The sequence below is a fragment of the Nannobrachium achirus genome, assembly GCF_963921795.1.
Source record: "Nannobrachium achirus genome assembly, chromosome: 5".
NCBI lineage: Eukaryota > Metazoa > Chordata > Actinopteri > Myctophiformes > Myctophidae > Nannobrachium > Nannobrachium achirus.
The window spans coordinates 38,906,003-39,050,181 of record NC_137814.1 but is presented as its reverse complement, the minus strand read 5'-3'; the positions used below and the strand labels follow the sequence as shown (position 1 = coordinate 39,050,181).

The window sequence follows — 144,179 nt, the reverse complement described above, 5'->3', positions numbered from 1 at the left end:
AATGATATTCTAAAGGGGAATGACTCACTGCAATGGCCGCTATAAATAATTATTCTGTTCTCTAATTCAGTTCAAAAGGTATTTTTACCTCTTTTGGGCATTGAGCCTGCGGAAGTTCTTTTATATATGGAAGGCAGAATGTGTTGTTGCCATCCCCCCGGACCCCCCTCTTGATTAGTTAACAAATTAATTCATCATACAACCTCAAGAGCAGTCTATCACCCCATGTTCATTCTCATTGGCTACAGCTAATTCTCATATACACCCTATTACCCACAATGCATCTCAAGCAGTTTATTTAAGCTATGTTTAAATAACAGCTATGTTCATCTATGTTAATTCTAGGTGTTTAGCTGTTAGTACTGGTTGTGCAGCTGTAAGTGTTAAAAAATCCCTCCACCTCCCCGTCCTCCTCCCTGTAAAATGTAGTTACTTGTGTATTTTTTACAGATTGTTCTGTATTCTATGGATTATGATATGTGATATCTTAAATCATGCAACTGAAGGTTCAATGTTATGTGCATGTAATCTGTATTTCATGCTTTGCTCTGGGGGTTTGTGATATCAGATTATGTCTCATGTTCAGATAATCTGGCCGATCACAGCAGAGCTACACCGCCAAAACAAAATGCAATATCATTGGATGAATGAAAATATCATCGCAATAAATGGTATGGTCAATCTAAGCATGTGTGGTTATTCTGAGCTGAAACATATAAAAGAAATGTAATTATTGGCATTTTTGAAAAATTGTGAAAATAACACATTGTGTCCCACATTTTGAATTGTACATCATCGGCTATTTTCACTATGTGTGCTTTGAGATATTGACTTGCCCATTGGTGTACCATGGGGACGAAAAGTTGAAAACCCCTAACCCTGGCACGTGCACACATAGACATCAAAGGGAGCTTGAGCCCCTGCCCTTTTATCCGTCTTAAAAGTGCCCTCTCCAGAACCATGAATGCAATTTTTACTATGGTGAAAGAAACGCTAATGCCCCTCTTTTTGTGCCATACCTGAAGACACCATTCAAGATTTATTGCAAAAGCGTTGTACTATTGGCCTTGTACACACTCTCCTGAATTCAAATGCACCATCTTATGTTGAAAGAATTGTCCTCTCCTTATAGAAAGCTATGCTGTTGTGCCACATCTCCAGTATTGACTTGATTAGGCTTAGTTCAGTGTGGTATCAAGCACCGAAAATAGTCAACCTCCAAGCTCACAGCGACGCGTTGTGAGCTTGGAGGTCAGCCCCTGCCTCTCTAACATTCTCTGCACGCCCCTGTTGAGTAAGATCGCTGTCTTATTTGCTTCTCTGTCTGTGTGTCTTTGCTGTGTAGTTTTGATGTGGAGAATGGGCTGTCAGTGGGTCGTAGCCCCCTGGACCCTCATGCCAGTCCTGGCTCAGGCATGGTCATCCAGGCCAACTTCCCCCACAGCCAGCGACGAGAGTCCTTCCTGTACCGCTCCGACTCCGACTTCGACCTTTCGCCCAAGGCGCCCTCCAGAAACTCCTCCACTGCCAGTGACCTGTAAGTCTTATTCAGCCTGTCTTATTGACCATGTTTACATGGCAGCCATTGCATATTACGTCAGTGGTTCTCAACCTTTTCAGGCCGCAGCCCCCAAAATAAACATATTTTAACTGGGGACCGCCCCACCCTGATGAGCACTAAGAATTGAGGCATTACATTTTGTATAACACGGTTCTATTGTGAGAATAGCAGATCTACTTGCTCACACCGCGACAATATGGCCAATGTTATTTATTTTTTATTTTAGAGGTATTTTAGAGGTCTTAAAATTCCTTAAATTGTCACTTTAGAAATGTTCAGATACCCTCTATTCACTTATACTGTATGTTGGTTTGTTTACTATTGAGTGAGAAAACAGAGTTTCACATTAAGCTAATCATCTGGGGACCCCCCAAAACTATTCGGGGACTGGGGTCCCGACGCACAGGTTGAGAACCACTGCATTACGTCATATGATGTAATGAACGAAGGATAGAAATGATCTGTATGATGATGTCTTTTTGTAGATTTGGGGATCTATCTTTTGGGATCCACATTCGGAACGCATGCCCCTCCGGTTGTGCAATACCCATTGTACCCATTGTCAGAGTACCCGTTGTACCTGTAATCAGGCTACTTTGTGCAGTAGTCGTAATGCTTAGAAGCCAGTCTATGACATCAGTACCATAACATCATATTGAAGGGACCTTCATATATGGCCATAAAAGGGACACGCAGACAGATACAGAGAGATCTTCGGTTCTGGACAACTGCTGTTCCGACTATTTCTCTCTTGGGAAAACACTCACCAAGCCTGTTGATAGGTCGGAATGTTTTAAAGACATGCGGAGGACGGACGGTGCCGTTGTTCAATGAGCTTGGTTTTGTGTGTGCAGAAATGACTGCCTACCTACTTAGACCGCTCAGTGTTACTGTATTGTCACGGTTGATTATAATATCGTTACTAATTGTTGATTATATCACTGTTTTCACTCCATCCACATTTCTCTTCATGCCATTCTTCTCTCACCTAAAATCAACCCTCATAGGGTTTTTGGGACAGCTGTTGTTCCATGGTAATAGATACTTTATTTACATGTGCAGCCATACTGTAGTTTGAAATATGCTGGCTGCCCATCTGGTCTGCACAGGCACAGATCTGCAACACGAACAGCAATTGCACATTTGCAACTTGAGAATACATTGATGTCATAATAGACTATTCACATGGCAGCCGTTTTACTGTGTGTGCGTCATACTCTACTCAGTCAAACCTTGGGTAATCAAACCTTGTTGATTGTCCAGTAAAATGACATGTATGTGGATATGACTGCAGATTATACAGGAAAAAGTGATTGTAGCAAAGGACCTCAAAACTGACAAAGCACATGTTTCTCATTAGGTTTTAGGCTGTGTGGAAAATGAATGAACGTGAGCACATGAACCACGTGAACCTAGCGTCCCTATTCTGGGCGTGTCACAATAGGCGAACATTTGACAAAAATAGGTTCTGCAACAATGGCAGATCTCACAATAATGACCATGTTGCAACATGAGCGTGTAGATAAGCTATATCCATTGGTGTAGAGCAGGGGTCTTCAACAGGGGGTCCTCAGATTTACTACAGGGGTTCCTCCCAATCTTTGTGTGATAGAAACCTTTTTTATATTAACCACTTGAACCCTAACCCTCCATATTCTGAGAACTTTAGCCAAAAATAGCAGATCTACAAGCTCACATCGCCTCAGCGTTGCCAGGCATTGTGAGCTTGTAGGTCGGCTATTTTCGGCAAAGAGGTTTGGTGTAGAGGGGGAAAAGAACAGACGAAGTACGGAGTGGAAGGTCAAGTTTATTATTTGTTGACGCTTGACGGTTCAAGTGGTTAAATATCTGAAAACACAAATTGACATGAATCCTAAATACACTGATGAGTGTGCTGTCAAACAATGAAACTATATGGAATCTATCTGGAAAGGTTGTGGGGGTCCCTGCTTCATCTCTCTCTCAACTAAGGGGTCCTTGGCCTGAAAACGTTGAAAAGACCCCTGGTGTAGAGGGGAAAAAAGAAGCAGAGCAATTATAGACCCCTGGGGGACACCGGTCAACCATATAGGGTTTTATTAGTGAGTTGACTGTGTCTCTCTGTCTTGTCTTGTCTCATCTCAACTCTTATAATGCAGCATGAGAGATCTTGGCAGAAGCCCTTGGTCCCATAGGCTCTTTGTTGAACTTCATGATACATTGTTTGATCAACACAAGTTAATCAAGAACCTAAGCATGTACACAAGGGATTCAACTTGCACAGAGATGTTTGTTTTGGTTCAATAGAACATGACTGTGTTTTCCCCACAGGAGACATTCTAGTCTGTTTCTCATTTGCCTTTTCATTTAGACCCACTGTACACTACCGACTCTAGAGTGTTAATTCAACTCTGAGAGTGTAAAATATTTACCCATGAGTTGAATTAAAACTCAGAAGTTCACAGTGTGGTGGGTAAGCTAGGATCCATATGGAGCTTCAGTCCATGTTGGGAGGGTGGTGGTACTTGGTCTGGTGAGCTGGCCGCCTCACAAGCTGAATCATGTCTTGGGTCTCCACTTTAAGATTCCTATTTGAAATTAGTCTTTTTGGCCTTTGCTGTGGATTCCTAGGTCGAACTCTGAAGCCATAGCAGCTCACTGTTTGCGCCTGTTTGTTTTGTCTCTCTCTCTCTCTCTCTCTCTCTCTCTCTCTCTCTCTCTCTCTCTCTCTCTCTCTCTCTCTCTCACACGCATTTCAAACCAATTCGGTAAAGCAAGTTCACACAAAGCCGGCAGTCACTGTCACGGCTAGGCAGAAACCTTGTATCTCCAAGTTTCAAATATATGTTTTTTTTTTTCTTTTTTTTTTTTGCAAAATTAAAGCCCTACTTCATCATACAAAAGTGTTGCACAGAAGAAGTGAAAATAGCAGATCCACAAGCACCCAACGCCTCGAGGTGTTTTGTGCTTGTAGATCGGCTATTTTCACCATTTTATATCGTTTTTAAAATAATAAGAAAAGGAAGTTTTTGGACATACAAGGTTTCCACCCGATACGATACGCCACTAAGAAGAGTATTTCTCAAGTCTGTTATTGCACGATTTTCCCTCCCCCGTCTCTTGATTTCTTATTTTTTATTAGCACATAATGCAATATTAAACTGCTCAGTGGTGTGGCTTTTGGAAGAGACGCCACCCAACACCCTCTACTCCTTGACAGGCCCCTTATTACTGCAACCAGCTGTTATTTCCATCGTGGAGCGCTCGCATGTCAACTCCACTCCACTGAGATTATGAGGACTCTGGAAAAAAAAGAGAAAAAGACACTTTTTTGTGTTTTAGGATTTTTTTTTCTTCTTTTGGCTGTTTTTTTTTCTCCAGTGTGTCCCAAAGCCCATAGTCCCCCTCTTCCTCGTCCTGTCTAAACACCTCTCTGGCTTGGTGAAATTAAACTGCTGGTGTCCTCCTCCCTGTCTGTTTTGAAGGGAAGAAAGCTTGAAGCACTGGGAGGTCAACTGGTTGTCAACTCGGTGAGGAGAAAACTACAAAATGCCTCAAATTTAAAAAAAATTAAAACAACAACAGAAAGGCCTGTTCCCTGCATCCCTTCTTAGAGCCATTTCTTACCTCTCCTCTGACAGACGTGACTAAAAATGAACCCCTTAGTTTGTTCCTGTGTATAATATCCCTGAAGCAAACAATATACTTTCTCCTGCATGTCCTTTTTTTATTATCAAGCGACAACATAATAACACTTGTGTCTTCTATTTGTTTGTAATATGTTTTTGCAGTTTAACACTTTATTGCAAATCCCCTGCCAACAAACCTCACCCACACCCTTTCCTCCTCCCACCCACCACCCTACCTCACTGACCCTAATGCCTAATGTATGCTCTGTCATACAACGCTTTCGTGTGGCCTGAAAATAGCAGATCTACAGTACGTGCTCACCGTGAGCTTGCAAATCAGCTATTTTCAGCGTGCGGAGGGGTGTCGCACCGAATTCTGGGCCCTGGGTACAAGGGGGGGTTAACCCATTTAGACTGGGAACGCATTATTACACATTATTTTCTGCTTTAACTATTGAAAAAAAAAATAGATATACAAGTTACAAGGTTTTTTGAAATGTCAGTGGTGCTCTAACTTTTTCATATGAAGGACACAAAATTATATGTATTTCTCATCTCAAAATGTTTAGTTCCAGGGACCCCCCCAGAAGCAAAGTTTTAGTTACAAATGTTCGCTTAAAAAATACATATATTCAAAGATTTGCACACATTTTCACGACTTTTCAAAGATAGCATATCTACAAGCTCTGTGAGCTTGTATATCTGCTATTTTTCAATAGCTAAAGTATAAAATAATGAAGAGCCCTCCACCTTGGGCCCTAGTAATTCAGTCCCACTCCCCCCCCCCCTGTGATGCCCCTGAGCGAGCGACTCCATCGTACGACTCAGTAAAACAATCTGGCTTTAGATGTGCTGTGCATGATTTATTTTGTGTTTTGGGCCTGGCCATGAAACTGCAGTCTTTCAGAGTGGTGAGTGCTGAGGAAGGGTCAGTGGTGGTCACCACATGAGCCTTCTCATGGTTTACAGGCTGATTGATCAGCCATTACCCACTTACTGTAGCACTGTGTCAGAGCTGTAGATAATTATGGGACACAGTAAAACCCTCAGTGTTCATTTGACTCAAGGTTTAAGTGCTTAATACATGTGTTTTGGTGGATTGATGTTTTGCGAGGCTATTAATCACTTAAAGCAGAATTCCGGACTAGCCTTTTGTATTACCTTAATCTGATGTTATCGTATTCCAGAACGAGTGGCAGAGTTTTTCGTTTATTATGATTATTATTTTGATCTCGAGTCCACTGCTCGCGGTGGGGTACAATGCTAAATCGTAGTAGTTTAGTATGTGAACGGTCACATGTATCTCTGTTACGCCTGACACTGTGGTTCTATGGGTTTGTCGCTTTGACATCATGCTCTGACGTCACTGTGATGTCAGGGGAACCACTCTTAACAGAATGGGTTTGCCGGTCTGACATCACGCTCGGGCTTCACTGTGATGTCACACTAACAGAATCCCTTTTATGTCCATATATGGAATTCCCTGATGTCATCAATATTAAGCCCATATATAACAGGACTTCATATGGCTGGTTCTACAGACAGGGATCTCCATGTATGGGCATAAAAGGGTATGATGTCAGATGTCATAGGACTTTCACATAACAAATAGCCTAACCGAGTAAGCATGTTTGGGCTCTCACAGCATATCTTCATATACAGTACATGGATCTCCATATATGGATACCAGGGGTCTCCATATATGGATACCAGGGGTTTCCATATATGGGTACCAGGGGTCTGTATTTTTCACAAAGACATTACTGTCCACAGTATTTGTACTTCCTGAAGTCTTGCCAAAGGTTTTCTCCTGTGATGTCATCCAAAGTTCCCTTTGGCCACCGTAGTCAACAAGATGCGGTGGACTCGAGATGGAAATAAAATAAAATAAAACGTGGATATGATTACATGAAGCAAGGGAAGACCCTGGGTCGGGCATCATTGAAAATATGTAAATTTAGAATTTAGAACGGTTTTTAAATTGTATCTTGTGTTTTTATTTTGTATTGTATTGTATTTTGATTTTGTGCTGTGTGTCTTGTGGGTGTTGTATGTGTATGTCGTTGTATGTGAAAAGATGAATACAAATTTGAGTGATAAAAAATAAAACTCGGATATGATTAAGGTAATCCAAAGGCTGGTCCGGAATTCTCCTTTAAACCCCAGCATGCGTATTAGGGGAAAAACCTTCGCAGAAATTAGCAGATCTGCAATCTCTCAATAACGTGTCACAAAAAAGTGCCACTCTGAGAGCATTTAGATCTGCTATTTGTATTTTCTGTGAAGATATTTAATAGTAGAGCCAAAACAGAAAATACACCTGTATAGAGCCCTGAGGGACTCCGGTCAACCATAAAGGTTTTAAGTGGTCAAAGTCTTGAGCGGTAAAAAAGGCCACCTACTGTAGATCAGCACTCCCAACGCTCTGAGATGCTGGTGACATGCCAGCTGTCATGTGATCTGTATTGTCACGGCTTGATCTTGTTTAATGTCAAGTCTCGGGGATTCGCCAGCGCTGATCCTCTATCTATCACTGTTTGGATAGACTACAAAATGTTATCCTACACCAACGTGCACTTTGATGTTTCTTATATCGAATGGGCTAGCTACACTGAGCGATTAATCATTGGCTTGATCGCTAAATCCATAGTCTGCATTGTTGAAACATCATGACATTTTATATAGCCCATAAAAGGTATTTATTACCTTTTAACATTTGCTTTCTTCATTGTTATTTGTGCCTTTTCCATGTGTGTTTTGTTCCTTTATTCTAGACACACAGAAGACATGATTGTAACGCCATTTGCACAGGTGAGTGCTCTGAGACATTTCCAGTAGGCCTGTTACAATTATTACATAATCGTCTAATCGCAATTATTTGACATAATCGCAATTATTTCACACGATCACAATTATTTTGTCATAATCGCCATAATCGTTTCCATGTTCAAAGTTTTTCATATATTATCAAACATTTTCAAAAATAGTGGAAATAGCAGATCTACAAGCTTGTAGGCTATTTCCACTATCAATGTTCTTTTTTAAGTATAAAGGTATGTGTTATGTGTCATATCTGCCATGTGCAACTTCAAAGCCTACAAGCCAAATAGAAATGTAATTGTCAACGACAAAAACACTTATTCACAATTATTGGAGTGACAATTAATCATCATGTAAAATGGCATAATCGTGACAGCCCTAATTTCCAGTTACAGTAATTCAGTGCCAGTAAGTAAATTCCAAAAATAAAAAATATATAACTATTAAAGTGTTCAAATAAAACCCCTGAAATAGAGGCAGAGAGACATCCTGTGACTGTACTGTACTGTACTGAACTGTACTGTACTGTACTGTACTGTACTGTACTGTACCGTATGCTTGCACTACAGGACGAAAGCCAGAATATCGGATTTCAGAGGCTAGCCTGCATTTCATATTAGGAACCTCTTGAACTTGTTTCAGACAAAATGAAGTGAAACCATCCCTCTATTTGACAGATCTGAATGAAAGAACATCCCTCAGCTCCACTCGTATGACAATGTTTCACTCAAACTGTTAACTCAGCTGGGATTCAAATGGCAGGGCCTAAAGGTTTGCAGCAGGAAAAATCCTCCACAGTATAAACATGCCAAGCCAAAATACCATAGAGCAAAGATGTGATCATTGGGACCCGGGAAAGTACTGCCGGTTTTCAATCTAACCATCTACAGTTTGAGGGACGGGTGACTGCAATTACCTAACAGAACTCAAAACAAACATTATATCTGAGTGTGAACCACTGCACCACTACCACTCTGCTGCTATAGAGATACTCTAGGCCAAGGGTCTTCAACAGGGGGTCCGGGACCCCTAGGGGGTCCTCCAAATCATTGTGTGATAGAACCTAGCGTCCCTATTCTGAGAACTTTAACCAGATCAGATATTTTAGGCAAAGAGGTTTAGTGTAGAGGGGGAAAAGAGCAGACTAAGTACAGAGTGAAAGGTCAAGTTTATAAAGTATCGACACGGTTCAAGTGGTTAAATATCTGACAACACAAATTGACATGAATCCAAACTACACTGATGATTGTGCTGTCAAAATGAAACTCCTGTAAATTGAATCTATGAGAAGGTTGTGGGGGTCCCTGCTTCATCTCTCTCTCAACTAAGGGGTCTTTGGCCTGAAAACGTTGAAGACCCCTGCTCCAGGCTCATGTGCTGCTGTTACCCACATGAGCTCTATTTGGAGCTACTGTACATGTTGTGAGCTTGTAGATCAGCAAATTTCACTCTTTGCCATATGACCTACGGTACAGTATATAGGGCTTAATAAGTGGTTAAACACTGAATGAAAACACCACTGCTACATCAAGTCATGTGCTGTACTATGTACAGTAAAAATCCAGGGTGTTCACCTCATTTAATTCTAAAAGTGTTTAAATTGATCCGTAAGGTTCCATTTTTAGAGCACTTTACATTTTTGCTGTGCATGCTGTTCCAGTTGTAAATCCCTAATGTATTTTACGAACCTTTAGGTCCTTGCCAGCCTGAGGACAGTGAGGAGTAATTTCGCTGTGATCACCGGCCAGCAGGATCGCACAGCCAGCAAGTATGTTCATTAGAGGAAATACACAGCATGTGCTCGGGCCAATAAAAGCAGATGTAATCTCTGCTCTACCATAATCCTGGCCCAAACGTCTTGCCATAATCTCTGTTCTGTTTCATAGGTCTTTCATTTCACGTTTTGAAAATGGCATACACTGTATTTTCACAGGGGCTGCATACAGTTATCACATTTATCTGTGGGCTCATTCTCGAGTCATACATAGCCTGAGCTTTATTTGTTCAACACGTTTCATGATATTGTTCACATGGACACTTAATGTGCTTCGTGTAGGCCTACATAAATATATAAAGAATAATTCCAAAAACATAGCAAATAGTCTAACTGTAGCATGATCTACTGCAGTGGTTCTCAACCTGTGGGTCGGGACACCCTGGGGGGTCCCCAGATTATTAGCTTAATGTGAAACACTGTTTTCTCACTCAACAGTAAACAAACCAACATAACATTTGAGTGTATAGAGGGTATCTGAATATTTCTAGTGACAATTTAAAGACTTTTGAATACCTCCAAAATGACAAATTAAACATTGGCCAAATTGTAAAATATTAGAGGCAGAAATTGCGCTCACAACCCCTCGCAACGCGAGGGGTTGTGAGCATGTAGATCTTCAGATTTTCAGATCTTCAGATTTTCACAATAGAACCGTGTTATACAAAATGTAATGTAAATTACATTTACATTACTCAACTAACTCTTAGTGCTCGCCAATTAAAATATGATTATTTTCAGAAGCATTGATCTACTGTACACTTGCACTCACCCACACAAGAATCAAGAATGTATTAATGTGGATGGTGTTGTATTCACAGAACGCGTACCTCAGCCAGCAATCCACCATCCATGTGCAAGACCAGCCTCGCAGGTCAGTGTTGGTGTTGTGCCTGGTTCTGCATCACGTCGCGCACCAAAAATAGCTGATATGCTATTCTTGGTGTGTGACACGAGTGCACAACCAAGCTCTTATATTTATTTCATTTCTTCCATGTTTACCAGCGCGGGGGCACAAATGAGCAACTTTATGTCTTGTTCTGGCTGGCTGCTCACAGCATCTGTTCACGTGGAGAGCCAATACTAATGGATCTCAGCTCATAGTTGAACATCAAGTTGATGTTTTCAACAGGGGGTAATCTGGACCCTGGCCCACAGGGGGGTCCTCAGAGTTACTACAGACAAATCCAGTGATAAGAACTTTTCTACATTCACCACTTGGCCTATTCCGGGGGAACATTCACCAAAAATTGCACATCTACGAGCTCAAAGCCTGAGCTTGTAGATATTTTTCAGCTAAGAGATTTATAGAGGGAAAAGGGAGCAGACAAAAAAGGGAGTACAGAGCCAAAGTATTACTATTGAGGGTTTAAGTGGTTCAAGGTTAGAAAATACACAAACACAAATCCAACCTAATACAACACAGATGATAGTGCTGTCAAGGTCGATTAAGCTATCTTTGAAATCTATGAATATGCAACACAATTTTAGACAATATGTACTGGGTCCCCGATTCATCTTTCTCTCCGCTAAGGTGTCCTTGGCCTGAAAGATGTTGAAGACCCCTGGTTTAAAGGGCTTGAATGTGCTTTTGAGAGGCACAACCATCCCATAATACCTTGCTGTGTTTTGCGTGACAGAAGAACCTCACCAGCAGCTGGCCATAGAGACACTGGATGAACTGGACTGGTGTCTGGAGCAGCTGGAGACCCTCAAGACACGGCACTCCGTCAGTGAGATGGCATCCAACAAGGTATTACTGATGATAGCGTTGCTCCGATACCGACACCAGCATCGGATTAAGCTCTCAAATACCTGGAACGCGCCCGAGTCGCGTTAGATTTTAACCACTTTAACTATTATTTTATGCTTTAACTTTAGAAAAATAGCAGATATTCAAGCTCACAGCGCGGCACCGAGTGCCGCGCTGCGAGCTTGTAGATCTGCTATTTTTGAAAAATCGTGAAAATGAGTGCAAGTCTTTGAATATATTTGACCCGATCTTTGACCCGACTTCTACATCCTTCCTCTAAATCATGATGTTCTCAAACCTTTTCATGTCAAGGACCCCCAAAATTGCAGGTATTTGGCCGCGGACCCCCCATCTCAAAATATGTTGTTCCAGGGAGCACCCAGAAGTAAATATTTAGTTACAAATGTTCGCTTTTAAGTAGATATATTCAAAGACTTGCAAAAAAAATCATGATTTTTCAAAAATAGCAGATCTACAAGCTCACAGCGCGGCACTCGGTGCCGCGCTGTGAGCTTGTATATCTGCTATTTTTCAATAGTTAAAGCAGTCAATAATCCTAGGCCTAATCGGATTAAGCTGCCGATGATACTGCCTAGAATCCTGGTATCAGTATCGACAGTGGTTCTCAAAGTGGGCTCAAGGGCTTCTCAGAGTTCCTTGAGGGCGTTCCAAATGGACCCTTATGGAGTCTGTAACTCTGACAGTGTACAAATGGACACTGTAAATGAAACTCAAAACAAGGCACAAAAAATCACGGCAAAACAGAACAGCTCTCCAAACCAAGTGAACACAGCCAGGCTCACGGCAAGGCTCCACCACAGTGTGTACACGTGCTGGGCTTTTGTGTGATTCAGCCCCCTGGGAAGCTGGTACCATATTAGTCATGTAGTTATTATTGCCACATTTAGTTAAGCACATGTGTTGCCCTAGTGTCCCTATTCTGGGCATAATACTGTACAAGTTTACATGAATAATCTGCAAACATAGCAGACCAAGTTCATAATTTGTCACGTAGCAACGTGTTGAGAGCTTGTAGATTGGCAATGTTTGTAAATAGATTTAGTGTTGTGGGATAAAAGGAGGGGAATAGTCCCCTGTGGGACTCTAGCCAACAAAGTATATTTAGTGAAGTCATCTCGGAATGAATAGGCATTTTATTACTCTTGAGAAATAGTAATTTCATAATTTCATTATATTGACTTTTCTGTTTACTTGAAATGCATCAAAAATGTTATTTTATTTTCAAGAGATGTTCGTCTTTTTTTTTTTCATTAGAGGACAATCATTTTTCGTGCCCTCCCCCAATCCCTGAGTGAATCTGGATGCTCACTAATGCAGAGAACCCATCATGAAAATATGAATGGAATCCCTTTTCCCTTCAGATGATTGGAGAAAAGCTCGCTCCATGAATGAACGGGGATGATTTCATGCGTGTGAACTTAGAGAGACACACACATGCACACATTGTGTACCCTTCCCCCTACTCATGTGCAGGAAAAAGTGAATGAGGTAACAAGCCGAGGATGAAACAGCATCCCACCACTGTCAAAGCCCCCCCACCCCCTCCCTCTGCTCCGCCCATTCTTCTTCTCTCCTACATCCATCCATCCACAGCTCTCCCGATTCCTCAGCCGAGTGGAGCCCACGGCTCGTGTGATTCCGTGATCAGACCACCCACACACGACGATACACGTGCGCTTCCTATAAACACACATGACACACCCATTACTACCCTCATAGGCTCATACTTCCTACCCATTGCACAAGCTTTTGAGATTGTACTGTAGATGTGCTAATTTTGCTATTTTTGAACAGTTTTGGACATAATGAGGTTTGGTTTCCTCCCGACAGAGACATACTGTATGCATTCACTATGATATACGGTATCATCGCTGTTGGCTGGAAACCTCCTATGTCCAAACACTTAGACACAACTAGGGCTGTCACGATATGACATTTTACATGACGAATAATTGTCACACAAATAATTGGCGATTTCATTGTGTTTTTGTCGTTGATAATTACATTTCTGTTTGGCTTTTAGGCTTTGAAGTTGTACATGGTAGATATGAGACATAACCTAAATATACACAGAAATTACTGACATATTTGACAACTTACTACTTAAAAAATAACTTTGATAGTGGAAATAGCCGATCTACAAGCTCACAACGCGTCGCGATGCGACGCGTTGTGAGCTTGTAGATCTGCTATTTCCACTATTTTGGACATTTTTCAACATTCACGATTATGACGATTATGACAAAATAATTGCGATAATGTCAAATAATCACGATTAGACGATTATGTAATAATTGTGACAGCCCTACACATGACACACCCATTACTACCCTCATAGGCTCATACTTCCTACCCAGCGCTCTGTGCCTTCCTACATCCATGCACTCTTGCACAAGCCTGGCACACACGTGGCGGCAACATCAAGATCCACACCAACCCACTCCCCCAAGTGCTGCAGATCAGTCAATGGAGCGGCGTCCGTCAGTGGGTGGGAAGAATTATCCACACTGACACTCGGGAACAAAGACTGAACATTATTTCTGCATCAGCGATGCCCCCATCGAATGCTTAACAGCTTGGTGAAGCTCCACTGACCTCCCTTGATAAGTCTCTTTTGAAGAGGAAAGTGACCCGTTTGCAGCCTTTGAAAGGCTTGTATTGAATTAGCTCAGTTAGAGGAAATGAGCTTTGTTCCCAGTTGTGATGTTCTCGGTTGCAGTGATTCACAGTTTTAACAAGCTTTGCAAAGTGAGATCAAAGCTTTGTTTTGTTTTGCTGTTGACATCCATGCCACATCCACTCTGCATGGCCACAAGGTTCTTTTATTGCATTTCAAACCAACATCTGCCCACTTCAGGCGTTATATTGTGTCAGAGAGTCATAGCAGTTGCCCTGATCTTTATCTCCAATGTAATTCATCTTCACTCATCACCATTGCTCCTATGAGCTATGAGTTATTCCATGTTTTATGTTCCCATAGTTGCAGCACATAGTGTACTATTTTTATTTTTGTCTCCATGAATGAACGCCCCCCCCCCCCCCCCCCCACCCCATTCATTCAAAGCTTTTCCTTCTCATCTTCTTCAAACTTGGTGCACATGGTGCATCGCCCGACCCCCGCCTCCAAAAACCCTCGGCCCCTCCCACTTTGCACATCCCCCGGCCAATGGGGGCTCACTAGCTCGCTCAGCATCTGCTGCAGCAGCCGCCTGATTGGGCTGCTATTTTTAGGCACCCTGTAAGGAGGTGGAGACTCGAGCTCTCTGTTTACACACACACACATACATTACATACATTCACATGAAAACAGGCAGAGGAGAGAAGAGAAAAGAGAGTGAATGAGGGAGAGGAAAGGGAGAAGCGAGTGAGCGGCTGGCATGAGTGACTTCTCTCTGGCCGGCATCCTCAGATCCTCTCATCCTCTCATCCTGTCATCCACCTCTTCCACCCTGCTGTTGCTCCACCATCCCCCGGAGCGCTCTGGTCTGACCATTCAGCTCACATCGCTCTCAGCCTCCAGAGTTGATGCCCAGCACTTGGCCAGTGTGGACTCTGTTTGCAGTGGATTTGGAGGTGCTCGCGCGAGCAGTACGCGTAGCACACAGTGTCCCCACTGCCGCTCTCCTTCACAAGGACCCACCACCGGAGACCTCAACTCTCATTCCTTTTTTTCTTCTTCTTTTTATTTTTCTTCTTCTGGCATGCTTGACTTTGCGCTGAAATGCCAGAAGTGAATAACGTGATTTCTGCGTTGTGGAATGCCAATCAGGTAAGAGAAGGGATATAGGGTTGGAGGGAATGAGAGAGACTGCCTGTTGCTTATTCTGTGAATGAGGGAAATGTTAGCTGCACAGTTGAATCCTCAATACTCAGAGTGTACTCTCAGAGTTACACATGGATAAATTAACAGTGAGGATTTTGCATTGATTTGTGAATGAAGTGTTTTTGGAAGTGTGCATGTGTGTGCATGTGCGTGTGTGTGTGTGTGTGCGTGTGTGTGTGTGTGTGCGTGCGTGCGTGTGTGCGTGCGTGCGTGCGTGCGTGTGTGTGTGTGTGTGTGTGTGTGAGAGAGTGAGAGAGAGACTTTTGTGTGTGAGAAAGAAAAAAAGAGAAAGTATTGGAGAAAGTGTGTGTTTGTGTATGTGGGGGGTGCAATCATATCTGTGAGTATGCGTGTGTTTATTTGCTTATATTTGTGCACACACAGCGTGTGAATACATGAGATGCAGTATGTTTGGGTGCAACAAATCAGTCATGCATTCCTCTGTGCACAAGTGTCCATTCATATCCATTCACCAGTTTATGTGTACATGCTCGCTCATACTGTACACGTGCACACACGAGCATGCATATGGCCAAACACACACATACGCACACACGCACGCACACACACACACACACACACACACACACACACGAACACGCACGCATGCACACACACACACACGCACACACACACACACACACACACACACACACACACACACACACACACACACACACACACACACACACACGTGTAGTGCAAGAGTCTAAGTCTATGTATAGCTTCTCTGTGTAGATGCGTGGGTGGGTGTCTTCTCCTGGCAGACTCTTGTTTGTATTTAACTGTATGGATCTCCTCTCCTCCTTTATGCTCATTATATAATACATCTGCCGCTATGGAACTGGCTCCTTATAGGCTCTATTGAGCTTCCAGTGGTGCTCAGCAAAATTCCCAGTGATAATGCTCTCCAGCACAGGACAAGTGTTGGGAATCACCCTGCTGCGGCACATGCAATGCGTAGCCAAGTAGATTCTACAAACTTGTGTGCAGTTTTCTACGTGCCGTGCACTGAACGATGTGCGAAATGTGTTTCTTGCAGATGTCTTAATGATAACCACATGACCCAAGGCGTCCCCGTTTTGGGCAACATTTCAAAAGATATTCCAAGATTTTCAAAATATTTGTGAAAATAGCAGGGGCGATCCTCGAGTAGTAATAGGATGCATACCACATGGGCTCCAATGCCTGACAGGGAGTTCACGGTTCAATTCCGGGCCGGCCCCGGACCATTTGCTGCATGTCACTCCCTAGTCCTATACTCTCTCTCTCCACTCCAGGCAAAAGAAAGGCGCAGATCAACTGTAGATCAGCTGTTCTTTCTACACCTTGTAGATGTCTCCATATCTTGGGAGTTTGATGTTCCTTCTCCCTAACGCTTTACATTAGGTTCACGAGTATTATTCATAGAAGGAAGTTGTCTCTGCATGTGTAGTGCTGTGACAACCCTGCATTGATTGAACAACAAGTGACTGTATGTTACATTATACATGTGATTGTGCTGTTTGTGTGTTCCCAGTTCAAGAGGATGCTGAACAGAGAGCTCAGCCAGCTGTCAGAGACCAGCCGCTCCGGGAACCAGGTGTCTGAGTACATCTCTGGCACCTTCCTTGGTAAGTACACCTGCATCTCTGGCCTTAACTCACACTTACAAATGGATAAATGTACACATTACTGAGTACTAATACAGCAATCAGAAAAAGTATTTTTTCCTGTGATCATAGGACGATCATGAGGGGGAATTTGTAGTTTCTGCCTTTAGATCTAAGCGTTCATTTGTTGTTGAAAGATGTAAATATATAGGACCGAAAAACTATACATTAACACAAATATAAGCCAAAACATTCATGCTGGAACCATCAGCTGAAACCAAAGTCTCTTTTGTGTACGAATATTATTATCTAACTTAGCAAGGGACACCCACCCAAAGTGCATAGTCAAAAACGAACATCGAAGCTCCTCTCCAAGCCTAATGCAAAGTGTGTGAGTTCAGTTTGTGTCAGTAACACTGTGTATGTGTTTCTGTGTCACAGAGAAGCAGCATGACATGGACATCATGTCTCCGCCCACCAAGGAGAAGGACAAGAAGAAGCGTCCCATGTCTCAGATCAGTGGGGTGAAGAAGGCCACCCACAGCCCCAGCCTCGCCCCTTCAACCATCCCTCGCTTTGGGGTCAGCTCCAGCAAGGAGGGGCTCCTAGCTAAGGTACGGTAGAGGGCCCATTTAAAAATAAGATACTTGTTAATGATTAGCAAAGGTTGCCAATATGTATTTAAAACGGCGTAAGTAACTTTTATGTCCTGCAAAGTGCCAAACATTTCCGTATGATGGAAAGCCAGTTTGGGCTGAGGAGAAATTGGGATTTGACTTTTATGAAATACCTAATTTGAAAGGCATGAAGCACCTTTCAAATTGCTAAAGAGTGAGAATGCACACATTAGATGATGTAATCATCTTTGTTTAAAAAAGAATTTGCTTTATGTACAAATCTCTGCTTGTCTGCTGAAAGCTGTTAGTCCATCTAACAATGCCTCTCGTTCTCTGTTAGGAGTTGGAAGACATCGACCGCTGGGGCTTGGACATTTTCAAGGTGTCCGAATATTCCGGGAACCGCCCACTTACAGTCACCATGTACACCATCTTCCAGGTGAATGAACGAATCAATCAATCAATCAATGCATGTGTGAGTGGAAGGATGAGACCAGTGGTGGAAAAAGTACTCAAACATTTTACTTAAAGGGGCACTCCACCACTTTTCAACCTATGTTCATATAATTGGTCCTCACTCAAAAATACTTTTTTCTTTTCTCAGAGGAGGGCTGTGGGCAGGTCAGAAACCCATCGTCTTGTGACATCATCGATTGCCAATCCAGCTTATAGAAACTGCAGGCTTTCTATTCCTGAAAAGTTGCAATTTTAAAGTGAAAGCCATTGTTCTCGCAATAATAAAAATCTAAATATTTTTTTAAAAAATATAAAATTTTTTGGGGGGGGGAAATGTTGATGTCACAAGACGATGGATTCTGAACTTCCCACAGCTCTCCTAGGAGACTTGGACTGAGTAGAAAGAAATTGTGATATTTTATCATGAACATTAGTGAGGACCTATTATATGAAGACAGGTTGAAAAGTGGTGAATTAAGTAAAAGTATCAATACTGCAATGTAGAAATACTCTTTAACAAGTAAACTTCCGGAATTCAAGCTGTACTTGAGTAAAAGTACACAAATATTGGCATCAAAATGTACTTAAAGTACCAAAAGTAGAAAGTACTCGTTAAGCAGAATGTCCCATTTGAAGTTTTCAAACGTATAGAAATCTTTTGAAAATAGCAGTTCTACTAACTCACATTGTGAGCTTGTAGATCGGCTATTTTCAAATGGTCAAAATGTATATGGCTGAAGTGGTTAATATATGTTTTGTAATAAAAATCCAAATCTACATTTTTAGAGCAAGAATTCGTAACTAGAGTTTTCAAATGAATTTAGTGGAGTAAAAGTACAATATTTGGATCTGAGATGTAGTGGAGTAGATGTAAAAAAGTATTGGAAATTGGAAATACTCAAGTAAAGTACAAATACCTCAGAATTGTACAGTACTTAATTAAATGTACTTAGTTACTTTACACCAGTGGTTCTCAACCTTTTCAGGCCGCGACCCCCAAAATAATCATATTTTAACTGGGGACCCCCCACCCTGACGAGCACTAAGAGTTGAGGCATTACATTTTGTAAAACGCCGTTCTGTTGTGAAAATAGCCGATCTACATGCTCACAACGCCTCGCAACGCGAGGCGTTGTGAGCATGTAGATCTGCTATTTTCCCAATTTCTGCCACTAATATTTAACAATTTGGCCAATGTTTAATTTGTTAGGTATTAAAAAGTCCTTAAATTGTCACTTTAGAAATGTGCAGATACCCTCTGTACACTTAAAGCTTTATGTTGATTTGTTTACTGTGAGAAAACAATGTTTCACATTAAGTTAATCATCTGGGGAGTGGGGACCCCCCAAAATAATTTGGGGACCCTCCTGGGGGTCCCGACCCAAAGGTTGAGAACCACTGCTTTACACCACTGGAGGAGGCCACATCAATCAACAAATTGTTCTATTTTTTACCTTGACTGACCCTGTCGGTGCCCTGCGTGCGTGTGTGTGTTTCTTGGTCCCTCTCCCGTTCAGGAGCGAGACCTGCTCAAGTCGTTCAAGATCCCAGCGGACACCTTCATCACCTTCATGATGACGCTGGAGGACCACTACCACGCCGACGTGGCCTACCATAACAACATCCATGCTGCCGACGTGGTGCAGTCCACCCATGTCCTGCTGGCCACGCCCGCTCTGGAGGTACACACACACACGCACGCACGCACGCACGCACACACACACACACACACACACACACACACACACACACACACACACACACTGAGACAGTGTTTCCCAAACAGTGGGTCGGAACTCATTTGTGGGTCACGGCGGACCAATTTTTTATGGGTCACGACTCAAGTAAAAATTCAATGTTCTTTTCCTACAAAAAAGCTATACATTTCAAAATGATATATATTTTTTTAAATCATTCTTTTTAAAATCATGTTATACATTTTCAGATCTACAAACTTACAATGGATTGTGATGTGACGTGTCTTGCTATTTTTGAATAAAGAAAATGCCCAAAATAGGGACGCAGGAGGAGGGAGCTAATGTGGTTAACATACATTTTGAATTAAATTGTTAAATTGTGATATGATAAAAGACACTGAAAATATCAAACATAAGACAGTCTACATTTCACAGTAGGAAATGGGAAATGCATGTCTTTAATCTAGTCTGACCTGACACCGAGGGACAGTGAATACAATTCCCGGCACCGGCGGGTGCCGCGAAGCTGCCATGGCAGGTGCTGGCCGTTACCTAACAATAACCCTAACCCTAACCCTAACCCTAACCCTAACCTCAGTAAAACTATACCTAACCCTAACCGCCGCCGGTCCTATCTGCCGGTCCGTGCGGCGGCTGCCGGTCCTACCTGCCGGTCCTGTTCTGTGCCTGTCGCAGCAATTCCGCGGCAGACACCGGTGCCGGGAAGTGTATTCGCTCTTTAAAAGCAGGGATAAAACATTGCATCCCCACCAGCAATAAAAATGAATAACCAAATGGATCCCTGTGTGAATGTGAACATGATGAGAACTTCCATGGAGTCTTACAGTACGTCCCTTCCTGTGTGGGTTTGGTTGTAGGCTGTCTTCACTGATTTAGAGATCCTGGCTGCTCTGTTTGCTAGTGCCATCCATGATGTTGACCACCCTGGAGTCTCCAACCAGTTCCTCATCAACACCAGTGAGTAGAGATACAAAAAACATTAGGAATTCTAGCTGTGTGTTTATGTGCATGTGTTTGGACAAGGTTTATTTATTCCATGAGCATGTGCAAAGGCACCTGTCTATAACCACGTTCGAGCGTGTGTTCCCAGCATGGGATTTTACATTTGACTGTGCTTCCTGCTTATCAGGCACACTAGACTAGGTCAGTGATTCTCACCTTTTCTTTTTAAATCAAGGAGACATACTGATTGCATTCGCTCACGAGTCCCCATGATGATTTGTATTTTCTTGGACCCCAATCTACACTGTATACCAGGGGTCTTCAACAGGGCGTCCGGGGGTCCTTAGAGTTACTACAGGGGGTCCTCCAAATATTTGTGTGATAGAAACCTTTTTTCCCCTGACAACTTTAGCCAAAAATAGCAGATCTACAAGCTCGCGAGGCGTTGTGAGCTTGTAGATCGGCTATTTTAGGCAAAGGGGTTTAGTGTAGAGGGGAAAAGAGCAGATTAAGTACAGAGTGAAAGGTCAAGTTTATTAAGTATTGACGGTTCAAGTGGTTAAATATCTGAAAACACAAATTGACATGAATCCAAAATACACTGATGATTGTGATGTCAAACGATGAAACTATATGGAATCTGTGAACAGGTTATGAGGATCCCTGCTTCATCTCTCTCTCGACTTAATTCCATGTTGAGAACCAGCGGTGTAGTATTTTGCTGATGGTTGTACCGGTGTTGTCTCCAGACTCGGAGCTGGCCCTCATGTACAATGACGCGTCTGTGCTGGAGAACCACCACCTCGCTGTGGGCTTCAAGCTGCTGCAGGAGGACAACTGTGACATCTTCCAGAATCTCAGCAAGAAACAGAAACAGTCGATGCGCAAGATGGTCATCGACATGGTAAGACAGCTTGTGAACGCTAAATGCAATGTTCCTTTGAAATCTTCACACTGAACCAATAATTCAATTTTCTTATTTTCTATTCATCTTTTGGTCTCTGCAGGTTCTGGCTACTGACATGTCTAAACACATGAACCTCCTGGCAGACCTGAAGACCATGGTGGAAACCAAGAAAGTCACCAGTCTAGGAGTGCTACTGCTGGACAACTATTCCGACCGCATACAGGTAACCCTTCCCTCCTTCCTTCCTCCTTCCTTCTTCAATTCCTTCCTTTACTCACTCACTCACTTGTTCATTCATTCATGTTTGTTTGATTCATTCATTGTTATCTGATTAGTCAGTCAGCACAGGGTCAGGGTGAAAGTAACATCATCGCTGTCTGGTCACTCATGAATCACTGTGGTTCACTTTGTTGATATAAAATTAACTCCTCCACACAAAACTACTGAAGTTGTATTTTACATGTACTATAAAGACGTCCATATTCAATGTACAAACTTGTATTGTCTGGCCCAGGTCCTCCAGAACATGGTCCACTGTGCGGACCTGAGCAACCCCACAAAGCCCTTGGAGCTTTATCGGCAGTGGACGGATCGCATCATGGTAGAGTTCTTCACCCAGGGTGACAGGGAGAGAGACAAGGGCATGGAGGTCAGCCCCATGTGTGACAAACACAACGCCTCTATTGAGAAGAACCAGGTACAGACCCTGCTATACTCTGGTCTACTTGTCATACTGTATGTTACATTGCTCGTCCACACTCATAGTCATAAGGCATAAACCCTGAAAAGGAAGATACACTAACAAGCCTGATTGATACTTAGTATACTTAGTTGTATGATGGTATCACAGGCTGAAAATGGAGACTTTAAGCAATGACGGCTACGGCAGTACGCTACGGTAACCAGACATGGATCAGTGCTCGCTAGATAAACCTGCTTGCAGTCGCAGCCTTTCCTACTACTGCAGAAGCTACCTTTCCACGTAGTGTCTACAACGTCTTCTGCATAGACACATCACCATGGGAACCAAAGCGTTCAGTAAAAGGGGTGGGAACCCGTCACCGACGGCTGTTTGCTTAACGATGTTGACTGCTATGGCGATTGCATCATAGCAGCTGTACTTCCGCCTAACGGAGCCGTCCTGAAGACAGTCCAAGCTTAAAGTCCCTATTAGCAGATCTACAACCTCTTGTAAAGCGTGCTATTTTAGCATGCAACACTGTCGTGACTCATGAGACGCTGTAGAACTAAAGCCCCCCCCTCTCTCTCTCCTAGGTGGGTTTCATCGACTACATCGTTCACCCGCTCTGGGAGACTTGGGCCGACCTTGTGCACCCCGATGCCCAGGACATCCTGGATACACTGGAGGACAACAGGGAGTGGTACCACAGCATGATCACACACAGCCCCTCGCCCACCCCGGAGGGCCAGGAGGAGGCCCTTCCCACGGGAGCCTCTGCGCTCGGAGAAGGGGGCAACGGTGGTAACTCAACCTCCACGGACAAGTTCCAGTTTGAGCTGACATTGGAAGAGGAAGGAGAATCTGACACAGAGAGTCCCCCCGAAGAGGAGGAAAGGTACATTGCCAGGCGGAGCACAGGCCTCTCCGTACCTGATTCTGAGGGTAGACTTGAATCCCCATCTACCACTCCTGTCCCGCTACCCAAAATGGTTGCCTCCGGTGCGGGCAGGACGTTTTCCTTAGACTTTGACTCGGACAAAGATGTGTCAGAGGACAGAGAAATGGACAGGGGAGGGAGTGCCGGGGCACCACACTTCAAGCTAGGCACATAACAACATGGTGGCTTTTTGTACTTTTGGGCCTTGTTTTTGGGGGGTGGGGAGGGTCGTTTTTCTTTATTTTGGTGCCTCGTCCTTCCTTAAGCCCATCGGCTCTATGCTGCAGTCACCTCTGAGAGACAGAGACAGAGCGATAAGACAAAGCAGGGAGGGGAACGGGAGCGGCGGACGTGTGTGGTCGTTCAGGAAGCGTGCACGGCGGTCACCTTGCACTGGAAAAGGACAGAATGACAGAGTCATACTGTTCCCTCAGTACCGGTTGAAAAGAACAGGAAACCAAGTTTCTGGCTGGTCTTTTGTATGGTTGTCTTTTGAGCAGTGGTGGAAAAAGTACTCAATGTTTTGACTGAAAAAGTATCAATACTGCAAGGTAGAAATACTTTGATACAAGTATGAGTCCGGAATTCAACATTTACTTGAGTAAACATGCAAAGGTATTGGTATCAAAATGTACTTAAAAAAACAAAGTACTTTACACCACTGCTTTTGAGTCAGACGTTCTTTGCTGTGTGGGTAGAGCAAAGACCATAGGAGGCCAAAACAAAACACAAACAAACACCTTCCATTTTTACCAGCCACCCCAAGGTCTACCACAACAAATGAGAGTGTTGTCTTCCTCTTTTGGACTAGAATTTGTGTGACTTATATGAAGAATATGAGGAATTGATGAGTGGACAGACATACTGTAACAACGTAGGTATTTTACGTAAGACACCATGCCAAACTTACATGGCATACAGCGACTATGCTGTGTTGCCAGACCTTTTTGTTGTTAGTCTGTTAAATATATCATCTTTTATTTGGTTCTGTAAGTAGAAGAGACAAAACAAACAAAACAGAACAGAACAGCACAGTAGGGACCCTTGGGTGATTTTATGAAGAGGCAAAAGCTCTTTTTTCAATCCTTTCAGTGGGTTTGGATGAAAAATGAGACTACAATGCATTTTGTTTTGAGGCATTTGTTTGGTTCAGGCTTGTGTTTTTCCCCACTTCACTAATCCTGACCTCAACTATTATATTGACAGCAACCAAACAGATCTTGGATCAGTATTGACTAGGAATACAGTAGGAATTCCATCCAGAGCAGTGTGTAGCATGCACGCATGGTGCCTCCTAGTGTTGAGTTCTGGTAATGGAACTAGAGGCGGGAGGACCTGTGCTGTTTTGCATACTATGGAAAACACATTCAAAATATTGTTTTGTAGTAGGGCTACCCACACCAGTTACCATATGTTATAATTTGACCACCTCTTTGTTTATTTCTATTTCAATCTCACTAATGTTGTGTGTATGTATGTATCCCTGATCGCTTTTTGGCACTCATTTCCTCAGTTTGCCTTCACATTTTAGCACTTTACTGTTTTCGCTCATTGCCACTCCCTGTCAAGCTTTTAAAGGCATGAGCCAAAACATGAACATAATTGGAGGCAGATGACTGAGGAATAGATTGTCATTGGTGGTGAAGCAACCAGCACTTACCTGCCTGTCATGTGTAGACAGTACAGTCAGAGTGAAGATTAATTTGTGCTTTGTCACATAATGGTGTCACTCACTTGATGTTTGGCAAGTGGCACTGTCCTACGATTAAGTAGTGTTTGAATTGAGCGTTACTCTGAAGGACGGTGGATCAATATAAGTGCTACCGTACTACTACAACTTTTGTGCCATCCTTTCAATGGCTGTTACTGCAGAACATGTTGAACGTGTCATCCACTTACTCAGGTACCACCGTTGCTAATATAGTACAATTTTGTAATTCAGCGGGTTTGTAAAGTATATGTTGGGAGAATTTCATGAATAGGTTTATGAGGTAATTTGACTAAAGAGTCAAATTGCCATCATTCTAACGGCAGCTTGCTAAGGGACACTTTGCTGTGCCAGATTTTCTTTTTTACCCCCTCCCCATTTTGTCATTGATCAATATTCTGCTCTTCGCGGGGACATTGTCAATGACAAAACAAGTGCCAAGCAAGCATGACATAACCCGTACTGTAATTTCCATTTTGCCACTGGCTACTTTCCATCAATAACTGACTAAGTTAGTTGATTGTCGCACACAATGTGCCAATCTGACCCACCGTGACTCTTTTTCTGTTACCTCCTCTCCAAACAATAACTGAAAACTGAAATTTGTCTTAAAAGACATGGTGTTGTTTGTGTGAGTGAATGACTGACTAATTGGGTGGACATTTTGATGTATTTTGTAAGAGGAAAAAAAACCAAAGCACTTTGTATGGTACATTTACAGCTCTGCACTTCCAGTATGGCCGTACAGTTGAACATGTGTAATGTGACTTTCATAGTATTCTGTCTTTCTGTTCGCATGTGGGTTTGATAACTATGGTCGATTCTTCTTATAGCATGGGCTGGACCACTGCAGCTCGCTCTTAAACTGATGGCGTTGGCGTAACTAAAGCTTTTTTTTAATGACTATACAACGATTATGTTTCTCATGAGAGATGCATGACATTGGCTGCCAGATTCAGGAAAGAACAGAAAAGAGAGAGTTCATGGTATGGAAACTTAACCTGTGGACAACTGTCCATATCTTCACTTGTTGCCACAATTTGGTAAATCACGTTTTTATTGGATGAAAGACCTGGAGATGATATGTTCCCAGAGCCTTATTTTCAGCCACACAGTTTTGTTTTGGTCATAGATGTGTTGTTATCTGAAATGCTGAAGAGACACTTGTTCCGTTCATACTGTAACTACAAACTGCAGCTCACAGACCAACACTCACGATGCCTTCCACTTACAATTGTAACTCCACTAACGACTAAATTAGCAAGCGACGGCTTCACCAGCATCAATATGATATATTTTCATAAGGACTCTCTCTCTCTAACTGACACTTGTTTTATTTTGTATATTTTCCTCACAATGCTTTATTATGTACAGTTTATTTATTATTTCTATATCTGTCAGAGATGATGAAAAGTTTGATTTTATTTGGTCAGAGGCCTAGTATTTATGTAGCCGTGGGAGTTAAAGGGGAAAGATTCCGACTACTACTCAACCAGTTTTCTTTCCCTTTGATTTCTGTACTGTCTGCCAGTTACATTACACCGTTAAGCAAAAAAGAAGAAAAATAATACTCAGACTTTCAGGTATTTTCTAGGTAAAATTGTGCAGTTACAAAGATAGCCTATTTTCCTGGGTGTTCTGAAGCAGTTGTCTCTTCTTATCTTCCCTTCTCTCATGACCTGGTCAGAGCTTGTATTCATGAGAAAACCTAAAGTGCAAATTCTGATCTGAGAGGACAGTTTGCCTCTCAATTTTTGGATTTCAGATTGGTTATAGACTGATTGAACGCAAGATACACGGATTTGCCTCCTACTGTATGTCTAGCATTGCTTAAAATGGTCAAAAGAGTGGACCACTCTTCGAAGTTCTTTGAATACATGCAAGAATTGATATTCTGCAGCCTTGACAATCCACACACTGCTCTCTTACAATGCGTGTGTTATTAGCGCTATCTCTCTCTCTCTCTCTCTCTCTCTCTCTCTCTCTCTCTCTCTCTCTCTCTCTCTCTCTGACTGTAATTGTACATGCCTGACTACATCTTGCCAATAAAGGAAAGACTCTTCATGCTTTTGATAATGTATTGCTGATTTTATTCCCCCTTTTTTTCAAATGCAAAAACATCTAAGTAGTGAGATAACATTTACAGTGTTTACATGGACACCTTTCTTCCAATCTGATTAAAATAAACATGAGATCAATCGGATCTGGTGTTTGATCGGGTTGTAAAAAGATCTAGACTCTAGACCACCCGTCTGCACACGACTAGTATTTAAATCTGGTTTATTTAGGTGTATACATGGAGAATTTTAATCAGGTTTATTTTAACCCGATAAAAGGTGTCCATGTAAACGCAGCTAGTCTGTTGCTTTTCTGACAACATGCATGTCTATCATGTCATGTAAAAAAAAGCAGAAATTATTTCAATAATGACTAATATAAAAACTCTTAATGATTGTTTTATTCAATGGTTATTTTATTTTAACATGTATTTCACAGACAATTAACCTATATTTGCCTTCATCAATAATCCAGAATATGATGTGGTGTGTGTGTGTGTGTGTGTGTGTGTGTGTGTGTGTGTGTGCGTGCATGAGTGCGTGCGTGTGTGGGCTCAGCCCTGCGAAAGTTGAGCTGACGTTCACGTCTCTGATTGGTTCCCCAGACTGCCAGTCACTCTTATGCCTCAACGTTATCTCTGGTCCATCGCGTCATTAGAAGGAGTTCTCCTTCACGCTATATCACCGATCATCCCTTGCGACTGCAGGAAACGCTGCGCACCTCTCGTCTGTACTAAAAATAAAAAATACAGTTTTGCTACTCACCAAAACAAAGACTGCTTTAGGGAGTTGAAAGCCTACTTTCCTTAGTGGGAACACTCTGAGCCCCCCACCTCAGGTCTAAAATACGCTTTTTGGACAGAAAAAAAAATATTTCACCGGAAGGCAAAATCTGGTCATCTTGGGATGTAATGTGTAGGTGGCGCTGTGGAGTAGCTAAAACTTCCGGGGAAATCTTTTCTTTTCTGGCTAAAAAGTGTATGTTAGACGTGAGGTGGGGGGCTCCGAGTGTGCCCACTAAGGAGAGTAGGCTTTCACCATCTTAGAACAGCTCTTTGTTTTGGTGAGTAGCGAAAGTGTCTTTTTTATTTTTACTACAGACAAGAGGCTGAGCAGCCTGGGCTGCCGCGGCTGTGAGCGCAAGGGCTCATCGGTGACATAGCGTAAAAAAGCAGTGGTTCTCAAATTGGATTCCAGGGAATCTGTGGGTTCCTTTAGGGCGGTCTAAATTGACCCATACAAGTCTGTAAATCTGATAGTGAATAAATGGAAACAAATGGACCCGCTAGGGTTCATTTGGTTCCATTTGTACACACCTTAACTCTTTCCCCTTAACATGAAGAGTTAAGGGGAAACCTTAACATTTGCAATTTTGAGAAACATTGGCGTAAAGGAGAAGTCCTTCTAACGCTGTGGACCAGAGCTAGGACCCGCCCACAGGGAGGCTGTCAGTCACGTGACGCCCCGACCTAAACTGCAGGTGCAGCAGTGCTGGGCTCGCAGCCACCACGGACCAAGCCGAGGATAAATAACACACATTTCACGGTAAGCCTTGGGCCGATTTCTCCTGTGCGGGGGGACATAAATGAAGATTAACAGTAGAAGCTACTACTTACTACTAGAAGGCTTTTTGTGATCATCTGTCATTTATCACGCCGTCAATATATGGTCTTAAAATGAGGGAGAGTAACCTTCATTTGACATGGATGCTTTATAGCTGCCGACTTTGTGAATTAAAGTGTGATGCTATGCTAGTGCTGTGGTGATGTTAGCCTGACTGTAGGCTGCGTTGTCAACCGTTGAAATCAGTTTTATTTGTATTTATTTATTATACATCCTATATATTGTTTAGCAATCGCAGGGCATCTATAATAGTGGGTGTGCCCAACACTGTCTTGTTAGACGTGGGGTCAGCTAACCTAACGGTTTAGCTAGGCGGTTTGTGCGTTAGATTTTTTTGACAGGTGGGAAATCGTGTTTATTTTGTCACCAGAAACAGTCAAATGCTGAAATAGGCGTGCAATTTTGTCCAAGGGTGTATTGGAGACGACAAATGCCTCATCTACTGTGGCCCATCAGCTAGAAATGTAACCAACCATGAACCATATGTGCATTCATATCAGCTGGTTGGTAGAGCAGCTCCATGAGGTCTCTGGATGGGATATAGAGGCAGTTGAGCCGATGCTTAACTGGCTGGTTAAGCCTTGGTGCTTCCGCCCTCTTATCTTGCTCTGAGTTCATTCCTTGTCCCCGAGGTAGACGTTAAGGCACACATACTATACTAGTACTACCTGGGACTGGGAGAGGACTGAGTGAGTGAGTGACTCATATTCTAATAGGTCTATGTACATGTTTCATCATCATCATTTATTATGTACAGTACACATTTGACAATTGATTAAATGAGAATAAGATGACAACTCTTCCTTCCGTACATTTGCAGATTCATTTGAAATAATGGTGGGAAGAAGCCTTGACTCACTCACTCACCACCTGGCCACCAGCTATTCTTTATAAGATTTGTAGCCTATATTCAATTTTCCTTCTCATTTTATCACAAGGTTTGGCAAATAGTTGACTATACCAGTGTCAGCTGCTGTCAGTTATCACAAGTTCATAGGTTTGAATAATGTGGTTAGATCAGTCCATTTTGGGAGATCTCATCTCACCAGGACCTTTGATTTGTTTCATTTATTTGAATTATAAGCCACACAGAGACTGAAAAGGAAGTGGATTATGATTATATCTCACTAAGGATAAGCTAATGCAGCACATCATTTGATCACAAACCTAGACTATTGTTATTATTGTATCAAGGAACAGGATGCATTAGAGCCGATCAAGATCACATGACCTGCACTGTTTTCCCTACTAGATGTATACTACATGATTTATCTGAGCAGACCTAGAAAAGACTCAGACAATGATATAAACTAAAGCATTTGCCTTGGAAATTGTACACATCTGCCTATACTGTAACTATGTATAGGCTTATTTTGGTGTAAATGGTACATGATTGGAGGTGTACTGCAGAGGATGGGCATAGAACCACGTTTTCAGTGCAGGCTGTAGGCCTAGTTGAATTGTTGTTGAATTTGACTCCAAGCTTGTTTCCATTATTGTCTCAGCTCCAGATTCCAGTTATAATGCTTGATGCTTCTTAGCTGTTTTTTTCCCCCTAGTAATTAGCGTCTGATAGCGTCAAAGTAATTTGTGTTTGCCAATTGGCGATATAATGGTTACTAACCCGAAGCTGTGTTACAACTGGTCTTGTAACCACAACCTGTATCTGAATTTATTATCCCCCCCCAAAAGATGGCGTCAGCAAATGCCACATACGGCCAGAAGGAGTCCTCGGAACAGAACTTTGATTACATGTTCAAGATCCTGATCATCGGGAACAGCAGCGTGGGCAAGACGTCCTTCCTGTTTCGCTACGCCGACGACTCGTTCACGCCGGCCTTCGTCAGCACGGTGGGAATCGACTTCAAGGTCAAGACCATCTACAGGAACGACAAGAGGATAAAACTGCAGATCTGGGTGAGGAGCCCAACATGCAAAGATATACAAACACACACAACACAGTAACATTTGGAGAATTGCACTCTTGTGCATGCATATACACACATACTGTATACAGCTATACAAATCTTATTACATAGATCCTTTGTAAAGTCGTTACCACTAGTGAATTACTTCTTAGCCGAGCCGTATGATGTTCTGATAGAATTGGAACCAAACCACACTGTAAGGGAAATATTGTCCTTTATACTTGATCCAAACCTAAAGATAAAAGCAATATTTGGGTCCAAGTGAAAAACCATTTGATTTTCACTGACGCAACAAAAAAGATCTGGGAATATCAAAAACATATGCGACAGTAATGTTAATGTAATTACTTTTTGGAAATCTTTACACTTCTGTGACTTCTTGTCTGTCCCTGTCCCCCGAACCCAAATGCAACATGCAATAATTTAACATGATCATTCCCTCGTGGCCATGGATGTCCTGTCCCTCAGCACATTCCTCAGCATTACCATGTACTCTGAAAGCACAATAGACTAGACCTTTGCAAAGATGTGGAGCCCGGCTAAGCTCAGCACTTCTGTTTCCTCCACAGAAGAAGTGTTGATTCAGAGTGAGTGAGTGGGACCAGTAAGAAGGTCCCATTGCAGTCTTAAGCGCAGTTAATAAGCACAAAAAAGACTTAATGGACAGTCCATGGACAGTGCCCTGGATTGTCTGGTGCCTGGCTGCCTGTTTTCAACACTAGTATAGACCATGACTGTCAGTCTCCTAGGATCCCGACTAGCATGTCTTCCTAAGTGCCATCTGACATCTGTGGCAAGTAGGAGGAGAATACTTTAGCTCTCTTCTCTTCTCTTTTCTTCTTCTCTTCTCTTCTCTTCTCTTCTCTTCTCTTCTCTTCTCTTCTCTTCTCTGTAACACAAGCTCTCTCTTACTCTGAGTCATGTTAAACTTTTTACATGTACAAAGTAAACACAAGTTTTCCCCAAGCCAGCTGTTCCCATTATGTTTCGCAATGATTATCGTTTGTGTTCTATATAACATGCAGCCTGGTCTCAGTATTTGATCTGTTTTGTATTATGCTTTATCTTCCAATGCACAGACGCTTTAAAAGGTGGTGTCTCAGCAAGGCTTTGTTTCATTAGAGCTCTGTACAGTTGCGTACAACTACTCCCCCACCCTCTCTCTCTGACAGGCACAGAACTGGATTTATTGTTTACTTGAGATGCATTCAGTGAATTTCTGGACTAGACAAATTTACTGCCTCAAACCACAGAACCATACAAATTTCCATTTCCTTCCTCTACGAAAGCTGTTTACCAAACTAAGAAGTAAACCATTATTAAAACCGTACCTCTGAATTTGTTACAGAATGTTTTACAGTTTTCAGATTAGAAAAATAAATAGAAAATAAAACAACATGGATAAAGCCTAATACAAAATGCATGCATACAGTAACATAGAAGTCTCACAACATGAATTAGCAAGTGCAGGGCAGGCCAGCACATCTGAATTTTATGATGCTTTTTGGCCTTCACATCTAGTAGCACTACATCACACAAAGCTTGACGGACACGCAAAGCCGATGGGTTGTGTTGGCTAATCAAATCCGGATGTTTCGTTTGAGACAGCCACCATCCACCCAACCACAAGGCAATTTTAATATACTTGAGGTTTGGGCCACTACGCAGCCCTCACATCTTCTTCACACTGCTGATCCGACCAATATGACCATATATTGACATATGCCCATATATAGGCATCTCCATAGAGTATGCTGATGCCTTTAATATGACCACGCCATAGAGTCTGGACTGGACTCTATATTTGGACATGGCTAAAATGGAACTCCATCTATCTATAAATGCGAGAAGTCTCTGCGTGCGTGCGTGTCTGCGTGTCTGTCTGTAATCCGCGTATCTCGAGAACCATTCGTTCCACCGGCTTCAGATTCGGCACGCGCGTTCCCCGCCGCGGCACGGAGTGCAGTGCCGGGCCTCGACTCGATCCGACGCGCGGTTTTCCCTAACCGGCGCGAAACGTTCGGAATCTCCTTATGCGGGGCTGATTGTTGACATCAGGCTGTTCCGGAGGAAATCGGTGCAAGCGCTGACTCATTGTGACATCACTTCATAAAAGGCTCTGACATCACGTACGCCACATGAGTCAACAAAAAATCTCTGTGCGTATGTATGTATGTAATCCGCGTATCTCGAGAACCGTTCGTCCCACTGGCACGCGCGTTCTCCATATATGGAAATAAAATGAATGCCCGTAAGCGGAGCTGATGTCTGACATCAGAGTTTTCTGCAACCGGTACTGTGTGTGCAGAGATCTTCATATATGGGCATAAGTGGACAAAGACAAACAGATGGTCAAAACGGGTCCCTATGACAACAGGTATATTGGGGTTTGCATTAAAGGGTGGGGCATTCATGGGGTTTGCATTAAAGGGTGGGGCATTCATTCCCTATTTCAAATTCGGCACGCGCGTTCCCCACCGCAGCAGGTAGTGCAGTGCTCGGCCTCGACCCGACCCGATACACGATTTTCTGGAACCAGCACGAAAGGTTCGGATTCTGATGTCTGACATCAGGATTTTCCGGAATGGCACTGTGTCTGCATAGATCTCCATATATGGGCATAAAATGGATGCAGACAGACAGATACAGATATCTCCATATATGGGCATAAATGGACACAGGCAAACAGATGGTCAAAGATCTCCATATATGGGCATAAAGTGGACGCAGACAGACAGATACAGATATCTCCATATATGGGCATAAATGGACACAGGCAAACAGATGGTCAAAACGGGTCCTATGACAACAGGTTTGCATTAAGTTTGTCTCCTCCTCCATCTGTTTGTCTGTGTCCCTTTATTCCCATTATGGAGATCTCTGTATCTGTCTGTGCCTCCAACTGTGTTGCAGACACAGTCTGAAATCAGTGCATGTTACTGTACGTTTATGACGTCCACCATCTAATGACTTAACGTATGTTGGCAATTTTAATATACAGGGATATAAGTGAAAATAAATCATATTGACTTCACTGAGGCTTTGTGAGCGACTAGTACACATTTGAGTGCCACAACACCAAAAACACAAAAACTTTTCAGGGCCTCTTACCTGCAATTTCATAATACTGTATTTGAATTACTCTTTAAGATTAAAGATTAAGTTACATTAGTGAGCAAGAGAACTGTATATATATAGTGTGAACATACTGTACTGTCTACCAAAGTGACCAGGCCATAATCTCATCAATCTCCAACCAACTGTTCCACTAATGGTAAACGCTGTCCCACGCCATGGGAACTGGCTGATTTTGGTTTGACGAATCCTGCATCCTGTAACATTGTTAAAGAATGACAATAGGCTTACGTCATTGTCATTGTTCACATGAGAACAGTTGATCAAGGATAATATATTTGTGCCTCACAACATAAAAAATGCATCTAATCTAAAAACAATACACATTTTAACAGCCCTGACATGTGGTTTTGTGTGTGTGTAGGACACTGCTGGCCAGGAGCGCTACCGAACTATTACCACAGCATACTACAGGGGAGCTATGGGCTTCATTCTCATGTATGACATCACAAATGAGGAGTCATTCAACGCTGTACAGGACTGGTAAGGAATCAGTGGGCAATTAAGGCTGTCTAACTATACACTCAGGGTTCCCACGGTCACAAAATTCCTGGAAATATCTTTAAATTGGACAAATATATTTCCAGTACTGGAAAAGTTTTGGAATTTGTCAAGGGTCCTGGAAGGTCCTGGAAAAAATAGCTATGCATTGTCTTTGGTTATTGATTTTGTTTATACCTCTGAAATGACAAATTAAACATGGGCCAAATTGTCAAATATTAGAGGCAGACATTGTGAAAATAGCCGATCTACATGCTCACGTTGTGAGCATGTAGATCTGCTATTTTCACAATAGAACAGTGTTATACAAAATTCCTCAACTCTTAGTGCTCGTCAGGGTGGGGGGTCCCCAGTTAAAACATGATTATTTCGGGGGTCACGGCCTGAAAAGGTTGTGAACCACTGGCATACACTACCTGTCTTTGGGCATTGCGCATAGGAGTAAGCGACCTGTTATTGAGCTGAATTATTGTTATATAGTCCTGGAAATTGGGTTAAATATTTTGGAAAGGTTTGGGAAATTAATTGGTAAAAATGTGTGTGAACCCTGTACACTCTTTTCTTAGCGATTATTCTATTGATTACTTTGAAGTAAGTGGGGACTGCCCCATGGTTCGAACTCCCGTTGGTCCGAACAGGTAAAATTCACCAGGTTAGCATTCACCAGCATCGGCATGTTAGCTACTCACCAGGTTAGCATTCAACAGTGTTGGCAGGTTAGCTACTCACCAGGTTAGCATTCACCAGCGTTAGTTTTACTGAGGTTTAGGTTAGGTTGGAACCAAGGACGTGTTAGCGAAGTAAGTCTACAAGCTCACAATACGATATATATTGTGAGCTTGTAAATCAGCTATTTTCAAATAGCATATGTATATAGGTTTAAGTGGTTAAACAGACTTTGATACTATAATAACCAATTTTAACTAACTAACCTCAAGGACTCCCTGGACCCTATTTTAAGAACCACTGAGCAATTTAAATCAGCCCCAAGCAAATAAAGATTGGCTTGGTTGCTATTTTGTGTACAATATTTAGTATAAATAAAATAACAAACGCACACCCAAAAGGAGGTGCAGACTTCTCTAAATGAACCAATACTTCCAGTCACTTTTTGGCCTTGATGTAGCCAGTGAGTCATTCAAGTTAATTATTAAGAAAAGGAAGGAAAAAAAGAAAAACCTTCGGCAGTAAAGAAATGAAAGACTCTGAAGTCTCTGTGGCCCTGGACATGAATTATGAGCCACTGCACTCAAACTGCTGTTTGTTTGCTGGCAGGTCGACCCAAATCAAGACGTATTCGTGGGACAACGCCCAGGTCCTGCTGGTGGGGAACAAATGTGACATGGAGGACGAGAGAGTGGTGGCTGCAGAGAGGGGCAGACAGCTCTCTGAACAGCTGGGTAAGTCCAGTCAAAAACACAACTTACACAACCACCAGGGGCGTCATAAGGGGGGGAAAAGTGGAACTGAGTTACTAGGGCCCAAGGTGGTGGGGCCTTAATTATTTAGCAGAGGTGTAACTATACATTTTAACTACGATACGTATGGTTAACAATACGATACATGGACGATATTGGTTCATTCATGGCGATACGATGCGATCCGATTCAATGATTTAAAATCGATATAGTAACTATTTAGAAAAGAAATTAAATCTGTGTAAAACATCTATTATTATGGAAGTAAACGCTGTGATTATCTAGCAAATACATGGATGTAATATTTCAACCCATATGGACAAACCCACCTTGACATGAACACAGAGATTACACACATTTATCAATAGACCAAGAGTGGCTACTGTATATGGAATGGAAAGGTAATTAGACCCCTCTTTTTCATTTTCCCTCTTAAAATTGCTAAATACAAGGCACAAATACTTAGCTGCCATACAATCAATTATTTGCATTGCGAAACGATTCGATACCGATTACCGTATTTTAAAACGATACGATACAAAGCCAAAGCGGTAGGATATTTTGCTTTTGCAAATGATATAGTAGATCATTGCAAATTAAAATCGATTTTTCGATTCGTTACACCCCTATTATTTAGCTATTGAAAAATAGCATTTATTTTTGAAAAGTCGTGAAAATGTGTGCAAAACTGCAAATCTTTGAATATAGCCTATGTATTTTTTAAGCCAACATTTGTAACTAAAATGTTGCTTCTGGGGGGTCCCTGGAACTACGCTTGCATATCTGCTATTTTTCAATAGAAGCACAAAATAATGCGTAATAATGCCTTCCCAGTCTAAAGCAGATTTTCCATACCAGTTTTTAGCCCGACACTACACGACATGGCACGACACCGCACCGCATTTTTATATGTAGGTTTTCCACTACAGTATCCTCCCCTCCGCTCCCGAAAGAAATGGACGCCACTTTTAACATACGGATAGGATCTTTCTCTGTAAACACAACGGAGACGCTAACTTGCGCTAATTATTTTTAGAGATGTGGTGGACAATGTTTTAGATGCCACACACTCACACAGGTCTTCCTCGAGTCTTTACAACTACTGTATAGCGACGACTAACGTCGGGGTGAACATAGTCAAATAATAACTTTATTGGCCAAACTACACAAAGAAGTGTGCTAGAATGTAGAGGCTAGTTGCGCTAGCATACATGCTAGAGCAGCTAAAGTACATGTACTGTAGATTATTTTCCCCATTCAACACATGCAGTTAGAACTACAAACAGGAGACATCTCACTGAGAAGATCCATATAAAGATATATATAAAATAAAGGATGGCTGACGCATTGGCCGTTGTTTATTTCTACTCGCGACGATAGATATATGTCCACTGTTTGTGTTGGTTATGTTCTTGGTGCTTCGTGGAATCTCAACTGCAGGGCTGGGGAACACAATTCTGCCTATAATCGACCTCTTTATAAACAGATATATAAAACAAACAGGCGTTGCATTTATATTTGATTTGCAACCGTGACTGCAAACTAAAGTCTGTCTCAAGTTGTTATAAAGACACAGCTCAGCCAGTGAGCCAGATTCTCCGACCAATCAATATCAGCAGCGCGTATACGTCACTTTTAAGGCACCGCTTGGCCCAGCCCAGACCCACTCTAGAGTGGATACTTTTAGTACCCCGTTTTGTACCACTTTCACACCACTCTACTCAGTTCCTTGTAGTCGAAAACCCGACACAAGTGTGTGGGGTGGGGTGGAGTGGAGTGGGGCCATGCATATGGAAAACCGGCTTAAATGGGCCCAGAATTTGGTGCGACACCCCTGTACACAACCACTTAAGCCTGACACTGTCGTACAGCAAAAATAGCCGATCCACAAGCTCACAATGCATTTGCAATGCAATGTATTGAGCTCGTGTAGATCTGCTATTTTCACCACGAGACCATTGAGCATTCGAGTATAATTGCCATGTAATCAAATATTACCATACAAATTAAAATATGGTTACCTTGAAAGACTTCAAGCAAACACACCGTCTGCAATACCACTCCCCTGTTGTACAAACTCTCTCTCTCTCTCTCTCTCTCTCTCTCACACACACACACACACACACACACACACACACACACACACACACACACACACTCTCTCTCTCTCTCTCTCTCTCTCTCTCTCTCTCTCTCTCTCTCTCTCTCTCTCTCTCTCTCTCTCTCTCTCTCTCTCTCTCTCTCTCTCTCTCTCTCTCTCTCTCTCTCTCTCTCTCTCTCTCTCACACACACACACACATTTACGAAAATGTCTGCAAATGTTCCTCTGTCCAGGTTTCGAGCACTTCGAGTGCAGTGCCAAGGACAACATCAATGTGAAGCAGACCTTTGAGCGGCTGGTGGACATCATCTGTGAGAGGATGGCAGACAGTCTGGACAACGCTGACCCCACTGTCACGGGGGCCAAACAGGGCCCACAGCTCACCGAGACGCCCCAAAGGTCTCACCAGGACTGTGCTTGCTAAACACGCACACACACACACACACACACACACACACACACACACACACACACACACACACACACACACGCGCGCGCACACGCACACGCTGTAGACACTCAGACCTGCAGTAGTTACACTCTCTCTTCACTCTCCTCCTGTCTACTCTCTCTGTCTATTTTTCTATCTCTCCGTAATACACATGCAATTTACGTTTTCATTTCTACATAGGGCTACATACAAACACTACTGCCCCCCCCCCCCCCCCCCTACACACACACACACACACGCACGCACGCACACACGCACGCACTCAGACACACACACACACACACACACACACACACACACACACACACACACACACACACACACACACACACACACACAGAGAGAGAAAGAGGCTCTCTACCCCTCACACTATGTCACATGCACTGTCGGAGTGAGCTGTCAGTCCTCAAGAGATTTTTAGACTGACGCAATCTTTTTTTCTTTTATTGTTGCTCTTTGGTTCAAGACATTAAATATAATTGTAGAGCGGTTGAGAACTGTGTACAGTACAACCCTGAACTCACTGTCTCTATCAGACATTACACAGGACTTCCCACACCAGCCAAACATCCATTTTTAATTATTTGTTTGTACATGGCCTGGTCATAATTACTGTATGTAACTAGTCCAAAAATGATAGTTAGCCGCTAGCGACTTCATTGCCCCCCCCCCCCCAAGCACCAGGGCCTCAAGTGAAAAGGCGACCAAATCATATTTTGCGTCATCTTAGTCCCTTCTGAAAAATACAGGTTGTTACAGATAGAGTTACATTTGGTCGAATTGGCTGGGTGTGGTTTGAAGCATGTCAAATCTACCACTACATCCCAGTTGTGTGTGTGAGTTTCTGTCTGATGTCAAAACAGGGTCGCTTGCCAGAATGTCTTTACATTTGTTTGTGAACTTTAAGTAAAATGGACCAAAATCTTGCATATCAGTTAGATTATTTATTTTAGCTGGATTTGTAGAGCGTCAGACATTCTGTTGTTTGGACGCTTAGGAAATTGCATTCGCTTCCAGCTTTTTATTTTCTCTTTCTCTTTTTTTTTACTTACACTTTAATAATCGTTTTGTTTGGAGGGTTTTCAAAGTAAACCTTGACTAGAGAAAATGAGATGGAAACAGGCTTCTTTCATGAGCAAAAGATGGTGTATAAATAATATATATATAAAAAAGATTTAATAGATAACTTTATTGTGAAGAGATAATATATATGACATCATGGATGCATTCCTGTGCTTTGTGAGAGGTGCATGTTGGTGATGTTTTTGTTGTCTGCTTTTTGTTTTGTTTCCACGGTTGGTTGATTGATTGGATGATCATGTGTTTGGTGTGAACCCTGCTCTTCCATGCAGTTTTAGTATTTATTGTAAGCTAGTGAGCAGTGCTCAACATCCAGGAGCAAATGTTAAGGCCCAAACTTCCCTCTTATGTGTACAAGTACACATTCACTGTTCACTGTTGCTCACAGTGTGCACCGCAAAATAAATATGCAGACACTTTAGAAGTTGTGTGTATGCACTCACTGGTACACTACAAATCCGTAATTTGACTATTGACTTTCAGATAGCCTCCCCTCTTATCGGTAAATACAGGTTTTCTTTTCATTTTGTGAGAAAAGGTATGATTGTTTTTTCTAAGCATGGTAAATGTCATATGGTGTAATTAATTATTCTCTCTCTCCCTTTCTGGTTCTACAAGTATGGAATAGTGTTGCGTATACGATGCAGAACATTTTGAACTTCCTACATTCCCACGCTGCATGGGAATGCATGCACCTAAATTATTTCAGAAATCTATTTATATACAGTGTTTATGACTTATTTATTTATTGACTTTTGATATGGTGCTCCATTGATGTTCAAAATAAACTTTCAACAGTATGCCATGCTAGAGCAATGGGCCCGAATTTCCCAATTCATGTTTGTGTTTTAATGTACTGTTGCTGAACATAAAACCTAGCAAGACTTCCTAAATTAAAACGGTAAAGCATTCCAATACATATCCAAGTTGTATTGACAGTATATGTACTTGGATTTTTCTGTACTCAAACAAGCTGCATATCCTACTCTTAAGAAGTCAAGACTTGGTAAAACGTATTCTGTGTTCCTCACAGCAATAGCAGCCTTTGTACTGTATAATACCTGCCTATCAGCAGCAAGTAAACCTGCCTAAAGGCGTTCTCTGTTTTAAAATACTGTTTGATTAAAGGGCCTTGGCCCGTTTGGCTTATCATTCCTCCCAAAGCAGTTTCCAGATAAACCATACGTACACATTAGAAGAACGCTTGCTCAGAGTCGACACATTTTAGAGTTGCACCAACTTTAAACAAATATGTCTGGTAGAAGTAAAGCCTAGAGAAGCAAAGCAAAGGTTGCACTATATCTACACTTTGCAGTAGTTTTCAATAAGGGAAAATGTTTTGGAAGTTATCAAAGTCTGAACACTTCCTGAGAATAATTTTTTTTGCTGCATCAGTCATTCGTTTTTGTTATTGCATTTTTCTACAGCTGTAAACTTGCCTATGATTTAGGAACATACCTATTCTCTCCTACCCTCTCACTGTAAATAACCCCCTCCCGCCTCCCCCTGTTGGGTTTTAGTCGTGTGAATTGTGGTGTAATTCTGTAATGCCAGGTTTGCAAAGGATGAGAAATCAATAAAAGAGTTGCAAAAGATGCCGCCTTGTCCCAGTGCTGAAAAAGACAGTAATATATTAATGAGCAGCTATAGGCAACCAGGAGGATTTCTTAGTTCTGCCCACCAGAGGGCATAATATTGCAGTTTTTTGTTTTGTTTTACTATTTTCCACCCATACAGCCTTGTTTGACCATTTATGGTTTGGTTCTCATCTCCAATGTCCTGTAGAACTCAGTTACTACAATCGCACAGAAATTCCTGAGTTTCCTGATACGTGAATCAAGTATGGCATTTTGTTTTGTTGTTTTGCTGTAAGTTGCCCTTCAGTGAGGTATAGAGAAACACACAGCCAGCTGTAATAATGCATTGAATTTAATAAAGGTCTTTGAGGAGGTATTAAGTCCATTACACATGGCTATATGGGGCTTCTCAACACGTACACAGATATACATTCATGAAGAGATCGTACTGGAAAAGAAACACAGCTACACAACAGTCATAATCATGAAAATACAATTAGTTACTGTACACGAGAGCTACACAACATGCACTGTTCATATTTGCAAAGGAAGGGCAGCTACAAGTACTAGGACAGTATAATGTAAAATAAGACATGTACGTTTCGGTAAATAAAATATACATTTGTCATTGGTAAGTGCTTGTAAACAAGTAAGGCATTATATTACACGGTGGATGACAGCACTCTGTGACACCCTGGTGTTAAGTTGCACTGTTGAGATTGTCCATTTTACATGCAGGTAAGGCTATCGTATTCCACTCCACTGGATAGCTGAGTTGCTACATGGTCCCCTATGGAGGGCAGCAAAATTAGCCTGTTTGCTGCACAACAATGGTTTTGTAGCCCAATTTTCATTAAACAAGGGGCTATAGCCTATATCTGCTGTCACTTGACCTGTGATGCCCCTGTACATTCAGGCTATCATCAAGGCCCAGTCCTTTTTACATAATAAATGCAAATAGGTGTCTTTCAGTCAGTCATGGCTTTTACCTGGACGTTGCATTGATAAAGGCCCTACACTGATCCTCTGATATATTCAAGGACTAGGGACTATTCCTTTTTTACATGAGAAAAGGTATATCTGTCTCAACTGATCACAGGCCTAGATCCTCAGAGAATGAGAACCCACATAGCTTACAACTTCTAGAGATCCATACAGAATAAACATTGATGGATATATGCCACCATTGCCTCTCTAATATGCCTGGACTTGGTTTGGGAGAAGCTGACATCCATTGCTGACATGGTTCATCACCTTCTGCTTGAGCTGGGCCACTTGTTCCCTGAGCACACTGGCCGTGGATGCCAGCTCAGTGTTCTGTGTTTTAAGGTTTTTGACCTTGTCCTCCAGACGAGAAATCCTCTCTAATTTTCGCTTACGACATTTAGAAGCCGCTATTCTGTTGCGCAGCTTTTTCCGCTCCGCCTTGATGCGTTCCTGGTTATCCATATCAATGGGAGACAGGGGAGGGCTGTCGCCGAAGCTCTGCATGTCTGGCACCGTCTGTGGTTCGTCCTTCAGCCCATGCGACTGCTGGAGTCGTGACAGAGCCGCCGCAGCGGCCGCATGTTGCTGCGCATTGAGCAGATGAGATGGCGGCGGCGGGAACGGAATGGTATCTGTGGAATAATTCACTGTGGTCCCCAAGGGACTGGCTGCGTAGCCGTTCAGAGTCGTATAAACGGGGAGGTCTGATGTATGTAGCCCAGAGGAGACCGGGTTGGATCCGATGAGATCCAGTCTGTCGGCCGAGACGCACGCCGCCTCGCTCAGCTGGTTTTGCTTGTGTAAGTCCTCCAGAGCCTTTACGAAACCCTCCGCGAACTCCTGCTCGTCGCTGGCGGACTTCGGGTAGAGGAACTGGGACGTCGGGGTGGTGGTTACCATGCCATTGGACTGGATGATAAGGCGTTCAAGGTCCGGAGAAGCCAACTTCAAGAGTCCCAAGTCCGGGGAGTTCAGAATGCCATCCGTGTCGCGGAGCGGGTTCGACTTGAGCTCGGAGCTTTGGTTGTCCAGGTTGAGATTAATTTCCTTCTTCATCATGCTGCTCTGGGAATAGATGCTGTAGATCCCTCGAGTGTTGACCGCGATGCCTGGGTAGAGGGTTGTTTCCATTCTATCCCCTCACATGAGGGAATGTTGAGAGTTACGCATGAACAACGACCAGTCGACAGGAAAATCCAAGCAGGGAAAAAAAACAAGAGATACTCCAGTTGATCCTTATACTTTCACGTGATCCCGTTTCCCTATTTCACTTTTGTTTTTTTAATCAAATTCTACCGACTGACTTCACGAGCTATATGCCTTCTCAGGATTTGTCTTTCCTGCGCACCCGACAAGCGCTCGCCTTTCCCCTATGGCACGACTGCTATGCGCACACCCAACCCTCCGCTCGCTTTCTATCCCTAAAAATTCCATTATGTCACTTCAGAGCGCTGAGATTGGCCCAAAATGACGTTTGTTTCCGGTTTCGTTTAAATAGGGGGCAGAGCCCGTCTCTATTGCCATGGAGACTTTAGGTAAACTACAAACAGTGCAGTGCATTGTGGTTTGATGTCATAGCATAAAAAAGCCCAGGGTCGCTAAAAGAGAGCAGAGACTGGGCGTAAGGAGGGAAGAATAGAAGAACAGGCCTACAGCAATATTTCTTCATCGCAGACAAGGCCAGTCTTAGAAGAACTTTGGACAAAGTTCTCACGCCATCTTGAAAGTGATAGAATGAATAGCTAGAGTGGAGTTGAATAGAATAGAAAAGAATACAAGTGTTTTAGCTTAACTTGATAGCTTCATGAAGCTATAGGCCTACTATGGAATAGAATATAGAATTAAAGTGTAGGCTACTAGCATAACTTTATATAGCTTCATCATAAAGCTTTAGAATATAATATACATTTACTATAAAGTGTACTAGTTTAAACTTTACAGCTTCATATAGACCTATTGGGAATAACTCTAGGCTAAGAATCAAAAGTATTGAATATATTGCAATTGAAATGGACTTTACCCTTATAACAATACTCTACAAATCATACAGAGCCTGTAGAATATGATCCTACATTTGTTTATTAAGTGGGGGCTTATAAGTGGTAAAGCTTAGGCAGAACCTCTCCTCACTAATCTATTTAATGTAGGCTACTATGTATCAGTGGCATGGAAACAAAAATGACATCTCTTGATACACTTCAGCTTGTCAAGGCACATTCTGAGCTGTGTTCAACCATCCCTGGTATGTGGTGCTATGCACAAACCACTGAATGAAAACATTCAGCCTTCATAAACAGGAGAAGTGAAAACTGAAATGGGTCAGTAAAAGGTCTGAAAGTGTTATTGGAGAAGAGAGTTCATGTCTGTACTGAAAAGGGGAAGGAAGCGTTGAGGGGACAGAGGAAACCATGTTTTGTTTCTGTAATTTACAGGCTATCGTTTTTTACTTTGATGTTGAGCCGCAGACGAGAACAGGATAGTACAGAATAGAATAGAATATCTACAGGAAGATTCTGCCTTCACCATTATATCGTTGCTGCCAGGTGGAAACCTTGTAAGTCCAAAACCATTTATTTGTATTTTTATTTTAAAGAACAAATTAAAATAGTGAAAATAGCCGTGTGAAAATAGTGAAAATATCTGTGTAAAAGCATAAAACATTGAAATATGGGGATTTCTGCCTGACAGAAAAGATATGAAATATTTATGGAAAATAATGGCTCCAGCCTAGTTCTTGCTGTTTCTAATAATAGACAATTACAACAGGTTGACAGACAGCTGAAATAACCAATAACCGCTATAGTACTGTATGTCAGAGCCAAATCACAAGCACAGAACATTTACAGTATTACTATTTTGGTGTTTTTTTGTGTGAAATCATGTCAGATTTTGGGATGGAACATAACACTTTGGGGCAGAAGCGGAGACAGATTGGCCATTAGCGCTGCTCGGCGGCGCCCAAGGTGGAAAGTAGCATGTAGTTATTCCACCCCTGGGATGGTGTGACGACGTCAGCACACCGCCTGCATCAGCACCACGGAGCGCACAGGGCATCGTTAGTTTCCATGGAAACGCTGACATAGGGAGTGACGCATGCAGGACAACGACGGAGGCAGGTGAATGGAGTGGGGGGGCTGGGGGAGGAGGCTGTTGTCAAGGAGGACTGCAGTGCAGGTTGCGTGCCGTGTGGGTGGTCAGCGGGGGCGATCAAGAAGCCTGTGTACAGGGGCGTCACAAGGGGAGGGGGAGTGGGACACTTACTAGAGCAAGGAAAGGATTTGAAATATTCAAAGACTTGCACACATTTTCATGTTTTTTTTCTTCAAAAATAGCAGATCTACAAGCTCGCAGCGCGGCCCTCGGTGCCTCGCTGTGAGCTTGTATATCTACTATTTTTCAATAGTTAAAGCACAAAATGTGAGTGAATCCTTGTACCCAGGGCCCAGAATTTGGCGTGACACCCCTGCCTGTGTAGGTGTGTGTGACGTACCTTTTCATTCAGTCAGACGGAGCCGGTTTGTTACAGTCTGAGCTGATTTTGTGACGTGAAGCAAGAACACAAATAGGACAAAAGGACCCTTTCAGTGAATATATTTACCTTCTGTATTCTTTCTTCACTGGAAGAAGGAAAACAGAGCAAATTTCTCCATGCATACATGCATTAAGGTAGTTAATTTCCTCTCGGTGCTCAGTACTTTTATATGTGTAGCCCACGCAGTAAAAACCCCAGTGTTCATGTAGCTCTGAGAGTATACGCGTGTTATTACATGGATCTGTAAGGGTCCATTTGGTTACATTTGTACACTCAGCGTTGAATTAACACTGAAGATTTTACTGTAGCCAATTTCGAGACTCCCTCTCAGAGTGCACTGTGTCCAAAGAGTGTGAGTCATTTCACAACAGGGGTGTGGACTTCAGAACGGTCTGAACAGAAAACATACGTTGTTATTCTTGACCAAGATATCAGATCGGCCCGGCCTCTCTGAATACATAAAGGGTTGTATGGAGTTATTTAAGACAATTTGGCCAGCTGAAAATCAAGCTTATAGATTTAAAGGCAACGTAACATCACATCCTTTAAATACACAGATGACACTGCCATTCTCAAACTGCCTGCATGACAATAACTCTGTAAAAGACTACCAGAAAACCATTTTTCATTTTACACAGTTCTCAGCGAAGACTTCATGTATCCGTAAGTTAAGATCATTGTCTGTTGCCCCTCACCTTCTGTTATTACTGTACAATAATACTTTTAGTTGACCTTGTACCAGTGAACTGTACTGTCATGAAACTGTACCTTTTCCTATGTGAACTTCAAATAAAGTCTTCAATCAATCAACCAGTCAAACAAAAGCATTATTTAACCTGTTCTGTTTATTGTGTTGTTCCCCCAAAACAAAAAACATTTCAGTATTACCCGAATATAATCACTTAATCAGACTTCCCACACTTTCTGATATGAACAATAAAGCAATCACACATGACGTTTAGCCCTCATAAAGATCATCCCCTACATTGTCACTTCAGACTTCCATCTATTCTAGACGAAGATACAGCACATTTAAATGGCAAAAGCAGTGTTGTCCCTTCAGCCATTTCTGCACAAAAAAAACTGCCTCAATGATGGTTCTGTGTACACACATGGGGATTTCATGTATTGTCTTGCTGTTATGTTGTGTGCTTTTGGACAATATTATTATTATTATTATTAAAAAAGTGTGAAAAGGTTAAAGCTCTGTATTCTGATTGTGATCATTGCTATAATATTTTCATATATACTCATATTATAAGTGTTTGTTCAACAACAGGGGTCTCCTCACCTCTCCGCCTCTTTACAGAAAATACATTTTTGGGTGGGTTGCCAATTTCATCTAATAAGGAGACAGTACCCATTTACCAGTTTCAATTTTGTTAGCTAATTTCTTTGTGACATCATAAGTACATTTTGATACCAATACTTTTGTACTTTTACTCAAGTAAATATAGGATTCCGGACTATTACTTGTAACAGAGTATTTCTATATTGCAGTATTGATACTTATTATACTAGTTCAAGTTCAAGTCAGTTTATTGTCTGTTTACACAGAAATTTGTTGTAATGTGCATAAAGTGCCTACTAATTAGGTAAAACATTTGAGTACTTTTCCCCCACCACTGTCTAAAGTAATTTGAAGACCTTAGTGTTTCTCCACCAGACTGCCAGTACAGCAGGTGGCAGTATAATCCAGCTGGGTGTGTTGTGTTCGGGTTGTGTTTTGTTTTCCAAGCCAAACGGTAGAGGAAGAGTGTCCCACTGGGAAAGATGGATAACCACGCCCCGGACACATTTTTGAAGCTTGTGATTGGCTGAACCGGATGTAGGGAGCGCTCCATTGTAGTCACTTGGACCGCGGCAGAGGTGCACCAAAACCTAAACCTATCCTTAACCCTGACTCTACCCTAACCTTAAGCCTAACTTTAACCCTAACCCTAACCTTAACCTCAGTAAAACTAACGCTGGTGAATGCTAACCTGGTGAAATGCTAACCTGCCGACGCTGGTGAGTAGCTAACCTGCCGACGCTGGTGAAAACGAGCGCTATATACCGTTTCCATCCATCTTCTCCAGTGGGATCCATAATCAGGCGTCAGGCTACATCTGGTGTACATACTGTACGATAAATAGTTACATTGCTTTTTGAGAATTCCCATCAAATAAACCACACCATGGCCTCTAAGAAGAAAGTGATAATAACAGGTAAGCTGTTAAAAGATGTTTTAACCAAAAAGGTTGTCAGTTATCTAATAAATTATATAATAGCTTACAGTAGTACCGGTTTGTTGTTTTCTATGAGTTCCACTTGTGTCTTGTCTCATTGTCACAGCTATGGGAGACAGCTACATTTACCGTACATTGTCACATATAAATATGATATGTAATAACAATGTAATAACAATTTGCTATGCACTGAACCCGGTATGTCACTCAAAACAAAACATTTCACTTAAATTGTGTTGCCAGGAAGCAGTGGTGGAAAAAGTACTCAAACGTTTTACTCAAGTAAAAGTATCAATACTGCAATGCTCTTTAAAAGTGCGGAATTCAAAATGTACTTGATTAAAGTAGCCTACAAAAGTATTGGCATCAAAATACACTTAAAGTAGGCCTACCAACAGTAAAAGTAGACTACTCATTATGCAGAATGTCCCATTTCACGTTTTCAATTTATAAAGATCTTTTGAAATTGTAACAAAAATCTAAATCTACAAAGTAGTAGTAGCCTAACTAATTAAGTTCTCAAATAAATGTAGTGGAGTAAAAAGTACAATATTTTGATCGGAGATGTGGTGGAAACGGAGTATAGTAGAAGTGAAAGTATTGGAAATTTGAAATACTCAAGTAAATTACAAATACCTCAAAATGTTACTTAAGTACAACATAGTGACTTTTACACCACTGCATTTCACTAAAAGTGTGTTGCCAGTTTGTGTTAACTGGTTTTAACAAAATAAAGATCGATCTTGTGCTGTCATGTCATGTCATGTGCTGACATTGACTATTAAGTAGTGCTAAAAATTAATGATTAACTTACTTGATCCAACCTTTAGACTTTGAATGAAGAGGTTTTTTGTGTGACACAGAGCAGCTGTGGGCTATTGGCGCCAGTTCTGATCATAAAAGATAAGCAACAGCAGCTATATCATTTTGTCAGTTGTTGACAGACTGGTTTGTTGATGACAGGGTTTGAGGCTTTTGGAGAGCACAAAATCAACGCCAGTTGGGTGGCAGTTCAGGTAATCATTGATCTATTTCTTCCTATTTAAAGGGGAGAACCAACTATTTTCAACATTGAACTATGTTGAAAATTAATATACCTTTGTGTTGTTAAGTGGAAATAAGAAAAAAGCCCCCCCCCCCCCCCCCTTCTGTGTTGCCTCTACTGGAGGATTGATTTTGGGGTTTGTATTGCAAAGTACACCGAGATGACATCATCACAACTCAAAGGTATATTAATGACATAGTTCATATTTGAAAATGGGAGGTTCTCCCCTTTAAGGAGTTGTGTAGGATTGGGGTGTAGTAGGAGACACTTCTCACTTTTATCAATACATTTCTAATACATTTTCTGGAGTCAATAATAACAACAAAACTCAAAAGTGCATCAAATAATGTATGTTGTGTCCTTGTGCATTGTATGATTCCTGTGCATACAGGAACTAGAGCGGTTGGGGCTAGGGGACGGAGTAGACCTTCAAGTATGTGAAGTGCCTGTTGAATACCAAGCTGTTCAGAGTTTAGTCCCATCATTATGGAAACAGCACCAACCACAGGTAGTCAAGGAAATCTTCTTGAGCAAATGTTTTTCTCTCTTGTACATAATGAACACATAATTGTTTAAAAACAAATATATATATATATATATATATATATATATATATATATATATATATATATATAACATACTGTAGTGTACATATTGTTTTGCATAATTTATATATATATATATATAAAATCAAACCATTAATAAAACTAAACCAAACTCTTCACCTCCATTGTATGTTCATTGTTTTGGTCTCCAGCTTGTGGTCCATGTCGGTGTCTCTGGATTAGCCACAACAGTCACTCTGGAGCAGTGTGGACACAACCAGGGCTACAAACGGATGGACAACTGCAGCTTCTGCCCTGCCTCCCAGTGCTGCATGGAGAATGGCCCTGACTGCCTAGACTCAGCCCTGGACATGGACGAGGTCTGCAAGAGAGTGAATAACTCTGGCCTTGGGGTGGCTGTATCTGTGTCTAAGGATGCTGGAAGGTTAGTGATGTGTAGACAGTGCAGTGACACCCATACATAACATGCATACTTTAGTTTTAGATTAACACAAAAATACACATTAAACATAATATCCCAAACCCCCAAATCATGAGAGTTCTAAGGTTTGTTCATCATTCATTTCAGTCCAAGCTGTCTTTTGTAAGTCCCTTCGCCTCTTTGACAGAGTTTAGATCGATGGTATTCGCCAAAACATACACCAGGACAATACAGCCTAATACAGCGCTGTCTTGAAATCATAGTCATATAGAGTTGCCAAACACTCCGGCATGCTGGATTAGAAAATAACATGTTTTGGTTGATTTGATTTGGGACAATGTCCCAAATCACGGACATCACACCCCTACAGAATTTTAGTGTGTATGGGTTGAAAAACAAATCTCTCTCTCCAATCTCCATCTCATGTGGATTGTCACCTTTGTACAGTAGTTCTTACTGTGAGAACAAAAGCCCAGGGAAAAAATAACCTAAAGTGAAATACCTGTCAACCTTTGACCCCCTTAAATGTCTGACAAAAAATCACACTCGTGTGAACTGAGCGGTGGAAGCTGCGTGAGTGTGTGTGTGTGTGTGTGTGTGTGTGTGTGTGTGTGTGTGTGTGCGTGCGTGCGTGCGTGTGTATGTATGTGTGTGTGAATGTGAGTGTGAGTGTGAGTGTGCCTGGCCTGAGGCTGAAGAACAGCGCCCCTCCCTTAACATGTGTGGTCAGAAAAGGTACTGCAGACTTGAGGCTACATACAGACAGACACGCAGGCAGACAGACAGACAGACAGACAGACAGACAGACAGACAGACAGACAGACCCACACACACGGCCACGTATAGGAGCGTTGTGACCACCGCTCAAAAAAGGAACTGTTCCACTGTCTAACAGACAATTATGTGGGATGTTTGGTAATCATAAATACATTTTGATGTGGTGCTATGCACTGCTAGCAGAAGTTCTCAGGTCACATTACACACTGTTATTGAGCCTTGTCTGTTTTTTCCCCCCAAGAGAGATCAAATAGCTGTGAACTATAAATATAGGAATAGGAGTATCCTATTCCCATAAACCTCACCCACAACTAAGCCTTTTGTAGTATGTGGAATGGAAACACAAGCCAAGATTATATAATAACCTTAACACACCTTTGCCATCCTTTACCTCCCTGCAGGTACCTATGTGATTACACCTACTACACGTCTCTGTTCCTAGGACAGGGCCGGGCTGCCTTTGTCCATGTCCCTCCTCTGGGGAACCCATACAGCAGCCAGGATCTGGGCAGGGCCCTGCAGGCCATAGTGTTGGAAATGTTGGAGCTGTTGAAACACACTGAGGAGGAGCGCAAACATTGTGACCACTGCCATCACACCAACTCGTCATAGACTTGTAGCATGGCGTTCTTAAACTACTGTGCATGTCACTTGGCCAACAGACTGCACAGTCCAAGACGCAACACTGCTCCTGCCACGCCCCGCATGCACAGCAGCATGTGCGGTAATGAACCATTGGTCCTCAGTCGACTTTCATTTGAGTTCCTGACTGAAAAAGTGTTCTAAGCCATAACTCACAGAATAAGTGATGATGACTCCATGATCTTATAATCCATTCCTTGGCCCAGGCTGAATACTGCATAAAGTATGAGCATTTACAGTTACAGTACATTTTGGTGCGATAACATCCATCCACATACCAGCTGTGCGAGTGTGCTGGGTTGTTCACAGACCAATCTACTGCTCCATGCTTGATTTTCTATGAGCTCTCCCCAGCTTCAGTTCCTGTTCATATAGTAACTAGGTTATTACTGTGCAAGTATCCTTTCTTTCCCTTTTATTGTGTGTTTGTTGATGTGATGAATTTGAAAATGTCAGAATTTAAAGTATTTGAAAGATCAACACTTACAATCATGTTTTAATCTCAGGGAATTTATTGCACGTGCAATCAGTTTGTGTTGATTGATGAAAATACATTTTTTTCATATTCTTTGTCTATACAAAGTGCTCAAAGCTATAATAAAGATGTGATTAAATCACTTTACACAACCTCATTTCTCAGTTTAATCCCCACTCCCAACACCCCAGTTTGCACACTTGTACAGACGGCTATCTGCACAAAATTGTATAAACTAACTGTTATATTGGTAGACTATATACTCTACATTAGAGCAGTGGTACCCGAATGGTGTCTTTGTGTGGCTTGTGATTTTCTTTCTTCCCAATGACACATTATTATTGCAATATATACAACTACATAATTTACAAAAGGTTATGAATTCTATTTTTGAGCGGTGCTAACCGCTCCTACGTCTGGCTTTGTGTGTCCCTACGTCCATAGTACGAGACATAGAAAGTAGACAGAGACCGACATCACCACAGCTGATGTCACGGACATAACGGCCCATACAAGGAGATAATGCACGTGTCGTGTTTGATACAATGCGAAGTGAGCATTTCTCACATAGCACAAGGTGCGATCTTTTTGAGCGGTGCTATAAGTATTTATGAGCACGGAATGTCCATGTGAACACAGAACTCCATGTATGGAGAATGAGATAATATGTCTGTGTCCGTATGAGCACGGAACTCCATGTATGGAGATAACTAACGTCATGGAACGGCCCATACAAGGAGATACCGGTATGCACGTGTGTCGTGTTTGATACCATTCTATTTATTTTTTTCCGATCTTATCAGTACTTTGTGTCCACTAATTTCCCAATAGAGAGGCAACTTATAAAGATATGTCATGGCAACAACTGGATTGGAGGGCATAAGACTGGAGAGGATGGAGGAGTTTCACCAATGGCCTATGTTCCTCAGGGAATTTAAAGGCCCAAGTAAGTAAGTTGAAAATGACATGCACTGCTGCTATGGACTACTACTATTGCATTAGTAGTGTCAGTGTGTGCAAATAGTAGGAGAAAATAGTTTGAAAACAATAAGTGCATTTCACACTACAGTAGGCCTAAGGATAATTACCAATTTACCATCATGATTGATTGATTGATTGAAGTTTATTAGCAGTTTGCAATAGAAGTAAAAAAAAGTACAGTTTAATGACAGCACAAATCACTGGTACACGGTCAACTAAAAGGGGATCCTAGTTAGCTTTATGGCTTATTTACACAGGAACCACTTTATGTATCTCATATACCATTGAAAGACAGACGGATATAAGTTGAACATAGTACTTTACATAGGATAACATCAATATTACAAAAGCAGAAAAAGAATAACATCAATTTAGGTCGCCCACTGTCCTATTATTATTCTGCTGTTTACTGTTGTGAAAGCTATGATTATTAGGTATATATATATATATATATATATATATATATATATATATATATATATATATATATATATATATATATATATATATATATATAGTTGTTAAATAAATGCAGCAAAGATTTTATTTTATTGTAAACGTCACAGACACGCCCCTAAACGTGCTTCCTCCTTGCATTAGATATGCGAAGCAAGGTGTTACGTCATCATTTCGAGTGGGAGTCGAGTATCTCGCGCCTTGTGTTGTCAAGCCTCCATATTCATTTGCACTGGTTATTATTCGCTTATTCCCCCCCTAAAAAGACTTAACATTTCGGCTACGACAGAGACACTTTGCCGAAGGAGTCCTCCCGAGTCCGCCCGGCTCTGAAACCAGCGTGAAGCAGCGTTGTCGCCTCTCCGTTCGGTTTGTAAAATGAGTGTTGAGGCGTACGGGCCGAGCTCGCAGACCCTGACGTTCCTGGACGTGGAGGAAGCGGAGCTCCTGGGAGCGGACACTCAGGGCTCCGAGTACGACTTCACGGACTTCACCCTGCCCAGCCAGACGCAGACGCAGGGCCAGACTCAGAGCCAGCTGGACGGCCAGGTCAGTCGGCTTGTTCTTCTCAGCAACCGCCCCGGAATAACTGCTGTGTTGTGTTGTTTTGCATGGCTGGGGGGCAGTTCTGACTGGCTATACACTGGCTAATTGGCTAGCATGCTAGCTAACTAGCTCATTTGGTTAGCCAAATACTGTTGACATGTTTCCATATGACAGTGGTTTTCAACCCTTTTCATATTGAGGACGGTCCATTGTTTATTTGGCATTTTTTGAGCCACGGACCACCGTTTGATGAGATTTAGCCTCTCAGACCCAAAACGTAGACTATTTTGTTATCGTTGGATACGATTTTGTCCACAATTCCATGCTGTATTGACTATAGCCTAGCTATGTTAGTACATAGGAGAGATGACAGGCAAACGATCAAAAAATAATTATTCTTCCACATTATCTACTTCTTGTAAATGAAGTGATGCAGATGTTAAACAATAATTTAACTAGTGAGAACGTAAAACGAAACCTGTTTCAAATGAAACCTGTTACCGACTCCATCATTTAGCTGGGGACCAGTGGCGGACCACTGGTTGAAAAAGTACCAGCACCTATAAGCGGCATGTTTTTGTTGTTGTTAGAAAACAGACCACTGATGATACAACTTTGTTGTCAAAGTCAAAGCAAAATTATGCCTGGATCCAGGATGCCTAGTCTGTGTCTACAGTTTGTGCACCTGCAACTCATTATCTCAGTGTTTCTCAAAATGTCAAGGTCTCCCCATGGGTTCCATTTAGACCCCCCCCCCCCCCCCCCCCCAAGGACCCCACTTTGAAAACTACTGCATTATCTGTCATCAGGTAAACATGTATGACATTAGACTGCTCTTCAGTTTGTTTTAATGCATTCAGCACAACTGTCTTCGTTGTCTTCAGGTGAACGGACCTGAGGGTGTGCTGCAGAATGGAGACGATCCTGTGGTCAAAGCCAGTCAGCTGCTGGCCGAGTTGAACTTTGAGGAAGACGAGGAGGACACTTACTACACTAAGGACCTCCCTGTGCATGCCTGCAGGTAAGAAGTTGTTGTCACAGCTTTGTCTTCATATTTTGATAATTTTGCTTGAATTAATTAAATTGTCTTGTGTTTTAAAATGAATTGAAGTAAAGAGAATAAACTAAAATCGCACGGTAACAAGTCAAACATGGCACACGTGCATATATACTTGTATGGGCCGTTCTGTCCGTGACGTCGGTTACTTTGTGTGTAACACTAGTACACACAAAGTGAAAAGTAGGAGCCGTTTACACCGCTCAACAATAACAGGTCATGACCTGAGTCTGATTATATTTAACTGCAAGCGACTTGTGGTATGTATGCTGTCTTTGGCTACTGAATTTCTCAAGATCAATAAACGTCTCATCTGATCTGATCCTATCTTATGTAAGCTTTAAGTCGCAAATGCTTCCCTAGACAGCCCTCATTTGTGGATAGAAAAGTCCTATCTGATTGTATTTAATGGCAATAAACGAACAATATTACGGACAGCATGGGTTTTGTCTGTTGGTTTCACAAAAACCCACTGTTATTTTCTGAGCAACTGAGTCCAAACTTTGAAGTGTTGAATTCTGCATGTTTTACACCTGTGTTCATTATTGCCAGCTTGTCAGCACTTGCGTCACATCACTGAATGTCCTACATATGACGTTTTGAAGTTGTTGTTTTTTTAGTTAGTCATACGCAGGTAGTTGAGTGATGCAAAACGAGCTGCCCTGAACAACTCCGCTCAAGCACCTGGTGACAATGAACACACACAGATAACGCAGGTGTAAAACACAGCAAAATAAAACATTATTATAAATTAAACGCTTCAGAGTTTATTGACAGAAGAATGTTACTCATAACATGCCAATGCCGACAGTGGAGTTTTTTTTAAACCAATGGGTTGCAGATGTGAAGAGGATAACATCTGGTGGTGTAGAAAGGGCCTAACCAGGGACTTGGTTCACAAACTAGACGTGGCTAAAAGCCCTAAATGAAATGCAACATGTTTTACAGCCTGATGCATTGTTTTTTGGGTTGTTCGTGTTAAATAAACATGAATAAACCCTCGAGACACCTAAGGGCGAAAAGCGACCTCGCGCAGAGGGCGAGGTCGCGCCGGACAGAATTAGCACAGGACGGAATTAATTATTAATATATATCGGACCAGTTACCCATATATGGAGATCCCTGATACCCATATATGGAGATCCATGTACATGAGATATGGGCATATTTGTTGGATAGGCTGTTCTGCAAAAGTTGGAGTCAGTAGTACCAATCGTGTGCTGTGAGACCACAGACATGCTTACTCAGTTACTCGTTATGTGAAAGTCCTATGACGTCGGACATCAAACATACAACACCTTTTATATCCGTATATGGAGATCCCTGTCTGTAGAACCTGGACGGAGTATTAGCCCTCATAAGTCACATCTGCCCATGAAAGATTGCGGTGCATCTTGGGAATGGGCTTAATGTATCTAAAAAGACATATTTAGCCACTTGTACGCCCCCATCCACTGAAATCAAAATAATTAACTTTGCTAAAATGATAGAAAGCAGTACATGAAATCATTTGAACCACCATCTTTTCTTTTCTCTAAATACAATCTAAAATATGTACCCTTGTTGTAAAAAAAACAAAGTTGTCCTTTTAAACAGGTCCATGTCCCAAACATTGTTAACCTTTTATTCATTGTTCCCATTTTCTTCCACAGCTACTGTGGCATCCATGATCCGGCTTGTGTGGTCTATTGCAACACCAGCAAGAAGTGGTTCTGTAATGGCCGTGGGAATACGTCTGGCAGGTAGGTTTTAATAACAATGTTATTGTTATAACAAAAAAAACATCCCTCTGTGGTTTACCTAGCTAAATGAATGAACACAGTCAACACACATTTTTTAACCAATATGTTGGTAAAAGAAAGTCACAGAATAGAATACAGTACAAAATACCAACCAACACAAACAAATCACAGTTACGCTGACATAAAAGCGTGACGCTGACATAAACTGGATCCCGTTTAAAGAGCCATTCAAAAGGGACGATTCGTTCGCGAACATCACATCGTTACTGCGCTGCCTGCCTGCTGGCTGCACTCGGGATAGAGCTGAGCAGCGGATACGTTTTCTTTTTTTTTTTAGCGGTGATATTGGTGTGCAGGTAACGTACTCGGTGTTGTGCTCGTGCACCGATAATACAGAAAACACCGGGTATCCACTTTACAGCGCCACTCACAGGCCTGGCATATATACTAAAGTGGTTTTGTAGCCTTCTCAGTTGTTTCATGTGGACACATGCATTTCTTGAGACGATTCCGTATGTTCAGTAAACGCTTTGGAAACGACTCAGTGTATCGTCTTCGTGTACACGTAGCCTAGGATAATACTTCAGTTTCAGCATGACAGGACTGCAGTATACTGTGGGTATCTATGGACTTCATTGACCGGATAAAGGGTTAGCTACATATTTGTAGTGTAGGGATCAGTTTCGGCCTAGTTTATACTGGTTCTGCTTGATTCCTCATATGACTAGAAACACACTGCACACACAAGTAGTTCAGACATTCTTTTTATGTGAATGATACTGTGGTAACTTGGCGTGGGGTATTATTGAGGCTTGTCTAAAACGTTTATTTATTTTCTTTTTAGTTTTCTAGTTTTTTTTTACAAACACATTTTTTTTCATCAAAAATCAAATGGTTATCTGCATGCCAAGGACACATTTCACCTTAATTCTATGTGCAAATATACAGTGACAAAGGTAGGACCATATTATTAAAATTGATATTCTGTGCTTTCTCGATGGTTGCCTTTTTTCTATCAGCCATATTGTGAACCATCTGGTCAGAGCCAAGTCCAAGGAGGTGACCCTGCATAAGGATGGTCCTCTAGGGGAGACGGTTCTGGAGTGTTACAACTGTGGCTGTCGCAACGTCTTCCTGTTGGGCTTCATCCCTGCCAAGGCCGACTCTGTGGTGGTGTTGCTGTGCAGGTATGGTGTACTGTAATCCTGTCATTTAGAACATAATAGTACTGCATGGTATTTCCTAGTGAAACAGGATAGGCAGGCAGGACATAACTTTGAGAGGAATTTTGATTTGAATATATATTGAAAAGTGGTCATGTCATAAACATGGAGTTGGATGTCACAATATTATCGGTTGAAACTGGTTGGTTCAAGCTAGAGTTATTGAGAGCGAGTGAGTTATTGACACTCTCATAGACTTCCATTGTAGAGAACATAGTGAACATTCATAATATTGACTAGTTTATTAAAGAAGAAAAAAAAAAAGATTTCTGAAAACGTTTTTTAATCTTTTATTATTATTATTTTTCCAAATTATTATATTCAACTTTGTCACCCAGTAGTCAACAATTATCCTATAGAATAGATCCACGTATGAGATGGCTGTTCACGGTACTGCTCTTATGAACTGCTACACATTTGTTTGGGTGAACCCACAGGCAGCCATGTGCTAGCCAAAGCAGCCTAAAGGACATCAACTGGGACAGCTCCCAATGGCAGCCTCTCATCCAGGACCGCTGCTTCCTGTCTTGGTTGGTGAAGATCCCGTCAGAACAGGAGCAGCTCAGGGCCCGTCAGATCACAGCCCAGCAGATCAACAAGTTGGAAGAGCTATGGAAGGTAACTTAACCCATTCAGGCCGGATACACATTTTAGTGTATGGGAGGGGCTTACAGTACATGTACAGTATGTAGCAACATATTTGTTTTTGTAGGCAAATTTCAGATTTAGGCCTAACTATAGGTTAGGCCTAAATATTAACTAACCCTAACCTAGTTACCACATTGTTGTAATGCTTATTACTGTACATGGATTCATGTTTTACCTCTTAGGTAAATCTGGTCACTTTACTCCCAAGCAAAATATCCTGAAAATTACTCACTGGATTCAGTGGATTGCCATAGGGCCTTTGCCATATAATTTGCTGTGCATGCACGATAATGCACCCAGAGGTTGACCCCTATTGATTTTATTAAACCTTTTTACTGGCACCGCCATTATACAAAATGTTCCAATTCTACACGAGACATATCCAAATCTAATTGGCAGATTGCTGTGACACTTTGTGTTTATTCATGCTCCCTGGAAGATGTCCCTATAGATTTTGGTGACCCTTTGGCCTTTGTTCTGGTACCTATGCACACCAGGTCCTTGTAGTGGTGCCGGCTCACTGCAGAATAATCTAATAGCAGTTTTAAAGTTAAAGACAAAAAAGCGTCTGCACACACAATAGCCAAAATGCAAATATTTATTTTAGGACGTAGAGCAGCATAGGGAAACCATAGTAGTGAAAGAGTGTGATGATGCGTACCTAGAGGGATCTGGGACTATCCCTGTGTAGAAGACTTTTATGACATTATAGCACTCCTTTGCCTACTCAATGTGAGAGAGTGATGCGTGTTTGGATTGAAAGCAGGTCCTATGTTTTAATTTTCAGAATGAGTGATTTGGAAGAAAATGATTCATTGGTAGTGAGTAATTTGGATGCAGGGAATAAGTGAAGTTTGTCATGGCTGCATATATACTGTATTTCCCTCTGTGGGATGTGAAAATACCTTTATCTTATTCATATACAATTATTGAATCATTGTTCATTAGGTTTATTAAATTATTGACTTTCAAACACTTTTCCCTGGGTGATCACTAAGTGATCATCATGTGACTGAAAAGGTAGACCACCCCTGCTCTATGGGATGTTAAAATAAATGAAGGTCATGCGAGTTTCATTCTCTGCCACAAAGACATAAACTACGCAAACAAGGGTGCTGGCACATTGGAAAACCCACATGCACAGGAAGAAAGTCTAGATATGCATTGAATAGGAAGAAAGTTTATAATGTGATGTCATAATGACGCAGTGTAGCCAACAGCCTTCAAAACAGTGAGGATTTACCCCCGGACCACTCTGGTGGGTTTCCGTCATGCATCCTTTTCACTCTTAAGCAGTTTGTATGCCTGCTTCATGTGCAAGTGGGAAAGGGGCTTAATAGACAGATTGCGGGATGAATTGACTGATTTCGGTGACTATGGCCTTCCCTCTATTGTCACACTTCAGGTCAAATTTTCAGTTGTTACTGGGTTTTTTAGACTAGTACTATAGCTTTGCGGAAGTCGGCTACCTTTGTTAAACTTTTATAGTTGCATGTTGTGTAACACAATGCCATAAAGAGCTGCTACAGTATATCATTATGCTCATACACTATCCACCCATTATTAATCATGTTGGCTGAGCACAGCTTTTATATGTCCTTACTTAACCCTGTATACAGTATCTGTGTATATAATGGCAATGTGCCTCTTATCTTACTAGTTCTGTGGATACAGTGTTTATCATTCCAACATTTATCCCTACATGCTCTGGTCAATGTCTCTTTTATCTAATTCAAGCCCAGCTTGTCCCCGGTCGACCCTGACTCCCTAACTGTGTCAAGCTAACACTGCTGCAGTATAGCTGTATTGACATCTTTATATTCATATCTCAGTGTTTTATTTCCTCCTTAACCACTTAAACCCTATTTTATATTTCACCTATTTGAAAATGGCCGAACTACAAGCTCATGACGTGTCACTTTGTTAAAAGTAAGTCGTCTGTGGCCCATGGGGCTGGAGCGTATCTGGAGCCTATTTCCTGTTTCTCTAGCGTGAGGCGGTTTGATGTAAGCCAGGGGTCTTCAACAGCGGGTCCCAATTTTATAGTATTCTGTATGACCCGGCCGGGGAATTGAACCCTGACCTGACCTCCCATTCAAAAAGCTGGACACTAACCACAAGGCCACTGTGCTGGTCATTTGTGATCTTGTAGATCGGCTATTTTCGAAAGTGGTACATACACCTGGGTTAATGGGGTTATTTGTGTGTCTCGTATCCCTAGGAAAACCCCACAGCAACCCTGGAGGACCTGGAGAAGCCTGGTGTGGACGAGGAGCCCCAGCACGTCCTGCTGCGCTACGAGGATGCCTACCAGTACCAGAACATCTTCGGACCGCTGGTCAAACTGGAGGCAGACTATGACAAGAAACTCAAAGAGTCCCAGGTCTGTACAACTGATATGAGGTGGGGCGAAAGAGTTTTGAGAAGTTCCGTCGTACAGTATCTACTGCTTTAATACGCTAATCGGATAAACAAACTGGAAACTATAGTTGAGGCATACAGAAAAGCTAGAGGTTCTTGGTTGTCAGACAAAACAGATTATTTAATTTCCGTCACCTAAATTCTATTGTGTGAGTTGGGAGTTTTGCAAATGGCATTACGTGACACTATTCATTCTTGTTCTCTTTATGTACCATATATACCCTGCAGGTATTTTCAGTCTAGAAAGAACAGAATGAAAACTGACACTGGTTCCAAGTGGTTCATGTTTCTTTTTTTGTTTCCTCTAATCAGACTCAGGACAATATAACAGTGAGGTGGGACTTGGGGCTGAATAAAAAGCGGATTGCTTATTTCTCCCTTCCCAAGACGGACTCAGGTGGTAATTCCTAGTTTTTCTTCATCTTCGTGGTCATTGTCATCACCATGGTTTGTCTATCAGTGGCCTGTGTCATTACATTATGACATTTTTCTTTTTACCGGACTACACAGATATATAATATTTTGTTACGTTTTGTATCATATCAGACACTGATGTACTGTATGAGTGTGTTTATGTGCGTGCCATTCACTTTTCGTTTTGTTATTCATGTTTTTTGTTTTAATCTGTATATAAAACTACTACAAATCAGGCATCTATATTCCATGGAGCAATGTGTATATTTCAGAACTCATGTGTCTACTCGGACTATGCCCTCTCTTCTGTCTTGTAGATATGCGTCTGATGCAGGGAGATGAGATTTGCCTGAGGTACAAAGGAGACTTGGCCCCTCTCTGGAAAGGCATTGGACATGTCATCAAAGTCCCTGACAGTATCCTTACTATCATTACTTATCATTGTCATTACTTACTCATGTTACACAGAATATCTGTGTCCATTTGCTATTTGTGTATTGTACTTAGGCAAATATGTTTAGATTAGCTTTACTGTACTGTATGTTGCATTTTGATAATCTAAAACTGTGGTTCACTTAAATAATGTTCTCATTATTACATTTGTACTTGCACCTGGTGTAACGGGTACAAACTTGGTGAATAATGTTATGCTATAGGATAGTACTGTATGTTCTCCTTGACTGTCTATACCAGACTATGGGGATGAGATTGCCATAGAGCTCAGGAGCAGTGCTGGGGCACCGGTGGAAGTCCCACATAACTTCCAGGTCGACTTTGTGTGGAAGTCTACTTCCTTTGACAGGTATTTAGAAATAATATATTAAAAAAATCTGAACGAATATAAACAATGCCTAGTATATTATATTTCACTTTGTGGATATTTAGGGTAATCCTCAATCAATGAATCACTAAGGTCAATGAACATCGTCAACATAATCATAATCTTTTTTTGGTATTTATTAGCCTTGTAAGCAAGTCAGTCCAGGGCTGTTGTCTGAGCCTCATATGCATGATCATCATCATGTGTGTCCACTATCAGGATGCAGAGTGCCCTGAAGACATTTGCTGTGGATGAGACCTCTGTGTCTGGTTACATCTACCACAAGTTGCTGGGCCATGAGGTGGAGGATGTGATCATCAAATGTCAGCTGCCCAAACGCTTCACCGCCAATGGTCTCCCTGACCTCAACCACTCACAGGTGACATGGAGGGAAAATGATCAAAGCAATGAATTACAAAGATCATACTAGCAGGCGGCATAGCTCAGGGGTAGAGAAACCGTTATTAGAGCACGAAGGGTTCCCAGTTCGAATCCGGGCTCCCCCTGAGTTAATGTCGAAGAGTCCTTGAGCAAGACTCTGAACCCCTAATTGCTCCCGGTGAGCAGGTTGGTGCCTTGCATGGTTTCCTCCGCCACCGGTGTATGAATGTGTGTGTGAATGGGTGAATCTATGTAAAGCCCCTTGGATAAAAGCGCTATATAAATGCACCATTTACCATTTAGCAGGCAAATCTCAAACATGTGTAATCCACCACTACAGTAGCATAAACAATACAGGGGGCATAACTAATAAAGGAAAGTTTTAACCAAATGAACCCCAGTGTCCCTATTCTGGGGCAAACATGGCTGATCTTCAAGTTGGCAACGTGTCATGTCGAACCCCCTTGAAATCCGGTCAGCAAAGTATAGGTCCATTGGGAATCCCTTCAACTAAGTATAGGCTGTAAGTGGTTAAGAGTTTGTAAAATAGTAGACGCAGTAGGCTGAGGCGTTGTTCCCTAATCTCTTCCAGTTGTTGCATGCAGCTGGTGCCAGTGTTTCCTCCCAGGTGCAAACTTTGATGTGAAGTGCTCTAGAAAACATTGAGATGACTTTCAGATTACTATTTTTATAGAGATAAGCCTGCTTCTTATATTAAAGTTGTTGTTTTTCTCTCACAGGTGTACGCTGTGAAGACAGTGCTGCAGCGTCCCCTGAGTCTGATCCAGGGTCCTCCTGGCACAGGAAAGACTGTCACCTCTGCCACCGTAGTCTACCACCTCGCCAGACAGGGCAATGGGTAAGGCTTAATGGATTGCTTCTGTGGTTTCTCTGCTTTAGTGTGTCAATGTTAAGTCATGGATAATCAATGAGGAAACTATGCAATTATCGTAGAATAATGCATGATGTCGAGGCTAATTGGGAGAAGCTGGAGTAACGACCTACAGTAGAAACGACTACAAATGACTGCCAACGAGACAGTAAACTGACAGTCAAGTCTTTTACACACACACACACACACACACACACACACACACACACACACACACACACACACACGCACACACGCTGTATCAACACATTTGTTTGATTTTCCCCAAAAGGATGAACTATTTTTTAAATCCATCTTTTAATTAAGTTTGTAGTTAATGTAGACTTCATATTTAGAACTGTGATGATGCTGCTACATCAAAGGTTATCTGAAACTATTGCACACCCCAACCGATCAGAATTGTGTATTCACTGGGGGCCATGGTATAAGTATATTCATAGTGTTGGTCCTTGGACTGCACTGCACTATTACAATAAATGCTTGGATTTGAATACTTGGTAATCGTGTTTACTTCACAGCTACATACTGTAACAGAGTAACTGTTCACCAAAGTAATGCAACAACATGTGTCTCTCCAGGCCAGTGCTGGTTTGTGCTCCCAGTAACATTGCTGTGGACCAGCTCACCGAGAAGATCCACCAGACAGGACTGAAGGTGGTGAGGCTGTGTGCTAAGAGCAGGGAGGCCATAGACTCGCCTGTCTCTTTCCTGGCTCTGCACAACCAGATCCGCAACATGGACAGGTAATAGTGGCTCACTACAGAGTTTCTTTTTTAAATCAGGGTCTTCAACGTTTTCAGGCCAAAGACCCCTTAGTTGAGAGAGAGATGAAGCAGGGACCCCCACAACCTTTTCATAGATTCCATATAGTTTCACTGTTTGACAGCACAATCATCAGTGTATTATCGATTTATGTCAATTTGTTTTCAGATATGTATTTAACCACTTGAACCGTCAATAATAAAGTTGACATTCTTTTTCCCCTCTACACCAAATCTCTTTGCCGAAAATAGCCGATCTACAAGCTGCGAGGCATTGTGAGCTTGTTAGATCTGCTATTTTCTGGCTAAAGTTCTCAGAATATGGACGCTAGGATTCAAGTGTTTAATATAAAAAAGGAGAAAAAGGTTTCTATCACACAAAGATTTGGAGGACCCCCTGTAGTAACTCTTGGGGTCCCGGACCCCCTGTTGAAGACCCTTGTTTTAAATTGTTTAATTTCTTTTCAGGTTAGGGTTAGCTGGTTTCTCTTTTGTTGATCAATAGTCTGTTTTAATGTATTCAAGGCTTTGCTTGCCATCACTGATCTCCAGCTGTGTCGTGTGTGTTGTACCTGCAGTATGCCAGAGCTTCAGAAATTGCAGCAGCTGAAGGATGAGACTGGAGAGCTGTCCTCCTCCGACGAGAAGCGATACAGGGCGCTGAAACGCACCGCTGAGAGGGAGCTGCTCATGGTAATAACACCCATGTTACTGAGTAAATATGGAGCACTTTCTGTCAGTAATTAGTAAGCCGATAAACCTGGGATTTCTGAAAAGATTTTCTATTATACACATATAACTACATGAACATCTCCCTTCAAACCTCCTTGTTGCCCATACAGAATGCTGATGTTATCTGCTGTACCTGTGTGGGTGCTGGTGACCCCCGCTTGGCTAAGATGCAGTTTCGTTCCATTTTGATTGATGAGAGTACCCAGGCCACTGAGCCAGAATGCATGGTGCCTGTCGTTCTGGGAGCCAAGCAGGTATGGCCACTACAGTGTCCTATTTAAATGCATTTAGGTGTTATGTAAACATAAATAATCAAATAGAAACTTTTTTCCCTTCCCATTTCTACCCATCTGACCACTCTTAACCCATTTAGGCCTGAACACATTATGATGCAATATTTTATGCTTTAACTATTGAAAAATAGCAGATATACAAGCTCACAGCGCGGCACCGAGTGCCGCGCTGCGAGCTTGTAGATCTGCTATTTTTTTTAAATCGTGAAAATTTGAATTTTGACCCGATTCTATAAGTGTCTTTTGAATCCTTCTAAGATTTTTGGAAAAAACCCTATGTTTCTATGTCAGCAATCTGGCCAGCCATCGTCAAAGAAAAGGTCCTTTTCACTTAACTGGAGCTCAGTTAGTCTGTTCTTGAGAGACTACTATGGGCACGTTCTCACCCAAAGTCCGCTTAAAAGGTCCGGATCAGGGACCAAATGTTTACATTGTTGCATTTTGAATTTGGTCCGGTTAGCGTTCACACGGGACTTTTGTTAAAAGAACCAAATATGTAAACAACTGACACGTGGTCATACAGGCGGCTGTTGATCTATTGACAGAATAGGCTATTCCTATGGAAAATTACTTCACTGCCTATTCCAATTAATTTTGTGTTATTAATCACAGCCGCTTCCTATATCTCTTTTTTTAAAAGAAGCGAAACCCGCATTTCAGGCAGTAATTAGCGATGGATGGGTGGAGGAATCTCTCTCTTTCTCTCTCTCTCTATCTCTCTCTCTCTCAAAACATAGCCTGTATAAAGCCTTCTCTTTGATTCATTTAACAATAAATAGCGCAAGAAGGCGAGAACATAATATAAGCATCCCCGTTTCCACATCAAATCTCTCTCTGTCTGTCTCTTTCTTTCTTTACAAGCAAGTGAAGCAACGGGTCCGTAATGATATTTCCTATCCTTATCAGGTTGGAAATGTGAAGCTAAATGAATAAATAACCTAAATAAAAACAATAAAATAATGTATAATCCCAAATGTTGAATCTATATGCGTATGAGCCATTACTTTATATGCGGTGGCGCATGCTTAAAAAGAACATATTAATGTAACGGGATGCTAACCCACATCTCTCCTCATTTAGCCATGAAACATAACAGCCGTGCATCGGACAGTGTTGTAAGCTTTTAAATCCGTTATTTTTGTGCACCGCACCCGATGACATGGACATACTGCCGTCCCAGCAACAACGTGAAGAGTTTGACTCGTGCACGCCCGTCCTCAGGGAACAGCGAGAGAGCGAAAAGAGAGCGAAAATCCTAATGCCTCGAAAGAAAAGCCAAGTTTGACTTTATTTTGTGTTGTGGTCGTTTGGATGGAGGTTGTGCGCGCAGCGCGCCCGCCGCGCCGCCTCCTCCTCCTGTGTTATACACAAGTTGGTGACCTTACTTTTATTTGTGACTGTATTTGTGTCAAAACAAACAATGATCACCGTGTTCGGAGAGCGACCCCTGGAGTCACCGCACACGATGGGTCACCAGTTTCCATGTAACCTCGCAGTTTCCATGTAGCTAACAAGACACCGCAGCGCTTGCTCACAGGGAGAGGAGATGATACAATTATTAACGTGTAGCCTACTGCAGGTCATGAAGACATATCAGCGGTCGGGTCATATCAATAATGATTCCCGTAAGAAATTCATGCTTTTAGAACTAATTATTAATCCAGCTTCACAACGGCAGTTAACAAAGATTGATGAGTGTAGTCTCTTGTAGCCGAAGTTACAATTGCTTCACGAGTAGTCGTTTATTATTTTTTCCATATTGTTTTTCAATGAACAACACACAATGCAGAATGTAGTAGGCTGATCAGACATAAGTTTGGTCCTCTATAAAGTCCGGCTCCGTTCACACCAGCAGAGGACCGGACCATGGTCCGTTTGGAAGGGGACCGAGTCCTGCCTTTTCAAGAGGACCATGGTCCGAACCAAACGAAGGGACCATGGTCCCTTTGCACGTTCACACCAGCGGACCAAAGGAGAAAGAGGACCATGGTCCCTTTTAAGCGGACCAAATAACCCTGGTGTGAACGCCCCCTATGTCAGTGGTTCTCAAACCTTTTCATGTGAAGGACCCCCAAAATGATATTTATTTGGCCACGGACCCCCATCTCAAAATATCTAGTTCCAGGGACCACCCAGAAGCAGAATTTGAGTTACAAACATTCGCTTTGAAAATACATATATTCAAAGATTTGCACACATTTTCACGACTTTTTCAAAAATAGCAGATCTACAAGCTCGCAGCGCTGTGAGCTTGTATATCTGCTATTTTTTAATAGTTAAAGCATCCACAAATTTTAGGCCTAAATGGGTTAATACAATTCTGTTCAGTGGGCTCTTGGCACTACTTGAAAGCATTTGTAAAAGAGCTCACTGAATTCCATTCCTTCATGGCCATCTTCAGTGATGCCAAAAGAGATTCTATCCAATGTAATGCAAAGAGCTGAAGGCTCTTTTCAGAGGATGTGTGAAGAGACAGTTGAATTGTGAGTGTGACAATGCAGGCCAGTCTCTGTCTGTGTTTGTGTGGAGAGAAACTCAAACATACACGTTATGCTCTAGAAGGAAAGTACACAGAGTTGGCAGCATGCCTAAAGAACCTCAGAAGTTTGAGTATGCATTGTGCACAGTGGCTAGTTCTATTTAACCCATTCAGGCCGGGAACACATTTTAGTGTATGGGAGGGGCTTACAGTACATGTACAGTATGTAGCAACATATTTGTTTTTGTAGGCTAATTTCTGATTTAGGCCTAACTATAGGTTAGGCCTAAATGGGTTTAAAAGACAAATGACCTGAGTTGAAAACCTTTAACTGCAGTTGTTATGTCTACCCCGTCATTCCTCCCTCTAGATATTACATGTATTGTAGCTCAGTGGAGATCTGTTTTCCTTCTAGTTGATCCTGGTGGGCGACCACTGCCAGTTGGGTCCAGTCGTCATGTGCAAGAAGGCGGCCAAGGCCGGCCTCTCCCAGTCCCTGTTTGAGCGTCTGGTGGTTCTAGGGATCAGACCCATTCGTCTGCAGGTCCAGTACCGCATGCATCCAGCCCTCAGTGCCTTCCCCTCCAACATTTTCTATGAGGGCTCCCTACAGAACGGAGTTACTGCTGGTGAGTGAGAAGCTTTTACAAGTGTTAAAAACTGTAACTGTAACTCCTAAAGGGGCTGCCGTGTCGTAAACAGTAAAAACATAACAGTGTCAACTCAGTCTTGAATAGGGATGGGAATGGAAAGTTTTCACCATGAAGGTTTATTTTTTACAGAATGCTCAATCCAACGTCCCGCTTTTTGCGGTAAAGTCACAACGTGAAGGCACACCGTTATTTTTTACAGTGTACTCAATTCAACGTCGGCTGCTCCTTGCGGAGCTGTGGACAGCTAAAGCAGTTGTTGGCAGGCAGCTACAGTGCCTTGCGAAAGTATTCACCCCTTCACTTTTTTCACATTTATTCAAAATGTTATTAAATAAATGTTTTACTCAAATTCCCCACACTATACCCCACAATGACAAAATAAAATAACAATGTTAGATATTTGTGCAAATGTATTAAAAAAGGATAAATACAAACTCACATGTGCCTAAGTATTCACCCCCTTTGCTATGACACTGAAAATTGAGCTGAGGTGCATCATGTTCCTACTGATTATCCTTGAGATGTTTTTATAACTTGATTAGAGTCAGCCTATGGCACATTTAATTGATTTTAGTAATTTAGAAAGGCACACACATGTCTCTATCAGGTCCCACAGTTAATAGGTCGGAGCACAAACCAAGCCATGGCATGAAGTCAAAGGAAATGTCTGTAGACCTCTGAGACAGGTCCGCAGCATCGAAGGTCCCAACAAACACGATAGTCTCTGTCATTCGTGAATGCAATACGTTTCGAACAACCTGGACTCATCCTAGAGCTGGTCACCTGGCCAAACTGAGCAACTGGGGGAGATGATCTTGTTGAGGGAAGTGACCAAGAACCCAATGGTCACTCTGACAGTGCTCCAGGAGATGGTAGAACCTTCCAGAAGGACAGCCATCTCTGCTGCACTCTACCCATCAGGCCTTCATGGTAGAGTAGCCAGATGTAACCAGTCCTCAGTAAAAGGCACATGACAGCCCATTTGGACTTTGTAAAATGTAATCTAGAAAATTATCTGGTCTGTTGAAACAAAGAATTAATTATTTGGCGGCGGCCTGAAATCCAAGTGTAAAGTCTGGGGGAAAAAATAGGCACCGCTCATCACATGGCCAACACCAACCCTATAGGACAGCATAGTGGTCGCAGCACCATGCTATGGGATTATTTTTCAGCAGCAGGAACTGTGGGACTAGTCAGGATCAAGTGAAAAATGAATTCACAAAATTACAGAGAGATTGATGATGAAAACCTGATCAGAGCGCTCTGGACCCCAGACTGAGGCAGAGGTTCACCTTCCAACAGGACAAGCAGGCTAAACACACATAACGACAAGATAACAAAGGAGTGGCTTCAGGACAAGTCTGTGAATGTCCTGGAGTGGCCCACCCGAACCCCGATCTCTGGAGAAGGCCCACTTGGACCCCGATCTCTGGAGAAATATGAAAATTGATGTTCACCGAAGAACCTGATGCAGTTTGAGAAGATCTGAAAAGAAGAATGGGAGAAACTGCCCCAAAATAGGTGTGCCAAGTTGTAGCATCATAGTCAAGAAGAATTGAGGCTCTAATTGCTGTCAGATGTGCTTCAATAAAGTATTGAGTAAAGGGGGTGAATACTTAGGCACATGTGTTTTTGTAATTTTGTATTTTTAACACATTTGCAAACCTTTCTAAAATACCTTTTAAGTAATTTTATCATTTTCTTGAATACGTCTGTAACATAACAAATTTGAAAAAAGTGAAGGGGGTGAATACTTTCGCAAGGCACTGTATCTTCTATAGTTTGGATCAACGGATTTACACGCTTTTCTTTATTGAACATGTGATTTATAGGGGAGCATTTAGCAAACAACACATGCTCAGCTGCGCCTCGTTTGTGTTAGTAATTACAGCAGTCAGAAGTCAGAACATGTAGCTTACAAAACAGGGAGACTTGTCCGTCCATGGCTGCGGTCTAAACAAAACAAAGCAGCGTATCGCAAGTGTGACGTCGATAGCGGAATTGCTAAGGACTTTGACTAACGATTCCAAGGAATTGATCCACCAGGAACCGGTTCTCGATTCTCATCCCTAGTCTTGAACTATGGATAGTACGTTGATATTTACAGTATGCAGTTTGTGAAGGAATTACATTACAAGCCCACTGTCTTCCACATTTCACACACTGTTTTCTTTGTTCTACATCAGTCACTGTCTGAGTCATCTCTGGTTTATTTCCTCTCCTCATCCCACAGCGGACCGTGTGAAGAAGGGCTTTGACTTCCAGTGGCCCCAGCCTGACAAACCCATGTTCTTTTATGTCACACAAGGCCAGGAGGAGATTGCCAGCTCTGGAACTTCCTATCTCAACAGGTTTCAAATGATTGTTCTCTAATATCATAAGTTGGTAATAATTTGTTAATAATAATGATGATGATGACTTGACAACAATTTATCTGTTATTTTGTGAATCCAGGACTGAGGCATCCAACGTGGAGAAAATCACTACCAGGCTACTGAAAGCCGGAGCCAAGCCAGATCAGATTGGCATCATCACCCCCTATGAGGGTCAGAGGTCCTATCTGGTTCAGTACATGCAGTTCAGTGGCTCCCTCCACACCAAGCTCTACCAGGTATAATCACCTTTTTCAATGTTTCAAGCCGGCTTTGTTTTGATTAGACCTCTCAGTAAAGAGCAGGGACAACATGCAACACAGATCTTGAGTCGGATTTTAACCAAGTATTTTTAATATAGGAAGATACACGTTCTCAATTGGAACCACTAGAGGTAAACAAACATGGTACACAAATCCTACAAAACGTCTCCTAAGTGGGCACTAGCATCTGACGGAAATCTCGCGCACGTCCTATGTTTACAGGTGCTAGATCCCGTATGAGTTAGTGTGTTGCTGGGAAAGAGAAAGGTTGATTATAAAGTAGATTTGTCTCTCTGAAAAAGCCATTTTAGTATGAAAATATTGGAAATATTGTGTGGCTTGTGACGATCGGATCCAATTTTTTGTTCAGTGACCACAGTGTTCTGTAACACGTTCACTTTCCCATTGGAATGAATAGACTCAAACCTACTTACGGTCTCCTAAAAAGGTCTGCCCACTTCACACAGATACAGGAATTAAACCGGAGATGGCGAATCTTGCTATTTCCGTCTTGGTTTGAACCCAGGACATTGCGGTAATATGGTGCATGGCATGCACTGAGTGGTTGAACCAGCCGGAGTACCTTTCCTTCTGTTGTGGTTCTTCAAATAAGTGCAAAACATGAAACCCACTTTTGAATCCGGCGTTGTATTTTTCACTGATGTGTCTTCCCAATCCTTTCGCCAGGAGGTGGAGATTGCCAGTGTGGATGCATTCCAAGGGAGAGAGAAGGACTTCATCATCCTGTCCTGCGTCAGGGCCAACGAGCACCAGGGCATCGGCTTCCTCAATGATCCTCGCCGTCTCAACGTTGCTCTCACCAGAGCCAGGTGACACTTTAGAAACGGAGAAATGGAATAGCCCTGAGTTACTTCTATTTTTACAAAGGGTGGCAATTGAATGCTTTCATTGTAATTCAACCGACATGAGACACACAAGCTCCTTTCAGGTCTAACTTTTCAGTTATCAACGTGATCATCTTGTTTTGGACATGCCTTGATTGCTTTTATAAGGTTTCTCACTCGATAACATTCGTGGTTTGTGGGATTTTACTCGCTTTTATTATGAGCAGTTTTCCTAACTGCTTTTCAACCCTTTTACCCTCTCCGTCTGTTACCACTTAAGCCCTATTTTAAAAGATGTTTTTCAGCTATAATGGCAAAATGCCCAAAATAGAGCCGTTAGGGTTTAAGTCTTTGAAACAATTGTTTCTGTTAAGGTATGGTGTGATCATTGTGGGCAACCCAAAAGCTCTGTCCAAGCAACCTCTGTGGAACCACCTGCTGAACTACTACAAGGAGCAGAAGGTTCTTGTGGAAGGACCCCTCAACAACCTGAGAGAGAGCCTCATGCAATTCAGCAAACCCCGCAAGCTAGTAAACACCATTAACCCTGTGAGTTAAGAGACAGTGGCACACTCATCCTGTGAAATGTCATTGATCTTCACCCACATCAAATAAATTACATAAAGAATAACGGGACTGGACTTATGGATAATAAATTAATGTTGTGTTGGCTTCGGGTGGAGCTCAAAGGAAAAGGTTCAGAATATGTTGCCTGAAGTTGTGTAGACAGTGGAATATCATTGTTTGTTTTCTTGATTCATAGGGGGGTCGTTTCATGAGCACTGCTATGTATGATGCCAGAGAGGCCCTCATTCCTGGGTCTGCGTATGACCGCAGCAGCAATGGTAAGTGATGCCTCATACTTATAACAACCGTGCTGCTAATTAATGCTATAATTATGTTAAAAGTATATATTCCTAATAGGGATGGGCGATAGGTGAAAATATTCTTATGGCCACCGTCTTATCAGTTTCGCCCTGCGCAAATATCACACTGCGTTATGCAAGTCGTCTCTAATTTGTGGTACTCTAGTTGATTCGTCATAACTATGCAATGCAAAACAGTAACAGGAAAGCTCACGCCAAAACACACTCTTCCCACTTGCCTTGGAAGTTGGTGAGAACAGACTACAGCCCCTAATAAGTCGGGAAGTAGTTAGGCAAAAATATGTTACGACAGAGGCACGCCGTCTGAAGCAGAATTGAGCGTAGAGAGGCACTGCCGAGCGAGACGCCGTGTTGAACACTGCGAAGTCCACTTCAGACGACTCTGTGCCGTTCGAGTTACGTCCCGAACAACCAAACACTGCCTTCAGTGCCATGCCTCTGTTGCTAGGGCAGCGGAACATGAAAACTAATATAAATATGTTGTTATAAATAAGCTTACCAAATTTGCTTTGAGAGTAAAATACTGTCTTTTTACACCACAGGCCGTACAACCAACATGTATTTCCAGACCCATGACCAAATTGGAATGATAGGCTCAGGCCCAAACCCCTTGAATTCCATGAACATACCCATTCCCTTCAACCTGGTGATGCCCCCCATGCCTCCGCCCGGGTACCTGGGTCAAATGAATGGCCCTGCAACAGGTGAGAAAGAAATGATGCACTGGCAATTCCCTCAAGGAAACAATTATGGTGTCCATCTTGTACTCTGAAATGTGTCTTAACACATATGGTGCCAACCCCGAGTTTCCCAAGTTTGTATTGGTACTAGTGCTGTGCCAACCCCGAGTTTCCCGAGTTTTTTTTTTTCAATTTTTTTTTTTGGACCTCCAGAAATGTATTAGGCATGATCGCGATCGCGAAATTGCATGTTTAACCCCCATACCAACCCATTCTTTCAAACATGGCAGCCATGTTTGTTTACATATGAAGAAAACATAATGGCTGATAAATCATGAATGCCTGAACGGATTTCCAAGCGGATTTTTTTGTTTGAAAGCTGTGAACAGCATCTACACACGTGGTGCATCATCTAGGCATGGGCGTGCACTTTTTACACACTTGCACAATTACATGGAAGTCTATGGTAACCATGGCAACGCGAGACATTGAAGAGAAAAAATCATTGCAACATAAGTGTTAATATCAAATCCAAATCATGTTATGTATAAACTTTTATTTCTCTCCAGGTCGAGGTGGAGGTATGAAAGGCAAAGTTGGCAGTGGTGGAGGTGGCGGAGGGTCACGAGGCGGCCGTCAGAGAAACCGTGGTGGGATGGGGAACCACAGCGGGGCGAACGGAGGGCCGGACCGTGGACTGAGCGGCAGCCAGGCCAGTCAGGACCTGGGTTCCCAGCCTCTCACCCAGGGCTACATCACCATGAGCCAGCCATCCCAAATGAGCCAGCCTGGCCTATCCCAGCCTGAACTCTCACAGGTCTGTTTGATACTTGATGGTTTGAAGTGAATTGATTGAACTTTGATTCTGTAAAAACTGCTGATCAATTTATAAAGCTAGATGGCTAGAAGCAATTTCTTTAACGAGCTGAGCTACTTTATAGCTTAATAGCAGTGCCCATCTCTAAACTACACCCAAGAGCTTTTGAAGCTGTTTGACTATTGTAAATGTTGTTTTTTGGAGCTGTGTGAAGCACAGGCTCCCTATACGTGGCCGTGTGGGTGGGTCTGTCTGTGTGTCTGTCTGTCTGTCTGTCTGTATGTAGCCTGAACTTCCTAAACTTCGGCACGCCACTAGTCCCACAGTTTTGCCACCACACACTCGCGCCATATGTCAAATCGACCGGCTTACTCGGGAATCGTGGGCTATTACTTTTCTAAGAGAAAGGTTCTATAGTTTAATTGATATTAATTTATGAGTGAATTAATTCCCATTGACTTATAATGGGAATCGCAAAAACTCACATTCAATTATTTGTCTCTCGCAAACCATAGGGGCTAGAGTTTCAAGACTTGGAGAGGAGGTTCATAATGATTTCAAGGATTAAATAAAAAATAATTGTGTCATTTGGCCGCATGGTGGCGCCATAACACCCCACTTTACGTTTTGGCCTGTAACTCTTGAACCGTAGGTCGGAAAATTAAAAATATTTTTTCCCTGGATTCCTTGGGTCATGACGCATCTCCCCATATAGGCCACGCCCATTTGCGCCATGATAGATTTTCCGCCATCTTGAATTTTCTCCAAAACACACTTTTTGCTCCTTTTCCTACATATTTTCTTCAAATGTCACAAAAATCGGTACACATGATCCACACACACACACACACACACACACACACACACACACACACACACACACACACACACACACACACAGCTCCACTTCACACGGGTGTGATTTTTCCTTTACAGGACAGTTACCTCGGAGACGAGTTCAAGTCCCAGATTGACGTGGCTCTGTCCCAAGACTCCACCTACCAGGGGGAGAGGGCTTACCAACACGCTGGTGTAACTGGACTGTCCCAGTACTAGGCTGTAAGGCATTTGCAACTTTATCTAGAACTCTTGACTTTTTAACATGTATTTGTTTTTGTTACTTTGTAAGCAAATATCATTCCTTGTAATAATAATAATTCCATCATGCTTATGTTATACAGTTTATACAGTATGTTAGTTTGTTTATATGAAACAAACTAAAATACAGCCTGATAAAACTGTCAAATCTGTTTCATTCTATTAATAAGTGCTTTTTACATTTATTTCTCAGGTTCTGGAAAGGAGCTAGGCCTGTGTTGAGCTTAGTTCGTCTGCATTTTAATCTGGGTAATAACAAAAAAGAACAAACATGGATACCCGTTTTCCACTGCTACAACTGAAGCACCACTGTGTGAAAGTGACAGGAGAGAGACCAAGAGAAGCCAAACCAATCACAGGAGTGAGAGAAGGAAAAAATGAGGAGAGCTGGACAGGAAGACAGAGCAAGAGAACGAGCAGGAGACGGAAGGAGAGAGCCAGAAAGGGCACTGCCGCTCGCACACAACACGTCGAGGGAGAGATGGAGGTGTTGCTGGTCAGAGTAGTGCAGTTGGAGAGGAAAGACCTGAAATATGGGTCAAGGGAGGAGGGGTGAAGGGTCAGAAAGATCTTTCAGTGGGACCGAGGGGCAGTGTTGCCATGTTCTCCTCCAGTGCCCCTCCCCCCACACCATTGAGGGATCTCCTGGTAGTACGGTTGGGGACCTTGCTCCATAAGCCGAGAACGATGAAGGAGAGGTGTTCTCCCACCAACCTCCTCCAAGCTCACTTGGATTGTCCCACATGCATAGGAGAGAGAGCGAGAGAGGAGCAAATGGGGCGTTCAACTCTTGAAGCAGTCAGTCGATACGGGAACTTTTTTTAAACTCAAAGTTTGACTCTGGGGCTTGCGCTCTGTGTTCATACGCGGAGAACGTTAAGAGAGTGAAAACACAAGGTGTTCCAATGCACTTGGGTGGTCGCGCCCTAGGACAGATCAAATGATTTCCGGGGGCGGGAAGTAGCCGCGGATCCTTTGCTTTTCATTCTGAACTTTGAGTTGGAAAGTTTTCTCCACAAAGTCTGTTTTCATGGAGGTTCTCTGAGAGACGGGAAGCGAGCGAGTGTGGCCGTCTTTCAACCGGGTCTTCTCAAGGTGGTCTGCAAAGAAGCAAGTGGTGGAATTTGCTTTTGAGAAAAAAGAAAAATGGAAAAAAAGAGAACAAAATGTGTTAAAGAAAAACATTTTTGTCTCGAGACAAATCTGTGACAGATCCTGAGAGGTCTGTGGTGAGTGAGACAATGTTGTTTTTGGTTTCTTCTTCCAAATGTATCTTTCTGTAGGTAAAGAGTAAAATTATATACAGTAATCATTTTCTAATTGAAAGAAGCAGTGAGGCTATTTTGATGATTTCCAAATTAAAAGCTTCAAAGCCAACCCACAAGCTTCTGAACCTACACAAGTTAGTACAGCAGATTGGCCTCATCTTGAGCATAACTATATCCATAAAATAACTCGAAGAGTGGTACATTCCTAAGACACTTGTCTAGTAAGTCCTTAGTTGAATGCAAGAAAAGATTTCCCCTTACAGTCAAATACAATCATTCTATAAGCAAGAGATCATACGTTTAAGATGAGAGCGAGACAGCTGGCAACATTTTTTACAGTTCTTTGTGTCCTATCTGAAAACAAATAGATTGAAGATGATGTGTGGCCATAGCTTTTGACAGTGTTTGAAATTTGGTTTTGAATGCAATTCTGCTTTAGATCATACATTACACTTAGATGTTTAACAAAGGATCATCTATAAATGTAAATCATTCTTTGCCCTCAGAAGGTTGTTGTATAGATTTAGGTATACAAGCCAGCAATTAGAAAGACATGCGTACACTCACAAAGAAACAAACAAAACAGCAACCTCCAGCACAGATACTGCTGCACACTGGTGGGTTTTTGGAACTACTACAGTACATTCTAGATATGTGAAGGGAAAAAAAGGACCCAAAGAATGCATAATTTCTTGCTTAGTAGTTGATTTACTGTTGACAACGAAATGTGCATCTGTTTCAAAACAGTACAACTTGTCCTATATTGAACTTGGGTATAGTGAAATTTGAAGAACTGTAGTTTTAAGTGAGCTATGCTTACTTTGTTTTTCATTTTCCATGCCCAGTGAAAACACATGAATGATATGATGAAACCTGTTTAATCCACAATCACAATTTGATTCCAAGACATCCTATCCTAGCCTTCTATGTGGCATGCTTCTATGTCACTGAATTATGAGACTGACACTATTAGTTAACCATTGTCATCACTATGTACATGTATTTACATTATTTAAAACATAAGGGTGAATGATGTTTAAGTGTTTAATTAAACTTTGTTAATGTTTTGTGTTTTTCAGTTGAAATCATTTACTTTTGTCAGCTGACGCATGTCATACGACAAAGTATATGAGGCTTAATATACATTCAACAATGTGTGTTTGAATGCTGCCTGGTTATGTCGTACTGAATTAGATTATTGATGTAGGCTCAATGGATAAGAATTACTATTCCAAATTGAAATACTGATCAACCCAGGTCACCTCAAGGCCATCTTAACCGTAGCTGCATATTTATCACATTTGTATCTGATCCAAAATATTTGAATACCTTGATTTGCTAATCAATGAGCATGCTCAAATATGAAGCATGTAATAGCTAACTCATCCAGACTACATTTCCATACTCCATTACCTTCTGTACTTGTCTGAAATTGTCATAACTTGCTACATGCATATCCATTTAGAGGCACAAACTATTTGCTTCTGTAAAGAAAACACACTAACCGTGTTAACTGATTTGGTTACACTGCATGGTTCAGACTGGACGTGATACTGTAGCTACTCCTACCAACATTTTTAGATGTCTTGTGACTTTATAGAGGCCTCTGTATTCTGATTTTGGTGTGTTCCGCTTTTCTCTTTGTGTGATCTTGAGTATTACTCATTTAGGGATTATTTTTTGTTAATATCATTGGGGGGAAACAATAAAGTTTCTTTTGATGAAGCGATGTCCCATTGTCTTTTTAAATGGTGTACTAGCCTACTTCCACTCAGCCTTTCAGGGCATCCTTCAGCGGCTAGGTGGTGTTATTTAGGATACAGGTCAGGTGGCACTAGGGAGTCGGGGACATCTGGGCACCTCGATGTAAACTTGGTTATATTGGTCAAAATGTTATGTTATGTTATAATATAGAATATGGTCTTGTAAGACTAAAGGCCCATTCCCACTGGGCCAGATAACAGATACAAAAATCTCTTTCTCCAGATATTTTTCCATTCAAAGTGGATGGTAGATAAAGATAAAAAGTATATATGCCACAGATATTTGCCACAGATACTTTTATCTGTGGCAAATATTTTTTTTTATCTGTATCTATCTACCATCCACTTTGAATGGAAAAATATCTGGAGAAAGAGATTTTTGTATCTGTTATCTGGCCCAGTGGGAATGGGCCTTTAGTAAAGTAACGTATAGGCTACATGATAGGTTTTGCAGTAATAGAAGAAATATTTAGACCTTAATTGGCTATGTTTAAGCATGTCATCATGATTTATATACACACACACACACACACACACACACAAAATAGCCAATTTTACATCGAGGTGCCCACTGCCCAGATGTCCCCATCTTGCCCACCTGACCTGTTACTGTGATCCTCGTCACTGCGGCCTCGGAGCCAGCAGGTGGTAGTGTTGACTGAGTGGCAGCAAATGTAACCAGTGGTGGAACGTACTCAAATGTTTTTACTGCAAAATAGAAATACTTTATTACAAGTAAACTCTAATTAAAAATGTACTTGAGTAAAAGTAAAAAGATATTGTAGCCTATATGGCATCAAAACGTAGCCGTAGGCTACTAAAAGTACAAAAGTAAAAGTATCATATGCAGAAGGTCCGTTTCAAGTTTTCGAATGAATGAATATATAGCAGATCTACAAGCTCACAATGCGACCCATCACGATCGGCTATTTTCAAATGGCCAAAATGTAGCCTATAGATGAGCTCTAGCTCTAGACATTATTATAGGGCTGAAGTGGTTAATAGTATTCAAATAATTGTGGTGGAATAAAATTATTTCTCTCTGAGATGTAGTGCAGTAGAAGAAGTAAAAGTACTGGAAATAGGAAATACTCAAGTAAAGTACCAATAACCTCAGTAAATGTACTCTGTTACTGTTACTTTACGCCACTGAATATAGCTCATTGAATTGGTTGTGAAGCGCAGCTGCAGCCAACCGGTGATCCTCGCAGGAATTTAAAACGAGTGCATATTAGTAGCTGATCTCTAATAGACAAGAAGCAGCCGCAACCGCAAGCTTTAACCTCCGCGCCGAGGTTTACAACAAAGTAAACTGATCCAGTCGTGAAGAAAAGACCCAGCCGCTTTCTTGACAATGAACGATGGATGGGACTGCTGCAGTCACTTTTGTCAGCGAGACACCGTCTGGTTCTTCTGAGGCGGCAATCGGACTCAAGTGACCCAAGTCGGGACGTGCACGTGGCAATTCGTGTCTGTTTGCAAAGCCCTGTAGTCAAATACCGAAATAGCGCTTTGCAGTAAAATATACTGTATATATATATAGGCTGTTAAAAAAATACCCGTGGAGAATTAATTGGGTAGGCATCCGGATCCGGACTGGAAACAACAGAAGAGGTTGGGACAGCGCAGCAGCAGCAGCAGTCTACTTTGCAACATCAGGCAGCAGCGTCTGAAGGCAAAAAAAGGGAATTCTCCTGAAAATTAAGAAGACAAATCAAAAGATTCTTGTACATCGAAATGGGGTGAGTGTCAGGAACAGTAAGGCACTTTTTTTAAAACGAGATTGCCCACATTAAATACTAATCTGATGTGTGGAAGAGCAAAGTTTTTCTTTTACACTAACCTGCCTCTCTGTGCCTGGATTGTGGTACCTTGGTACAGTTTTATGCCACGAGGGGACTCGACCTACCTTTTTGCCTGCTATTCTTTCCTGTGTTGTGTGGAGAACAAACCCAAGTCATGCATCGAGTGTCTCTCTCTTTTTATTCTCTTCCATAGAAAAGAAGTCTCAATCTCCGTGTAAGATGTTTTCTCACCACAGAGAAAGGTAAGAAACACATTTTAACCATTTTCCACCATGTCTCGTTTGGGGGGAAAAATTAATAATAATAGGTCTATGTTTTAACACTTTGCTGTTGCCCTTGTGACCTTGGGATGTCAACCACTCAATATTAACACATCAGCACATAGTCTGATCTCACCAAGGTAAATAAAGCTTTAGCTTTAGAAAAGAGACTATTAAAGACTAATACAGTATTACACTATAGAACTAATACTTTACTATTTCTGCTGTTAATTCGGTCAGTTTGCAGAACAAGTCTCTTCTCAATTTATATATCTAGAGTAGCTGTCATGGATACTGGAGCCTTTTTAAACTTGATTTAATTGTTATGGCAGTCATTTCCCCCCAGTGTATTTAAGGTAAAATCTCCCAGAGATTAGATTATTTGATCCATACTTCTTTGTAATGTCTTTGTATTTCCTACGCAGGTGTCACCTGCTTAGGAAATCCTCTATTGCAGTTGTAATTCAGAAAAATCCACTTTTACTGTCTGTCTGTCTGTCTGTCTGTCTGTCTGTCTGTCTGTCTGTGTGTGTGTGTGTGTGTGTGTGTGTGTGTGTGTGTGTGTGTGTGTGTGTGTGTGTGTGTGTGTGTGTGTGTGTGTGAGAGAGAGAGAGCTCACCCATGGCACTAGGCAGGAAACAAGGAAACTGGTGATATTATATATCTTTATTTTTCAGGAAAAACCCTGCCATCGGATAGTATTCTTTAACCTTTGGCTAGAGCTCTAGTGAAGCTTTTGTTGTTCCTGTTTGTAAAGTTCAAGTTAATTATCAGAGAAGTAAAAAATACTGTAAGTCAGCGGTGGATGGCCACAGACAAACATCTTGTCTGGTAATTGTACTGTAATTGATTGTTGTTTACTGCCTTTTAACTGCACAAATCAATTATTATACACCCTACATGTCCAGGGGTCAAATTAACCACACTTTATTTAAGAAAAAGTGTGATTTCTTCTTTTTTTTTTTGGAAGGTTAAATCATACTGATACTGAATCATACTACAAGCATTAGTGTAATGTAATGGTTGGCTAGATAAGAAACGCCCCATTAAGCCCTGGACATCCATCTGCTGGGGATGAAGGGTGGGTTACTGAGGATTCTTGAAAGTGAGACCACTATCCACTTAACCCTGTATCCTCGCCACACACACACATGCACATTTTACACCTTTACACACCTTAAACGTCACGTATTTGTCTTGCAGTCCGTCATCTGTCTCTGTGTCGCATTCGCCCGCTTTGAGCTTCTGCACACTACCGGCAGGGACCATGCCGCAGGGGACCGTATGTTCAATTCCCAGTCTGTCACAAGTGAGGGTGAACCTGAACAGGTTCCTCAGGTCTGTGAGTGTGTGCAGCTTGCTCTCAGGCACCCGGGGAATGTAATGGGAGCTAAAAGAGGCAGATCTAATGTGCCTGGGGCGTCCCGTCGGCTCCTGTGCTGCAAGGTGATCCCAGCAGGATGGAAGGGTGCAACGCTGCTGCCAAATATTCAGGGTAGACGACCCAGCAATTCAGACCTCGGGCAAGGTTGAAACTTGTCCCCTGACCCTGCCTATATAATGGAATAACTTTATAAGCTTCCCTCGTTCCCCCCTCATCGGCTTGGCGCAATGAAGCAATGGCTGAAATTGTGTCGTTGGTGAATCGGGTGATGCTTCGTTGTGAACCGTGTTTGTTTTGAAATGCAACTGCTGCTGATCCCATGGAGCCTTCATTACACATGAGAGGGACGGCTTAAGGTTATAGATGAATGCAGCTGTAGTCTTCGCACATTTGAAACAATATGCTCTTATGTTACCTTTAAAGCAAGGAAAGAGATTACTTTCTCTTTCACAGGCATCAGCAGTTCTTTTACATGGTCTGCAAAATAACAGCCAATTGTCAAATTCCTACATAACCAGAAATGAGTGTTTATACACTGAATATATCGCCTTCACAAACCTTTATAATCCTTGTGATTGTCAAATCTTTTTACGACTGTCAAATCCTGTTATCAGAAAGCCACTGCACAAATCTCAAACTAAATGGACCAAAGTCAATAGGCGCTCGCTGTCACAGTGCGGTGCCCTCGTCCCCTGGCCCATCAGCTCAGCCTGGCCCTACATCACTGTCTGTGTGTCTAGTGGCCTACGGAGGCTGGATTAGCATGAGATCTACTGACAGGAGGTGGGGAGGGGGTTTACTGCGAGACAATGAGGAGAATTACAACACAGGCTTTGTCAGACTTGAGTGGGACAGGCATCCAAATGCCACTGTTCAGTACAACGCATGGAGAGTGGGTCCTTGGAATATCTTGTGTGTGTGTGTGTGTGTGTGTGTGTGTGTGTGTGTGTGTGTGTGTGTGTGTGTGTGTGTGTGTGTGTGTGTGTGTGTGTGTGTGTGTGTGTGTGTGTGTGCGCGCGCGCGTGTGCGTGTGCGGCCGTGCTTGTGCGGCCGTGCATGTGCATGCACTTGTGGCTGTGTGTGTACATGTGTGTGTGAGAGAGAAGTTGAGGCGATAATGTTTCTATATGTCATAATCTATTAGAGAGAGGGAGAGGATTTCTTCTAGTGTCCATGTAAGAAGGTGCTCCACCATGCAGGATGCTTTGCAGGATATTATCAATACCTGGCCACCTCAGCGCTGCACTGCCTGTTTGTGTCCAATGTTCAGAGGGATATTGCCTGCCCTACAAAGACACAGCATTATTTAACTTGCATCTATTACTGGATTTGTGTGCCACTAAAGAGGTCAGATCTAAATATACAGTGATACGGTTCTTTCAGGAACAGCCGCAGCAATGCAAAAATGCTGCATAGAAATGGGAGTGCCCTGATTTCGAACCATTTCCATTTTTGAAGAACATAAATAAACTTTACTGTGGTCATAATGTTGTAATACAAGGTCAATATTAAGATTGAAAGGGGAGCTGCCTTTTTACTCTTTCTTTTTTATTTGGCTTTTTCGGTAGAAAATAAAATGAACAGCTCAGACATGGCAGTACTGCAACAAAACCTCCTCACCTAATTTCTCTAACCCTAAAATGAAATAAACAAACTAAAAAAAGCCGTTTGACAAAAAAAGACAGTTTTGTTGTGTTGGACAGTAGAGTACTCTGTTACACTATATCGTCACTGTCGGGCAGAAACCTCGTATCTCCAAGTTTCAAGTTTGTACGTTTTTTTCACCAGTAAAGCCCTGCTTCATCATACAAGGCAGTCTCACAAAAGTAGTGAAAACAGCAGATCTACAAGCACACCAATGCCTCGTGGTGCGAGGTGTAGATCGTCTATTTTCACTAGTTTAGTTCATTTTTTAAATGATAAATACAAAACTAACGGTTTTGGACATACGTGTACAAGGTTTTCACCCAACAACGATGATATGCAATGATATGCCCAATGCTTAAATCATAAAGAACCAAGCTAGTGTGTCCTCAGTTCTATTGCCAAGGCCACAATATATGACTTCCTCTATGCTTTGATCTGTTTTCTTGGCAAGAAGTATTTTGTCATTTTCCCGATATTTGCATTTGAAGTGGGAGATACAGTACTGTACACACTACAGTACATAAACACAAATCTAACTAAGGAGGTGCGAGAGAGAGAGAGAGAGAGAGAGAGAATATACAAGAGGGTGGAACTTGCACTACTGTGGCCAAAACATTTCTAGAACACCAGTGACATTGTTGCTTTGAAATATTTACCACGTAACTAGGATACGTTGGAGCAAACACTGGCCGCAGCAGAGCGAGGGTGAATGGCATTTGGAAGAGGGTTTTAGAGCATTTTGGGGTTGTGGGACTGAGTTACTAGGGCCCAAGGTGGAGGGGCCTTAATTATTTTAATTTCCCATATAATCATGATTTGAAGGAAATTACATATGTTTATGGCTTCATAGAGAAGGAACCGAGTTTCAAGAAACCATTGAAAAAATCACACTTGTGCGAAGGGGGCAGTGCAAACGCGACACATGCATATCTCCTTCTATGGGCCGTTCTGTAAAAAAAAGGCTATTTGAATGTTTTTATATTTAAGATTGTCTTCTCTAAAAAAAACCTGCTGCTCAATTAATCAATGAACATATGAGCAATATTAAATCTGTTCACGGCTCTAAATTTTGGTTTGATATAATTGGTTAATTGCCCAGCCCTAGTAGGTCAAGCGCTGCTGAGCTGTATTGTTCCCTCATTGCCGCTACTGTATGTTGTTCCTCCAGGGAGCAGCCGATCTTCAGCGTCCGGGCCCACGTGTTCCAGATCGACCCCGCCACCAAGAGGAACTGGATCCCCGCCAGCAAGCATGCTGTCACCGTCTCCTTTTTCTATGACGCCAACCGCAATGTCTACCGCATCATCAGCGTGGGCGGGACCAAGGTATGGAGAATGAGGAGAGAGTGATGGTGTTGGATGAACATGGTGGTTAAGTAACTATAATAATGATATAATATAACATAAATAGTGTTGTACATTGATGTCACAAAGCCAAGTTGTGCCCGTGCTCTCTTGCCAGAAATGTTGGTGATTTTATGGGGTTTGTTTTCAGTACTCACAGTCAATAATGAACCATACCAGGTTCATTATCTGTGAGTAATCAAAACAAACTCCATAAAGATCGTCAACCCGGGTACTTAAAAAATGGAAAGCCAATGACGCAACACGTCCACTATACAATAAATATGTCCGTATGCCATCAGGATGACGGCATTCTCTACTACTGAGGTTACAAACTCTGGCTCAGGGATCATTTGTCCTCACTTCTGAACAAACATCTCAGCTCGTGCCTAAATCCTGTCTTTGCTCATCCATGACAACCTTCTCTATTACTTGTAGCTAACTTGTTACTTACTGTAGGTGACATGTTTTTAGTGCTTTATTGTTTGTGTGTTTTGTGCGCTGGTGGCTGGCGCAAAATGAATTCATGATACGGCCCAATAACCAATCTAACAATCTATTTGTTATATATCTAAAAAGCGTGTGAATGTAGAAACTGCATCGTTCTATGACAAAGGCTCATGTCCACTGTTCCTCCATTAAGTCAACTTTTTGAAGTGGAAATGCGTGCGTGCCTTATATGTTTCATAATAATAGTGTGACCTCTTGATTAGAGAGTGTTCACAACCCAAAACAAATGATGTAAGAATAATGAATTCTGTTTTAGGATGCCTTGGATTTTTGGTATATTCAGTAGATCCTTATTTGGTGTTTTGATGGCCAACAACACTTTGCCTTAGAAGGAAAAAGCAAAACAGAAAACAGTATAGCTACTCACAACGTTGCTCCTTCCACCAACCACACTTCAAATTAATAAATACATACACAGTAAAATCTGCAGCGTTGCTTTATCCATCTGTAACTCTGACAGGGTACAAATGAACCTGTAAAGGTCAATGTGGTGACATTTTGTACCATCTCAGAGTTAAATTAATACTGGATTTGACTGTATAGCTAGTGTGGGAGAATGGAGATGTATTGCATTCAGGGTGGATGATAATTGTTTTGGCTCACCAACCACAGTGGCTGGCAGATTCTACCAACTCTACCAACCATCCAAAACAATTACTAGATACTTTATTTCTGCATTTGTACACAGTTAAATGAAGACAGATCTTTCAGTGTACAATGAACAAAAACTCAGCGGATGTGAAGGAGAGACCTTACTGGAGTAGATTACAGGGAGTCGACAACAAGCGAAGGGGGACATGTATATGAAGTAGTCTTAACCCATCTGGACTGACCCACATTCCTCTCTCCCACAATGCAGTGCGGGTGGCAGTTGGTTGGTTAGCAGCCCAATCCCCCCCCAACTGGTGTCTGGCTTGGCGTTAATCTCCCCGATGTTGTCACCCATCCCCGCATGTTGTGTGTCAAACGCGTCACCATGCAAAAATGAACTCCACATTGTCCATTTGACTACGTTTGCACGCTCTCAAATGGGTAAACCAAGAATGGATTATTGTGCAGTAAGTGTCCTGTAACAACTTGATGGAGGGAAGCGAAGGAGGTACAAACCTTCCTCATAAGCAGCCGTTCCCCTCCAATTCTGGAATTTTAAATCAATTCCATTATCTTATGCCTCAGATGACGTAAAAAGGTTATAAATAGGACAGACTCTTAATGTGTTTTTCCCCCCCCTTGTGTGATGAAGGGAATGAGGTGCCATCATCAGCCACCTTTCCTAGGCTTTTCCTAACATTTGCAGCAGGCTGCTTTCTTACTGGGAGAAATGATTTGTGTTGTAACCTGTAACAACTCAGATTATTGTGTAAAAAATAAAGAGCATGTGATGTGATAACATTTGGACTATTTTGAAAGTACATCCCTTAGTTCTGATGGGAGGACATTGAGTGTGGAAAACAAATACTCTATGTCTTCTGTGAATTTCTTTGTGTAATGCTGATGAAATAATGTCTATGTGCTGTTTTGCATCTTCGGCATCATAGGCTTCAAATGTACATTCTGTACACTGGTCATGCATTCCATAAGCACACATAAATGTGGGTATTCCCCCCACCCCACAATACAGTATACCAGTAAGACGCCCTTAGGGCGAAAACCAAAGCGCCATGTCTTGGCCATCTGGCCAGTGATGTACGGTATATCGGACCAGTTACCCATATATGGAGACCCCTGGTACGGTACCCATAGATATTCACAGATATGGGCTTAATATTGATGACATCATGGGATCTCCAGATGGGCATAAAAGGGATTTGGTTACCCTGGCATCACAGGGATCTCCATATTTGGGCATAAAGGGATTTTGTTCCCCTGACATCACAGTGATGTCAGAGTGTGATGTCAATGCGTGAGAGTCAGTGTGATGTCAGAGCAGCAAACCCATATAGACCATAAAAAAGCGTACACGGACACGGCCATGATGTGCCGTTTCTCATAGTAAACTGTGACTTTCGGTCGCAACAATAACATATTGTGAGGGGATATATGTAAGGAGATATTATATTATAATATCTCCTTACATCAGATTCATGGGATTCATCTTACAAATCATCAACGTATCCCTTTAAGGAAGTGAACTAGACCTCAGTCTCAGTGCATAAAGAGCTTGATAGCATCTGTTAACATGGATTCCCAGTGGACAGTTCATGCAAAAAACACAGATGTCAAAGTGACGACCAGGGACATGGGGTTCCATGGGTTCCCCAGCTAAATGATTGATTGTTAGGAACAAAATGGACTTTTATGGGTTTGTAACTCTAAGAATGTACATTTGTACACTTTCAGAGTTAAAGTATGTGTCCACTCTTGTGGCCAGCCCTGTGGCCAGAATAGCTCTATATCCATGATCGTTTTATTAATGGCACACTAGCATTCCATCACTTGCTAACGTCTACATCTCTATGCTAAAGTTATACAAGCACACATTCCTGTGATATACAACGCTTCTTTTTTTTTTTTTAAGATTTGTTTTTGGGCCTTTTATGCCTTTATTTGATAGGATAGTAGACTGACAGGAAATAGGGAGAGAGATGGGGAATGACATGTGGAAAAGGTCGTCTGGATCGGGAATCGAACCGGCGACGCCAGCAGGCATCATAGCCTAGTATGTGGTACGCGCCTTGACCACCAGGCCAGCGGGCGCCCGGTATACAACGCTTTTGTAGGCCTGCAGACGTTATATCCTTTTCAATGAAATGTGCAATTTTAACTTCACAGCACTCTGTCTGTCATATCGAAAATCTATGGCCACCCCTCCAGAGCATGGGAAGCGATAGCGGTAATGGGAAAACATGGCTGAACCAATCATCAAAAAGTCACACGAAACTCCCGCATTTTAGACAAATGCCCAATTGTCGACAGGCAGATATTGGACTTGGGTTGTTATCCCAGTTTAAAAAAGTATCAATTGTGGGTCCATGGCCTAGGCTACGCCTATGAAATATAAAACAATTCAACATGCTAATGTACAGAGCAAAAGATTGTTCTGCCTCTTTCTCTACACACAAACGGTTGACTACTCTGTTCATCTCTGCATCTGCAGGCGATCATCAACTGTAGCCTTACACCCAGCATGACCTTCACCAAGACGTCCCAGAAGTTCGGCCAGTGGGCCGACAGCAGGGCCAACACTGTCTACGGCCTGGGCTTCGCTACAGAGCAGCAGCTGCATCAGGTGAATTAAGCTGTCAGTCTGTCAGCTGTTGAAGCTGCAGTCCGGGGCTTTTTATTTGAAAACCACATGAACCCTACTGTAGCATCCCTATTCTTAACATGTCATAACAGGGGAGCATTTGGCAAAAACAAGCAAACATTCATAGAAAATAGCAGATGTAAGGGGATCCCTGACAACAGGGATAATAAAACGTCAATTCAACCATTAATTAGTCCATTGAGAAATGGAGACTCTGGTGTCAAGTCGGACACTGACAGTATTTTGTTCTGGGGGGGTTTGTGACACATTTCATGTATTTCACTTCAATGTATCAAGTGCATATAACGTTGACCAAAGATTATTTAACTCCACACATACAAATCTTCAATGTTAATTTAACTCTGAGGACCATTATGGGTCAGTTTGGTTCCATTTGTACACACTCATAGCTGCAAATGGGTAAGGGTACAAATACTGTTATTACCCTAAAATAATGTTTTATTAATTTAAAAAAGTCCCAGATTGCGGGTTTAAACAGTCAGAGTCCAGGTAAACTCATGTGATTTGAGTTCAGCGTTGTTTATATCCTACTGTGAACCTTGGACTAAATCAAACATATTCACTTGACCCTTTAAAGTTTTCCGAGAAGTTCAAGGAGGTGAAAGATGCAGCTCGTCTGGCACGAGAGAAGTCCCAGGATAAGGAGTTGGCCAACCAAGCCCTCAATATCGCCGCTCCTCAGGTGAGTTTGGTCTTCTCAAAAGCGTCTACTGAATGTGAAATTAAATGCACTGTGTAGGTAGTAAAATAAGACTTGCTGAGCCATGTGACCCATAGGGCAAGAGCCCTACAGATCTCTGTAGCGTGAGGCGGCTTAAAGTACACCCCTGGACATGATACTAGTATGTCGTAGGGAGTGTACTGTAAGTAGTACACAACATAAAAAACAAAGATTCTATGAACATTAACAATATCAATGAACCCTAGCATCCCTATTCATGGGCGAAAAAAGGTGAACAGTCTAATGTTGATTTCTCATAACCTACTGGTTATTGGCCTATAGACTGGTAGAATTAATAGAAATAGTAATCTAAGAAAAAGAATAGTAATCTAAGAAAAAGAATGTAGGTAGACAAAGCACCTATTCAGGTAGACAAAAAAAAGAACAACTGCTATCTAACTTATATGTATGGTATGGACAGACTTATTTATTAAGAATTACACTTACAATTCAAATACTTTTCTGGTCTAAATGCGGGTAACAGATTTCTCTTTCCTGGTGTCTTTCAGAATGGGAGATTGCTATGCAAGTCACTTCCTCTCATAGTATTTACATCCTTAGGAAGACCGCATGTGTTCAGGAAATGGCATTGTTCCATGCAGGAAGAAGTCAGCTCAGGCATTAGGCATACAATGGGGACAGCTGAACAAAAGGAAGTGTAACCGCTGTGATTGCAATTAATTGTTTTGTCTGAAAGAATTTGACAGCAGACATCTGGTCTTGCTTGTTCGACATCCAAGCATGAGTAATCTTAAATTAGGATCAGAGTTGCATGCCACGCTTCTACTTTGCTCTTTAGATATACTGTACGCGGTAAAATCCAATTTGTAACTCTGAGACTTACAAAGTTGTACAATCTCAAAGTTAAATGAACACTGTGTAGTTGTTGTGGGGGGATGGAGAGAGTGGGTGATTACGTTTTTGGCCCACCAACCACAGTAGCTGGAAGATGGCCAAATTTGACCAGCCACCTCAAATCTATACTAGACAATTTATTTTTCACAAACATCACAGTGCAAAGAAACAGAGGTACTGTACAAAATACTCATGCACATGTAGTATCTCTGATACGTTGTTTTAAATATATGTATTATTAATCTATAACCTACTTTTGTGATTACATTCTAGCATTGCTGGGGTTGCGTTGCTTACAAAAAAATGTATTCTCTTAGTTTCAGTTTAAGGAGTATCTATGACTTTTGATTGTTATTGTTTCTATTTAGCAATATAGCTATTTGAGTTATGAACCCTCTTATGAGTTGCATGCCTCTGTGGCTGCTAAGTTGCAAGGTAGCCCCCATAGATTATGAGACATTCCATCTTTATTCTGAACCTAGCTATTCAACCAGGACAGATGCCCACCCAGGTCAAGTTGGATAAATAGCATGCATTCAGTACTTAAATTTGGTCAATTCGCTTAGCGATTTTGACAGGCTGTCAAATCACTGTCAAAACTATGAATCAAAACAAAGGTGAAGAAAGTGTATGGGAAAGGAGGCAAGATGAGAGTGAGCTGGGTCAGTCTCTCTCTCCACGGGAAGAGAAAGAGATGAAAACTAGGGCGATGATAAAATTATCCTGGGCTGGCCAGCAGTGCAGAGCACTCCTGCATCGGCGTTCACTAACCACGGGGCAGAGAGGTCTCCGTCTCCGACCCATACAATGATGCAGTGGTGGAAAAAGTACTCAAATGTTTTACTTAAGTAAACGTATCGATACTGCATTATAGAAATACTCTGTTACAAGTATAAGTCTGGAATTCAAAATGTACTTGAGGAAAAGTGCAAAAGTATTGGTATCAAAATGTACCAAAAGTAGAAAGTACTCATTATGTAGAATGTGCCATTTCAAGTTTTCAAATGCATAAAAATTGTTTGAAAAGAATATATATGGTTAATGTGGGTAATGTATGTTTTGTAATAATGATAAAAATATACAAAGTAACTAGTAACTAAAGTGTTAAAATAAATATAGAGGAGTAAAAGTACAATATTTGCCTCTGAGATGTTAGTGGAGTAGAAGTAAAATTAATGTCAATTGGAAATACTCAATTAAAGTACAAATACCTCAAAATTGTAGTACAGTACTTGAGTAGCCTAGCACAGCTAAGCCACCCATGTTAAAACAAGGTGGAGATGCAGTTAGTTAGCTGCATTAGTATATAGTCTGGCCAAGCCAGGCTAGTACTTGAGTACCTGTACTCCACCACTGCAATGATGAAAACGTGGTCAGCTGAGCACTTGGCCGCCTTCATGATCAATAGACAACAATTACGCATCAGTTACATCTGCCTGAGCCTTGACAAGCTTGTCCATTTCTCTTGACTTCTATAGATTTCGAGTGGTTTGTCTCAAATTTCAAGTCTAGCAATTTAAGTGATTTATCGAATACTGGAAATCCCAATTCCCTGAATGAAGGTGAACTGCATCACTTAAAACTATTGTAATGCCTGCTCAATAGCACTGTGCTTGAACTAAAACACAGTGCTGCAGAGCTAAATATGTCATGGCTTTTACCGTTGCTTTAAGCGTGCAATGTACAGTACATCTTGCATGCTTAAAATACAGTACACTGAGTCTGTCTTTCTATCTTTTTCTGCTACTGATCGGTTACTGCTGCAGTTCTCACAGGTGGGTCTTTCATATATACCTTTACATCGTCACTGTCGGGCGGAAACCTTGTATCTCCAAGTTTCAAATTTGTATGTTTTTTCGCAAAGTAAACCCCTGCTTCATCAGACAAGGCTGTCGCACAAAGGTAGTGAAAACAGCAGATCTACAAGCACACAACGCCTCGCGGTGCGAGGTGTTGTGTGCTTGTAGTGTGACGGTTCCCTCATTAGGAGGATATATTGTAAGCCTATAGGCCATATAGGGTTTATGGTTATGTATCACTCTTTGGTTATAGTTATTTGCTTTGTATTCATTTGTTCTGTTCTCCTTCCCATAGGACTGGGGAGCAGCATCGTTAAGACTGATTGGTGTGCACCTGGGCCCGGTCCACACCTATAAAAGCCTGCTTCCCCAGTCCTCTCCCAGCTCTCCTCACTCCAGCTCCTCTCCCACCATTCCCCTTAGTTTTGCCATTTCTGTTAATACATGCAACACTCACCCACTACATCTCTCACTCATCCATACATGCACTTCACCACTGACTTGACTGACTTCCACACCTCACTCTTCATTTTGGTATGTTTCTTTAATTTTGCTTATTTAAATAAATTGTTTAAACTTTGTTTTGACTGCGTCTCCCCCAGTTTTTGTTGTGTTCCATGTAACCCCTAGGCCAGGAACATAACAAGTGGGGGCTCGCGCCGGTAAATTTTGACTTTTTATGCAGTGAGTTTGGAGAATCAAGTGAGTCTCCCTTCTGCATTTGTTTGTTAGTGCTGCGCTGCAATAGTAGAGTCAATTGGCAAAATTCTGCAATAGTAGAGTCAATTGGCTAATTTGGGCGTCGGTTAATGGCTCGTTGGCGCTGTGGTTTTGTGAATGCAGTGTCTTCATTTGGGGAATCATTCCGGGGGTTCCTTTGTCCTGTTTGATCTACAGTCCGGTGAGTACAGAAAGCGCTGCTATGCTTTTTGGTCTGGACTTTAAGTTTGGGAGATGCAGTTAACTTTTTGGGTTGAATTTAACATGAGTTTTGCTTGAGTTGCATTAGTATTTGGTTAAGTTTGGTGGGGAGGTTTTTCCTGGTTTATTGTGCTGCTAAAGTGAAAGTTAAAGTGTTTCCTGGCTGGTTAATTCATTTTTCATACAAGTGTCCCTGTGAGGTGCGTTTTTTATTTTTCAGCTACTGGGGTTAAAATAATGCAAGTCGTTTAGGCCCGGGTGGTTTAGGTGCACGGGGCGGCTGGAGATTGCGGGTGCGTACCGGTGTGTGCGTACCCCGTCTCGGGAGCACAGCCAGGTGGTGTACGCAGGTCGCCAGCTAGTGGTTTCCTTTCCTACCCCTGGGTTAAGCTAGGCCTTTGCGGTGGCCTTCATGTGCATAAATACCCACCGTTAACCAGCACGAGCAGTCGGGTGGAGTTAGCGGGGTGGTTTAAATAGTGGGGCACTTGTATTTTGTTTTGGTTTGCCAGCTGGGGGATTGTTAAAGCGCACGTGAGCCAGGATGGTTACAGTAGATGAATTTGTAGATTCTCCTTCTGAGGAACTGTTAAGTCAGTGCACCAAAGACCAATTACTTAAAATAGCTGAAAACTATAACATTGAAATTGGGCCAGTTGACAAGAGATTAAAGGAGACTTTATTTCAAGTGTTGAGAGAGAATTTATTTGAAAAAGATGTTCCTGTTCATAAGGGACAAGGGGCAATGTCTACTCCAACAAAGTCAGATGTCACAGCGGTGGCGCCGCCGTTTGTGATGCCTGTAGTGTCGGCAGGGTTGACATTTGAACAACAAAAAGAGTTAATTTTGTTGCAAGCTAAATTACAAGCAGATCAGGAAAAGGTGAGACTAGACACACAGAGTGCTCAAGAGAAAGTGAGACTAGAGCAGGAAAGAGTGAGACTAGAAACTCAGTATGTAATTGAAAAAATGAAACATGATACTGAACAAGCTAAAATACAGGTTGAGCAGAACAAGTTAGATTTGATAAGGGATGGTAAGATGGAACCTGCTGCACAAGTATCTCCTAGACCTGCAGATCAGTCCGAGGGGTCGTTTGACGTAAATGGAAATCTCCGTCTGGTGCCCAAGTTTTCAGAACGTGATCCAGAGACATTTTTTGTTATGTTTGAGCGGGTGGCTAACCTGCGTAAATGGCCTGATTCGGCGCGCACATTGCTGTTACAGTGTGTCTTAACCGGCAGGGCGCAAGAGGTTTTTTCGGCAATGAGTGTGGCTGACAGTCAAAAATATTCCTGTGTTAAAGCAACAGTGCTTAAAGCGTACGAGCTCGTCCCCGAGGCATACCGCCAGCGGTTCAGGTTTTCTAAGAAACATGACAAGCAGTGTCATTTGGAATTTGCACGTGATTTAACTACGTCTTTTAACCGCTGGTGCAACGCCTCGGAGGTAACAGAGTTTGAAGAATTGTGTGACTTGATGATTTTGGAGCAGTTTAAAAATTCTGTTCCTGCTCGAGTGGCGACGTATATTAATGAGCAGAAAGCGCGCACTGCTGCAGACGCGGCAGCGCTCGCTGATGATTTTGTCTTGACGCACCGTGAAGAGTTCAATGCGGGAGGTGGCAATCATGCTGCCAATGAGTCACATGGCCGATATGAGAAACCTCATCCTGTCGAAGCTAAAAGTAACAGCAGTGGTAATGTGCGTGAGTCGGAAAAGGTCTGCAGTCATTGTCATAGGCGGGGCCACTGGAGATCAGATTGTTTTAAGTTGAACGGTTACCCAAAGACTGACAATTTTAACGCAGGTGATCGGCAACCAAAAGGGGCTGGCATGTCCGCTCCAGTTCATCCGGTGTCCACTTGTGTTACACCACATTTCGGTCGAAATAAAGATGCAGTAGTTGCAGCAGTAGATTCTTACCGTCCATTTATCATGAAGGGTTCTGTCTCTTTGGTGCAAGGGGGGGAAGAAGTTCCTGTAACTATTCTGAGAGACACGGGGGCTTTTGACTCATTTATTCAGGCTGGTGTTCTTCCTTTAACCAATGATTCTGACACGGGTGACAAAGTTCATATCCGGGGCATAGACATGAACATACTGTTGGTTCCCTTGCATAAAGTGATGCTTAAATGTGAATTGTTCCAGGGAGAAGCAAAGCTTGCTGTGCGTCCAGCACTGCCGATTCCAGGGGTGACGGTCATCCTGGGTAACGACCTGGTTGGTGCTCGGGTGTGGGCAGAGGGTCCACCGCCGGCAATGGTGACGTCCATTCCCCTGGTGACGGGGGAAGCTAATAAAAGTGACTGTGACGCTCCAAAGGTCAAAGTATCTGAGAAGTTTCAAAGTATCAAAACTGACAAGCCTAAAGAAAAGTTGACATTAGTTCAGGATAAGATAAAACCGGTGGGTGGCGTTAAAGCTGAGTGCCGGGTGTTTAGTCCAGGAGACCAGGTCCTGGCTTTACTTCCAATGGTTATATCACCATTTCATAGAATTTCAAAGTTCTCTGGTCCACACAAGGTGGTGAAAAAGGTCTCAGAGCAAAGTTACATGATCTCAACACCCAATCGTCAGAATTCCACCCAACTATGCCATGTAAATTTGCTTAAAAAATATTGTCACTAAACCCGATGATTTTCCGCTGTCCAGATTCTCCATTTAGGCTCAGTTGGTCCTTCTTTTGTCCTGTCATCATCCCTTAAGTTCTTCATTGACATCAGTTGCCAGGGTGATGGCCTGCAGGGGGGGTTAGCCATTGGAGGAGCAGTGGTTGGGTTTGGGTAATGCAGTGCTGGTGTTTAATTGGGATTCTGTTTTTATACTTTATTATTACTACTGACCATCATGTGTCATGTTAAAGTTAAGTTGTATAGCACCTCTAATTCTAGAGTTTGGAGACTCAAAAATGTGTGCATGACTTGTGTTCTCTTACCCTAAAATGTCTCCTGGGTTTTCTCCATTTTAGGCCATCAGGTTTGTCATCTCTTAAAAGTGCTCCAATGTACAAGGTTGCTGAGGTGATAGGCAGGATGGTGTGGCGGGGTGGAGTTGAGGTAGATATAGGGGATGAGTGGTACAGGTAGTATGTAATACAACATTTAAAGTACAATATTCAAAGTAACAGGGTGTCCGACTGTCCGGTGATCCCTTTGGGGACCCCGTCTTTATGGGGGGGGGTGTGACGGTTCCCTCATTAGGAGGATATATTGTAAGCCTATAGGCCATATAGGGTTTATGGTTATGTATCACTCTTTGGTTATAGTTATTTGCTTTGTATTCATTTGTTCTGTTCTCCTTCCCATAGGACTGGGGAGCAGCATCGTTAAGACTGATTGGTGTGCACCTGGGCCCGGTCCACACCTATAAAAGCCTGCTTCCCCAGTCCTCTCCCAGCTCTCCTCACTCCAGCTCCTCTCCCACCATTCCCCTTAGTTTTGCCATTTCTGTTAATACATGCAACACTCACCCACTACATCTCTCACTCATCCATACATGCACTTCACCACTGACTTGACTGACTTCCACACCTCACTCTTCATTTTGGTATGTTTCTTTAATTTTGCTTATTTAAATAAATTGTTTAAACTTTGTTTTGACTGCGTCTCCCCCAGTTTTTGTTGTGTTCCATGTAACCCCTAGGCCAGGAACATAACAGTAGATCGACTGTTTTCACTAGTTTAAATCATTTTTAAAATGATAAATGCAAAACGAAGAGTTTTGGGCATACAAGGTTTTCACCCGACAACGACGATATACTTATTACTTTTGACAGACACAGTTTGACAATGATTTGGCTACAGCTACAACAGATTTAAGAAACATAAATAGTGTGACTAGAAGTTCATATCAGTGGTGTTATACTGCAGTATAACTCCATGTCTACTATACTATTATTCCTGAGACCTTCAAGGTATGTATTTATATTTTACTGTGATGATGGGCAAATAGCACAGGGATGTACAGTATCGAGAAAAAACAATATACTTTTTTAACTACTGAAGTTTTGCATCCTCCCCCTAAAAAAGTGTAGTTTTCCTTTCTTTTCCACAAGAAATTACCTGGAAACTAGTCTGCAGAAGTGTCTGCAGTAGAGCAGTGGTGCTCAAAGTGGATTCCAGGGACTCAGTGGGTTCCTTTAGGGGGTCTAAATTGACCCGTACAAGGCTATAACTCTGACGTACAAATGGAATCAAATGGACACAGTCAGAGTGAAGGGGAGACCTTGAAATGTGAGAGTTTGAGAAACACTGATCTACTCCAGGTCTGTTTATTAATGTTTGTGTACTGGTGCATGTCTCAGGACCTCGGGGATGAACTCCAGTCTCCACAGATGTGTTCGAATGGGCCTGAAGACAAGATGTTCCGAAGCCAGAGTGCCGATATCACCCTCTCTGCTGAGAAGGAACGCATAAAGAAAATGCTCTCCGAAGGGTAAACACAAACACGCACGCACGCACGCACGCACACACACACACACACACACACACACACACACACACACACACACACACACACACACACACACACACACACACACACACATACGCACGCATGCATGGACACACTCAAAATGTAATCAATAATATTATATTGCATTAAAGAATAAAGAAGTAGCAGCAATAATAAATGGATCATGACAAAGACAGTAAGTTCTTAGAAGAGACTTAAAAGATCATACTGACTTAGTTGCCTGAAGTTCAGGAAAGCAAGAGCCTGTTCACTAGCATAGCACAAGGCAAAGGGTATTAAAACATTATAACATTACATTTGAATGCAAGAAGACTTATTATTAAAAAGTTGGAAGAATATAAAATAAGGATAAGCTCAAATAAAACAATAAATAGAGAATAAAATTACAGTGCAACACAAAGAAATAATCAAAAAAGTAAAAGCCAGCAGCAAACAGGAAAGTCTTAGCTTTGATTTGGGAGTTTCTTCGTGATAACCTGATACTGTATGGCGCATAAAAACTAAACACTGCTTCTCCATGTTTGATTCTGGGGACAGAAAGCCGACTTGTCCCAGATGACCAGAGAGGTCTGGATGGTTAATAATGTAACTCAAGATCATAAATGTAATTTGGGCCCTGAACCTTTCAATGCTTTATCAACCAACAGTATTATTAGCTCTCAAAGGAGTTACATACCTGTAAGGATCCATTTCTAACTATCAATAATTTAGCTGGGGACCCCCCTGGAACCCCGTCATGGACGGGGGCACCGGACCCCCACTTTGAGAACCAGTGTTGTAAGGACACTGTTAAAGAAGTTGAGTCTACTGAAGATTAATGCTTGGACAAGTGTTTCCAAATACTGCTGAGACAAGAGACCATTAATCCTTGATATATTCCTAAAGGTGATAGCAGTAGGCTGACTTTGTAATTGTCTTAATGTAGCCGTCGAAATTTAGGTCTGAGTCAATGACTACACCAAGATTTCTGGCGTGGGTTTCTAACATCACCTATTGAAGCAGAGCACTGGATTTTTATCATTCTTCCTTGGCTCCAAAACCAATGACTTCAGTTTTGTCTTTGTTTAATTGAAGAAAATTATGGCACATTCAATCATTCAATGCATTTACTCGGTACATGTAGTGGATCATAGTCCCCCAGGTGATATGGTAATGCCAAGTAGTGTCTCTACATAATTATGGTAACGTATATTGTTTTTATTTCATCATCTGAGCCAGTGGGAGTATGTCGATGTTGAACTGAAGAGGAGAGCTCAGCATTGAACTTTTTCCTGCCCAGAATGATGTGTATAATATAATTATATAGACACAAAGTAGTACCTGACCTTTAAGACTGAAATTCTGCCACTGTCTGTGTGGAGTGGATGCCATGGAGCGGAGATTGTAAATCAACTTGGATAGCTTTCTGTTTTGAATCTGAATGTATCTTCTCCAGCAAAATAAAAAAGGACAGGCCGCACGTGCGTGCGTGCGTGTGTGTGGGACCATGGACCGGGTAGACTAAGTTACGCGTAACCAGCATATTGACCCATGTCCTTTACGGCAATATTGAGGGATGTGTGAAGAGTCTCTACATAACCTGGAAGAAGGGTTGCATGATCCACCCTCTAAGCTCTCCTACCCAAAAGTGCCATTATTACTACTGAAAGCTGTTCTTCAAGTAGTTACCATGGTGACCTGTTGCTATGGTAAAATGTAAACCTTTCTGGAATGATCAGGGCAAAGGTTCAAGGACGACGAGACGTTTCTGTTGGACCTTTCCGGACCAAAAACCTTACCTTGTAAATCAACTTGGATAGCTTTCTGTTTTGCTTCTGAATGTATCTTTTCCAACAAAATTAAAAAGGACAGGCCGCGCGCGTGTGTGTGCATGCGGGACCACAGACCAGGCCTGTGTGCGTGCGTGCGTGCGTGCGTGCGTGCGTGCGCACGTGCATGTGTTGTAACTGTCGCACAGCTGGCGACAGGGTACACGCGTGCGTACGTGTGTGTGTTGGAACTGTTGCAGGTACCAAGTACAGAGTTACTTTCCATCCCTGATATACTCTGCGTGTGCACAGTGCATAACCCAAACTCTGCAACATACTTTGGGAGCTCATAACTTAGAATGGGTATGGACTATGGTATAAAGGTAATAAATTATAGGTATGATTAAGAAAAACTCTTAAGGCAGCTATGGTAAAATATCTTGTGCAGAATAAGGGAGGGGGGGGGGGGGGGGTTAGTTACAGTCATGATTTATCGATTGTGCAGAAGGCATACATAATTTGGACTTTCCTACTGTATGTGCATTTGTGCAAGTATGAGCAATTTATTTTTCATTTCTTTTGTCCTTGTCCTTGTTCAGGGTTCTGACAGCTGTAGGGGGAAATAAACCCACATTCTGAGCCTTGAAAAATCTACATACAGCCCTGGAAAATGATAAATTGCATTCTGTTTGACTGTCATAGAGATTTGACCAGCACTGATGATTAAACATGGAGGAATACAGATTTGAATGACGGTGACGATTGCCTTAAACTGTGACAACAATGTCTTCCTGCACACTTTGTGCATGTCCTCTAGCCCCAGCCTGTTAACTCTATGTCCTTGATACTCACAAGCATTTTATGGAGCAAAATGCTCACCCTGGCCATGAATGCAGAGTCTGTCTACCCCCTCCTTCCAGAAAGCAGTCTTTGAATATCAGAGTAGTCTATAGGAAGTGATGTTTCTTATCTTTTGGCTTTGCAAGACTTTTGTATACCGGTATACAGTATTCTCAAATTGGGAGTTCTCTATGCAACTGCAACATCACGTAGGATTAACATGAGTTGTTTGCTGTATTTTTATCATTTTAATGACAATCTAATAATCGAATGCTTATAGCAGCCTTCATTTAGAGTTTCACTCGTGGCCATACTGTAGGCGTTCTCATGCAGCCCCTATTGTCTTTGCCAGAGCTGTCGTGTGTGTGTGTGTGTGTGTGTGTGTGTGTGTGTGTGTGTGTGTGTGTGTGTGTGTGTGTGCGCGCGCGCGTGCATGTGTGTGTGTGTGTGTGTGTGTGTGATTGGACCCTGAGGCCAACAGTTGTCTTATGTTCCCTTGCTATACTACTGTAGCAGTTGAAATGTTTGCATGATTGCATGTCTGCGTGCACAGAGCTATAGAGCAGCTTGGCAGTATGTATGAATATCTGTTTTATATAGTATAGCAATCTTTAAAATACATTACACCAGTGGTTCTCAAAATGGGGTCCGGGTCCTTTAAGAGTTTCCAGGGGGTCCCTCGCTAAAATATTGATAGTTGAATAGGAACCCAAAGGACCCTTACAGGTCTGTGAGAGTGGACCCTAACCCTGAGGGTCCATTTGGTTCCATTTGTACACTCTTGGAGCTACAGTATGGGGTCTGTTATGGCCAGACTAATATCACTGCATACTGTAGATATTAGTCTGGAATCTCTAACCTGCATTTCCAAGGGGCAGATTAAAAAAAATGCCTCTGGTGATAAACCCACACCATATTTGATTGGTGCCCCACAACTTCGGGGGCAGTGAAATCCAATCACAACCGAGCTGGCCAGACCAAATCAGCTGAGGCCTTCTTCTTTTGTTTTTTGCACTGGCCGATTTGTCTGATTTCCAGGCCAGGGGTCTGTGGCCTAATGCATACCAAACTGTGAGTCCTTGAAATTGTTTTCACACTTGGACCCTTTCAGCCCCTAAAGTGAACTCAGATCACGAGTCCACTATTTTTCACACATATATGTGAACACTCCAAAAGACCCCTCTGAAGTGAGTCATACTTGTAGTCTAAGTGTGACTCACTTCTAGTCCACCTTGTGGCAGTTGTGGGTCGAGTCGCTTAACTTGGATCGCTTAAAGGGGAAGACCACTCATTTTCAACATTGAACTATACCTTGGAGTTGTTGTGTGAAAATAAGCAAAAGTCCCCCCTCCCCTTGTGTTGCCTAGAACTGGAGGATTGATTGTGGGGTTTGGCAAAGTACATTTTGACTATGTCATCAAAGTGGGGGGAACTTTTTTCTTATTTCCACATAACATTGCTTTATTTCAAAAGTGTTTTGCCCCAAATATGAGCAGCATGTATCTTGCTGCCTGTGCCATACATCGACATTTCCTTTTTAAACTATACTTGAACGAATCCATCTACTGCTTGAATTTTAGAAAATTAATTACTGAGATTTTTGTGTGTTTTTGCAGTTTTAAATATTGCCAGTTTACATGGGTGTGTGTTTATGTGTGTGTCTCTTCAGGTCGATCTGTGAGATGAACCTGGAGGCGGAGCTGTTCACCCTGCAGGACAGCAACACCAAGCTGGTAGCAGCGCTGCACGAGGCCAACGCCAACGTTGAGCAGTGGAAGAAACAGCTGGCAGCGTACCAGGAAGAGACGGACAGGCTACGAGACCAGGTGAGAAACAGCTGGCAGCGTACCAGGAAGAGACAGACAGGTTACGAGACCAGGTGACAACCTACGCACAGGCTTCCATTTGCTGTGTGTGGGGGGGCAGGGGTAGGGATGGGACGATATGAACATTTCATGTCACGATTACCGAGACCAAAGAAAGTGCGATTTGCGATATTATCACGATAATCAAAATATCCCCCAAAAAATCCTTTATCCTGGGCAGAACATTTGCCAAAAAATAGCTTAGGACAGGACTAGTTTTAAAAATATTGGCTTTATTTATAGTGGAAAGTGGAGATGGACTGGAAACAGGGAGAGAGAGATGGGAGAGACATGCAGTAAAGATTGTTGGAGATGGGACACGATCCTGTGATGCACTGTCAGTCAACTTTTAGAACCTAGGTGCCCCAGACTGCTAAACCACGGTCCGGGCCTAGAACTGAGATGTTGTGACCTTTTTCGCCATACAATGAAAATAAATGAACGTCAATTACAGACGTCAATTACAGACCTTCCTCATGATGCTCTGAAGAAAAGTTGCCGTAGTTTTGCCCTTGATCATATCTAAATACAGTCTTCCATCATTGTCTGATCTCTTCCAGTTGTAAGAAGCAGGGCAGAAGTTGATGGTCAGGGACACATATCCAATTTTCAGTGCCAGGGCGGTGAAACTTTGTGGTGACAGCAGACGCTCAGGTCACTGAGGAGCAAAGCCTTAGCCAAACAAGAACAATGTGACACTGATGAGTCAGTGTGTGTCGCTCTCCTTTCTCCCTCAGTCTCTTTGCTTTTCAATAATGACAGAGATGGATGTCCCTGGCGTGTGGCCTTTATCTGCCGAGAGAGGTCACACAGGATTTGATTGGACCATCATTTTCAGGCGATTCAATTCCTCCTTTCCGAAAATCATATTTTCGGAAAATGTAACCTGTCTGACATCAAATATGCAGGACCACATATGCACACATTAGTAATGTCACTTTCATCACAAGGGACTTTAGGCCATACACTGTAACATTTCATTTTAAGTCACATGAAAGCTGAGACTGGTTGCAGGTGCCTCTGGTCATCAATAAAATGTCTTTTAAGGTTTACAGGACAGTTAATTCACTGTAGGGATATGTGAAGGGAATGCTCAGTTAAGCTGATGGCTACAAACCCCTCTTATTTTGTCCTTTAGGACCTTCATAATTTTCCCATTACCACCCCATTACAGGAGTAATATACGTATTGATCCCCAATTTCTTTTCGTCTTTGTAAATGTCAGCGATTAATTATCTTCATTACAATTAACAAATTATCCTCCAATTGAAATAAGTGAGCCCTTGGTCTGCTTTGCGGCATGCTCTCCTTTTTCTAGCTGAAGATGACGGGCCAGGTGGCTGAAAATGGCTCAGGTCTCCGGGGGTTGTGAGAGGGAGAGGGGTTTGTAGGACAGCCATATCCTACTTTCAATGTCCCAGTTAGCAGAAATGAGAAATCACTAGAGGGAGCTGGCAACCATACTCATTTCTTCTTCCCTTTTTTCCCTTCGTTTTTCTAGCGCTCCTCTTCTAGCCCATAGAGAGTTAAAAATAATCCAGCCTCCCTCTCTCTCTCTCTCTCCCTCCCTCTCGCTCTCTCTCTCGCTCGCTCACTCTCTCTCTCTCTCTCTCTCTCTCTCTCTCTCTCTCGCTCTCAAGACCGTCTCGGAGGTGGGGACCTTTTAGAGGTGTCCTTTTAGTTTGGTCCTGTTTTATGGGGCCCAGCTGACACTGCAGCGAGGATTCAATTCCCAGTTACCTGATAATGGTGGCGTGTCTCTAGCCCTGCCTGCTGCTTTGGGAGGTGTTCTGAGCACCATGCACTAAGCAGGGGAGGTTTAGGTATTCATTAGTTTTCACATGCTGTACAGTAGAGTTTAAACAACGTCACAGAGCATCGCATTGTCCCCATAAAACACTAAAATGAATAGTGAAATGTGTCATAACCAACTGATCTAATTTTATTTAAGACATGGCACAGTATGCCAGTAGGCCAATCCAGGGCCATTAGCTGTCTTCATGTAATAATGCCACAAGCCTTTATGTGTGGAGTTTGCATGTTCTCTCCGTGTCCCCTAGCTGCCTCCCCCTGTCCGCCTGATGGAGGGGAAAGGAACTGGTTGGAATAACGTGTTCCTTCCACATGCTACGTCTTACGCGGGTAAACTCCCCCCTGTCATGTGAAAAGTAGCGGCCTGGACTCCTCATGCATTGAAGGAAGGACGAGATCAGTCCGTTGCTCTCCCCAGGTTGGCAGAGGGAGTGTAGCCCGCAGAATTACATTAGACAATTGACACTGGGGGAAAAAAAGGTCACAAAAATCACCACAAGCTTTATGGAATTTAATTGTTGAGAAATGAGTGAGTAGTCATGAATCTCAGAGGGTAGAGGTTATTACAGTTTCCTGTTTTATTCATGCACACGCAGAGATCACTCATACCACTCACTGTCTCTAATAGTGAAGCTGTGATGAGCAAGAGACATTTACCATATTTAGTTTTCCATGCTCCAGGTGCTTCAACTCAGTTATGTTCCCCTTGTGTCCCCACAGGGGGAACATGTTTGGTACTTACAGTAGTATTTGCAATATTTGTTAGAGAATATGGTAGACTGGAATGAAAAGTGGGTGGTAATTAAGGTAGAGGAAAAGGTAGGGGAGGCTAGATGGTACAGAATGCAGCAGGGAAGGTTAAATGGTACTGAAAGAAGTACAGTAGGTAGTAGAGGCTAAGCATAGTCATCACAGACGTTACAGTAATGTACACGTACCGGTATATACTGTAGTAAAGGTCTATATGATGTTTCATTGCTCTACTGTGTTAATGCTGTTATAAGAGAGCCCTACATCACCTTTTGAGAACTTGCCAAGCTACACGTTCGTTGTCATGAGATACTCATACTGTTGGAGCAATTATGTAAGTCACGGTAGTAGTTGTTAACAGGAATACATGAAAGGTCGACCTAAAACAAAGTCGACCCAAACTCGTTTCCCAAATCAAATCTGTGCTTCTGGGGGTCCCTGGAACAAAATATTTTGCGATAGGGGTCCATCCGTTGAACAAAATATTTTGAGATGGGGTCCGCGGCCAAAAACACATTTTGGGGGTCCTTAACCACTGATAGGCACATTCTAAAAATGTCTTCTAAATCCTAACAGTTTTCCTGAAAAAACGTATGTTGCTATCATTGTTTCTCAAACTTTGTCATGTCAAGGACCCCCATAATGATATGTATTTGGCCACAGACCCCCATCGCAAAATATTTTGTTCCAGGGACCCCCAGAAGCAAAGATTAGATTTTTGTCTATTCTGCATCTAGCTCAAGGCCACAGACCCTTTGGGAAACGAGTTTGGGTCGACTTTGTTTTAGGTCGGCTTTTCCTGTTACCGTTACCAGTACTGTAGTATCTTTCTAATTCCTGTGTGTGTGTGTGTGTGTGTGTGTGTGTGTGTGTGTGTGTGTGTGTGTGCGTGCGTGCGTGCGTGCGTGTGTGCGTGCGTGCGTGTGTTTCTCCTCATAAGGTGGCTGAGTTGGAGGCCCATGGAGGTCAGGGCCCCAGTGATCTGCTGAAGGATGAGCTGACCCAGTCACTGGAGGAGTTGGAGGCTCTACTGAAGGCCAAGGACGAGGTTGATGTCATCTAAATACAACATCTATAATATGAAGCTTTCACTGTAGAATAACAGTTATACAAATGCAATTGTTAAATGTTTCAATGAATAATTAATTCAGCAGCCCTATAGAACAGTGGTTCTCAACCTTTTCAGGCCGTGACCCCCAAACTAATCATATTTTAACTAGCGTTGTGAGGCGTGAGCATGTAGATTTTCACAATTTCTGTCTCTAATATTTGACAATTTGGTCAATGTTTAATTTGTCATTTTATAACTCTTTTGATGCCTTTCCCGGACTACTTCGGGATTGGCCTCCGCAATCCGATGTGCCTTCCCGGACTAGTCCGGGATCGGCACTGTGTTTACATTTTTATCAAAGTCTTTCTTCTCCACATTCCTTATATAAATAGTTATTCTTAACCATTGTATGCTTTGTTGCACAATTCATTTTAAGGTTTTGAGGACTACCACTTCAACACAGTTTATTTATTTATTTATGTATTTATTAAATTAAGTTAATTAAATTACTCACCTGTTATCACTTGTACAAATTATTTTTTTATAAAGCAGAAGTGAGAAATATAGAAAAATGCTATGGCTTAATAACTTAGAAAAGGAAAATGATGTAGCCTACCGATGGAGACATGCGTCATGTTACTTTTATTGCTTTTCCAGGAGATCCACTGTCTGCAGAGTAAGAAAGCAGAATACCATGAGATGGAGCAGGAGAGAGATGAGGCTATGCACAGATTACAGGTACTGCACAAGTGAAAGACTACTCTTCCTTACATTACGCATAAGCAGTACAAATGCTCAATAACAAAAGAAGACATCAGTTCTATTAAATCAGTTGTTCTGATTTGACAGGATCTGAAATTACAATGTGTTAATTTAACAAACTTACATTTGTATACATTCTGAGTGGCCGTTGGCGTTTACACAGCGACGGTCTCTAGAGAAACCGACAAAATAAAATGTCAGATATGGTGTCCGTTTAGATGACAACAGTGTTTTTGGGGGGTTGAATGCGCAACAAAGTGAAACCACCTTTCAGAGTGGAAATCTTTGTAGATCGGAGTCCCTTTTTTGCAGGTCTTTCAGTCCGAGTGTATCAAAAAAGCACCTCGGTTAAGGTGGAGACGACCTCCCGTTGGTCCAACCAGGTTAACATTCACCAGGTTAGCATTCACCAGCGTCGGCAGGTTAGCATTTCACCAAGTTAGCATTCACCAGCATCGGCAGGTTAGCATTTCACCAGCGTTACTTTTACTGAGGTTAGGGTTAAGGTGAGGTTTAAGTGTATCTCCGCCCCCCTGACTTTCGGCACCTCCGCGCAGCCAATCACAAGCTTCCGCTGCCTTAAACAAGTTGCTTTTTTGATTCACTCGGACTGAAAGACCTGCAAAAAAGGGAGTCCCCTTTGTAGACGCTCCGCCTCGCGTCTCCAAAACGGGGGAAACCGCAAAACGTGTGATGTCATGACTCACATGGGCTCACCTTGCAGAGCTGTGGAGCCACGCTGCATTGGTGAATGTAAACAAACAGCTGTGATAGGAAGTAGAATGGAAGTGCGTCATCTCTTGGTAGCCACATGGCACTACAGAGTTTTCAATCACTGATGCATCTCCGTGTAAATGTAGCAAGGCAGGCAAGCAGCTGGCAAGCACCAATCAGAATTGAGGAGATGCAGGACTAAGTGATGTAAATGGTGCATTTTATATAGCACCTTTATCCAAGGTGCTTTACAATGATTGTGCATTACATTCACCCATTCACACACACACGCACACCCACACACACACACACACACACACACACACACACACACACACACACACACACACACACACACACACACACATTCATACACCGATGGCAGAGGAAACCATGCAAGGCACCTGCTCATCGGGAGCAATTAGTAGTGTCTTGTTCAAGGACACTTCGACTCTAACTCTTGCGGAGCCCGGAAGCAGCCGCTTTACCTTGTGAGCCCTGATAAACTTCTTCATAGAAAGTGTCACCAACTCCTTTTACATAGTTGTTCTCTGCCTGTTCTTCCCTCTTGTCCAACTCAGGATATGGAGATGCGTAATGCAGAGCTGGAGAGGCGCATCCAAAATACGGAGCAAAACCTTAACAACACACTTGAAGACCGAGACCGCATGGACTCAGAGATCCAGAGGGCCATCGAAATCCTGGACATCAAGATCTTTGACCTGAATGACCTCCGGCAGAGCCTATGCAAGCTCATCGACAAATAGGATCGACTAAGATAGAAGGCATATAGGAGATTACGCGGGATTGAGTTAGCAGTGGCCATTAGGGAGACGACACAAGGAGATCAGGTCAGATGGAGCCTCTTTACGCACAGGAACCACCTCGGCTGTGGAAAGAGGTGGCCGCCCCTTGTCCCTGTTGCAGCAGTGGTCGACTGTACTTCTCATCCTTACATGTAGGTTGTGGCATCATTGCCCCAAGCAAGCAAGCAGCAGCAACATAAATGATAGTCTGATCTAATGTAGTGCTAATTTTTCACGTTGCTTTCGTGAGTGACATCCAATGCAATAAACAAAATCTAATTTAAGTGCTTAACAGTGGTAGACATCTAATGTCGAAAACTGGTGCTTCTAGTTTTTCATACTTTTCCGAGGAACTGATTTTTGTTAAGAAAAACAAACAAATGAAAAAATCTGAATGTGGATGTATAATAGTGTAAGAATGAGTGATATGATTTCATTATGTTTCCACTGAAGCAATGTGTGTTTGAAAAAAGAATCTGTACAAATGGAAAAACAGACAATTAGCTGAAAGTGGAGGGTGTTAAAAAAAAAAAAAAAAGAGAATCATCTATTGTGTTCTGATTCATCTATTTTATATACAGAGACTACATTTTAATCCAAGTAGTTAAACTTTGTCTACAAATGTCATTCAGTTCTGTATTGACTTTATCTCCCATTGATGAAGAACTATGCGGACTAACAACTACAGTCTCAATCCTACATTTTGAATATTAATTTATCCTGGTAAACTGATACAAAGTTGACATGACCATCACCATAGTCACATGGCAGCCATTTTGCTATCAACCCAATTTTTCTTTAAGAAAATAATATAATATGGTCAATTAAGAAAACATTGACTGTGTAGAGGTTGTTCTACATGGTCATTCAAGGACCTGTATGCAAGTTGTCATGATAAGTGTCTAGGGTCATTGGCATGCTAACCATAATGTATGATGTATGGATAAGGCATGGACATTTAACTTAAAGTACATTCAATGTTGCTTTGCATTTAAGTAAGAGACACCAAAGATCACATCTAGAGCAGTCACTGATAATAATTACAGTAGAAAAAGCTTGTTAGTTAATATTAATCTAAGATAAGTTATTTGTCAGTAGGTTGTATATTAAGGTGCATTATCAAATTTAGACCAAATATGTCCTCTTGATATAAATTAATAGGCTATATGCTAGTGTTTCTAAGGAATTATAAGACAATTTTAACTTTTAAGTCAATAATTAGTCTACAAATTACTGTTAAGTTTAAGCTGTTGTCATTAGGTATGGACTTTAAATGTATCTTGTCTCTCACCTGATAAGCCATCAACTCACTGAGTAATTATTTGAGTATTATAATACACTGCAATAGCTTCAAGGAAGGTTTTAGAATTGTTTTAAGCCAACTATTATTTTTCAACACCTTTATTGATAACTCTTCTGGGGGAAATACAGGACTTGTGAATGTGCTTGTGTTGTACAAATAATGAAACTTCTGACTTGCTGCACAGATTGCATTAAGGTAGTCTACTGAATATTATTTTCAATGCACCTTATTCAGAAACCATTCAAAGGTATGTGGATGTTTATGTGGAGTGGATGTGAATAGTAATGCCAGAACACTGGACTGTTGTCATGTGGATTTGCACTGTGTCTAATGTAAGTGTGACGATAAGCTGGAGGCTGTGCTAAGGCAGATGTTTAGATTCAATAAAACATGGCCTCAAGCTTCACTTGCATGAGAATGCTAGAGAATACAAGATGCACCCATGTCAGCTAAATAAACTGTCAAGAAGAGGATCATAGTCATTGACAATGATAATATTGGAGTTAATCTTGTCTTCTTCAAACACTCTTTTTAAATTGAAAATATAGCACCTTGCGTGAAGACTTATTAATGTTAGTCCCATGTTAGTGTTCGTCAACAATGACCATAAAACCTTCCATTTATATGTCTGTATCACCAATGTAAGCAACACCTCTCTTTGTCTTTCTCCATCCCATGTTAAAATTGTCTACTGGGAGGCACAGACAACGGCCACATCACTCTGACTTAGACATAACCATGGCACACCTGATACACCCATATACTACTGTATAGGCAGGAGGACCACGGCCACATCACTCTGACTGACATATTGGTCGGATCGGCAGTGCGACATAACTCTGGTCTCTTAAAAATAACATACAGTAAGTAGGCTAATCAATTGCTTAATTTATATCTCCGCCGCAAGCAAGGACATCAAGGCCTTATCACTGGGTCCTCCTCCCTCATCAAACCACTGTGCTGTTTACAGAAGTCACAAAACCCATTACTGCAAATAGCTTTTCACTATTGCGTTTTTTTTTTACAGTACTTATAAGAATGCGGTGGGTGGGTGCGCATACTTTGTTGCAGATCATTTTATCACAGAGCTGTCTAAGAGAAAGCTCAATAATATCTCCTCTCAGACACAGAACAAGATAGTATGGAGTGTGGAAAAAAAGGTCATTGGGTAAATTACTTAAGACACAACCAGGTGAAATAAAAAGTCAATGCATGAGGATTTATGTAAAAACAAATGCTATTGAATGCTTCAGGCAGTGACAAGTAAAATAGTAGCTCACATGGATAAAGTCTGTTAAAACATAAATGTTCACAGCAATGGCTAAATGGAAGTAAAGTACCCTTCTTCATGTTATAGTTTGACAGTGACAGTGTCTGTCCACCCAATTTACATTGAAATGAGTGGGAGTTTTGTGTTGAAAGAGAGAAAACCAAACACATCATGTTACAATGATTATGGAGGAGAACAAGTTCAAACCAGATGGATACTACTGAGGACCCGTTCTCCTTTACTTATGACTATACACACTGTTCTGTTGTCCTGGATAAACTTCACCCTAGAAATGTTGTCTTTTAATAACCGTTATTGAGTTATTGGATCTCGCAAACCAAATCTGTCACATGCTGTAGACAAATCTAAATGATCATGCAAAAGCAATCGTAGGGATTTTTTATTCCTTGACTAAGCAAAATCTATAACCCCCTCAGTCTTGGGCCAAATTGGATTTTGTCTAAGGATGCTACTCTTTATCCTGGAAACCTGACAAATCTGAGGGCTATAGGTTTCATATACGATGAAACACTTGCCCCCTGCCTTGTTAATGTGGGATATGAAATCAAGGTGAGTTGGCTGACCAAAGCAATTGTATACATTTTATAAAACATTTTTGAGCGGTGTTAACCGCTCCTACATCTGGCTTTGTCTGTTTGTCCCACGTCTGTTTGTACACTACGTATGTCCCACCCCAAGCTTTGCGGGACACTTAATGAAAGAATGTACCCACGGCTCACTTCACATTGGGTGTGATTCCCCCCCATGCCCTGTCCCAGGCACCATCAGGGCATCCGACCTTCATCAGGGCATCCGACCTTCAAGCGTGTTTCGGTGTTACAGCTGGTGTGGGGATGTGTTGTGCCGAGTGGAGGTTGTCCAGAACCGAAAATCTCAGAATGTCTGTATTTATCTGTCTGTCTGCAGGTCAGAACCCATTTTCTTCACGAATCGGCCAAGCTTCGTGTCATGTTTGTGCAATAGAACCATTGAACTACGTCAGTAATACACATATCTGTGTATTACTGACGTCATAGACTATAGCCTTTATGTTCCCTCTCCGAAGAGAAAAGCCTGGTAAGGACCTAATGCATGCATTGTATGCACTTCCCCCGGAAGCTGTCTTTTTCGACCTATCACAACACAGGTTTCGTGCACGGGGAACGTAAAAAACTCTGTAAAGCCTCAGCGTAACCTCCTTGGGGCTTTGGCGGTACTTCCTACAACTTCCGGTACTTCCATTTAAACACTCAACAGGCTAGGTCTTGCCCTTGTGTGGCCTATACGTAATGGTAATGGGTATTGGACTAGGTACTCTGACGGGTACAACAAGGTATTGCATGACCGGGTGGGGCATGCATTCCCAACTTGCGTTGTACCAGACTTGCGCCGTTCCTGAGTAGGCTGGTACTCGATTTGTTTAACTGTTGCACCCTGCACCCTTATGCCATACCAACATCTGCTTATACAAAGCCTTGAATCCCCCTTCAATCGTGAATCACCCTCCAAATCGAGTTGGCCCGAGGCCTCGGCCAATCAGCACAGTGATGGGCAGGCATTGTACTAATTTGGTCGTTGACGTCACCAAGTATGTCCATATGCGCTTGCGCTCTTCAAATAAGAAGTACCAACCGCCATGAACAATACACTTGAATGAATACACACATGAAATAGTTGAAATAATACAATCTGCACCATCAGTCATGACCGACCATCACAGAGAAATACAGCGCATAAACAACATGATAAAAAAGGATAAGTTAGCCCGGCAACGACGGGTGTACGGCCCTGCTGTCCATCTAAAGCCGGAATCACGACCCAGTTCCACGTTGAGCAATACCCCAATGCTGATGCAACCAGCAAGAATTACCCCAGTGCTGGCGCAACTAGCAAGAATTACCATTACCCCAATGCTGGCGCAACCAGCAAGAATTACCCCAATGCTGGCACAACCAGCAAGAACAGCAAGAAGTGGACAAACTTTACAGAGGATTGAATTGGAAAGACCTGATAAGAACTTCTATAGAAGGGAGAACGAGGCGCTGAAGACTTGGAATTCTGAACTCTCTGCCGAGGTGGAACAGCTGAACTGGAAGATTGAGGACCTGGAACAAGAGAAACAGGAGCTGATAACACAAAATGAGTATTTGATGCAGGAGCTGAAGGAAGCTGGCATCGAAGTGGAACAGTAGATGCAGGAGGTGATTCAAGACTGACTGTTACTGGGACGGTGCCTCAAGGGAACATGTTAAAGGACCTCTTCACACTTTACCTATCTTTAATTGGTCCTCACTAATGGTACCCAGTTATGAGATTTGGTTGATGGAGGGTGATTCACTAATGAGATGGCACCATCTTTATTTTTTTTATTGATGCGGCTCTATTTCAGTAGACCTCCCAGGATGACAGGCTGTAGTTTCTGATAACTTGGAATCCCCATCGAAGATGCCATGTAGGAAGCTTCTGAACTGTCCATAGTCCACCAATGAGATGCAGAGTGAATAGATGGAAATGTTGTCCTCCTATAACGAGGACCAAATATTTGAAAATGGGTGAAGTGCTCCTTTAAATCACTGTGTGATTTAGTGATCACATAAACCCTATATGTTTGTTAACTATTTTGTTGATCTGGATCCCCCCTATAATTGGTCTGCTCCTCATTTCCCTTCTACGCCAAATCTCTTCTGTAAAAATAGCCCTAACACAACATGTTGTGAGCTTGTAGATTGGCTATTTTTGAAGCGGTGAAAGCCGCTTCCAAGGATTGGCTTTGTGTGTCCCGTTCATGTCCATATATGGTCATTTCAGTCCAGAATGAACAGGTTTTATCTGTCCTGTACGTCCAGAATATGTGTGTAACGTCCGTCCCAGTCTGATGATTGGAGGATTAAAAATGTCCAATGAGACCATACTTTGAGGATTGGTCAAGCTTCACATGACAATTCGGCCCTCCAGATAAAATCATTCATTCATTCAGAATTGGAAGAATGTATAGATCACAGAGTTCATAGCTCTAGAACACATATAATAAAAGTTCACCGCTTCACTTCGAACCGAGGTTTGATTTTTCACAAATGTTCTATTTTCGCTGAATGTTCGATGTGATGCATGTTGAGTTTGTAGATCACCTATTTTCCCAACATATTCCCCTATTTTCACTGACGGTTCACCTAATATGTCATTCCCATAGGGACGGTAGGGTTCATGTGGTTAAAGAACAGGGTAAGGGATAGTTTTAAAACCCCTTAGAGAATTTCACACTGTCTGTAATTTAGTGGTTGGGCGGTTAGGCCTCAATGATTCTCAACATTTTTAATCTCTGGGACCCCAGTCTACACTGAAAAATCACACCCAGTGTGAAGTGAGCTGTGCCTTTTATGAGTTAATATAATTAAACGTCCCGCAAAGCGTGGCCAATGAGCCAAGTGTGGGACAGACATACATACATACAGACAGACAGACAGACAGACAAAGCCAGATGTAGGAGCGGTTAGCACACCAATACTAAATTGTAATGTCAATTTAATCTAGGGAGTGTACAAGTAGAATCAAAATAAAAACATAGGTTTTCTGAAAACCGTTTTTAGGCTTTTATAGAATCAACTGACGTCATCCCCTGGGTCACGGAAGTACATTTTCTATGAGAATAACATTGGTTTATTATTATTAGCCATTAGCCATGTTTAAAATGGTCAAAATGGCAGATGTTTGATCTAAAAGGCGACTTGATTTTCAGTGGCTTAAAGGGTAATTTTGTTAGAGCTTACTTTTGAACGTGGCCAGACTGTTGCCTCCCACAATTTTCAGTATAGCATTCGTATGTTATGGAATAGATTTATTGGTCGATTGATTGAATACTTTATTAGCAGATTGCATATGAAAAGCACAGGACAGTTCAGGTACAAGTTCGTATATTAAAATAAAATCTTTAAAGAAAATGTAAAGAAATCGTTACAATAATTCTGTATACCATGATGGAGATGAATTGGTTTGCCTTTTCAAGGGAAAATGGCATTATGACTGTTTTATCTGAGGTGGTGGTCTCAGTCGTTCAGAAGGGGTGGGGTCCCTGCTTCGTCTTTCTCTCTCATTTATACAATATGTAGTGGGGGTCCCTGCTTCATCTCTTTCAGTTATACAATATGTAGTGGAGGTCCCTGCGTCATCGCTCTCAGCCACGATGACGCCTATACACACAGAATAACAGAAGTATAATATGGTTCTGGTGTTTCTGTGCCATGCAGGAGCAGCACAAGACAGTCTCATATCCAACGCAGTTGCTTCCCAGATCCACCAGGTGGCCTCATAACACATACAAAAACTATAACCCTTCCAAGATAAAATGGTATATTAACAGGGCCAAATTAAGAGTCAAAGCACCTAATCCACCTGACAGTCACAATATCCTTAAAGTCTAAGTAAGTAATATCTGTGATGCATTGCATCCATGTGATTTTTCACTTGAAAACAGGTTATTGTCAGTAAACACCATCCTGTGGCAACTATGTATGAAAGGCAGTGTTTTTTCATCCTGTGTCTCCCATTAATGTAAACCCTGTAACCTAGCTCTTCCATACTTTTGAATGCCTATTGGATTATTCACCACGATTTCAAAAAAATAGCAGATCTGTAACAGGGTTCCCACACATATTTACCAATTAATTTCCAAAACTTTTAGGTCCAAATTCGTCATAGGCAGAGTGGACACATAAATATAACTCGTCATACATGACATGTACATTACACTGTTCCAATTTGTCTGCTCATTTATTTCATCACTTCCAAGTTCACTAATTTATCCTGGTTACATCCCGCCACTCCGACATGTCTCCTTTCCGACATGTCTCCATTCCGACACTAACCCTATCTCTAACCCTAACCCTAAACTTAACCCCTATGGGAGTGTCGCCACTCCGACAATTAGAAGTCAATTTCGGAGTGGTGACATGTCGGAATGGAGAGAGACTCCCATTTATCCTATACGAGTTCTCTGTCCTGATTGAATGAAATTGATCTCAGACCTGACAATGCATTTTCTGTTTACTAAAGAGCTGGAGACAAGCATACCCCTACTTAGCAAAAACTCTATGAGCAAAAACTCTATAGCAATATTAGAATAGAGCAATTTAAATACATACTTTTTTAACCTTTAATATACAACAATATATTGTAAAAGATGTCTCTGGAAGGCATGAATATTATATGGCACATGTAGAGTACTGTTGTCTCTGTTGACAGAGTTAACATGTGTAGACCAGAAATGCTAAAGTGAAATAATATAGAACTGACAGAGGAATAACAGAATAAATTCACAGGAAGGCATCAGCTGTTGCTGGAACGCAGTAACTGAGGCCGGTTTATTCACTCACTCATTAAATACAAAAGTCACATATGTCAATGTACTGTAACAAGCAATTCCGGACATGCACTTCAAAATAATTCATACAATACGTGAGCACATATCATAAATATATCATACACACAATTGAGATAATTATGTCAACAGTCTGCTTGTAATAAGGTATATGAATAATGATCAAATCAATACAAGGCGTAGGTCGTACAATGAATTATACACGGCTTAATGGTCACAACTAGGATTTACCAAAAGGTAGAAATATTCTGTTACAAGTAAAAGTCTAGTATTCAAAAACGTACGTTACTCAAGTACAAAAGTATTGGCATCTAAATACACCTAAAGTACCAAAAGTAAAAGTATTTAAAGTTTTCAAAATGTATAAAAATAGCAGATCACAAGCTCAAAACGCACTGCGATGTGATTGTGATTCTGCACTGATCTTAGGCGGAGCTGGATATTTCTGAAGCTAGAAATGTTTTAATGCGTTTGGGGCTTGCAGCCACACGAAGCTGGATATTTCGGCTGTGAAGCTGGATATTTTTGAAACCGGATAAATAAGTGGAGAGATTGAAAAAAATCCGATTCACTGGATCCGTGTAGACAGGGAACCCAGATATCTCTGAAGACTTTACTGTGTGTGTGTGTGCTTGTTAGACCTAGATATCTTTGTCGTGTGGACCTAGATTTTTTCTATGTGGATATCTGTAAAAACTGGATATATGAAATATCCAGCTCCGTGTGGATCTAGATATTTTTCTATGTGGATATCTGAAAAACGAGGATATATGAAATATCCAGCTCCGTGTAGCCAATGCCTTAGAAATAGCCCCTATGAAATCCTCAAGACTGAAATCAGTCCCCAGGACTGAGAACTTTAATCCCTGTGAACAATCAAATTCAGAACTGAGTAGCTAAGCATTACATTAAAAGGAAACTTTATGTCTATAAAAAATGACATTGACCCATGAACCTTCAGATTATTCAACCTTCAAAAGATCCAAGATGTAGCCTATTGCCCGTTGAACCAAAAAAAGAAAAGAGAATCAAGACTGAACAGTCCTCACAAAAAATACAAATAATCATCCTCAGTCCAAAAGGTAAAAAGGAGAATAGAAGTACCCAAGTTGTCCAATGTGCAGTCGAAGGAGTGGTGAGTTCTCCTAAGGAAACAGGCAGGTTAAGCAGTGGGTTCTCCAGTCATGATGAGCAGTCCTCCTTCCTCACAATGTCCACTTTAAAGAGAAGAGTCACACAGAAAAGTGATGTTAGATGAATGAATGCAGGACAACATGTCTCTGACAGAAAGGCAAAAACCATCTGAACCCATTTAGTCTTCTTTTACATCAGTAATAAACATTGTACCCAGGGTTTAACACACTCAAAAATGCGAATCACACATCACTCCATAAAATTAAGAATAAAACAATATCTTATAAAGCAGCATATCGTCGTTGTTGGGTGGAAACCATGTATGTCCAAAACCGTTTGTTTTTATCATTTAAAAAAAGAACAACAAAACTAGTGAAAACTGCCGATCTACAAGCACACAACGCCTCACACCGCGAGGCGTTGTATACTTCTAGATCTGCTGTTTTCACTACCTTTGTTTGACGGCCTTGTTTGATGAAGCAGGGCTTTACTTTGTGAAAAAAAAAAACATACAAATTTGAAACTTGGAGATACGAGGTTTCTGCCCGACAGTGACGATATACAGCATAAGTTAATGTTTTGACCACAGAGGTACTGTGTACAACCATACTGGCCAGAGATTAAAGATAACATTAATGTGGTTGCAAAACATTACCATAAAGCAAACAACAGATTACCATAGGACATACCATTACACCTCACGTTCAGTGCACAAATAGCAGTGAAGTGTCACACAGAAAAGTGATTTGAGATGAATGAATGACACCATAGAACAACTATCAATAAAATGCCCATAAATCACTAAACACTGAATGAGACACTTATTTAACAACTGGCTAACATGACAGCTGAGTTACAGTGAGGGATGCATGCTGACCCCTGTCTGCTAGTAGGACTCTACAGAATGTAGGTGGTGGTGGAGATGATGCATGCTGACCTGTCTGCTAGTAGGACTACAGGATGATGATGATGATGATCTGTCTGGTAGGTGGGATCTCTCCATCCAGATGAGATCTTAGCACTGCTCTTACAGCCATCGCCTTGAGAGAACAGAGGATCTGGAGCACAATCGACAGAGAGGAAGGAAAGAGTATGGTTAAGTGGATGGATGGATGGGGAGGAGAGGACATGAGTGAGTGAGTGAGTGAGAGAAAGGGGGGAGGGGGCTGAAAGGCAAAGGGTAAAAGCAATGCAACACAATCTCACAAGATGAGGGTCATTTGACTACTGCGCTATCCTCTACATACTGTGTAGCTGCATGCTCAGTGTGTTGAGCAAGGCACAAACAATGCCAGGCTTATGGGATGCATTACCAAGGGACCTCTATTGGATGAAAAAAAGGAAAGTACACATATTTACCGTTGAGGTTGGATGAAAGCTTGCGAGATGTGTTCAGGTCTCAGCTCCTCCATGTTTTGGACTGCTTTTGAAAGGGTTGACTTCATTGCAAGCATCTCTGGAAGCTGCTTCCGGATGCCAGTGGCTCATAGTTCACACACCTGTTTGCATTATGAGTCACATGACAGTTTAAATAATAGTTCTTACATTAAAGTCTTTGGTGGCTTCTTCTGGGTCCAAGAGATTCAATTTAATGCTCAAGGCTTCCCAGGATGGGACACACACACACTACTGTGCACATGTGTTGTTGTGGCTGGCATCTGCTTGGAATTCTGGAATGTTTTGATTTTGTCATAATTTTTGTAAGATGTTTGTTTTAAGGGAAGAAGTTGTTAACCTCATGCCCAACCCCCAATATGGAGGACTATGGATTGTCCTTAGTGAGAAGCTTCTCCGCGACGGCAACGCGACAATCCAGGGAGAAGACCGATTTAGTCATTGCCAATTCCCATTTTTCCCCCCAAGTATCTTGGAGTCCCTGTTGCTGCAACCTCCCCTCACATGTGGAGGTATAACTACTATGTGCATCAAGGTTATTATAGGTAAATTACATTAGCTAAATAACAAAAACTAGAACCTTAACCTCTGACAAATATCCCATATTATAATAAAAACAAACTAGGATTTCTGGGGTCGTAGGCGCTCGTGTTCGGATAAAGGGGCAGGCTCGCTAGCAAGCGGGAATGTAACAGCCTATGTCTACAGTAAAAACAGTAACTGTTTTTATCTATTGACGTTTCTACTTGTGTATTTGTGTACTTGTTTATTCCTTTGCCTGTACAGCACTTTGGTCGGCCCTCGTGGTTTTTTAAATGTGCTATATAAATAAAATTGACTTGACTTGACTTGACTTCTGCCCTTCAGTAAGGACGACTAGCAAAGGAAGCTAGTCATCAACAAGGCAGCATTATCCTGTCAGCTTTTCACTAAAAATATAAATAAACCAACATGCACACTCTAAAAACGAATTACAACTAAACTGAGGTCGAAGATATGGAGTCAAAACTAAATACAAACTAATGAAGTATTCAGAACTATAATAATCTTGATGTACATCCTGCAGTGCAGCAAAAAGGACATGATCACTTGTTCCTCACTAGCTTCCCACCCAACATGGCCAATTGTGTTTGTTGAAGCGCCCAGCTCAGCTGGAGATACCTGGATATTGAACCCAGGTAACTGCGGTGTTGGAAGAGTGTTGACTCTACTCTCTACAACACCCAGACGCCCCAGAGTGTTTAGATTGTGTTATATAACGTATAATACAGTACATACAAACACAATATAGATATACACAGTATAGATAGACAGATATTGATTGATATAGATATTATTTTTAGCATTTTTTGTGTGATTTCTTTTAGCTTTTAATAATTTTGCCCCTTAACTATTCTTAAAATGACTACAACAACTTGAAGTTAAAACTCTAAAGTCTAAACCATGTAAAGTAACAGACAAAAAGTAAACATGCTTACCTCAGAGTCGTTCCCCTTTCTGGAAGCACATCCACGCGCACCAGGAGCGATCAGGAGAGGCTCGACTGACCAACATCAACTGGGGGGACTTCCACCTCCAGTCCGGGGAAACTCCCGCACGGTCCACAACAAAGAGACAGATTTTTGTTGAATTTCTCCCTTTATCTTCACAAAAACTATTTCTAATATGACCATTACTACTTCATGTTAAACTTTAAACCATATAAGCTAACAGAAAAAAAGTAACGTTCTTACCTCAGCTCGGGTTACACAAATAGCGTTCCCCTTTCTGGAAGCATGTCCACACGCACCAGGAGCGATCAGGAGAGAGGCTCGACTGACCAACATCAACTGGGGGGACCTCCACCTCCAGTCCGGGGAAACTCCAGCACATTCCGCAACAAACAGACAGATTTGTTGAATTTTTCCCCTTATCTTAACAAAAAGCATTTCTAATATGACCATTACTACTTCATGTTAAACTTTAAACCATATAAGATAACAGAAAAAAGTAAATGTTCTTACCTCAGCTCGGGTTACACAAATAGCGTTCCCCTTTCTGGAAGCACGTCCACACGCACCAGGAGTGATCAGGAGAGAGGCTCGACTGACCAACATCAACTGGGGGGACCTCCACCTCCAGTCCGGGGAAACTCCAGCACGGTCCACAACAAACAGACAGATACAAATAGCGTTCCCCTTTCTGGAAGCACGTCCACGCGCACCAGGAGTTATCAGGAGATAGGCTCGACTGACCAACTCTGACTGGGGGGACCTCCACCTCTAGTCTGGGGAACCTCCTGTGTGATACACGACTGACAAGACAGGACAGGACAGGACAGGACAGACACACTGATGCATTTATGTAGAAGTGAGTGAGTTTGAAAACATGAACAATGATTGAAAAACTCCCATACCTACTGGGAGAAATACAACAATGTGCGAACACAGCAGCAAGATTTGTGAACTGTTGCGACAAAAGAAGGCTAGAAACACAACCACCCGAAGGACTACAAACCATGGATTGACAATGACATCTAGACCTACTGCACATACAGTATGAAACAGATTAATTAATTAACTAACTAATTAACTTTAATTGAGGCGAGGTGCACCCTGCACAGGCCCACCGGTGTGTGGACAAGCCCTGGTCAACAACAACCTGATCCTATGGCCACACACTGACCTCTGACCCTACATGGACATCAAGGCGGAAACTCCAGCAAGCCTCAACTAAACAGGTCTCAGCAGCTCCCACTGTCCAGACTCAGCTCCCCACCAAAGGCAGAATCGAGGAAGGACTTCAAGTAGAAGTCGATCGTACAATCCTCCTCTGCGGGGGTGGAGCTATGTGGCTCCCCACTGTCCTGGCTCAAATCCTCGCTCGAGGCTTGATCAAGGAAGGCGTCCCAGTCAAAGCCAGCCACCAGCTCCTCCAGTACGGGGATGGTAAACTGACTGTCTGGGGGCCTATCCAAGTCACAGCTAGGAGGAGGAGGAGGCACAGGGACAGCGGAGCTATGTGGCTCACCACTGTCCCGGCTCAAATCCTCGCTCAAGACTGGATCAAGGAAGGCGTCCCAGTCATAGTCAGCCACCGGGTCCTCCAGTATGGGGATGGTAAACTGACTGTCTGGGGGCCAATCCAAGTCACAGCTAGGAGGAGGAGGAGGCACAGAGACAGCAGAGCTTGCCACACTGCAGAGCTCCGTAAGCTGGTGCTGGACAGGAGGGAGTGTGCGGGGGACTTTGGCCTGACTAGTTACAGAGGCTTGGGGGAGCTTCCTCTTGCGCCCGCCAACCTCCTGGCTCGGCACGTTCTGTTCCGTGCAAGTGACCTCTTCACAGTGCCCGGGGAGCTGCTGCGAGCCGGACCTGGGGTCGATCTGGACTTTGTAAACGCCGCTGCTGAGACGCTCAACATGCTGCGCGTCAACTGTCCAGAAGCGCCCCTTCCCCGACTCGCCTTTCTCCTTTGGGAGCTGGATGAAGCCCTTGTTGACGGACAGGGTGTGCCGGATGGTGCTCTGCCAGGAGTTGGTTTTGGCACAGCGGTAGAAAGAGAAGTTCTCTCTGAACCACTCGTAAATAGAGGTCAGTCTGAGCTTACTCTTCTCGCTGGCCTGTATGGCCATGAAGATCAGCGTGGCAAAGGAGTAGTGTGGCTTCTCATGGGCGTTGGTGTTGCAGCCCACCACACCGGGGCAGGGGCTGTGCGTCACAACACCTGGGCTCTGCTGGGCCTGGCTGCAAGCCACTGGTGTGGGCATGACCGGGGTCAAGAGAAAGACAATGTCCCCGGCCAGAGGGGACAAAGCAACCACAGACAAAACCAATGGCTGCTGGGTGGGGACGGAGAGAGGCTCCATGCTGAGACCTCCTCCTGGCTGGGGTACTATGCTGTTGGCACCAAGGGCAGAGATGTCCTGGAGCCAGTTAGGGCTCGTCAGACTATCATCCACCTTCTTGGGCCACAGCTGGTTAACACACTGGAGAGGCAGCATGGCTAGGATATGCTCATAAACCTCTAGTCTAGAGAGTGTGTTCCGTTAACTTTAAATAAACAAAACTAACCCAAAAGCACCTAACAGTTCTACAAAGATTAGATCAGTTAATTTTAACAACAAGCGACAGTATGACCGAGTCTGTGATTTAAACGACAACGGCTTCCCGTCTTTCAGTCAAACTGTTAATCACCACAACAAATGTAAACAAACAACCTGCTAGCAGCTACTGTACTAAAAACTGTAAACTAAATATGGCTGAAAATTACCCACAACGGTTAAACAACTACAAACACGTCCGTGTGTGTGTGTGTGTGTGTGTGTGTTCCGTTAACGTTTTGAAAACAAACAAAACTCACCCAAAAGCACTTAACGGTTCTACCAAGATTAAATCAGTTAATTTTAACAAGCGACACAGGATGACCGAGTCTGTGATTTAAACTACAACGGCTTCCCGTCTTTCAGTCAAATGTAAACAAACAACCAGCTAACTACAGTACTACAAATGGTAAACTAAATATGGTTGAAAATGACCCACAACAGTTGCAAACAAGCGGTGTAAATTAACTAGAAACAGAAACACGTGTGAAGTGTGTGTGTGTGTGTGTGTGTGTGTGTGTGTGTGTGTGTGTGTGTCTGTCCCGTTAAGAGAAAAAAACGTACCTCGATCAGTTGGTTAACCTGAAGACTCGGGATCCAAAAAGTGTTCAAATGTCAAAAAATATCAAATGAAAAGTTGAAACGTTGAAACAACAGCAACAGAAGGATGACAAGCGTCGATGAAAATCAGCAGTCAGCAGTGATTGGTCAGTAACGGTTCTCTTCTCTGGTGGAGCAGCTAAAATGCGTCTGATCTCAATGAAGTTCAGATGAGCATTGAACGTTATCATCCGAAGAACACCTGTTTAAACCGGAAAGATGCTCGAGCGCTGTCCCTATTGACCAATAGGAGCGCTGCTCGCCCGCTGCTGAGCAGTGGACCAATAGGAGCGTTGCTCGCCCGCTGCTGAGCAGTGGACCAATAGGAGCGCTGCTCGACGCAGAGGCAGTTTCATTTGTAAACAACTCATCCTCGCGAGAAAGCCTGGTCACGCGAGGTTACATCCTCGCTGGTCCAACACATAGAGTATTTTATATATACTCTATGGGTCCAACACTGTTTCCCAAACGCGGGGTTATATTGTTATTATTATGATTAGTTCAGACTTATTAAAAACTAGTTAAAATGTGTTATTTAATGTATTATTGCATGTATTGTATGTATTATTACACAAAATGTCCTCGTAGAGATCTACTAATTTATTTTGCTTCTTCCAGAGTAGTGACCACCGGTCAACAGTAGAGGGCGCTAAAAGCTTGATTGGTGAATGCTTTGTAACAAGGTACTTCCCCCCTTCATAACAACACTGTTGCAACAGGTAGGTCGGGAATAACTTTTGGCGGATACATTAATGATAATGTATTGGAATGATCCTAGAATACATTAGTCAGAAATGCATAATGTTAATACATTATGTTGAGATGGTTATGTTTCAGGATTAGGGTTAGGAGAGGCTTTGTTTAAGCCAGCCCAGGTCTTGTAGTTAGCATGACAATGAGTGAACTGTGGGAAAAGAGCACCTTATGTCCACAGAGCACTAGCAGTCAGCCTCTGTGGACAACTGGACGTAAGGTTGCCTACTGGAAAGCAATCTATGAATGTAAGCAATCTATGACTTTCTGAAGAAACTATCAGTGAATTAATTGAGTTTGTAAGTAGTTTTTGCTTGCTATGCACATAGGCCTACTACACAGCAAACAACACCACCATCAAGCTGGGGAAGTGTGTTTATTAGCCTAGTAGTTTCCTTTACATGTGTAGGCTACGTCTGACAACATTTTTAGGTAAAAACTCGTAGGACTGCAATGGTTTTTTATTCACGTTTATTAATCACTGTGCGAGGAAGTTGAATTTATTGTTGTTCACCTCTCTCATCTGCAGTTCTGCAGAGTATTTTAGATGTATACAAACAAACATCAACAGCAGTCTTCAAAAGGAGGTAGGCTATATTATGTACTGCATATTGTATAGAAAACCTTTTACTGTTTTCCTTGGAGTAATTCTAATTTAAGGATTTCTCCTACACGTTTGAAAGCAGGACAAGCAGAACAGAAAATGACATCACATTTCAAATAGCTAACAGTGGATTCATAACACAGCATCACTGCAACCATCATTCACATTCTTATGTGGAGGCGACACAGGCTGATCTGATGCTGACCTCTCTCTTTGGTACACACTACCCTCACTATTCTTGCTCTCAGGCTAAAAGTAGTGAAAATAGCTCACAATATGGCACATTGTGAGCTTGTAGATTGGCTATTTTCTCTATTTTATATTATTTTTGAAGCGGTGAAAGCCGCTTCTAAGGAGTGGCTTTGTGTGTCCCGTTCATGTCCATATGGTCTTTTCAGTCCAGAATGAACAGGTTTTATCTGTCCGTACATGTGTGTCCCATGTGTGTCCCATGTGTCCATATATGGTCATTTCAGTCCAGAATGAACAGGTTTTATCTGTCCCGTACGTCCAGAATATGTGTGTAGTGTCCGTCCCGGTCTGATGATTGGATGATTAAAAATGTCCAATGAGACCATACTTTGAGGATTGGTCAAGCTTCACATGACAATTCGGCTCTCCAGATAAAATCATTCATTCATTCAGACTTCTGAATTCTGAAGCTCTAGAACACATAATAAAAGTTCACCGCTTCACTTCGAACCGAATGTATATAGAGTTCATAGCTCTAGAACACATAGAATAAAAGTTCACCGCTTCACTTCGAACCGAGGTTTGATTTTTTCAAATGGTAATCAACAGACTGAATGCACACTGCATTGTTCTCTGCCTCCCGCCACAGCCTTCCAGGGGTGCACAGCGGCTGATGACAAGACTGCAGCTGTGGAGGGTTTTCGGCACTACCTGTATGGTGCCATGGTCCGTGATGCCATCTGGCAGTCTACTAGCGAGGACCAGTTGCAAGATGTCCAGATGGCTATCGAACGCAGCATTATGAACCACATCTTCAAACTGGCCTTTTACCCCAACCAGGATGGGGATATTCTCAGAGATCAGTGAGTATCTAGACCAGCAGTGCCATGCTGATTCAGTCTCAATTAACAGTGATTCAGTTCCCTCTGCGAATCTTCCTGGCAGAAATGTGTAGGCCATTACACATTCACCTCAGATTCCTTGAATAACATTTCCTCAATTTACAGTACTCTTATCTCCCCCCAGACATCGTTTGAGGGATACATGGGAGAGGAAACTGGGGATTGAGCTGGGGGAGGACTGGCGGAGTCAAGCACTACAGAATCAACATCTTGTGCGTATGTGCTCGTATGTGCCTAATTCAATTTAAGGTAGTTCATAGGCTTCACTACACCAGGACCAAGCTGAACAGAATGCTCTCAGATACAATATACTCCTGCAATAGATGTCGTCACTCCCCTGCAGATCACACACATACATTTTTCTCCTGCCCAAAGCTGTTTTCCTTTTGGACGTCCTTTTTTGATAGCCTTTCCGTGGTTTTTGGTTTTTCGGTTCCCCCCTGTCCAGTGATTGCTATTGTTGGTGTGTCTCCTGCTGTGGGCAGATTCAATAGGCATCAGAAAGATCTGATTGCATTTGCTTCTCTGATTGCTAAACGACGCATACTGCTCCAATGGAATAGCCCTAGCCCCCCTCCAACAACATCTTGGTTAAAAGACTTGTCATCATTTCTTCACTTAGAGAAAATAAAATTAGTTAGACGTTCCTTAATTGGTTTTCATAGAAAACTTATATAATTACCACTTTTACCTTATTTGTACACATTCAATTCTGTTTAATTCAATTCTTCTCTCCTCAGGGCAGGCAGGCAGGTGGGTGGATGGGTGGTTAGATGTTGTGTTGTGTTTAGGATAGTTTGTTACATTATTTGTTGTGTTGTGTGGTATGATTCCATGTATGCCCTGTATTTTAAAATTGATAAAACTCAATAAACAATTATATATAAGAAAGGTTTAACCACTTAAACCCTCTAGACTTCTCTACATGGCCTGCTTTCTTCCGTCTACACTAACTTTCTTTGCCAAAAATAGCACTTGTAGGTTCTCTTATAGCTTGTAGATCTGCCATTTTTAAGCAAATGTTACCCCAAGAATAAGTGTGTTCAATTGGTTAAATAGCAGGAGCTGTGTTGTGTTCTCTATTTTCACACAATTATCTTCCAATATATTCTTCCAGGCTTTTCCATGAACATATCCATCGGCTCTTGAAAGTCGTGACAGCCAATCACAAAGCTCTACAGATTCCAGAGGTAACAACGTGTTGATCCAATGTCAGATGCATTCAATGACCATTTTATAAAACAGGCCATTATGTCTGTAATAGCTGCTCCACAAAGTCGCTTTAAATGTTAATGTTTTTTAAATGTTTACAGGTGTAGCTAAAAGAGGCTCCATGCCTTCTGCACAGTCTGAGATTAGGATCATCAATGCCTGCAAGGCCCCAAGAGCCCAGTGTTACTGCACACATGTTCCACCATCATGAACTTGCTGAGTCTGGTCTAAGATGACTCCGTCCCCGGAGCAGATGACTTTGTAGCCGTACTCGTTTGAGAGGTTGAACCTGACCAATGTCCTGCAGTGTCTTCAGAGGGAGGTATGTACTGTATGTACTTTAAAGAAAACCTTAATTTATACTGTTAATGTGTATAGAAACAGCCAAAACAGAAGAAATGCTTGGTCTCCAGACTGTGCTTTCAGAGGATTCCTCCAACATAAGGATGTGTGACGTAAGGCTAGCTGCAAGAAACTCCTATTTCTATCTTATATCTGGAATAGGCCTATAGAGTTGCAATACCAACCCTTGACAGCCCATATATCCAAACAGAAAAGTCAGATTCTGATTGTATTAAACAACGTTTAACTCACCAATATTGCAGCTGTGTGGAAAGCTTTAATTATCCTTTTTGTATTTGCCAACTTTTTGTTTCATAAAAATCCACCATAGATTAGATATGGTGATTATTGTTTAACTCATTGAGTGCCTATCCCGAATTAGTTCGGGATATATTATCGCATCCCAGAGTGCCTATCCCGAACTAGTTCGGGATATTAAAAAAAAAAAAAAAAAAAAAAAATTGAATTTTTTTTTTTGATTTTTTTTTTTGGACCCCATCAAATCTAGTGAACATGATTTCAATCGCGATTTTGCATGTTCCACCCCCATACAACCCCATCTAACATACAGGGCAGCCATGTTTGTTTACATAACATGTAAAACATAATGGCTATTATCTCAAGAATGCCTGAACGGATTTCCAATCGGATTTTTTTGTTTGAAAGCTGTGAACAAACTGCACAAATCCACTCCAATGCAATCCAGGATTGCATTGGATTTTTTAGAGCTCATTCTTCTCTGTTTTTTTCCCATGCATGAGGTGTGCAAGGTTTAATCGTGGCTAAATTGCCGAAAATAGGGCTTCTAAAATGCTTGGTAGCCAATAGCTAACTTCAAGCTAACTTCATCCTCTTCCTGTACATGCACAAAGGAAAGTGTTTAGGCAAGTCATGGCTGCAGGGCTTGTGCATATACCAGCACTTGTTTATGTAGCATTCTCTGGCCATTGGGCGCCCTCTAGTGGTGAAAGGGTGGCACTCAAAGAGTTAAGTGTTAGTTTGGAAGCACTCGTTTTCAAAAACAACATCCTGCTGCCTCCTGCTGTCCTGCATTATGTGCAAAAAACTGGTTGTATGCAGGACCGTTGAGTGATTTCCAAACTTGGCCGATACAAAGAGGATAATCCAAGCTTTCTTTACAGCTGCTTTTCTGTTTGAATGAATGGCTGTCAAGGGTTGAATATAAAAAATGGGATCTAAGAGTTGCACAATAACACATTTCATGCTAGTGCTACACCTCTTTTAGGTTGAAATGTGAGAGATATTTTTTTCCATGTTCATTAGAGGTAATGCCATACTTTATTTTTGCAGTAAATTTGTACAGCTAATTCAATATATTATCACTGTAATAACTATTGAGTTTATTATATTATATTGTTGCTGTCGGGTGGAAGCCTTTTAACTAAAAAAATACTTACTTTTTAGGAAAGGAAAGAACCTATGTTACACTGGATCCAGTGTACTTATTAATTAGTGTAGAGATGTTTTAAACGTGGAGATGTCAACAAGTCTTTTTTTTATGTCTTCAGACTCATGGAAAACCCCAGCAGTGACAGAGGAGAAGATCACCCATACAGTATGCTTCAGAGAGCACACAGCCCTACAGATGATATCTCCTACTCCCAGAGACCTTACTAACGTCCTTCACAGGTCTTACCACGTACACTAATGAACCATTAAAACTGGTAAAGCATCATTGGGTGGAAACCTCATGTCCAAAACTGATACTTTTCAGGATTACAATTCTAAAGTAGCAGATCTAAAAACCTGCCATCTGCTACTTTTAATGCTTTCGTGTGACACTGTATTTTTACGGAAAACAAACCATTATAATATGGAGGCAAGGTTTCTGCCTGACAACGATAATGGATGTCTGTGAATTATCAGTTTATTTAGAAAAACACTGCCTTTAGCCAGATTATTGGTCAAGGGGTTTATCTTGAGCTACAGTACATCACTAGCCTACTATATTTCTCTCACACACCATTTGCAAATTTCAGTGGTGTAAAGTAACTAAGTACATTTACTTAAGTACTGTACAATTTTGAGGTACTTTTACTTTACAGGAGTAGGCCTATTTCTAATTGTCAGTACTTTTACTTCTACTCCACTACATCTCAGGGGCAAACAAGCTCACAATGCATCACATGTTGAACTTGGGACATTCTGCTTAATGAGTACTTTCTACTTTTGGTACTTTAAAAGCAGTGGTCCTCAACCTTTTCAAGCCGTGACCCCCAAAATAATCACATTTTAACTGGGGACCCCCACCCTGCACAAGCACTTGGAATTGTAGGAGTTGGCATTACATTTGGTTTGACTCGATCTATTCCATTGTGAAAATAGCAGATCTACATGCTCACAACGCCTTGCAACGCTATTTTCACAATTTCAGCCTCTAATGTTTGACAATTTGACCAATGTTTGACCAGAGGTACTAAAAATGTATTTAAAGTCCTTAAATTGTCACTTTAAATATGTGCAGATACCCTCTATACACTTCAACTTTTATGTTGGTTTGTTGGAGCTGTGTGAAACACAGGCTCCCTATACGTGGCTGTGTGGGTCTTTGTGTCTGTCTGTCTGTCTGTCTGTGTGTCTGTGTGTGTGTCTGTGTGTATGTAGCCTGAACTTCCTAAACTTCGGCACGCCACTAGTCCCACAGTTTTGCCACCAAACACTCGCGCCATATGTCAAATCGACCGGCTTACTCGGGAATCGTGGGCTATTACTTTTCTAAGAGAAAGGTTCTATAGTTTAATTGATATTAATTTATTAGTGAATTAATTTTCCCCATTGACTTAGAATGGGAATCGCAAAAACTCACATTCAATTATTTGTCTCTCGCAAACCACAGGGGCTACAGTTTCAAGACTTGGAGAGGAGGTTCATAATGATTTCAAGGATTAAATAAAAAATAATTGTGTCATTTGGCCTCATGGTGGCGCTATAACACCCCACTTTACGTTTTGGCCTGTAACTCTTGAACCGTAGGTCGGAAAATTAAAAATATTTTTTCCCTGGATTCCTTGGGTCATGACGCATCTCCCCATATAGGCCACGCCCATTTGCGCCATGATAGATTTTCCGCCATCTTGAATTTTCTCCAAAACACACTTTTTGCTCCTTTTCCTACATATTTTCTTCAAATGTCACAAAAATCGGTACACATGATCCACACACACACACACACACACACACACACACACACACACACACACACACACACACACACACACACACAGCTCCACTTCACACGGGTGTGATTTTTACTGTTGAGTGACTGAGAAAACAATGTTAACATTTTGCTTAACATCTGGGGACCCGACCCCCGACCCCCAGGTTGAGAACCACTGCTTTAAAGGAATAGTTCAGCTCCAAAATGACTTTTTGTCCCCATGGAGACTTAATTCATGGATATTTGTAGTTTTTGTCACATTCCTAAGCCAATCATTTGATTCTTTGTGTCTCCATAGGGAAGAAATTAGGCGCTTTTTGTCTCCATATGGAACCACTGCTGGTCATCAAATTATTGGCTTAGGAATTGCGACAAAAACTAAAAGATATCCATGAATTCAAGTCTCCATGGGGTGAGTAATCAATAGAAATCACTTGTATTACGTTATTTTATGGGTGAACTATCCCTTTAATTACATTTTGATATGAATACCTTATGCCTACTGTTACTTAGGCTACATTTTCTCTTAAGTAAATTTTGATTACCGGACTTTCACTTGTAACAGAGTATTTCTAGCTTGTGGTATCGATACTTTCCCGTTCGCTAGCTTGTAGCTTCAGGACCATGGACAGTGACTTTAACTTCTTTTCGAGTAAAACTAATTTCATGTGATGACGCACGTGGTCCGTGACGTGTTTTATCAGCCTACGTTAACTTGAATGTTTACATCTGATGACAAAGTGAACTAACAAAATACATATTGGAAAGGATAGAAAACAACCTGACAGTTAAAGAACCCCGAATGGTGTAGCATGGCTGCCCTCTGCTGCTCTGCTGTAAGTATTGTACACTTGTTGATAGCTTGTCTTGTAGCCCCAGTGAAGGTCCTGATGGCCACTAAGCCAACGCCAACTTCCTCGTCCTTGACAAACATTTCTTACTGCAGTGTAGAAATAGGCCTACTACAAGTACATACTTATATGTTACTTAGATAGAGGGGGAGTGGAATGATGACAGTTGCTGCTGTCATACAAAAGTATTGATACTACAAATGTACTTAAAAGTACCAAAAGTAGAAAGTACTCATTATGCAGAATGGCCAATTTTTCAAATGTATACAATTTTGAAAAATGAAATAATAAATGAAAATCTACAAGCTATATCTAGTAACTAAAGTTTTCAAATATTTGTGGTGGAGTAGTAGTAAAAGTAATGAAAATGGAAATACGCAAGTAAAGTAAGCCATTTGTACTTAAGTACAGCCCTTAAGCAAAAGTACTTAGTTACTTTACACCACTGCTTGTGCTTACTGTCCTGTTGAAAATGTGCAGTGTTGCATTATTCCACCACCAGAGGTCAGTGTTTACTCACTGTGTCAAAGTGAGTTGAAAACTTCAAAGGTTACACTGTTGATTTGTGTAAGATGGAGAGGTTAACTCTGCCCACTAGCCCAGAGGCCACTTAAGGACATAAGTCATAGATGAATAGGTACACAGCTACTGTACTAGGTCAAAGAATAAATATGCTCTTTATAAACTAGATGGACAGAATGCAAATCAATAGCCTGAGTGAAATAAATGAATATTAATTTAACAACACACACACACACACACACACACACACACACACACACACACACACACACACACACACACACACACACACACACACACACACACACACACACATACACACACACACACACACACACACACACACACACACACACACACACACACAAACAATGTTTTTACCTTCCACCAGGGTCTCAGTGGAGCATTGCTAACCTTGATCAGGCTTGATTTCATCAGCTGAAAACCCTTTGGATAATGATGAAGAGGTCAGTATCACTAGTCCACTATTATGGAGTACTTTAAGAAACAACACATTTTGTAATATGAAACCGAGGCTAATTACTGACAAACTTATTTGATTCAGCTATATACTGTAGAGCTACAAAGCATCATTATTTCAGCATATACTGTAGATCCTCTATTAACTGTTTAACTGTTTCTCAACCACTTTGGAGAGATGCCCCAATGCACTAAAATGTTAATTTGTGCTTTGAGATCTGAGTTGATTTGTATATTGTTGTTTTGTGATGGATCATACATGGCTTTATTATGTGACCTTTCAAGCCATTTAATTGGTGTGCCTTGCAATCTGGTTGTCCTGGGAACCAAAGTGTACCAGAAGGCTTGATACTTTAGCTGTTCTTTTTTTAGTTTTGTTTTAGAGCTGCTTTGTCTTTTGGTGCTGAGAGCCTATTGGTTGCTTATATACTATGTTGTGTTGTTTTTGTTCATAGAGTATGTACATGAACCAGAAAGCATCATGTGTCTGCTTTGCTTCTGTAGTGGGAACCAGGTCAAATTAGCTGTATGTATCCAGGTCACATGGTAAATATAAAACAATGGGCTAATACCATGACCTCTTTGTTCTGCTACTAACAAGCATTAGTAAGGCAATTAAGACAGTGTTTCTCAAACATTTTCATGAACCCCCAAATGCATACATATTAGCCCAGTAGCAATATTTGATATTGTCGTGGGTTTGAGTACCGATCCCAACGACCTCTCTCTCCCCATTTCCTGTCTATCTATATCAATAAAGGTAGAAAAAGCCAAAAAATATCTTATACAAAGAATTGCATTTCAATATATGTGCATTTAAATTGCGCGTTGTTCATGTCTTATCGGGTCTTCTTATGGTCAATTCAGGTCAGGATATCGGCACTGTCGGGCAGAAACCTTGTATCTCCCAAGTTTCAGATTTGTAATTTCTTTCGCAAAGTAAAGCCCTGCTTCACCATACAAGGCTGTTACACAAAAGTAGTGAAAACAGCAGATCTACAAGCACACAACACCTCGCACGGCTGTTTTCACTAGTTTAAATGATTTTTTAAATGATAAAACAAACGGTTTTGGACATACAAGGTTTCCACCTGACAACAACGATATTACAATAATGAGCACCATGGTCACAGAAACCACTCTATCATACAGTGAGGGTTTGAGAGCAGCAGAGTTCCTTCTCATATTTCATAGGATTTGTCCAGAGCCTGACTGATATTGCTTTGGCCAATATATCAGCCATTGTTCGACGTATACTGCTTCTATAGATTGTGTCCAGAATTCAAGCAAATCGGTACACGTTATCATGTGATCAAGAAGGCCACGGTTGGTTCCCAAAGTCTCCGGAAGGGCCTGTTTTGCAAAGTCATGAACACAGGATCTGATCTGCCCCAAATTTGAAGCACACACCTCTAAACAACCCAGGGACAAAAGCGATTTCCACCAAATGCTACAACTGTCACTGAAGGGCAACACACTATTGTTATCAGCTTGAGTTTACGGAGTAACCAGCATTTTGCGTGACGTCACCTTTATGCAGCTTCCTCATTGGCTAAAACCATTCTTTTCTGCTTTCTCATTTTACGTATGACGTATGGTGACGTATGCTTGCACCAGCAGAGCACGCAAGCACTGCGTTCGGTGCCGTCTGTTTCCTTCTGACAGTAGCCTACATAGTCAGGACCTTTAGCCAATGAGGTAGCAGCGTTCTCTGTGACGTCACCACCGACCAACAAGTGTTGTCACATACCCACATACCCAGAACTGATCGCAGGGCTTGCACACTCTGCTGGCGCACAAGTAGGCCATACATGACCACGAGTGCACAAGAAGCAAGTTGGCACCTCGACCGAGTGCGTGCAGTCTAGTTATTACCGAAATGGCTATATAGCTTTTATATTTACACAAAATTGGAATTGCAAATTGAAGGGCCTCTATTGGAGCACCCCTCCAAACCTGCATTCACTTCTGCCCATAAGGGCGCCACAAACACGAACACCCAAACACCTATCAACTCTATTTCCCCGGCAGCTCTTCAACATTGTAACCGGCATCGACCTGGTATGGGTCGCCGGGTCGGGTTCTACTCATGAGCCTTTGGAGGCAGCAGAGGTCCTTCTCATTGCCCAGTCTGGGTCCAGTAGAGTTAAATCAGTTAATAGACAACTGTGTGGACCCATTAGCCCATCAGTTCTAGCCCTCTAAACTGGGGATTTAAGGGGCTTATATGGGGTTAAACCCCCCAGATTGGAGACTACAGCCGTCACCGTTTGGAGAGCTTACACTCCTCACTCCCCCATTTTCACCTCTCTGTCTTGATAGAACGGAGGGTGTGTGTGTGTGTGTGGGTGGGTAGATGAGGGGGTGGGATGGGGGGTCATTAGGGGCATGTCTCTGCTTGGCGTCCCTGGAGAGAGGGAGGGATGTGGCAGTAAATGAGTGTCGAGGAGCTTGATTAAGTGGAACATGACCTCACGCTGTGCTGCTGCATGCCAAGTGTCTTGAGGATGCGTTTACAAATGTTGCTCAAAGGATGCCTTTTAACCACATTAATCCTGATGTCACTATTTTGAAATTGACACATTTTGGGAGAGAACAAAAATACCTGTATATACATATATTTTAATAGCAGATCTACAAGCTCACAACACAATGGGATATGGTGTGTTGTGAACTTCTAGATCTGCTATTTTCAGGATCCTCAAACACATGGACTGCTAATGGGTGTAATATATTGCGACCTCAATAGTAAACGCTCCAAAAGGGTGCATTTTGTGTGTGTATGTGTGTGCGCGCGCGCGCTCGAGCATCCACATGTGTGCATGTGCATGCACGTGTGTGTGTGTGTGTGTGTGTGTGTGTGTGTGTGTGTGTGTGTGTGTGTGTGTGTGTGTGTGTGTGTGTGTGTGTGTGTGTGTGTGTGTGTGTGTGTGTGTGTGTGTGTGTGTGTGTGTGTGTGTGTGTGTGTGTGTGTGTGTGTGTGTGTGTGTGTGTGTGCACTCACATGCGCGTGCATGTGCAGGCATGCGGTACATCTGTCAGGTGTCTGTGCGTTGTTGTTGGTCAGAGCTGGAAGCTTACGCTCCACTTCTCCCCACATAGCAGAGATGTGCAGGAATGGGAGAGTAAACCATGTTGAAACTTTAATGAGAGTCTGACATCTTCAGCCTCCCTGTCTTACTTTTGGTTCTGCCAGCAGCTCCCTCCTCATCCTCACCTGCATGAGCGCTCTCCCCATGAGCACAGAAAACCAGACAGACCACTCACCACCCTAGACAGACACTTTTAGGTGTCTCCAGCCCCCAACCCCCATCTCCCAGAATTGAGACATATGGAACTGCATCCCATATACACTCGTTGAGAGATATGTTCAGAATCATACTGTAGTGCAGGGGTTCCCAAACCTTTTTGTCTCAGGGCACCCCATGAATATTCTTTTTCATCCGAGGCACCCCTACATTATATCGTCATTGTCGGGAAAACCTCCTCTTTTTGTGTTATTATTAAAAAAAAAAAAAAAAACGATTTAAAATAGTGAAAATAGCCGATCTACAAGCACACAACGCCTAGATCTGCTATTTTCACTACTTGTGTGACACTTTTGTATGATGAAGTAGGGCTTTTTGAAACTTGGAGATACAAGGTTTTTACCTGACAGTGATATTCATAATTTTCACTCCCAGCACCTTATATTTATTGCATATTTTAGAGATTATGTTGTGAGGAAAACATTGACATAATAACCATTTTGGTTAGAACTGACTGAAAATAACGTTGTACTTCAAGTTTAAATTGTTTTGTGTCCAAATAAATTCCAAATATTATCAAATTATCTCGCGGCACCCCTGGACTGCCGTCACGGCACCCCAGGGTGCCCCGTCACCCACTTTGAAAACCCCTGCTGTAGTGTAATTACTTCATGTCTGACAACCAGTTCTTGACATGAATTGTACAAAAAGAAAAAACGAATATAATGGATAGAAAAGTCGATTGTTTGCTGCTCTCGTAATGGCTTTGGCCCCTCAGTCGTGTTGAATCGATTGGTCTAATGGTTGCTACAGACACTTCATTACCCAGTTACAGTAATGGATCAATTCAGTATCATTACGTGGTTGATTGAACTGAATGTGAACAGTTGTACCTATGATGATGGGTATCTATTGTTCATTGTCAGTCAATTAACCAAACTCAAATGCATGATTAAACATCATGGTAGAATCTATAAGTACTGAATGTCACTGAATGTCCATGTGTATGCCATTCCCTTGGTCTCTGGCAGTCTATTGGTATAATATGGTGTAGAATTGGTGTTAATGTGTTCTACAGCTAGAGGGTTTAATAATGGTTTATAGTTCCACATTATAATCAACTGTCTGAAAAACAGTGCGAGCATTTGGAAGGATTTTATGGGACAAGCTCATGGTTTATAACATACTAAAATATATTTTGTTCATTGCAAATGGAACACCCATAGCAGATAAGAACAAGAGCTTACAGTATACATTTAAGGTGCTCTTTAGTTTGTTTGGGGCAACTAAAGGCACTTTTTTTTCCAATTTTCATTCTAACAAGTGGATTATGGAACATATTTTGTGAGTGAGTAATGTCCTGCATTAAAAGGATGAGCTGTACTGTAGGATGGATGTCTCTTCAGTAATGTTTTGTAAATAAATGGTCACATCTTAAGCCAGCTGACCACTGCACCGATATTGGCCCAACTCGGCCGCAGAAGGAGTTGGTTAGAGTCTACTGCTCACAACTAGCGCCGTGCCGAAAGACCAGGACCTGATTGGGACATCTAGTCGGACGTCGATTTCCAACCGGACTTGTTCATTTGGGTCACGACAGGGCTAACGATGGGCTCTAAGTGGTAGATGGTATATAGTTTTATGGTGCTATAGCAGCTGCTTGTCCATCCTATATTCAAATTGGCCTTCCCAATGCAGCCGTGCCCAAATATGGAGTGTGTTGTCTAACCTCAATGTGTCTTCATGGCATCAAGCACAAACAAGTCATTCAGCTCCATATACAGTATGGGCACAAAAGGGTGCACACCCATATATGGGCATATGCTGATGACATCAGGGATCTCCATATACTTACTGCATGGGCATAAAAGGGACAAGGACTGACAGATACAGATATCTCCATATATGGGCATAAAAGGGACAAGGACAATGCAATATTGTGTCATTAGCATAAAAGTAGAATGTACTGGATCCTAGTGAAGAAACAATATCATTAATGTAAATTGCAAACAGTAATGGAGTAATGGAGAACTGATCCCCGTGGAATGTAAAACATACTGCATTTCGTTAATTTTAGCACAATATAAATTGCACGTGATTTCTTAAAGTTATGCAAGCTAGCATGTCATTGGCCAACCTAAATCATGAGTTTGGATGATGTGTGTGTGTGTATGTGTGCGTCACGAGCGTGTGTGTGTGTGTGTGTGCGTGCGTGCGTGCGTGCGTGTGTGTGTGTGTGTGTGTCGGAATGCCACGGGCAATTACATCATATCATTTATTCTCGGTGCTGTCCCCAAGGCAAGGCGCTGCAGTGCTCCCAAAACAAAGCAGTGTTTTTCCAGTAGGTACAAGTATTTGTTTAACCCACTCACCCCAAAGAGTCATTTTAAACAAGCAGACAGTATGCCTCACTGTCTGTGCTCACTGACCTCTGATAGGATATAAATGATTCTTTTGATATTGTACACACAGGCCGCGGGCAGAGGTCAGAGCAGGGCTTTACGTGTGTGTTTGAGTGTGTGACCTGATCTGGATGGAGCGACTGGCTTTGTGTGTGACCAGTCGACCACGTCCCTGCACAGCAGACAGACCTTTTTGACAGTGCATTTTATTCCAATGAGATCATACATACCAAGTTGCTATTTATAGCACGGGCACGCATGCAGCTCTGAGAACAGCGCTTGAACTCCATGCAGAAGGATGCAACACATTAAGCAGTCATAATCACAGTTCAGCCTTATTTCAATATCCCATGACTTCTCATAACGTCATTGTCCGATGAAAACCAAAAAAAAAAATCGTTTTGCATTTATAATTTTTTAAATGATTTAAACTAGTGAAAACAGCCGATCTACAAGCACACAACGCCTCGCGCCGCGAGGCGTTGTGTGCTTGTAGATCTGCTGTTTTCACTACTTTTGTGTGATGGCCTTGTATGACGAAGCAGGGCTTTACTTTGCGAAAGAACGTAGACATTTGAAACTTGGAGATACAAGGTTTCCACCCGGACAACGACGATAACTAAAAGTATTCCTCTTCATTGGGGCATGCGGTGAGTTTTCACAATCCATCACCACGGTTCATCCCTGACCTGTTAAATTCATTACTGTGCTGACTGCTGATAGTCTTGTACATCCCCTCCCCCTGCTTGCTTTTGATCAAGCTCATCATCCTCTTTCCCCAACTGACCATCGCATGTTTGTGTAAACAGGTTTTGGACTTGCCTTCGCGATATCCACCCACCCCCACCTTACCTCACCCCGCTCCCCTCAACAGTACCATTATTTCTTCGGCAGAGTGCTAGACAGAGCAATAAGGGATGGAGGGAGGGGGAAAGTGGGGGGCTGTAGGGAGGGGAGGGAGCGGGGAAATGGAGGGAAGGGTTGATGAAAACAACAGATCGCTGCTCCCTAATCCCTTTGTGTCCACGGTGTTAATCCATCCGAGCAGACCCAGACGCCCCCCCCCCCTCTCCTGCCCCCACTTCTGCACCATATACCAAGTGCTCCCACCACATAAACAACTGACGACATCACTGATACCAATACCCCGTCCCTCAGACAGTTAAAAGTCAACAGAAATACACCACAGCTAGCAGTGGCTCCCCGGCGGCAAACACGCACCTCGGTCTCAACTCTCAACTCTGTCCCTGCTTTTACGTGTTCATCTGAATAACCCCAGGGAGAACACCCTCTGTCATCCTTTGCTCACATTCTTTGTTTATGCATAATCGTTTTACTGTTGCATCACTGTGTGTTTGCGAGTGTGTGAACTACTGTTTTTCCTTTGTCCTTTTTGGAAATCTTTTTTTTTTTTTAATGCACGTGTTCCTCAATTCTTTTTTTGTTTTGTTTTTGTGTTTTGTTTAGATTTTTAATACTTTGGCTACTGCACATGTAATGAATGCACTTGAGAGCAGCGTGGTGCATTCACTGCCAGTGTTTTTGTAACATAGTCTTGTTTATGTGCTGCGAGAGAGGGAGGGGGAGGAGTGTGTGTGTGGGGGGGGGGGGTATGTGCTGTGGTTGCCGGGGGAAGAGGAGGTTGTGTCTAATGAGGTCACACCCTGGCAACCCGCTGACTCCTCCCACTCAGCCCCCGCACCAACCCCCCCTCCCCCACCTCTCCCCATCAGCCCCCTCCTGAGTGCCCACCCACTCAAACCCCCCCCCCCCCCCCCCCCCTCCCCCTTCACCCCCTACCCCCCCTCCACTAACCCATGGCTGGGTAGGCAGAGAGCGAGAGCTCTCCATGGTGCTGAAAAACAGTCAGACTACAGTTGCGGTGCAGTCGCAGGGGGGACGCAACAGAGACGCATGATACAAAAAAGACAAGGATAGAATCGAGAGGGGGGAATTCTACAAGTATGAGTTGTTATGAGGAAGAGCTGAAAAGCACAAAGCAAAAGAAAGAACAGGAGATGGGAATGTGAAAACAAGGAAGAGAGAGAGAGAGAGAGAGAGAGAGTGAGCCAGAGAGCAGGGAGGGGGAAGTAAAGAGATTTGCTGGGAGGAAGGCAGCGCGCTACAGTCGGCGGTGGGCGTGTTCTTTGTGTTGTGATCTGTGGTTCAGAAGCCCGGTCTCATCTGCTGAAGCACAGGCCAGCTGAACGGACCTGTGTTTCTGTGGACGGCCAGGAAGCAGAGAGAGCACTACAGGACCCATGCTGCTCTGCTCTTCCTCGCCGGCAGCGCACCGTGGATGAGGATTCTATCGACCCGCGCAGCACTTTCTGGAGCGCTGCTTAACTTGGTACCGGACTGAGTAGTGAGTACATGTGTTCTGGGTCTGCAGCTGCAATGGGAGTTTAATGCACGAGTGTGTTGGTGTGTATGTGCCATGCTGGCAGCCTTGGGCACGGTCTGTTGCTGCGCGGCTTCTTCTGTCTCTAGCATGTGCAGATGTGTGGAGGAGTGAATTCTGCGCCCGGCTCGGAGTTAATCGCGGCGTGGACTGGTGGGATCACGTCTCTCCTTCTCCCCTGCCCAGGGGAGGGAGCACCGGACACAGGTGTCTGGTGGTCCAGCTCCCCTCCAGTACCTGCCTGACCCTGGGTTCTCAGGGGCTCCTCTTAGCAAGCCAAGCATTAGGACCGTACCATGGATGGAAGTCTGTGTGGATTTAAGAGGAATAGTGCACCGGTGTCCCAGGATAGGTCAGAGTTCACTGGCGTGCACCGGACTCACTTGGGGAAGACAACACAGCCGTTGGTCCTCAAGCCGGCAGGGACACGGCCCCATTGTGAGTATACTGCACAACACACACTTATACACACATGGGAACATGTGTGCCAATACATACAGTACACATATTAGATTTTGTGCATGCAAACATACCGATACCGTACATACAGTATGTATCTTCTCCCCAATTCACTTTATGTTTATACATTTATACAGTAGATGCAGTCAGAATCACAAGCTATTTCTACTGTACTACTTTCATAGGAGAACATTGAAAGCTTGATCTCTCTGCGTGCGTGCGTGCGTGTGTGCAAATGTGTGTGGGCACTGGGCACATGTCACTGGACTGGCCTTGCAATCTTTCTGACATTGCGTCTATAAAATATCCACACCGCCCTTCTCCTGTGACACAGTTGCCTGGAAACGGCCATGGTGTGCCACTTTCATTTCCGTTTAGAGCAAAGTGCACCTCGGGAAGACCGATTGTTGCAGGCTGTTGACTGCTATGAAATAGGAAAAAAAAGATGAGAGCTGAAATAAAGGTGGAAGGCCGAGGATGAAGGAGGGATGTCAATGTTAGAGAGAGAGAGAGAAGGGGGGCTGAAACAGGGGGGAAAAAGCAAACAATTAAGATAGCTCAAGAGACGAGGGCAAAACCAGTGCAATCTATTTTGAATGTATAACAATACTTCACACGGAAATCTCCTGGGAGGAGAGACCAGTGTGAAGGGCCTGGCTGGTAAAAACAGTGTGATAAACAACTGATTCCAGTGCAGAGCGCTGCTGCGAGGCTTACAGGGATTAGGCAGAAAAGCTTAATTCAGCTCCAGCAGCGTTTGAACTCTGGAGCCTCCCTACCTCTGCACACACTTCACACATCTCACCAGAACCCCTCACTCCCCATCAACCAGCTGGATTCATCCCCCTTTATACAGCTCCACATCTCTGCCTGTGCCTGTGCATCAGTGATAAGGCTTTCACGACGAGGTGAAAAGCCACGTTGACACTGGGATCCCGCACCCAAGATTTGAACTTTGCTCTGAGGAGGCGTTTCTGTCGCTTGACTCTTATCGCTGCTCCCCGGATGCCTGTAAAAAAAAAACAACGCAAAGGAGTCACGTGGAACGATGGTGTTGGGTGTGGAGCTGGCATGACAAACCCATTGACCCACAGTGGCTCCCATGTGGGGGTTATTCATAGATAGACAGTGAGGTAAAGGGATGCTGAGATTGGCAATGGCCCTGCAATCTCCATCTGGCTGCCCTCCAAGCCACGCTTGCACCCTTCTCACTGCACGAACACACACACACACGTACGCACTCACGCAAGCAAGCACGCACGCACACACACACACGCACACACACACACAGAGAGGCAAATACAGTGCCCGAAAGCCCCCTCCCCCTCCCCACACACGCTCACACTCTGCTTCTCTCACACGTAAACAAGCATGAGTCTTAGGCTGATCTGAAAACACTGACCTACATAAAAGCATGCGCTGTCTTCCTCTGATCCTCCACCGACTCCCTACAAATTCACACTGGGCTGCTGCATATAGTATATATCACTGCATGCTTTCACACACGTTTGCATTGACACGCACATACGTACGCACATACATTACATATGCACGTGCACATCATTAGCTGCTCAGTGTGGTGCTTTGGGATCTCCACTACATACTGTAGCTGCAAACAGTGCTATTTTTAACATACTATCCTGGCCGGGATGAATCAAAGGAGGACCACGATGCAGAGACTAACTGACGTCAGGATATCTACACTGTATGCTCAGTGAAGTCTCCCCGTTCATGACAGCTTTACTGTTGGAAAATATAATGGTCCTCTACAGAATCAGGGCACAGCAAAGACCAGCTCACAGACATACCTTGGAGCTCCTTCAGACATTAGATTGATGGTTGCTGGGTCCAATATTTGTCTGTGCCTAGTAAAAACCCTCTGTGTTCACTTGTCCATTTGTAACTCAGGGAGTGAAAATGTAACCAAATGGGTCCATTTGGTTACATTTGTGCACTCCCTGAGTCAACTCAACACTGAGGATTTCTACTGTGTTCATATGCATTTCAGTCCACTTAGTTTTGTTTATTGCATTGGTGAGATCTATGCTGAGTGTATTATAGCAGCAAAGTCTGCAGCTCTGTGCACAAGGGAGGGAAAAGCCCATTTTCATGTTCACTCAGTTCATTCCAGCAAATCCTGCCATAAAATGTTCATGACTTGATCAGTGGAAGAGATGAGCAATCTCCATCGATCCAGGACCGTTATGAAAGACTCTGAAACCCTAACTTGTTTATCACTCTGTGAGGCCTTAACCCTATTCAAAGAGCATTCTTGTACTCTTGTACTTTGTCCAGTATCTTAGCATCCATGTCTTTGCCTTGTGGCCTTTAGAATAATTCACCAGTATACATTTCTTTGCCATCTATAGTATAGTATTGGGCACGGATCTATAGAGACTGTTGAGGACCAGTGGAGCCATTCTTCTCCATATCAAGACAAGTGGTCAGAGTTTGGGAGGTTATTACAGCAAGATATAGCAATCCCTTGACTGTGTATGAGCAGAGACATTCTGAATGTGTGCATGTGTTTTTTAATACTGTACATACAGTACATGTGTAAGTGCATGTATACGAGGAAGGAAGCTTTGCATGCTCTTGGGAAAATGACTACACTCGTGGTCACAGTCATGATGCAAGACTCACAACCAATACAAACCCTGCATGGGCCCACATGCCCTGTGGCAGCAAATAGACCGTAACAACAGCAACATCACTTGAAGTCAGTGTGTCACATTTCTTGTTGAGCTGATGCAATCTTGCACCATCCGTATACAGTATTTCTCAAGACTGACCTTGGAAATTGAAGGCTGAATGAACAATTAACCGCTTAAACCCCTATATACTTCATTTACCAGAGTACCCCAGGGATCGATACAAGGCCCCCTCCTTTTTCCTCTTCACACCAAATCTCTTCACTGAAAAGTAGCAGATCTACAAGCTCTCAATGCATCACAACGTTAGCTTGTAGATCTACTATTTTTGGTGCATATCTGTTAGTGTTAACCCTAGCGAACCGCGCCTTATGCACCTGCTGCAACTTGGTGGCACCTTGTGAACATATCTGGATAAGATGCTATTGTTCTAACTTCATGTACATACAGTACCTGCTATTACATGTACATCTTTTTGATTATGTGACCGGTTGGTTTCTACAGTATCTTTCTCTAACTCTATCCTCCTCCCTTCTCATAAAGACTACAAATGATGCAGTGGCGTAGCCACGGGTGGGCCTGACTAGGCCTAGGCCCATCCATTTCGTTTTTGTGCCCACCCAAAAATAACTAAAACATTCGCAACGCGATGTGGTGCGGCGATGCGCGGCTATCTAGGAAGCAGAGAAAGACACCACAGTTTGATTTGATCATAGCTTAGTCAATTATGAAGCGATTTCTAATTTAAACATCTCCATATTGCTTGGGAAGTCCACTTCCATGACGAATTACTGTATTATGTCCCTGTAAATATTTAAATGTTGGCTATTTTAAAATAGCCAACATTTAAATTGGGCCAGGCCTAGCCAGTTGGTAAATCCTGGCTACGCCGCTGAAATGATGAACTTAAGTGTGCACAGAAAGAATAAAAGACAATCTTTACGACTGTAAACCTGTGATGTGACAATAAGTTGATTCTGGGATGTTCGCCTATAGTTTCACCAAATGTTCGCCTTTTGTGACATGCCCAGAATGTAGGGATGCTAGGCTTCATGTGATTACAGTAACAATACAATTATTTATCATTTTTTGTGGACAAATACTCAAATGGCTCCTGTGCTTCTTTGTCAGAATGCTGTGGGGTAGACTTGAAGAATGATGAGCTCCAAAGAGGAGGAAGCACTGCGTTTTTTCCATTATGTCGAAGAGAGCGGGCTGAGAGCCTACAACGGCCTGCTGGCTCAGAACCTGGACCACGCCAGGAATGAGAGAAACCGCACGTACCTGCAGGAGAAAAAAGACAAGAAGAGAAAACAGGAGGAAGCCATAAAGAGGTAGGGGGGAAAAACGGATTCTAAGATAGTTCAAGGCTTAAGGTTATTGATTGGCTGTGTAACAAATGATGCCAAAAGATTGTGGCTGAACGATTGATCACAACCTTTGGTCTCATATCTGGTACTGTAGAAGATTGGTTCTCAAGGCCGTGACCCCCCAAAATAATCATACTGTATGTGAACTGGGGAGTTGACTCA

The 144,179-nt window shown here is 42.3% G+C and overlaps 7 protein-coding genes across 7 annotated transcripts in view; 6 read left to right on the top strand and 1 right to left on the bottom strand.

The window, feature by feature from the left end:
* The window catches only part of pde4ca (phosphodiesterase 4C, cAMP-specific a), a gene marked incomplete at both ends in the record, with an annotated part of 88,883 nt that extends 65,497 nt beyond the window's left edge, over positions 1–23,386 (top strand). The window contains 15 exons of the mRNA XM_080725774.1: positions 1,346–1,537; positions 5,026–5,070; positions 7,944–7,980; positions 9,684–9,757; positions 10,585–10,637; positions 11,404–11,516; positions 16,880–16,973; positions 17,394–17,566; positions 17,910–18,008; positions 19,543–19,707; positions 20,601–20,700; positions 21,435–21,589; positions 21,693–21,815; positions 22,107–22,289; positions 22,868–23,386. Coding sequence (XP_080581900.1) covers positions 1,346–1,537; positions 5,026–5,070; positions 7,944–7,980; positions 9,684–9,757; positions 10,585–10,637; positions 11,404–11,516; positions 16,880–16,973; positions 17,394–17,566; positions 17,910–18,008; positions 19,543–19,707; positions 20,601–20,700; positions 21,435–21,589; positions 21,693–21,815; positions 22,107–22,289; positions 22,868–23,386 — 2,125 coding nt within the window. The remainder of the gene's footprint in view (positions 1–1,345; positions 1,538–5,025; positions 5,071–7,943; positions 7,981–9,683; positions 9,758–10,584; positions 10,638–11,403; positions 11,517–16,879; positions 16,974–17,393; positions 17,567–17,909; positions 18,009–19,542; positions 19,708–20,600; positions 20,701–21,434; positions 21,590–21,692; positions 21,816–22,106; positions 22,290–22,867) is intronic.
* A 6,905-nt stretch (positions 23,387–30,291) lies between these two features.
* Positions 30,292–38,106, top strand: rab3aa (RAB3A, member RAS oncogene family, a; the record flags this gene model as incomplete). The annotated part of the gene is made up of 4 exons (XM_080726653.1): positions 30,292–30,516; positions 34,027–34,145; positions 35,439–35,563; positions 37,916–38,106. 4 exons carry the CDS (start codon positions 30,292–30,294, stop codon positions 38,104–38,106), a joined length of 660 nt encoding a protein of 219 aa, XP_080582779.1.
* A 3,029-nt stretch (positions 38,107–41,135) lies between these two features.
* Positions 41,136–43,149, bottom strand: jund (JunD proto-oncogene, AP-1 transcription factor subunit). Its single transcript, XM_080726646.1, has one exon. It carries the CDS (start codon positions 42,906–42,908, stop codon positions 41,985–41,987), a length of 924 nt encoding a protein of 307 aa, XP_080582772.1. The 5' UTR covers positions 42,909–43,149; the 3' UTR covers positions 41,136–41,984.
* Positions 43,150–47,410: 4,261 nt separating this feature from the next.
* On the top strand, positions 47,411–51,579 carry pgpep1 (pyroglutamyl-peptidase I). Its single transcript, XM_080726654.1, has 5 exons — positions 47,411–47,516; positions 48,501–48,553; positions 48,974–49,090; positions 49,340–49,572; positions 50,748–51,579. Exons 1-5 carry the CDS (start codon positions 47,486–47,488, stop codon positions 50,956–50,958), a joined length of 645 nt encoding a protein of 214 aa, XP_080582780.1. The 5' UTR covers positions 47,411–47,485; the 3' UTR covers positions 50,959–51,579.
* A 1,511-nt stretch (positions 51,580–53,090) lies between these two features.
* LOC308285775 (regulator of nonsense transcripts 1) lies at positions 53,091–75,260 on the top strand. The gene is made up of 24 exons (XM_080726641.1): positions 53,091–53,449; positions 54,331–54,467; positions 56,156–56,245; positions 57,265–57,432; positions 57,906–58,086; positions 60,338–60,499; positions 60,850–60,937; positions 61,269–61,367; positions 61,645–61,753; positions 61,991–62,150; positions 62,893–63,011; positions 63,623–63,787; positions 64,384–64,498; positions 64,648–64,791; positions 67,725–67,938; positions 70,196–70,313; positions 70,417–70,573; positions 71,285–71,427; positions 71,817–71,991; positions 72,206–72,287; positions 72,872–73,033; positions 73,579–73,826; positions 74,763–74,885; positions 75,118–75,260. The coding sequence occupies exons 1-23, from the start codon at positions 53,279–53,281 to the stop codon at positions 74,880–74,882; spliced, it is 3,327 nt and encodes a 1,108-aa protein (XP_080582767.1). The 5' UTR covers positions 53,091–53,278; the 3' UTR covers positions 74,883–74,885; positions 75,118–75,260.
* Positions 75,261–79,576: 4,316 nt separating this feature from the next.
* Positions 79,577–107,493, top strand: LOC308285778 (homer protein homolog 3). The gene is made up of 10 exons (XM_080726644.1): positions 79,577–79,697; positions 79,954–80,002; positions 84,220–84,376; positions 88,002–88,133; positions 88,750–88,854; positions 96,776–96,906; positions 101,203–101,359; positions 104,901–105,008; positions 105,669–105,749; positions 107,069–107,493. The coding sequence occupies exons 2-10, from the start codon at positions 79,980–79,982 to the stop codon at positions 107,252–107,254; spliced, it is 1,080 nt and encodes a 359-aa protein (XP_080582770.1). The 5' UTR covers positions 79,577–79,697; positions 79,954–79,979; the 3' UTR covers positions 107,255–107,493.
* A 36,309-nt stretch (positions 107,494–143,802) lies between these two features.
* Positions 143,803–144,179, top strand: part of nyap2b (neuronal tyrosine-phosphorylated phosphoinositide-3-kinase adaptor 2b) — a gene marked incomplete at both ends in the record, with an annotated part of 28,907 nt that continues 28,530 nt past the window's right edge. Inside the window, one exon of the mRNA XM_080725773.1 lies at positions 143,803–143,981. Coding sequence (XP_080581899.1) covers positions 143,803–143,981 — 179 coding nt within the window. The remainder of the gene's footprint in view (positions 143,982–144,179) is intronic.

Coding starts and splice junctions, on each gene's coding strand:
- LOC308285775 (XM_080726641.1), top strand. CDS start 53,279: ATGAGTGTTGAGGCGTACGGGCCGAGCTCGCAGACCCTGACGTTCCTG. Junction 63,788..64,383: donor CAGATCCGCAACATGGACAG/GTAATAGTGGCT, acceptor TTGTACCTGCAG/TATGCCAGAGCTTCAGAAAT. Junction 73,034..73,578: donor AATGAATGGCCCTGCAACAG/GTGAGAAAGAAA, acceptor ATTTCTCTCCAG/GTCGAGGTGGAGGTATGAAA.
- jund (XM_080726646.1), bottom strand. CDS start 42,908: ATGGAAACAACCCTCTACCCAGGCATCGCGGTCAACACTCGAGGGATC.
- LOC308285778 (XM_080726644.1), top strand. CDS start 79,980: ATGTTTTCTCACCACAGAGAAAG. Junction 80,003..84,219: donor TTTTCTCACCACAGAGAAAG/GTAAGAAACACA, acceptor TTGTTCCTCCAG/GGAGCAGCCGATCTTCAGCG. Junction 88,134..88,749: donor CAGAGCAGCAGCTGCATCAG/GTGAATTAAGCT, acceptor GACCCTTTAAAG/TTTTCCGAGAAGTTCAAGGA.
- pgpep1 (XM_080726654.1), top strand. CDS start 47,486: ATGGCCTCTAAGAAGAAAGTGATAATAACAG. Junction 47,517..48,500: donor GAAGAAAGTGATAATAACAG/GTAAGCTGTTAA, acceptor TGTTGATGACAG/GGTTTGAGGCTTTTGGAGAG. Junction 49,573..50,747: donor GTGTCTAAGGATGCTGGAAG/GTTAGTGATGTG, acceptor ACCTCCCTGCAG/GTACCTATGTGATTACACCT.